The sequence below is a fragment of the Urocampus carinirostris genome, chromosome 10, assembly GCF_059441175.1.
Source record: "Urocampus carinirostris isolate Australia breed hairy pipefish chromosome 10, RoL_Ucar_1.0, whole genome shotgun sequence".
NCBI classification, from domain to species: domain Eukaryota; kingdom Metazoa; phylum Chordata; class Actinopteri; order Syngnathiformes; family Syngnathidae; genus Urocampus; species Urocampus carinirostris.
Genome location: NC_142358.1, coordinates 28938927 through 29083105, shown reverse-complemented (window position 1 = coordinate 29083105; position 144179 = coordinate 28938927). Strand labels below are relative to the sequence as shown.

The 144179-nt window shown below is 40.7% G+C and overlaps 2 protein-coding genes across 3 annotated transcripts in view; one reads left to right on the top strand and one right to left on the bottom strand.

The window, feature by feature from the left end:
- Window positions 1–11683, bottom strand: part of abhd15a (abhydrolase domain containing 15a) — an 18327-nt gene extending 6644 nt beyond the window's left edge. Inside the window, exon 1 of the mRNA XM_088345511.1 lies at window positions 11022–11683. Within this exon, the coding sequence (XP_088201637.1) occupies window positions 11022–11456 (435 nt within the window). The 5' untranslated portion in view covers window positions 11457–11683. The remainder of the gene's footprint in view (window positions 1–11021) is intronic.
- A 43843-nt stretch (window positions 11684–55526) lies between these two features.
- Window positions 55527–143819, top strand: pde3a (phosphodiesterase 3A, cGMP-inhibited). Of its 2 annotated transcripts, none has more exons than XM_088345962.1 (15): window positions 55527–56158; window positions 101692–101937; window positions 110656–110801; window positions 110867–110982; window positions 115184–115427; window positions 117106–117182; window positions 120537–120733; window positions 124330–124455; window positions 125164–125275; window positions 126892–126999; window positions 127078–127277; window positions 132932–133135; window positions 134588–134749; window positions 139972–140215; window positions 143324–143819. In XM_088345962.1, the coding sequence occupies exons 1-15, from the start codon at window positions 56087–56089 to the stop codon at window positions 143620–143622; spliced, it is 2553 nt and encodes an 850-aa protein (XP_088202088.1). In that variant the 5' UTR covers window positions 55527–56086; the 3' UTR covers window positions 143623–143819. The 2 variants fall into 2 exon arrangements, with proteins under 2 accessions (XP_088202088.1, XP_088202089.1); XM_088345963.1 differs by lacking the exon at window positions 55527–56158 and adding an exon at window positions 92580–92785.
- The last annotated feature ends 360 nt before the right edge of the window (window positions 143820–144179 follow it).

The following is a 144179-nucleotide window of genomic DNA, read 5'->3' as shown; positions in this document are numbered from 1 at the left end:
GTGAACTCCCTCCAAAAATGTGCAAAATGAAAGAATTACCTTAAAGGCCAATGTATTTTTCTGCTGAATTGGCAAAGAAATAAAAAACGTACGCTCCGAAGCTTCCCTGAATCCCCCCAAAATACTGTATGTTCTCTGTTAAATTCTAAACTGAAAGGAAAAGAGAAATCTGGTTCCAATAAGGTTTTACGATGATGAAGTGTGGCTGCTTGAAAACATTTGAATTTCTCAGCGGGGGTTCACGTTCGTTAACCTTTAATTGGCTATATCGGCCAAGAATTTAAAGGTCATCTGGAGCTTATCAAGAGCCGGTACGTCGCCATTTGACAGTTGGTTTGAAACTGCACAATGAACAGACGTGAAGGCGGACCCCCGTGTTGTTATCGCGCAACACGGAGCTCATTGTTATCATGGAAAGCATATGCTTGAAGTAAACCAACTACGCTGTACAATAGTGCAGACATGGAATAGCTGTGCACAAGGCTATGCACCGTACATATAGGGCACGGTTTCCATGCCAGACATTTTCAGACCCTCCTTTGAAATTAAAAATAAAATAAACACATTTTTAAAATACAATACATGCAACTGATTAATCAGTTTCCTTAAAAATGTCATATGACCGATTCTTATGCGCTTGAATTCAATGTATTATACTAGAATTAGTATTGATAAAACACTGTTTACCATAAGCCGAAATTGTGAGAGACAGAACTGGAGTAGTAGTGGACCTGAGCAAGTGTGTGGATAAGAGAGTAGTTAGTTGGATTGGATACATGGGGAGGATGGATGAGGAGGGAATGTTGAAGAGGATCTAAAGAGCAGAAGTAAATGGAAGAAGACCAAGAGTAAGGGCGCGATTGACGTGGATGGATGGTGTTATGCAGGAAAAGAGGTCTAAATATAGTGGAAGCTAGAGCTCTTGTTGGTGATAGGAATGAGTGGAGAGGTCTTGTAAAAGGATAGTGGGATGTTTGGACGTGTTCTAAGGGATGGACAGGGCACCCGTATGATGCGGCAGGGGTAAACCAGTGAAAGCTGTCGGGCCCTGCTGTTGAACAAAAGAGTGTGTTGTATCACCCTGACCCGAGTGACATGGCCGCTTTCTTGTGTCCTGTTTCATCTGGAGGGACGAACACTTAGGTGCCTAACTTGTTTGGGTGTTTGGGCATTTGGGTTGGCCATGTTCCAAAAATGTTTCTGTGTGTATTTTTGCTATTTTTTTCCCCTTTTTATTTTCTTTGTTATTGTATGTGTTTGTCTTGCTGTCGGCCACCCCTCTTGAGGGATATGACCAAGGTAGATAGACCATGAGCTGAGACATGGAACTCCATGATAACCTGTCAAAGGAAAACAAAAAAATACTATTTGCGTGGGAATTTTTTAAATTTTGTAGACTGGTCTAAGTTAAAAGTGCATCTGAAAATAGTGCATTGATCAAGTTCAATACAATAGTGCAGGCATAATTTAAATCATTAATGTTATAGTTATAATTGAGAATGTAGTAGAATCAAAGTAACCAAGGTGAGCTCACCATGAAATATCATTGCTTCATTTCTGAGGTAAAATTACTGAACACTGAGGACAGTATGTATATAATGTACTGTAAATTCAGGACTACATGTCGCTACATTTTAAACACTGTGTCTTTAAATACGGTGCAGCCTGTCGGGGGCACCATTTCCTGTGGTGTGTCTTGGGCAAGTACAGCCTAGTGGCACCCATCCCTCTCCAGGCCAACGAGACAAAATTGAGTTTCTTAATGAAATGTGCACATGCTGCTTTTAATCAGGTGCGCTCTGTAGTCCGGAATTGACTGTAATTTAAAAATATAAATAGAATAGGATATAATCACAAGGTAGTTCTTGTAAACTGGCTTCAGTAGAGTATTTCCGTTAAGGTATTTTAAAACAAAGTACAAGAAAAATAGTTCCAACAAAACAGGCGAAGAAGAGCATGTCTACCACATAAGGCATTAGGAAACTCGCGGGCTGGTATTTTACAAGACATGGACATAGTTTGAAAGATGAGTCTCTGTGCATAGTGGAAGTTTACCAAAATGGCCTTTTCCATTGTAGGCAGATAAGATGACTCATTGGAATTTGAGAGTCATCTTGCAAAGGTTCAAACACAAACCAAATCACTTCAAAAGTGTAAGAAATAAACAACCAAAACAACACATCAAAGAAACACAGAAAATATACATATATAATAATATGGTGTATTATCAACAACCAAATGAATAAAGTGATGATTTAAATAGTCAAACAGATATACAGTAAAGAAAATAAGTATTTGAACACCCTACTATTTTGTTATTTTTTTTCCCATTCAGATATCATGGAGGGGCCTGAAATTTTCATGCTAGGCGCATGTCCACTGTGAGAAAGATAAACTAAAAAGAAAAATCCAGAAATCACAATGCACCAAAAAAAAAATGATTCACTCATACATAAGGCGCACCAAGATAAAATTAGAAAAAAGTGAGGTTCTTATTGAAAAAAATATTTCATAAAACAAATATTGGAAAATCTTGTTTCTCAATTCAAATAAATTGATTCATTCATAAACGGTTAATGTACCAAGTATACACTTCAGATTTTATTCACAGTGTTTCTGGTTTAAAGGGCGCGCCATATTAGAAAGTACAGTTACGAATTTTGGTCAATTTTTTGGGGGGGGGGAGTACGCCTAATGGAGTATAAGGCGTACCCCAAAAAACTAAATACAGTAACTTAAATGTATGAAGAATACATAGTGTTTTTATTTTCTGGGATTTGCAATTACTAGGCTGTTTTAATCGTCAATAATCTTTGAGAAGATAGATTTAGCTGGCTCTACTTCAGTGCTCCGATTTTTTCAAGTCTTAGCTTGTGTTGAGAGATTCAAAATAACGACGGGCGGCTTTCCCAAAAGTTGTGAGGCACAACTGCTTGTCAGCTAAGTGATAAATTCCTAGAGTGGCGACTCAGAGACTACTTCAGAAGCTCACCCACAAGATACCATTAAGCAGATTAACATACTCCATTTTAAACTGAGTTTTTTTTTTTATTCTGGTGTATAAGCAAAACATGATTAACCCTTTTAGGGCCATAACACATGAATACATTTTTAGAAGCATTGTCCGTGAGAGCCAAAACTTAAAAATGTTTTATAAATTGTTTGGGGCATCTTATCGTAAGTATCAAGCCTGCAGGAATGGTTTCAGTATGAAAAATCACCATGAGATGGCAGGAGTGGCTTTAATCTTTGTCCACACATCAAGGGAGCCCCCACCTCCTTGTGTTGCTTCCTGTATCAAGCGAATGAGAGTGTGTAGGTGTCCCATATGGCGATAGGCCCAGTGAGGCAGCGTTGTGAGTAAAGTGAAGCTGTAAGTACCAACAGATAACGCATAAAAGCTTTTTTTCTTTCTAAAAAAAGACGAAGTTCCTTCCGTCATAGCTAAGTCAGAGAGGGATGACGTTTCGTGAAAGTCCACAGGACCGTGATAGCCATGGTGACCAAAATCATTTGATCACATCACCGAACGTAAACATGACATAACTGGAAAATAATTGCAAAGTTCATGTATCGTTCATGCATCAGTTCTGTGTTCTTGCAATAAAATGTTAATTTGCAAGCAAAGTGCCCTTGTGTTTATGAGAAGCTTTCTTGAGATAAAGTAGGTTTCACAAATGCAAAGAAAAAAATGAAATGAAAGTTCTGCTTGAAATACAGTGGAACCTCGCTAGTTCGGGGTTCCACTTTTGCGGGTTCAGAGCTTCGCGGGTCTAAAAAAATATACCTTACCTTCTCAATAAAAGCATTTATTGACTTGACGCCATTGAGCGCGAGCTTATGTCAACTGAGGACACGGTGTGGACACTCTTATTGTAAAGGGGAGGGGGAGGCCCTGACACAATGCTTAGTCATGGTGAGTTACAGCTTCGCTCACCCTCCTCCTTTAATTCCTCCCACCTCACCCCATTCTTATGTGGCGCTTAGTTTATCATGGAGGAACTCGGCGACGCGACGTAAGTATATCGTCTTCTGTCACATTTCATCTCAAGTTTGACTTTATTATACCAAAAGCGTGCGGTTGTTTGTACTACCTAAACACGGCTAATTGTGTGTGGTTTCGTGTATTTGTTGTAAAAGCCATTCCATGCCGCTAGCTAAAGTATGTTGTTATTGTCAGAAGGTAGCTCTTTCACTTTCATTAAAACGAACACACACCATTTTTTTAACTGTTGTTTTCCAAAACGCTTCACAAACACTTATCAAATATCACATTTTCACTGTTTTTATTTTCAATATGTAGCCGGTAGTGTTAACAAGCAAAATAAACCGCGATTGCTGCATGTGGTTGAGAGCGGTTAATACAATCATACTGAATGGTTCGTAGTGGTTTCGCCGCAGTCCTATTCCGTGTACATACAACATATTTTACAGGTTTATTTTTTTTTTTGTTATAACATGAATTTCATTCTCTCTACTCATATTCTATATGGTGTACTGTATACAGGGGGGTATACTGTATACCTGTATACGTTTTTTTAAGCATTTTTGAAGGGGCGCCGCTACTTTGCAGATTTTCAGTTTTCGCGGGTGGTCTTGGTCCCCATTAACCGTGATAACCGAGGGATTACTGTACATCCTTTCTCAAAAAGACGTTTTTTCTCAGAAGTTTCCTTGGAAACGAATATCGTAAAAAAACCTAATGTTCAACAGTTGTTTACTAAACAATGGTAAAAGCTAGAAAAATACCTTTTTCTGTAATGATATTTGAGGGCTGAAACTTTCTTTTGATATGATCTAAGCTTACACTATATAACTACAGAACTCAATTATCTGAAAGCCTTCAAAATGGAGTCGAAATGGCAAAAGCTGAGAGAAACGTCTGGCATTGAATGTGTTCAAATAATTATCGTGATTTGCTTCGAGTAGCTGACATTTAATAGAACTGTTTGCACCGATTACAGTCAGTACTATTTTGAGCACCATGTTCTGTACTATCTGGATGATCATGTTCTGTGTTTAAGTGCATTCAGTGGGTTCTTTTCGCTTTGTTGTCTTAAAGGAGTTTCACAGAGATCTTGGATGTACAGTAAATAAGAACACTATCGGTCTGAAAAACTTGGTCTTATTATTGTTTCTCTTTGTACATTTTTCCTGCCAGTCATTATGACTCTCCTGATTATCCCTTTTATCTGGGAAAGTCACCATTTTCGGTTCTCGCTGTCAGGGTAGCGCTGTTATTGTTCCACCAATGTGTGAGGATATCATTTTTTTTCACTTTTTTGTTCAGTTAGAATATGTAGGGAGAGTATTTCTCCATGTTTTAGTTCAGTAAAATGTAGTTATTGTTTTTGCATTGCGTTGATGCCTTGTATTTCTAATAATCCGAGTAACCTTTGTTGTTGTTTCTGTGCTTTATCCGATACAGATTACTCTTGTACAAATTAATAATTGTGTAAAATCTTATGTGAATCTACATTTCGACTGGTTCAGGCAAATATGAGAATTTTAGCTCATTATAATTTTTAAACTCATGCCAAGGGATAAAATACTCTCCTCTGAAAATGTAAATAATAACCAGTACCCTATACCATTTAGATAAAAAAAAATAACCTTTTTTGGATGAAAAAGGACTAATCCACTTTGACACATGACTGTGTTGTTGCGTAAAAAACAAACAGCTCACTTCCAACCCAAAGTTGGGCATTTTGATTAAAATAAAACCCATGGGCTATTTTGTTTTAAATCATAAACATTGGGAAACTGGTTCTTAATCAAACAGAAATAATGTTTTATTTTTTTCTTAAATCCTAAATTAAAAATGTGTGCAAAGATGATTTTGTTTTAAACCCCAAATATAAAGTGGTTTTGTTTAAAACGATCCCAAAAAGTTAATAATTGTGTATTTAACCTAAATATTTTATTGTCTGTTTGAAACGCACTAAAAAAGCTGTCACTTTTTTGCAATGCAAAATGTAATGTTATTTGTTTAAACTACACAAATATTCTGTTTGCATGATTTTAAAGCATGTTGGGTCATTTACATTTGAAATAAAATTCTAATTAAAATGTTAAGCTTTAAAACGGACGAGTTTCTCTTAATATAGGACACCTGCAATATTATACCTCTTATTGTTCATTATTTGGACTATTACGCACCGTTTACATTATTGTCACTATCAGCCAATCATGTTGCTATTCTTTGATGTCCACAGTATTTCGAGCGGATCTGTTTGGAACCTAAGAAAGCGCCCAGGGGAGGACCCCGAGAACAGATTATTATGTTGGCAGTTGATTGTCAATTGTACAGTCCTCTCCTGTTTTCGTTGCAAGTTGAAAATGTATTGATGTATTCTCTCTCTTTACTTTGAGTGTCTGCCATATATAAACTTAAACAGAGTGGGTCAAATTGGTGACTTTTCATTAAATCCTAACTAAAATTTATACCTCAGTGTTGTTTGTTATTGTGTCTATTATGTATTTGTTTACAGACGCTGCCCGACTTACCAACGAGAATTTCCAGACGATCGTAATATAAATTTCTTCGTAAGTTGCTTCAGTGCTATATTTTGTATGTTTAAGGTTTGAACAAGTATGTTTAAGGCTTGTATAAGTAACCTGTTTTGTACGAAGAAACCTTTCATAAAATAATATGCTTTAGAAAGATAAAAAGTTAAGTTTAACTTACTTTTGGAGGATGAGCTTCGACAGTTAGGCGACTTCCTCCTCCGCGGTAAAAAGTGGCCAAAAAAAAAGCGTTCCGACCGTTTTCTCAACCGCATCAAGTTTTCTTATTTCAAAAGAAACGGCTTGCCTTTTCTTTACACTTTACACCAACCATATTGAATAGATGCACGGGATATTAAACAATATAACCGTCAAAATTCTTAGCACGCTGAAGATACAGTACACGTAGTACTGTATGTTTACACACAAACTAGGAAGTAGAAGCCGGGTTATCGCTCACAGCGCCACCACACGCCTGTAGCAGCGGAAAGAAGAACTACAGTAATGTCCTGTACTCGGAAAAAGGTGCACACAATACAAAATCTAACTTACAGCAATGTCTGGATGTTTTTCGACATCCCGAATTTTTTTTCCGAATCTACTGTTTTACGTAAGTCAAATGGTCATAAGTTGGGGAGCGTCTGTCCGTCATTGCCACTATCGGCCAATCATGTTGCTGTTCTTGGATCGCCACACCCATATGGGCGGTTCTGCTTTTATTACCTATGAGTATTAATAAAAAAGGGCTCAGGGGGGATTTTAGAACAGATTTGGAATTTGGCATTATGAAGATTTCTTGCAGTCATTCCCTATTCTCCTTGCAAGTTTAAAATTTTATGTTTTCTCTCCTAATTTTGAGTGTCTCAGCTTTTCAGTATGCTCAATTAGGGTCACTAGATTTTCAAATTTTTCCTCATTGATTTAGTAAAGCTTTAGGCTTTGACTTTGAAAGGTGTTTGTTTAATTTAAGGAGGCAGCAAAAGTTCAACACCATCCATAATCTTATTTCATTCAAATAGGTGGGTGGGTGGATCCCTTAAGCACCAGAGCCATAGGGGCACCATTTTCTGTGTCTTGGGCAAGTACAGCCTGGTGGCGCCCACCTCTCTCAAGGCCAACAAATGTTTCCACCCAGTCTCGAACCGAGGACTGCATTAAACATTGACAGGAATAGTTATAATTGGCCTGTGGTGCTTTGTCTTCAAAAAAGCCAAGAAACTCACTGCAACACTCATACATAGAATGAACAGAAGACAAACCAGTCCCTGTTTTTTCCCACTCCACATCTTATTCAGCGTTTTCACATTAGCATGACATTTGCATTTGGGGTGCACTTTATAAAGGGCTAATAAGCTTGCTTGTTGGAAATAGGCCAAACTGGGTGCTGACGTTCATTTGAAGCAAAGCTTTGCTGCCTCCTCAAGTCAAGTGATGCTTTCTATTGACTGCTTCAATTACCTCAGCCGGTGCATTGGTAGAATACAATACATTGACTGACACTGCCTGTGCATCTGCTCTTTTCAATTTCACAGAGCTTTTATAGGTTTTGATTGAATCACGCTGTATGTCAAACACTAGCCACCGAAAAGTGCAAATCTTTAGGTGACAAAAGTAAATCAAATCTGTCATACAGCTCCAGCTGTACAGTAGTGTTTTTTCTATGACATATTTACTTGCAGATTTATTACTAACACTACATAAAACGATTGGCAATCGGTTACAACCGTGCTTTTGTTTTGATAATCTAATTTTTAGCCACTTCTGTGTGGACACATATATTAGTCGAAGAAGCATTTCCAAGAGATATATGAAGGAATCTTTTGATCTTTCTTGCAATGCGTATTTTGCCGAGAAATGATAAAAATGTTTTCTGTAACACACTGTTCAATTGTTGAAAAGCTACTGCAACACACCCTTTTTACAGTCTTCAGTCACGTTCTTATCAGCTTTATTATGATTGATGGGAACATTAGGAACGACGGTAACTTGGAAGGTTGAAATATATCATTTCGTAATTTGGAGTGACCTTGAATGGGAATGAAGCCATCATAGAAGTATTCATGACAGTTGCTCCCCTTTATATGAACATTCTAGTTATGAAAAACGGTAATAACGAACATTTTTTGTGGGATGTCGAAAAATAACTGGACATTGCTGTAAGTTAGATTTTGTATTGTGTGCACCTTTTTCCCCCATAGTACAGAACATTGCTGTAGTGGTTCTTCCCACCACTACCCACATGTGGCGCTGTGAGAGCTCACCCAGCATCCACCCCGAAGAAGTCTGCTTCTTCTTCCTAGTTCGCTATTAATTCTGACACCTTTATTGTTTATTCTCTTGTCCATCTATTCAATATGGTTGACGTAAAGTGTAAAGAAGAGGTAAGCTGTCTCTTTTGAAATGAAAGTGGAATAAGAAAGCTTGATGCAGTTGAGAAAATGGTTGGATCGCTTTTTTCCGGACATTTTTTATCACGGGGGAAGCACCTATTGAAGCACATCTTCCAAAAGTAAGTTAAACTCAACTTTATTTATCTTTATAAAACTTATTATTTTAAGAAAAGTTTCTTTTTTAGGACCAAATGATACATGTTACTTATATAAACCTTAAACATACAAAATATAGTACTCAAGCAACTTACAAACAAATTCAACTTAATAACGATCGTCCGGAATCTCATTTGTAAGTTGGGCGGCGTCTGTATATTCATTTGAAAAGTTCAAATTGGAAAGGTGACGGAAACACATGTGATGTTTAGATTTTAGCCTTAAGGAAACAATAGGTAATATTTGACCACTAGATGTTGCTAAAGGCGCAGTTTCGGCACAATTATTGTTTTGTTTTCGTAGTGCAGTGGTGAGCACATTAACACGTGAACTGTCCCCAGTTCAAGATCGGGTGGAGACATTGATTGGCCTGGGGAAGGATGGGCGCCACCAGGCTGTACTTGCCCAAGACACACAACAGTAAATGCTGCCCCAATGACCCTAGTGGTTAAGGGATCCAACCAACCCCACCAATCAAATGTGATCGATAGAATAAACACGCTAAGTCCCCACTAATGCAGAGATAAAATCTATACCCTTGGATGTCCCTGTATTGTGTAGTGCAACCAAAAACAAGTGCTACTAACTATGGAGGCTTAGAGTAAACTTCACCATTCTTTTTCTCAAATTTTACTCCGCCTTACACAAGGTCTTTGGTCATTTGGGGTACCCTTAGCAGCAAGATGACAGGTAATCATGTCAGCTCCCTCTAGGTGAGCCTCATGTTAAGCAAAATAAATACAAATGTACTGTATTGACCTATGAGTATTTAAAAAATGCATATGTATTTTTGACTATAATTTGAACCTATATTGATTTCTGGAATAGAGAACGTTTTTTTTTACCACTTTAAAGGTGCTAAATAATACACAATGTCCCTTAAAGTAAGTGACCCAAAATATAAAAAATAGATACATATATGCAGTCAATTCCCAATTTATAATGCAAAAGCATCACAAGTGAGATCTAATATTCAAATAGGAAAAATACAAAATAAAGACGAAAATGAAAAAGAAACATAAGACTTCGTTAGGAGTGCATGTGTTTTTAATGAATTTGAGTATCGAATGAAAAGTCAGAGCTGTGTCATAAAGTAAAAAAAATCGAATGAAAAATGGAATAAAAAATTAAGGCCCAAATAATCAAAATAAATGTGCTGCTTTATTAATTACAGTATATTATTTTTTGTTACTGAAATTGTCACAATGCAATTAATCTAGCATTAGGGCTTACACTTGTGGCTAAATATTATTTATGTTATATAATTAGCAGCACGAAAGGATCATAATATTGAAAAGAAAACATTACTTAACCTAAAATGATGTCAGAGGTCTCCAATGTGTCGCCCGTGGGCATCAGGGTGTCCCTGAGGACAGCTGAGGTTCCAGCGGACCCGTTCCTACAATAGCTCACCAGTGGGTCATTGTGATTTTCAAGTAAATTGATTTATTTTAGTGGTTGACTAAGTCAGGGTGGCACGACGGCTGAGGTCACGGGATTAAATCTAACTCCTGTGCAGAGTTTGCATGTTCTCCCCGTGCTTGCGTAGGTTTCCACATTTCAAAAACATGCATGTCAGGTTAATTTGCCGGTCCAAATTGTCCCTAAGTGTGATTGAGCGAATGAGTTGTCTGTCTCTATGTGCCCTGCGACTGGCTGGCAAGTGGCAACCACTTCCGAGTGTCCCCTGCCCACTGCCCTCAGACAGCTGGGATGGGCTCCAGAACCCTTGCGACCCAACTGACGATAAGATGTGCAGATAATGGATGGGTCGACAAAGTCTATTTTACCTTACTTCCAAAATCAAATTGGTTATAACATAGTAATAACATGATCCGTTTTTAATGCATATAAAACTGGGTGCTCTTTGTGCTGATTGGTAACACAAAGTAGCTCTCAGCTTGAAAAAGGTTGAAGACCCCTACTCTGAATGGCTATGATGATGATGATAATTTTAAGTTCTCTCACCTGCAAAACATTTCTGGTGATCTTGCCAAACGAATTGGGGATAATGAGAAGAACCGGGCTGGTGGAGTGACTGGAAGTCCTTCGCCTCTTCTGATGAGAAGGAAAAACCCAGTCTAAAGACACAAGCCCATCGTCGCTCAGCTGCAGGTTGTCCCTCACAAAGTGGACCGAACTGCCGTAGGAGCAGCAGGTTTCGTGCAGGCTCTGCAGAACCGCATTGGCTCGCCAGGTCCAGCCGACCCACGGCGAGTAGTTAGTGAACGTGCTGCAGTTTTTCAGAAGATAGTTAGCCAGGGCGGAAGGTTTGCAGATGAGCTCCACGCTTCGACTTTGGTCTATCGGATTCGTGTCCGGACGCTTGGAAGAAACTTTGAAGCCGGACCAGATGATTGCAAACAGAACCGCAGCAATCAGAACCACGAGCCACCCCAGCATGGTCTCAGTGACGCGTGTGAATAATTAACACGAATTCGTTTTAAATCCGGGCGTCCGATTACACTTGGCTTCTCCGGTAGTGTGCACAGAAACGAAATCCCTTTGAATTGGCTCATGAAGGAGGTTCATCGTGTCTCAGTAGAGATGCACAGCACGCAATGAAACAAATGCGTGCGTGTTGAAGAAAATGTGTCTGCAAAAGCTGAATGGAAACGCCCCCTTTAAATCCAACCCCTTCCAGCGTGATGGGCAGGTACAAGAAGTAAGCACAGGAGGGGTTTTGAGAACATACAGGACTGCCTCAGAGAATGCATACCTGTCAACCTCCACGGCTCCATGCCCTTACAAAATGTTGTATTTTCCCTTACAAAATACAAAATAATCTTACACCATATTTTTTACCAAACGTGTTTATTTATGTAGTTTAACATGTCATATTGTACATGTGTTTCGTTATATCATCTCATCTCATCTCATTAGCTGCACCGCTTATCCTCAGTAGGGTCGCGGGGGGGCTGGAGCCCATCCCAGCAATCATCGGGCAGTGGGTAGGGGACACAGGGACAGACAACTCGCTCGCCAATCCACCTGAAATGCATGTCTTTGGGATGTGGGAGGAAACCGGAGTGCCCGGAGGAAACCCACGCAAGCACGGGGAGAACATACAAACTCCGCACAGGAAGTCCGGTAGTTGTATTCGTACCCACACAGGAGGTTCCCAAGACCTTAGAACTGTGCCACACACGCGCTAACCACTATGCCGCCGTGCTGCCCTCGTTATATCATATATATTGTTAATTAACATTTTGTGAGATACTAAGTTGCTCGACATGAATGAGGTTTATTATAAAAAAGGTTCAAAAATTAGCAAATAGAATTAAGTAGAATAATACATTTTCTTATTCAAATTATTCATTCATTTTCTGCATTAAATTATTGTTGGCAATATACTGATTAAAAGGATATCACAAACCTGTCATTTTTCATTTTCTCCTTTTATACTTCCTTTTTTTCTCAACTTCTTTATACAACATAATAATTCGTAAGATAATGCATCAAAGCAAGTGAGCCGTTTAAGAGCCAGCTCTCTTTAATGAGTTGAGCCGAAAAAGCCGGTTCTCTAGAAAGAGACGGACTTCCTTTCACTACATCAATCCACTCGCTTAGTTTGCAACGAAAAAAAACAATACCGAGATAGAGGCTTCCACGGCGAACTCGTTTGATTTGATTGATTTGCCGTTTCGTGATAGTCGGTGTAAACCAGATGGTACCCATAATTGACAAATGTGCGTTTTTCCGTACGGATTTTCTTGTACGTCGTACACGTCTTAAAATGCATAATAAACATACTTTGTTCGGCAAAAACGTACAGGTTGATAGGTATGGAAAATGTAAATATTATGCTAAAGCAGGCATGTGCAAAGTCCGGTCCGGGGGCCAGTTCCAGCCCCTTGATCAATTTTTTACTGTGTCATAAAACTAATAATTCAGTGGTACAGTTTAACCAGTCAGAGCGTCTGGGTGCTTAACACCCTTAAATAATACTTACATTTTCTGGATTTATTTAGTTGGTTGCTTAGTACAGAACTGTATTTAATCACACTTTGTCGAGATTGTACTTGGACTTTATATGACCTCCTCTGCGGCTTACCTTAAAAGTCCCTCCATAAACTTAAACTGGTCCATAACTCTGTTGCACGCATCATCACCAAAACCCCCTCTCGCCATCACATCACCCCTGTCCTTCAGCAACTCCCCTGGCTCCCAATCAACCATAAAATCAACTACAAAATCCTGCTCTACACCTACAAAGCCTTTCATTCTTAACCTTGCCACTCCCTACGTCTCCGACCTCCTTCACATTGCCATGCCATCCCGCACCCTCAGATCATCTTCTTCCCTCCATCTCACTATACCCCCTGCTTGCCTCAGCCAAATGGGGAGCAGAGCTTTCAGCCGCTCTACCCCCCAGCTCTGGAACTCATTGCCGCCTGACCTCTGAAATTCTGCAACCCTGTCCATCTTCAAATCCGGACTCAAAACTCACCTCTTCAGACTTACGTATTCTTGACCTTATGCCTCACACACTGCCCCTTCTAACTGTAATGTGTTTTATTGGCTATTCATTGCTTTCTTGTTTTACTCTTCGTTTATTGTTGTGTCCTACTATATGTACAGCGATCTTGGGTATCTTGAAGGGCGCTTCAAAATACAATGTATTATTATTATTATCATCATTATATATTTGCAAATCATTTGAATGTAACACCGAAACGATCAAAGCGACCCCAAAAAACGCCTTTCCTTCTTTTTTTGCGATTGTGTTTTCTTTTTAAATTCAATATGAAATAAGTTTTCAAAAAACGTGAAGAATAAATAGAAATATAAATCAGTCACAAATAAATTCATAATTTGCATGGACTGCACTTATATTAAACTTTCATATTTAAAGTAGGGGCCTAAAACTATCATCTTGGACCCCTGCTATATACAATTTTAAAAATTTAGTCTAAAACGGCAGTAGCTCAGGAGGTAAGCGCTCGTCTTGGGATCAAGAGGTCGCAGGTTTGATTGCCGACTCCTCCGTGTTATATGTCGAAGTGTCCTTGGGCAAGACACTGAATCCCTAATGGTCCTGATAAGCAGGTAGTTGCCTTGCATTGCTGACCCTGCTATCTGTGTGTGAGTGTCATGAACTGGAACAGGATCAGGACCCAAATGCGTTACGTTCCCTCACAAGCTTTTATTTTACAGGAAATGGGGAGCCATACACGTTAGACAGCGCTCTGGCGTGGAAAGACAGGAAGCCAGAGACCGACGAGATTGATACAAATTGCCCGAGCCGATATCGGACAGATGGGGTCAATACCGGACAGAACGGGGCAGACAGGATTGATAATGAAATAAAACCGGAAAAACTGGATGGGAACAAAAACTGGACAGAATAATAAACAGGACAAAAATAGACGCGAACGAAACTGGAACCCGATATTAAGAGGGACAAAAATAAACGGGAACAATACCGGACAGTAAATGCCAACAGGAAACAGGACCGAGTCAAAACCCACGTCTTGCGGGGCAGAGGTTCGTTTACGGACTGACAAAGAAAGAATGAGAGCAATGAGCTTAAGTAGACGGAAAGTGAATCTGTCAATGAGCCGCAGCTGCCGCCACACGGGCGGGGCCAATTGGGCGCCATGGTAACCATGACAGTGAGTGTATGTGAATGGGTATGAGTGAAGCACATTGTAAAAGGCTTTGGGAGGTCTTCAGTGACTTGAAAAGCTCTATATGAATGCAGAACCATTAACATCTTTTCTTTCATTTTTTTCTCTCTTTTTTCCAACCCCTTTTACTTTTTCTCCCCTTTTTTCTACTTTTGCTCTCTAGGTTTCATTTGTATTTCATTTGTTACTTGCCTTTCTCTTAGGTTTTCTAAATAGCTGGATCCTGAAACGCAGAGATGTGAGACTGGAGGGATTTGACAGAGTTTATTGCAAGTAGAATGCATGTGGCGCAAGCAGGGAGCAGGGTGGCTGGAATCAAAACATCAACAGGACTGAAACCTAATCTGTGGGGACGAGAAGCATCGAGTAAGAATGGAATTCAGGGAAAGAAAGTCTTGTTAAGAGCTGTGGTCCAAAGCAGGGATTCAAAACACCCTCAAGACAGAATTTACCAGTAGATGAAGTAACCACTGCAGCAGCCAAGCTTATATAGCCTGTTGATTGGCTTAAAGACAGGTGCTTGTCGTCAGAGCAGCAGCCAGCCACGCCCCCTCCCACACACTACCTGCAGGAAAATCGACAGAAACACAAACAAAACCCAAGAACATAACATTTTCGTAGATTTTTTGACTTTTTTGATTCTTGCTTTTGTCTTTTTCCTCCAGTTTTTTCTCTTTTCCCCTTTTCTTGCTGTACCCTTTCCCCCTTTTTTATTATAATTTTTCTTTTGTTTCCTTTTACATTCTTGTCTATTTTCGTTTTTTTGCTCCATTTTTCCCTTTTTGTGTCATCTTGTGACTTATGCTATATGATGAAATCAACAAAAACAGAAAAGCAACAAAAACAGAAAAGCCCCTTGGGACCCGAAAGACCCAGGTTTTTTAAAGTGAGCCGAGCCGGAAAAGCCGCTTCTCTGTAAAGAGACATAACCTTGCACGGAATCATTGATGAAGGCACATAGGTAGGAAAGGTCCCGTGGCCGCGTAGTTTAACGTGCAGGTGATAATTAATATAAACCGCACTAGTCTCTCAATATTTTAATGTCTTAGTGCAAAAAATGTATATAATGATAATATTTTTTAAACGTAAACTACTCCACCCTTCTTACACCCACCTACCGCCTCTCTTTCGCAATAACTCGAGCTTGTTGCACGCTTACTTTCATTTCCTCAATCTTGTGATGACGTTGACTTAAAAATACCGCGCTTGAACCACCACGTTGTTTTTGCCTGCATCCACTGTATTTCTGGCCAAATTGGCTTGAGAATTACTTTCGCAATGACGAGCCCTAATTTTTCTGTGCAGGATAGATTTTCAGGGTCTGGCCAATGCGCACTTACCCATGCGTGCAGCTTAGTGGGAACATTGGCCGTAGCAGATTTAGCAATTTGAAAGTTATTGTTATAATCTTTGTGCTTTCGTTTCATTAAAGGGTGTCATTTTCCCTTCGGGACCAGGACTACAGTCAGGCAGAAACTTCCAGCGGATTATAATGAAAATAATGCATTGTCGATACTAGGACTAACGTGTCTGCCGTGATTGTTGTTCGAGCTTTCGGAAAGTCACCCTAAAAGAGAACCTTTTAATGGAGTTTTAGCGAAGCTTTTCTGGTCAGAAACAGTTGATGAGGATTTTGACAGAACATGAACGCACAGACTCTGTTTTGCACTAGCTTCTTTTTCATTGAATTTGTTTTATTTGTGTGTTTTACTATTCAATCAATACTTAAATACTTGCTTGTATGCTTGTCTTTATTGTTGTAACATGGCTTAAGCAGAGGGTACCCGTGCCCTATCCTATGGTGCGCCCTGTGTAATGTTAAATACAGAAAAAAGCCACAGAGACTTTTAGCACAGTGAACCCTATTGTCATGAAAATATGGTAATTGTGAATCTCCGAAAATAAATTCCAACCCTCCAGCTAAGGCACACTGTTTATGCCATTGATTGACTAGTCAGGACCCCCTTTTTTCTATTATACTGGTTTTTCTACCATGTGGCCCCCGAACTAAATCAGTTTGACACCCTTGCCTGGATTTATAAATGAAGTCTATATACTGCTTCTTTTGAATAAAAGTGCCGATAGATTGGTAATCTTCCATTGTGGAAAAAAAGTCCACGGAATGAGTAAAAAAATTTAGATGGTTTGACTTGCTATTAGCTTGCCAATACTATGACTAATTATATTGCTTGGGGGTGAGGTGTGCGCCAAATCAAAATATCGGCCTCTGCCATGAGGCAAGACTATTGCGTGCCTCACTCTACATATGCAGATGCTCAACACAGTAATACCCTACATACTAATTGGATTAATATGATTGAGCAATTTTGAAAAAGAAAGTCCCCAAATTGTGAAGATAAAGGAGAAAAACTTTAACACTGAATAAATATAACCATTTATTATGTTTTTTAATGTTATGTTTTCGTCATGACAGGTGAGGCAGAGCCTCCCCTGCCTCCCCTGACTGCACAACAGCATCCTATTTTCTGCATTGCAATAAAAACAAAAAAACTGAAAGTTTACACATTTTCATTAATTTCATATTTGGGTTTGTGGCTCACAGCCTACTAGTAAACTTTTTCATGACTTTCAAAATGTGCCAAGAACTTGGGCAGTTTTTTACTCTGAGCTCAATTTATTCACACAATAAAAAATCTAAGTCAGATTGTTTTATATCATCTGAAGAATATTGACAGAGTCTACCCATTTCTCTCCCAGCCAAACACTAACGTGCTGATGCATGCTTTTATATCCTCTCATTTAGAGTATTGTAATGCCCTGCTCTCCGGCCTTCACAAAAATAATATTGCTAGCCTGCATCTACTGTAAAATTCAGCAAGAGTCTGTGGGGTCAGGGGCAGGTATCACATTACACCAGTTTAAAAATGCTTGCATCAGCCCCCTTTGCATTTCAGTATTGATTTCAAGGTGCTTTACTGGTTTTTAAATGTCTTAACAGTCTTGGGCCATCTTAACTGTCTGATATTCTGTTATATCAGCAATCCCAGTCCGTGAGTTCCTTTGGAAGCGGTTTGTTAGCTGTTGCTTGGACGAGGACCAAAATCTATGGTGAGGTAGCATTTAGCAGCTAAACGGTCTGCCGGACTATTCATATTCTCAAGAGGAGGCTCAAGGCCCACTTTTTAAATATGGCTTTTATTCTATCATCTTTATAACTTAAATTTAGCCTCTGCTCAAGGAAGCTGACATAATTGTCTGCTATCTTGCTGCTACAAGTACCCAATAACCTCACAAACTGGTGCCGTAAGTTCAATTTGAGTCTGAGTAGTTTGTATTCTTCCTTGTGCTTTTCAGCACTCGTTTTTGGTTGCATTACACAATACAAAAACATCAAGCGGTCAAATAATACCCACTATGCCTTTCAAAGAGTAAAAAATAAATACAAAATAATAAATATACCAATAACAATTGTAAAATAAGAGCATTATTAATTAATATGAGTAATATATCAGCAAGACCATAATTTTCCCCAATTTTAAATATTGCATTATTGGCTAATCAAAGACAATAAATGTGCTCCATGTACTGGTAAAATGTATTTGTTGACAGAATCTGTGAGAAGAAACAAATTAAGGACAGTTCCCCATTTTTCAGTGATCTGCAGCATGCTTAAAAATGATATTCACTCCTAAGAATATACACATTTATGAACACTTTAGCCTGTAAGGGTGAGTGGGTGGATCCCTTAACCACTAGGGTGGTGGGGGAACCATTTCCTGTGGTGTGTCTTGGGCAAGTATAGCCTGGTGGTGCCCATCCTTCTCGTGGCCAACAAATGTTTCCACACAGTCTTGAAGTAGCATGTTATACTGAATGCAAAATATACGGAATGTAACAAAGATGCAGAATTAACTATTTACATTTTCATTTTAGCTTATTTGTGTAAAATCCTGAACCAACCTTATTGTCATGGTTGCCATGTCGCCCAACTGGCCGTGCCCGTGTGTGTCACGGTTGCCATGGCACCCAAATGGCCCCGCCTGGGTGGCGCCAGCTGCAGCTTGTTGACAGATTGGCTCCCTGTCAGTATTTAAACACTGTCCTGTCAGTCCCCTTTTGTCGGTCCGTCTGCGAATCTCTGTTTTTACACGGCAAGCCCTTTTTCGCCTATCCCGGGTTTTTGCTCCTGCTTGTCTCCCGCTACGATCTGTTTGATCTCGACCACGTCTGCTCTCTGGTCCTGAATTACGATCTGTTTTGAGCTAGACCATGTCTGCTCTCCCTTCCCGAATTACTGACCACGTCTGTTCACCCGTCCCGAATAATGACCCGTTTTTTATCTTGACCACGTCTACTCTCCTCTCCTGGCTTTCGACTTGTTTCCGATCCCGATCACGTTTTTGCTCTTCTATCCCGGCTACTGACCCGTTTTATCTGTTCCCGACACCGCCATCGCTCGCCACGGAAATACCACTTCCGCGTCTGAGCAACCTGCTCCCCGTGAACAGCGATCCATGGATCGCGTGTGCAATCCTTTCCTTTCTTCCCGATAAAACAGTGAGTAACGCAAGTGGGTTCTGTTTCCGTTCTGGTCCTGACACTTATTAGACGCAAATTGGCAGTTTAAGATAAAAATAAAAATAGTTTGATATGTTTTTTTAAATTACTGCTAAAAAAATTGAAGCGGCTCTTTGACAGCCGTACAACATTGATGCCATCAAAAAGTTCTGTGTATTCGAAACATTTTAGAATACAGATGTCAGTAAATTCACTTCAGTGCTAGATCCACAAGGACATTTGGAAAAAAAGCTTTTTATAATATAATGTAATCTTGCATTTCTCAATTCTGAATCTATGGCAAGTATGCATTTTGTTCAAGTGTTTATTTGACATCCATCTCCATTTGAATTCATGATTTCATTCAGAGTTACACTAAAAAATAAAAACACACATATATTTGGTCTATGTTTGGACAGAAAACATTGGCACATGAACACAATCAGCACATCGTGTATGCACTTCTGTCAATAAAGGAATTGTCAATGATTTATCTGATGCTTGAAAAATGGGAAGTGGTGACTTCACTGTCAGTGACCCCAGATGACAAACAATTCCTGTGTTTTGTGTTCTTTCTGTTATTAAAATAGAAAAATTGGGAAACGTTCCAGAACGAAAACAGAACTCCATGCAGCCATTATAACCGTTAAGTCAAGTCAAGTCACGTTTATTTGTAAACCCCTAATCACAAGGAGTCTTAAAGAGCTGCACAGACTACAGATTATTGCAAACTACAGACTATTATTACACCATCCCCTGATCTAGAACCTATATGAGGGTAAGGGAAAACTCAAAAACCTCAACATGAGAAAAATGAAGAAACCTTGTAAAGGGACCACACAGTTAATCCCCTAGTAGACCAGTATTTTTAAGAGCACAGGGTCCGGACTGGACCTCTAGTGATACAGATGCCATACGGAACATAGGGGGGAATTGAATATGAAATAAGAAAGATGTGAATGTAACGACCCTCAATCATGCGCGACACAAGGTTTCACAGTCACTCTGTTTATTGCCTGCATTCAGTAAACAAAACAATACAAAAGTCAGGGCATCTGTTCACGACTGCAATAATCTTCAGCGCGATGCCAATTAGCTGAAGCTACGGCAAACAGACAACATGCGAGCACATTAATAGTGAAACTTTAATAATAACAATGAACATAACTTTCCCACGTACCTGCATTCAGTACACAAAACAATACAAAAGTCAGGGCATCTGTTCACGACTGCATTAATCTAAAACATTAAAGATACCAAAAAAAAACACTCAACAGGCCGCACCTCGTGGCGTGTTTGCATCAAAACATGTTGCATCATCTTTTCAAGCTGTATTACTTTACTTCTTATTTAATGCTTTTTTAATATACATCTTTTAGCACAACTTATATATCTTTATATACAAAAATAATTTGTGAAAGCAGCTCCTATATCTAGCAAAATATCCATTTTTTTATCCAACTGATATTGGGCACATCTTACCTTCAGCGCGATGCAAATTAGCTGAAGCTACGGCAAGCGCCGAAGCCCATAAAGTGCCAAACGAAAAAGACAGTCACAGACGCCCATGACTTAAGATTCGAATGAGGTACCGGAATATTAACAGTAATACAACAAAAACACAGATTTTGTGAGAATTCAAAAAAACATTCAAAACAATCAAATTTCAACTCTGTTACATGAAGGAGTCCATGCATGATTTTTTTATTGTACCAACAGAACCTTAAAATTACATCTTAAGCTAACAAGAAGCCAATGCTCATTAGCTAAAATCAGGGTAACGTGATCGAACTTACTTGACTTTGATAAAAGCCTCGCTGCAGCATTTTGTACCAGCTGCAGGCTCTTGATGCTGGACTTCGGGAGAGCAGAGAGTAGTACATGACAGTAACCGAGACAGAAGGTAACAAACGCATGAAATCTAATCCCATATGCATGAAATCTAATCCCATAGGGCGAATTTTAGCAATGTTGACAAGATGGAGAAAAGCTGTTCTAGAAATATTCTTAACACGTGTTGAAAGGACAGATTGGAGTCAAATATGACACTTAAATTTTTGACTAAGTCACTCTGGGTGATCACATTTGTCAATATTCAGAGCCATTTTCGAGAACATCTCACAGCATTTAGATGTGAGAAAACAAATACTTGTTTCCCGCTAGCATGACTTATATGAGAGAAGAAACCTTAGAAGTAAATTATACTTGCTCTTAAATCCAACATTAGACTCTCACACATGCACTATCCTCTTATTAAGACACAGTTATACCCATGAACAAACACTACTATACTCTATCATACACAATACTACACTCTCTCACACATAATACTCTCATTCACAAACTTCTATGCTTTCACACCCATACAACTATACTCTATGTATCTATGCTATCACACGCTACTACTATACTCTCACATATACGACTGCACTCTCTCTCACATAGTATTATACCCTCACACTGTGCAAATATAAGTATATACTTACAGTAGGTATATGTATAAATGTTTGAGAGAGTATAGTAGTCTGTGTATGAGAGTGTAGCTGCATGTGTGAGAAAGTATATAAGGAACTGTATGAGAGTATAGTAGTATGCTTGAGAGAGTATAGTAATTTGTGTATGAGAGTATGTTAGTTTGAGTTCTAGAGTCTAGCAGTGTGTATGAGAATGTAGTAGTATGTATGAGAATCAGGGTTGGGTAGGGTTACTTTAACTTGATTACTTTCAATTACTTTTGGATTACTCCAATACCAAATATGCTAATAAAAGACAAAAGAAACTAAATATGAATAAAATTACTCAATTTTGTGCAGGCTTGGGGAGTAACGGAATACATGGAACGGCAAAAATGATGTTGGCAAGCTGTTTGGATTTATTTTCATTTTGTTTCTGTCGCATTTTATGTTATTTTGCCGGAGATCAAAGAGATCAAAGCCAGGAGAGAAAGCTTACCACGTGTTGTGAGTCATAATTGTATTCATATTTAGTTTATTTTGTCTTTAATTAGCATATTTGGTATTGGAGTAATCCAAAAGTAATTGAAAGTAATCAAGTTAAAGTAACCCTACCCAACCCTGATGAGAATATAGTAGTGTTTGTTTAGGGTATAACTGTGTCTGTATGAAAGTATAGTTGTGCATGTGTTAGATAGAGTATGATGTTTTATGTGAGATGAACAGAAATCCAACTAAGTCACTGTATTTACTGGAGATAACAGCCAGACTACATGGAATCCTTATCATGTTGTGACTTCACTGTGCTTGTTCTTGCTCCAATGAACAAGCGGCCAAGAATGACATCAAAACTGGGCCGTAACCAAGGCAACATTTCAACTGAGGTCCAGGGCCATAAATGGAGTTTGAGACTTTAAAACGGGGGTATCAAACCTGTGACTAAAGGAAAGTTTGGGGCCCCAGCTTTAACGCTATCATGTAAAAGCTTATTTTTAGTACAAAGTTGATTCGGTTGATTCATACATGCTAATTAGAAAGAATGGGCTCAAAATTGGGACCGCTTCCCACTCAAATGTTTGAGATCAATGTACTTCTGCCCTGCAATATGATTGGCTAGCTATTTCCTTGTTTAACAATTGCAGTAGCGATACATGACATACTATAAGTTTTCAACAAATAAGTTGAAGGCTTTTAACTAAGTTAAGAAAGTTTGATCTCATTACCCCGATTTTAGCTAAGCTGCATTGGCTCCCTGTTAGCTTAAGATGTGATTTTAAGGTTCTGTTGGTAGTATACAAATTCATGCATGGACTTGTTCCCTCATATTTTTCAGATTTAATGTTCTCCTATATTCCAGTCCAGAGCCCTGAAAATGCTGGTCTACTAGTGATCCCAAGAGCCAAGAAGAAATCCCCATGTTCGAGATACGTTCTCCATTCGGGCCCTGGTGTTGTGGAATGCTCTTCCCCCTGAGATTCAATCTGCAACCTCAGTGTAACTGTTTAAATCTAGGCTTAAAACACACTTATACTCTATAGTTTATGAATGAACTCTATTTTATGTTGACAATATCTGTGTAATTTATGTAACATCTGTTGGAGCCTGGTCATTCTGGAAAGGGGATTACCTCATGTGCGGTCCCTTCTCAAGGGTTCTTCATTTTCCTCATGTTGAGGTTTATTAATTTTTCCTTGCCCTCATGTAGGTTTTAGATCAGGGGATGGTGTCGTAATAGTCTGTGGTTTGCAATAATCTGTGGTCTGTGCAGCCCTTTGAGACTCTTTGTGATTAAGGGCGTCACAAATAAACATGACTTGACTTGACTTGATTCAATTAGCGTTTTTTTTCTCTCAATAAAAGGCGCACTGGTATATAAGGCGCACCCCCCAAAATACTCTCTTGCCATAGATACATTTAGATATATATGCCCTGCTGGACTACAAGGTGCATGGAGTTAAAACTGCAGTAAAAGCTATCATATTTATTTGTTTAGAACTGTTGCACATTTCATACATCTATGATATATATTGGTGCAATGATTAATCAGTTGATAAATGTTGCTAACATTCTATGCAATGGGAATGGAACCTGGGTCCATGGTGAAACCCAACCTTTAAACCTCTAGTTATACAGATTCCATATGAAAAGGTATTACATTTTATCTCACAGTCACACTATTATTACTCACAGTGCCAGAAACAAATGTTAGAGAATGGTGAAAGAAGAATATCATCCTAAAAGATATACATGAATGCAAATAAGTACGACGAGGGAAACAACTCTTTGGTCTTTCTAATGGTAAATCAGATTCTGATCGTTACTGTCATGATTACTGATGTGACTCAGCTGGGCCCGCTCATTTGGCGCCAACCGCCGCGGGTTCTGATTGGCTCCCTGTCACTACTTAAACCCAGTCCTGTCAATCCCCTGTTGTCAGTCCGTCAGTGTATAATAGGCAAGCCTTTTTCGACCCTGGCTCCCACCTGTCCCGTTTTTGCTCCCGTCTGTCCCCGGCTATGACTTGTTATGCTCCTGACCACGTCTGTTGTCCCGTGCCGGCTTTCGACCTCTTTTTCTCCCCGACTATGTCTATTCTCCCGTTCTGGCTTACTACTCGTTTCCGACCCCAACCACGCCTTGCTCTCCCAGTCCCGGCTACCGACCAGTTTTTCCGTCCCTGAGAGCGACTTGCTTCCCGCGTCCAGCGAACACCCGATCGAAGGCGCAGCCCTTCCTCTTTCCTTCAATAAAACTTGTGGTAAGTGCTACGCAATTGGGTCCTGTTTCCGTTGTGGTCCCGACAGTTACATGTTTATATAGTAATGCATGTGTTTTTCCTTTTTTATGTTAAATTAATGTAGTTTTTTTCACCCATAGGAGGCACTAAATAATGCACACTGTCCTTCTAACATAAATTCAACAAACAATATTTTAATCAGACTGTTTAGGCAACAACTGAAATGAAGGGCTAAACATAAAGTGGAAATTTAAGAGGCACAGACCATTATCTTACCTTTATGTGACTTGCCTAGGAATCAGTAATCGTCTGGTCTATCAAGAAGGCAGAACGAAGGACACCTAATAGATGCTGTAACTGTATGTCTGGCTGGATGCTTCATTCTTATTTTTAAGGTCAAAGGCACCAACCATAATATACTTGCACATCTTGTGCATCTCGGTGTAAAACCACTTCCTTAGTAGCACAGTGTTTAAGAGAAACCTGAAATGTCAAATCCGTACGTGAGACTTTGTTCGAGGTTAACAACACAATTTCTTTCATCTTCATTTTCATTTCACTGGTCTGTTTAATCAAATTTTGTCCATGATAAAGTATATAAAAAGAAGATAAAGGTAACAGAGGTAAAACTATATTGAAGAGGCTGACGTAGATGAAATCACACAAATACTTGTCGTAATATGCTACATTTTATATAAAAGTAAAATCAGGCAAGTGAGTGGTGCAACCTCGATTGCTTTTCCTGAAGGCTTCCCAAGCAAACATCCGCTGTCAAGCCTCATGTCATCATCGGTCTTATCAGGCATGATGTGTAAAGGCACAATCACTTTGGATGGAAGGATAACTAACTGCTCCACTGAGAGGAGTACAAAATGGGGTGAAAAACAACTACAGAAAGATCCCCGAGCAGATATGATATTTTTTTTAAATAAAAGGACTGGAGTGGACACAAGCACAGAGTAGACAACTTTATTGGGGGGGTAAAGGGAATTAACAAAAAGCCATTTTTGTCATGAACCGAAAGAGGACGAGAACCCAAATGCGTGACGTTCCACACACACACAAGTCTTTTATATACGGGAAATGGGGAGTCATGCATGTTAGGCAGCAGTCTGGCGTGGAATGACAGGATTTATATTGAAACAGGATATCGCAATCAAACAGGACAAACTATACGGGAACGAAAACTGGAGAGAATAATAAACAGGGCAAAAATAGACGGGAACGATACCGGACAGGAAATGTATGCAGCAAACCGGACAGAGTCAAAACCCACGTCTTGCGGGGAAGTGGTTCATTGACGGACTCTCAAAAGTACAGTGAGAGCACTGAGCTTAAATAGAAGGGAAGCCAATCTGTCAACGTGCCACAGCTGGTGCCACAAGGGCAGTATCAATTGGGCGCTATGGTAACCGTAACAATCCTAATAGGGAGGAAGGACGAAAATGGGTAAAACAAGACAAGAGCTTTACTGCATATCAGGGCTGGGCAAACCATTGGAGTCAAGGGCTAAATTAGGTTGAAAAGATTTGCACAGGATCCAGACCAGAAATAATTGGATGTGGTTTTTTTTGTGTGTATGCCGACAGAGAGTCTTGCAACACCTCCGCAATACAAGAGGAAATACAATAACATAAGCCATTTCATTGTCTTTTTGTTTATAAAGGGACAATTTCATCCAAATGTTGTTGAAACACTGAAAATATACAAATTAATATATTTACAGATATAATCTTTAATTAGAATTAATAGAAAAGCAATATACGTCACGGTTGTCATGGCGCCCAATTGGTCCCCGCCGTGGGCGCTAGCTTCTGTCACAGTTGCCATGGTGCCCAATTGGCCCCGCCCATGAACACCAGCTGAAGCTCGATGAAGGATTGCTCCCTGTCGCTACTTAAACGCTGTCCTTTGATTTGCCTTTTGCCGGAGCATCTGCGAAACTCTGTTTTGGCACATCAAGCCCTAAGAATCTCAGATTTTTTCCTGTGTTTTTGCTCCAGTTTTGCTCTCGCCATGATCTGTTTCATTTTGACCACTTCCGCGTTCCGAGCAATCTACTCCCCACGACCAACGATCTCCGGATCGAGTGTGCGCTCATTTCTCTTCTCCTGAATAAACTGCGAGTAACGTTACGCGAGTGGGTTCTGCTTCCTGTCCTGGTCCTGACAATATATCCCTTTTTAAGCGCTAATTTTGATCATATAAAAACTCAATAGAATAGGGCTACTTCAGAAGTGTTTTATTGCATGAAATTGAATACCTTGATAAATAAAAGTGATTTTTACAAAGCAAGTACAGAAAAACTAGCTATTTGAACACCAGGTAGTTTTTATGACGGTACACAAAATTTAGGTGAGTGCATTCGTATTGCCTTGAACAGCACGTCTGTGACTTCTATTTCAAGTCAAATAACATCAGGATTGTTTGTCGCCTCAAATGTTCTCTGATTGATAAATGGTAGTCAGCAAATGCAGCTAAAGAGGGTGGTTAGGCGCGGAGGCTGGCTTTAGCGACATCCAGCGGACACGTTTAGTAGGTAAGGCCATTGATTGACGTGATGCGACTTGTTTTCTCTTGTGCTCCTCTCAGATTCGTCTCGGGGCCAGATTGAATACGTGAGGGGGCCTGATCCAGTTCACGGGCTGTAGATTGCCCTAACCTGCTGAATATGGTGAAAATAAAACGCAACCATTAAATCCAACAATAAAAGCTTTTTGGACTCAGCCGGACTGCAGGTTGATTCACTCGACTATGACAGTAAAACGACCAAACGCGGGGCGCTAAGTGTCTTTACTGACCCACATAATGTTTACAGATCCTTTTAGTGGATCATTTATTGCATCATCACCCACAAATTGTGCCACATCTCAGTCAAAACATTACAAGCCCATTAAAAAGCCATTTGCTGTTCGGACCGCAGCGTTTTGTTTAATCGCTCTCAAGTTTATTTTAAATAAAGAAGAATCAGTTAACTGTTGGTTTATGCTGGGTGGTGTCCAACTCCAAATGAGTGTTTTGAGGGCAAGTGGCTTTGTTTCTTTTTGTATTCACTTGGAATCAATATTCCCTCTAACTTCAGATTCAGATTCAGATTCAGATCTACTTTATTCTCATTCTAGTACACGTGTATACAGAACGAAATGTCGATACAACTGACCCGCACAGTTTCCTCGAATGTACAGATATAAGTAAAAGTTGTATTGTATTATGGCTACGTATAGTATTTTACCATAATGCCGATAGTGCAAGAGGAGTAGCTAACCAGATGTGCAAAATGGGCAGTCAGGTTAACAAGTCAGGTAAACAGTAACAGTAACACTGTAACAATAACGCTGTAAGTACAATAGTGCAGAGAGCAAATGTGCAAGGAGTGGCAAGCTATAAAGAACTGCCAGTAGTGCAAAAAGTCAGATTAGCAGCCGTTTAGATTTAGGTTAACTATATGTTAGATTGACCATTTAACAGTCTAATGGCCAGGGGGACTAGACTACTGCGGAACCTGGTGGTCCTGCACCGCACACTGCAGTACCTCTTCCCAGAGGCTAGCAGAGTGAACAGTCCATGATGGGGGTGAGAGGGGTCCCCGATAATGTTCTTAGCATGGGATAGACAGCGCTTCTGGCCAATGTCCTGAATGGAGGGAAGTGTAGTCCCGATTATTTTCTCTGCTGTCCTCGTTACCCTCCTCACGCTACCCCAGTCGGTAGCGCTGCAGCCTCCACACCACACAGAGATACAGCTGGTCAGGATACTCTCTATGGTACTCTTGAAATAGAAGTCACAGAACTTTCCACGGGACTGAGCGTTTACACAAAGTCGGTGAGCAACGCTTGAAACAACAGTGAGCAACTAATTCATTATCAAACATGTCCTAAACTTGACATCACGTTACATTTTGCTGAGTTTCCGGCAAGGCAAAATGATTTTTCACTTTTGAATGAATTGAATCATGTACAATTGCAAAGGTTGCAGGGCCTACAAACGTCATTTGTTTTTACAATTCTTTCACAAGATTTCAATTTCTTTTATTCCTTTTGTCGCATAATACTAACATTTTTGGGGGCTTATTTAGTTGGTTGCACGATACAGAACTGTATTTAATTACATCTTTTTAGTGGAAGTACAATGTTGGCAACAAGATTAACTTGATATAATTGGAAATTATTTGAATGCAACATAAACTTTTTCCTCTTTTTCCCTGTTTTTTCTCCTTTTTCTTAAATACCTTTTTAAAAAAATCTCACTGTGTTTATTTTTTCCTAGCTGTTACTTTTTTTCTTGCTCTTTTGTTCTCTATTATTTCCCTTTATTTGCTCCTTTCTTTTTTCCTGGCTTTTTTTCTGAAATTTTCCTGCTCTTTTTTTCAATTTTACATAATATTTGGTCGTGCAGGGATAAAGAAGCAAAAACAACCCGAAGAGCCGTTTGGGCCCCAAAAGAGCCGGTTCTTTTTAGTGAGCCGAGCCGAAGAAGCCGGTTCTTGAAAAACTCTACTGACATTACTCAACTTCGTTCTACTGCGACATTGCCTTAAAAATACGACATTTAGAACACAGTGTCAGGGGAACCTGTGTATTTTTACCTTCATGCACTGTAACTTTGACTTAATTCGCTTTTTAATTAGCAATTTCGAGCCCTCATTTTAGTGAGCTGGCTAGCAATTACGCACACACGCATCTAAGAGGGAACATTGCTTGGGATGAGTTCAAACTGATGAGTTTACATCAGTTATGTGCAGTCGCGGGTGGCAAATGAAGGTGTGCCGCACCTGTCATAACTGAATTGCAAAATTGAAATCATTTCAAATGGATATATATATTCAGTGTTAACGTTCTTTCTCATTTAACTTCACAGTTCTTTGATTTTCTTTTTAAAAACTGAATTTTTACCTTTGATCCATCCATTATCCTCAGTTGGGTCGCGGGGGTGGTGGAGCCCATCCCAGCTATCTTCCGGCAGTGGGCAGAGGACACCCTGACCTGGATTCCAGTCAGTCGCAGGACACACAGATCCAGACATCTCACTCGCTTATTCACACCTAAGGACAATATAATCTTGTACTCATCAAAGAGTCTTACATAGAATCGTAATTTTTGGTGGCCATATTATCGTATGGCTAAATAAAAAATAAAATCACGTTTGCCTTAATTCTGGAAAAAAAAGTTTCTTATCTTTCATATTATACTTCTCAGTTTACTTTATATCTTAACTCCATTTTTCAAGCAAACTTAAAAAAAAATCAAAGGAAAAATTTGCTATACTATTTGATGTAGTAGAAAACATTTTGCTTATTTTAGCCAAAATAAGAGATCACAGATGCTCTAAAACGGTGCACTTTTTGAGAACATTATCAGCTGCTGTCACCAATTAAATGAAATTGGACAATTTCCTGAAATGGTAAAAATGCACTGGTTTATATTATCCATCCATCGATTCATTATCTGCACTGCTTACCCTCAGCTATCTTCGGGCAGTGGGCAGGGGACACCCTGAACTAGGTGCCAGCCAGTCACAGGGCACACAGTGACAGACAACTCACTCGCTTATTCACACCTTAGGACAATTTGGACCAGCCAATTATCCTGACATGCACGTTTTTAGAATGTGGGAGGAAACCGGAGTTCCCGGAGGAAACCCATGCAAGCACGGGGATAACACGCAAACCTTGCACAGGCAAGACGGTAGCTAGATTTGAACCGATGACCTCAGAAAAGTGCCGGTGACGCGCTAACCACTTAACTTCCATGCAAATTTTCACTTTAGATTATTAATATCATTCATACAAGTAGTACTATACAAGTAGTACAATACTAGTTCGTATTGTGTTACTGTGCTGTGCGTCAGCAAATGCAGCGTGAAGCACACAATTCGTTTGCCTCGTGGCAGAGGGCGATAGTGAGACCAAGGGTAACGATCAGGCGCACACCTCAGCCCTAAACTATAAAATCCTTAATCACAAGGGAATTGTTTCCGTTTCAAATTTCAGTATTACATCAAACAACACTTGTGGCTTTCATATTTGTGTTTAAATAAAAACTCTGTGGCTATCACGGTACGTTCTTTGCATTTGTGACATAAAGACTCTTTGTCCAATAAAGGACTTTGTCAAGTCAAGTCATGTTTATTTGTGACGCCCTTAATCACATAGAGTCTCAAAGGGCTGCACAGACCACAGATTACTGCAAACCACAGATTATTATGACACCATCCCCCGATCTAAAACCTTCATGAGGGCAAGGTAAAACTCAACTACCTCAGCATGAAGAATAATGTAGAAACCCTGAGAAAGGACCCCACATGAGGTAATCCCCCTTCCAGGATGACCAGGCTGCAATGGATGTTGCAATTCGAATATTTTTGTATCGATGTAAAAAATCATGTATTTAAATGGATGAATAAAGAAAATGATCCCATCGAAACTAAAGGACACCTAAAATTACTTCGCTTTAATTCCAGTGTTTCCAAACCCATTGGAATATTTTTTTCTCTGTTAAAAAAGGAAAATATTGTCTGAGCTATACTAAAAATTCTCCCAAAAAACAAGAAATAATAAACGGACAGATCTTTTTGAAACGATGTATTGCAGAGGTATTGGATTCGACACTTTCAGTCGATATCAAAAAAACAAATCCATATGATTTAAAATAAAAATGAAAAGGTTCCCTATAAAATGGATGATTTCAATTAAGTTACTCACTGTCACGTCCAGAACAAAGAGTAGACCCAATCGCGTAACGTTTCGCACAAGTTTATTGAGATAAAGAGAGAAAGGGCAGCACCCGCGATCCGGTGCTCGCTAGACGCAGGAAACAAGTTGCTCTCGCAATCGGATCGTGATCTGAACACGAAAGTAGATCTTCCTTAGCGGGAGATGGCGGTGTCAGGGACGGAGAAACAGGTCGAGAGCAAAAACGTGGTCGGAAACGAGTCGTAAGCCAAGACGGTAGAGTAGACATAGTCAGGGACAAAAAGAGGTTGTAAGCCGGGACGGGAGAGCAGACGTGGTCAGGATCAAAACAGGTCGTAGCCGGAGACAGACGGGAGCAAAAACGGTACAAGTGGGAGTCAGGGTCGGAAAAAGCTTGGCGGGTGTACACTGAGGTTCGAAGACGGACTGACAACAGGGGATTGACAAGACTGGGTTCAAATACTGACAGGGAGCCAATCAGAAACCGCGGCGGTTGGCGCCAAATGAGCGGGCACAGGTGATTCACATTGTCACGAAGCGGAGCGGGAAACAGGAAAAAAGGACCCATTCGCGTAGACAAACTCACAATTTATTTGAGAAAGGATGAGGAGGGTGCGCACACTCGATCCGGGGATCGATGGTCGCGGAGTGGATTAGAAATCCAAACAAAAGACAAGTTGTCAAAAACAAACAAATGGATAAGACCATAAACAAAATACGGGCAGATTCACAGAACTAGGCATTTAACATGTTTTAACAGGTTTTAAGAGAAGTCTCTAACCAGGTTTAACAAACGTTCCAGCAACGCACAGTACAAAGGAGCGCGCTTAAGTACCCCAAGAGCGATCAGTCCAATGCGTCTCAGCCGGTGTCAAGGGGCGGGGCCAGCTGGGCGCCATGACAACCGTGCAGGACATGACACACATTGGTAATCATGACACTCACACCTAAATTACTTTCCTTTAATTCGGAGTGTTTCCAAACCAATTGGTATTTTTTTTTTCCATAAAAACGCTGGTGCTATTCTAAAAATGCCCTCCAAAAACAAGAATTAAAAAATGAGAGATCTTTATTTTTGAAATGGCTTTGACGATGAGGTATTGGATTCGAGACTCTTATCACTAGATATAAAAAAATAAAATCCATCTTTGTTTTCTTACCGGCCCTTTGGCAAAATGACTCCGATATTTTTATGTTTCCCTTTCATTCGAATGATGAAAAAGATGTCGTTTCATGTATCTGTGAATCTCACTGCCGCACCAGCCACCAACCCTTTACCGCATGTCACCGGTTTGCTTGTGCGTCATCGGGTTTTCTCAAGCACTGAATGTACAGTAAACAGGGGAGGTTTTCAGGATCCAAAATGTATTTACATATATACAAGGGCTCCTCTGCAAAACAGAAGTTTTTAGTGTGTGTTCTCTCAGGGTCCCTTTAAGACCAAATGGCATCCTATACGTGTGGTGGCTAATGATTTACCCGCATCCCTTCTTAAGGGAAGGTATAAGCAATGCCTCAAGCAACACAGCACTGCTGACCTTTGTTTTAACCTACAAGTGCAAATGTTTGCTGCTTTCCCAAAAATAAACTCACGGTCCATTGCCAGATCCATTTTCTTATCCTAAATGACTATACATTTTGAGTCATTTTCCATGTATTTTTTTTCATTTTTCTTAAATACTATTTACACCTGATTAATAAGAACATTCGATTATATAATAACATAATACTAAACAATTTTATATTTCATGGTCTAGGAATAACGGCAGCACTGCGGCGCAGTGGTTAGCACGTGTGCGGCACAGTTCTGAGGTCATGGTTCAAATCCAGGTACCAAACTTCCTGTGCGGAGTTTGCATGTTCTCCCCGTGTTTGCGTTGATTTGCTCCGGGCACTCCGGTTTTCTCCCACAATCCAAAAACATGCATGTCAGGTTAAATTGGTCGGTACAAATTGTCCCTAGGAGTGAATGAGCGAGCGAATTGTCTGTCCCTGTGTGTCCTGCGACTGGCTGGCAACCAGTTCAGGGTGTCCACTGCCCACTGCCCGAAGATGGCTGGGATGAGCTCCAGCACCCCCGCGACCCTACTGAGGATAAGCGGTGCAGATAATGGGTGGATGGTTGGATGGGTTTAGGAATCCGGTAACATGGGTTGTCAACTCTCTGTCATGATGACTGATTTGGATCACCTGTGCCCGCTCATTTGGTGCCAGCCGCTGCGAGCTACCTGATTGGTTACCTATCCTTTTCAAGCCCAGTCCTTTCACTCACCTGTTGTCAGTCCACTAGCGAACCTCAATTTCTACAAGGAAAGCATTTTGACTCTGACTCCCGTCGGTCCCGCTTTTTGCTCCTGTTTTTCCACCCGTCCGTTCCTGATCCCCCCGTTTGTCTCCGGCTTCGACCTGTTTTTGACCCCGACCATGTTTGCTCTCCCTTCTCGGCTTACGACCCGTTTTTTGATCCCAAACCACGTTTTTGCTCTCCTGTCCCAGCTATCGACCTGTTTTTTCCATCCTTTACACTGCCATCTCCCTCCCCGGAAGTTCCACTTCCGTATTCGGATCACCATCCGATTGTGTAAGCGACTTGCTTCCCTCGTCCAGCGAGCACCGGATCGCGGGCACTGCCCTTTCTCTTTATATCAATAAACTTGTGGTTAACGCTATGCATTTTGGTCCTTATTCTGTTCTGGTCGTGACACTCTCTCCACTGCCAGTTTTAACTAAATTTTTAATATTTTAAGTTTTTTGCTATTTGAAATATGATATAATTGTGTCAATTTATACATTTTTTTACTCAAATATGTTTGAATAAATCCCAGAATAACAAAAATAACATTCTAAAAAGTATTTTTTCCAACCAGACCTTTTGCAGCGTTTGTAAATATTGCACTGCAAATAGTAAACTTGTTTCAGTAGATGATATGGCTTGGCTTAAGTATAATGGTATTGTATGTTTAAATTACTTGTCAAATAAAATAAGAAAATATGAATTTTCCCACAAGAAAAATTCAAAAGAGTCCAAAAATCAGTAATGTAACAAAAATACTAATACTGACTAACAAGACAATTACAATACCTTCTGTTGCATTACATCTAAAAAATGAAATCAGTAGTGCAAATAAAGTATAAACACTATCAAATTTGAAAGTTATATCGTATGTATAACCTAATGACCCACGAACATTATCATAGTGACTGTTGTATTGGCAACACAGTATAGAGCCCAAGACTATAGTACGGATCCAATCCAGTATCGATCATATCGATATTTGGATTGATCCGGCGAAACTTGAAAGAATCAATATCAGCTCTGTTACCTTGTAAACAAACACACAGATCCGATCAGTATTAAGTTGATTATCTAATCTCCGACTGATGTGATAGCTTCACTTCCGCGGCCACTAATCCTCTTTTATCTTTCGCAAATGGGAAGTTACCGCTCACCGTACATCAAAATCCGATAAAGTCACCAAACAAAGAAAACTAAACCAATCGATGCCAAACACAAACAAAGATTACACGTTATAGTATTCTAATCTTTATTAAGGTGGAAAAATCAAAGTAGAATTAGACACTGGAACATATTTTCTTTCTATTCTCGTGATTTCTATTATTATACGTGTAATGTTGTGTGTATCCATTATCCACTAACCGACTTTTACAAAGGCAGATTAAAACTTGGAAGCGGTCAAACCAACAAAATATTCTGCAGAGGAAGACTTGATGCTCCCTCATATTGTCATGATTACTCATAGCACTCACCTGTGCCCGCTAGTTTGGCGCCAGCTGCTGCTAGTTGCCTGATTGATTCCCCTCCTATTTATTCCCAGTACGCCAGTCACTCCTTGTCAGTCTGTCAGCGAACCTCTGCATACGCAAGGCAAGCACTTTGACTCTGACTTCCGTCGGTCCCGTTTTAATCCGTATCTTACTTGTCTGTTCCTGATTTCCCGTTTGTCCTCGACTATTGACCCGTTTTTGACCACCGACCACGTTCTGATCTCCCACTCCTGCTATCGATCCGTTTTGCCCATTTGACTACGCTCTGATCTCAAGCCCCGGCAAATCCACTTCCTCATTCCGATCATGCTCTGATCCCGTGAGCTGCTTGCTCCCCCTGTCCAGCGAGCACCGGATTGCTGGCGTTTGTTTCCACGATATCCCAATAAACTTTATATTCCGGTCCAGAGGCTTCACTCTGAAAATGCTTGTCTACGAGTGATCCCAAGAGCTAAGAAGAGATCTGCAGGTTCAAGAGCGTTCTCCATCCGGGCCCCGGGTTTTGAGGAATGCCCTGCCCACTGAGATTCGATCTGCAACCTCACTGGAACTGTTTAAATCTAGGCTTAAAACACACTCCTATTCTATAGCTTATGAATGATCTATATTTCCTTGTTGACAATATCTGTGTATTATTTGTTATTGCAACATCCAATGCAGCTTGGTCATCCTGGAAAGGGGATTACCTCATGTTCAGTCCCTTCTCAAGGTTTCTTCATTTTCTTCAAGTTGAGGTTTTCGAGTTTTTGAGTCCTTGCCCTCATGTAGGTTTTAGATCAGGGGATGGTGTAATAATAGTCTGTGGTTTGCAAAAATCTGTGGTCTGTGCAGCCCTTTGAGACTCTTTGTGATTAAGGGCGTCACAAATAAACATCACTTGACTTGACTTAATGTGGTTACAGCAAAATACGAAGGCTACTTCCTGGACACTGCCCTGCTGACACATCAATACATCGCAACTCATACCAGTTTCGATGCCATTTAGACTTCTACGTCCTTTACACACAAGCTAAAGTCAGAAAATGTTTTTTAAAAAATGCATCATTTATTGCCATGTTGTTCTTGTGTAGACAAAATGCATTTTCTGTGTTTTTTCTTCACATGATCTAACTTGACTCCTGTATTTGAATTGCTCTTGAACGATACGAACAACATGTGCATCACTTTAGAGAAGATTATATTGTAACAGTTGATAAGATACTTACGCTTGAAAAATTCCAGTCGATCTTGTTTGTTTACTAAAGAAAGCAAGGCAAGGTTATCAATTAGCGCAATGACATTACAACTTGTACCTGAAATAAAACTTTGAAGCTGTTTCGACACTTCATTTAAAGCTTTAAAGGTGTTTGACTCTAGAGTTGAAGTTCTTAAGATGCATTAACTCTTTGTGTTAAATATTAAAAGCAGCTATTAGTCCACTTGAAAGTTAAATTGTTGGGAATTAAATATCAAAATGTACCGTTTACCAAATTGTTCGAATTAGTTATCTGACTCTATTAACCAAACACAACCTACATTCACCCAACAATTTATGCACGCTCGTTTCTTGACAGAAAAGATGAACAGGAAAGCCGACATTTCCACACAGGGGCAGATTTAATTTCATTAATAATTTAACTAAGTGTACTCCCTCAAAAATGGCCGAATTTGTGTCGTTGGAGTCTCTGGGAAGCCTTCTTCTGAAGTCCTCTTGCTTTTTTTCTCCTTGGCCCACGTCTCCCCGCAAGATGGTGTGCCGGCTCCTCCCATGGGCATGCCAAGGAAGACGAACATGGGGCTTCTCAAAACAACGCAGAGCGTTTCTACGTCATCAGGGCCTTGTTCTCAAAACACCGCCTGCCGTCCTCCATTAGAGTCCTGTTATCAAAATTCCCTAGTCCAAATATTCTGCATTTGGAACAGTGTGACCTGTCATTGAACTAAAGCCCAGTCAGTGAATATCTTGCATCAAACTCAATAAATGTAACTTGTATTCAATTGTATAAAATCCTTTAAAGTCGGATGTATAAAATCCATCAAAATCTATCAAGCTACTGAAACTATGAGTTAAAGCTTTGCTTCTTGATTTAAAGGCATGGTGAGATGAGCAGTTTCTTTGAAGTTGTGTTGAATATACCAGAATGGTCATGGCTGACAATTACTTTAATGCTAAGAGGGTGATTGTCCGGCTAAGTAAAATCTATCGTCAAAATAGATTTTACTTAGCCGGACGATAGTAGAATTTAACTGGGAATGCCAATAAAGAGCTTGAAGCGTTTTTAGGGAGGAATATGTCACGACCAGAACGGAAGTAGGACCTAGATTCGTAACGTTAATCTCAAGTTTATTGAGTTATAGAGGAAAGGTAGTGCCTGCGATCCAGTGCCCGCGATCCAGTGCTCGCTGGACGTGGGAAGCAAGCCGCTCACAGAATCGGATCGTGTTCCGAGTGCGGAAGTTGATCTTCCGGAGCGGGAGATCGTAGTGTAGCAGACGGAAAAACAGGTCGTTAGCCGGGACGGGAGATCAAAACGTGGTCGGGGTCAAAAACGGGTCGTAGCCCGAGACAAACGGGGAAATCGGGAATGGACGGGTGGAAAACAGGTGAAAAAACGGGACTGACGGGAGTCAGAGTCAAAGTGCCTGCCTTGTAGAAACAGGTTCGCTGACGGACTGACAACAGGTGAGTGAAAGGACAGAGCTTAAGTTAGACGGGGAACCAATCAGGAAGCCAGCAACGGCTGACACCAAATGAGCGGGCACAGGTGAATGTAATCAGTCATCATGACAGAATAGCTCCCCTCCGAAATTACTGCTTGTTGTGAAATGTAATGATTTTTAGCTAGTACCTTGTAACGTTTGTGTGCATCATTCGTTTTTTCGGGGAAACGCTGATTTAAGGAGGCCAAAAAAGAAAAAATGCAAGACTCAGCAGAAATTCCATAATCAAACTTAATGCTCTGCCTACAGTGAGACCCAATTTAGATCTATTTTTACACTCTTGCATAAGCCAATGTGACCCAATAACACATATTAACAGAATAACATAGTGAATTTGTGCTTGACCCACTAGCTTAGCAGCTAACACAGCCCTGCTCCAAGAGTAGCATTAAATTACAACCTAGTTTAAATTAAATTATAGTAAAAATCTAAATAAGATGTGTTAGGATATTGATATGTGTCACTGGATGTGGTCATAATTGTATGAGATTAACCATTTTATCATTTATTTAAATCATCCAAATTTTATCAGTTTAATCATTCCGTGGTAATTAATACGCCTTATGATTGTCAATATATTTGAATTTACTTATTCACTTCTTTTTTAGGGCAGCACGGCGGCGCAGTGGTTAGCGCATGTGCGGCACAGTTCATGTCTTGGGAACCTCCTGCGTGGGTTCAAATCCAGACTTCTTGTGCGGAGTTTGTATGTTCTCCCCGTGCTTGTGTGGGTTTCCTCCGGGCACTCCGGTTTCCTCCCACATTCCAAAAACATGCATTTCAGGTAAATTGGCCGGTCCAAATTGTCCCTAGGTGCGAATGAGCGAGTGAGTTGTCTGTCCCCGTGTGCCCTGCGATTGGCTGGCAACCAGTTCAGGGTGTCCCCTGCCCACTGCCCGATGATTGCTGGGATGGGCTCCAAACCACCCGCCCCGCCCCGCCCCCCCACCCCGCGACCCTACTGAGGATAAGCGGTGCAGCTAATGAGATGAGATGAGATGAGACTTCTTTTTTATTACCGCCACACCAAAAACAACATGTATCTAGTCGATATCCAGTCCCTACATTCTTTTAAGTGGTGTTCTGATATGCTGTTGGGAGGGGGCCTTGATTTTTATTAAACCACCTGGACAAACGACTAGTGTGAAGCTGGTGCCTTGGAGATGTTCCACTGACCTCTGTATTCTGCCCCTTTAGTATAAATGATTGCCGGCCATTCGGAAAGTGCACTTGTGAAACTATTTTATCCCTGTTCGAAACTGTTGCAGTTTTTTTTACCCATCTTGTCTCGCAACCCGGATGTTGATTTGAATACTTGCAGGAAGAAAATGTCTGTGCTCTTTCAGATGTTTCTTTTCTGTATGTGTGGATGAAATCATGTGATATTTTAATATTTTTGTCATAAATCTTTGCTACCTCTACAAAGGAACTTGCTCATATTTTGTTATTTTTTTTTTACGTTCCACAGGGGATGAATCCCATTGTTTGGTAAAAAATAGATGCAGACTGGCTCCACTAAGAGAATTGGTCTTTCCTGTATAACACAAAAGTCTTTTCACCCGCAAAAAGCAACGTAAGGAAACGTTTTCAGCTGTATCCTGTCAACATGACAAAAGCAAATCAAGCGTACCTTGTTGGCTTGATACAACGCTCACCTCAGGTTAATTAGTAGCATGTAGGTCAAAGTAATGAGGTAGAAATAAGCATCAGGTCACTTAGGTTGCCATCTTCACAGGCAATAACCAAGGCCTCCCCTCTCATGCAGGTCTAAAAACAACATGATAAGGTCTTGTGATTGGTCAAAAACTGCAGATTAGCTCTGTCCGGGGCATTAAAGATAATGGATTAGGTGGAAACTGCCATCATTGGAGTGCTATAGTGGGAACATACTGACCATTTTTCATCAACATTGAGACGTGGTCGGGGTCGTAAGCGAGTCGTAAGCCAGGAAAGGAGAGTAGATGTGGTTGGGGACAAAAGAGGTCGAAAGCCGGGACGGGAGAGCAGACGTGGTCGGGATCAAAAACGGGTCGAGGCCGGGGGACAGACAGGAGTCAGGGTCGAAAAAGGCTTGCCTAGTGTTAACTGAGGTTCGCAGACGGACTGACGAAAGGGGATTGACAGGACTGAGTTCAAATAGTGCCAGGCAGCCAATCAGAATCCGCGGCAGTTGGCGCCAAATGAGCGGGCACAGGTGCTTCGCATCAGTAATCATGACAATCTATCAATCTATCTATCTATCTATCTATCTATCTATCTATCTATCTATCTATCTATCTATCTATCTATCTATCTATCTATCTATCTATCTATCTATCTATCTATCTATCTATCTATCTATCTATCTATCTATCTATCTATCTATCTATCTATCTATCTTTTAGTGGCCTAATATTTTAATTTCCTTTGTAATTGAGTTTTGTAATGTATTCAATTTGATTGACATAGACAAACTGCAAAGCACCGGGTCCCCTGTAAATCACATCAAATAAACTCCATGACTGTTGCAATTGCCTTTTGTATTACCATACCTTTATTTTCCTTCAGATGGCAGCATTACCTTACTCCGTTAGCGAGCACCTACTGTGAGATGAATCCACATGCAGAGTCAGTCACGTCCACTAGAAAATAAGCAGTTGCATTATTGTGCCCCATTTCTTGCGAGGGCATCCATTCACTAAATAATACATGTCTTCTTTTCTTTGGCAAAAGCATACCTGTCAAGCTCCAGGGCTTCATGCCCTTACAAACTGTCGTATTTTCCCTTACAAAATACTTTTTTTTCCAAACGTGTTTATTTATGTAGTTTAAGATGTTATATTGTACATGTGTTTCGTTATATCATATATAATGTTAATTAACATTTTGTTGTGAGATCATGGGGTTGCTCGACATGAATGAGGTTTATTATGAAAAAAAAAAGGTCAAAAATGAAGTAGCTTGGACGTTCACCGTAGAAGGAAAAAATACATGCAAATAGAATTAAGTAGAATAGTACATTTTCTTATTCAAATTATGAATTCATTTTCTGCATTAGATTATTGTTGGTAATATACTGATTGAAGGGATAACCACAAACCTGTCTTTTTTCATTTTCGCCTTTTATACTTCCTTTTTTTCTTAACTTCTTTATACAACATAATAATTCGTAAGATAACGCATCAAAGCAAGTGAGCCGTTTAAGAGCCGGCTCTCTTTAATGAGTTGAGCCGAAAAAGCCGGTTCTCTAAAAAGAGACGGACTTCCTTTCACTACATAACTACCACATGAAATCCGAGGCTGCAGACGTATGCGCACGGTAGCATCAAACCGCCGCTTCGATTGAAACGAAAAAAAACGATACCGAAATAGCGGCGAACTCGTTTGACTTGATTGATTTGCTGTTTCGTGATAGGCGGTGTATACCGGATGGTACCCATCATTGACAAATTTGCGTTTTTCCGTACAGATTTTCTTGTACGTCGTACACGTCTTGAAATGCATAATAAACGCTCTTTGTGTCCAAAGGTGCAAATTAACTTTTTATATTTTTTAAACTAAACTTTTCTTTCTTTCTTTTTTGCGGTAGATTGGTGTTATTTCCCCAGTAAAATTAATAACCATGATTAATTGTTTAATCATAAATAGTACTCTAACCACAACTAAATTTCATTCTAAACCTAAACAATAAAACCAAGTACAGTAATACTTTCTCTCAGAAAGGGACCTGGAAAATTGTCCTTACTTTTGTGAAACGTCTTTCTTCGTTTTTGTTATAAATTGTATTCTGTTTTAAGCAGGGTTGGGTAGGGTTACTTTAACTTGATGACTTTTAATTACTTTTGGATTAGTCCAATACCAAATATGCTAATAAAAGACAAAAAAAAACTAAATATGAATAAAATTACTAAATTTTGTGCAGGCTTGGGGAGTAACGGAATACATGGAACGGCAAAAATGATGTTGGCAAGCTGTCTGGATTTATTTTCAATTTGTTTCTGTCGCATTTTATGTTAGTTTTGCCGGAGATCAATGAGATCAAAGCCAGGAGAGAAAGCTTATCGTGTGTTTTGAGTCATAATTGTATTCATATTTACTTTCTTTTGTCTTTTATTAGCATATTTGGTATTGGAGTAATCCAAAAGTAATTGAAAGTAATCAAGTTAAAGTAACCCTATCCAACCCTGGTTTTAAGTACAAGAACACGTGCAGTCACGCACACACGTCCCTGTGAAGGAGTCCCCATGCTGATGATTGCAATCCCTTAATTTGTCACAGCAAAAGCTAATATTTTTCTCACACAACCCCCTAGCAAAAAGTATGGAATCACCAATCTTCTGTAGAAATCTCAGATTATTAACATGAAAAAAATCGAATAACCACAAAGTGTCACGTCCAGAACACAGGGTTGACCCAATCGCGTAACGTTTCTCACAAGTTTATTGAGATAGAGAGAGGAAGGGCAGCGACTGCGATCCGGTGCTCGCTAGACGCGGGAAGCAAGTTGCTCTCGCACTCGGATTGTGATCCGAATACGGAAGTGGATCTTTTGTAGTGAACGATGGCGGTGTCAGGGATGGAAAAACTGGTTGGTAGGCGGGACTGGGAGAGTAAAGCGTGTTCGGGGTCGGAAATTAGTCGTAAGCCAGGGCGGAAGAGTAGACGTAGTCGAGATCAAAACAGGTAGTAGCTGGAGACAAACGGGAGCAAAAACAGGAAAGGCGGGAGTCAGGGTCAAAGAAGGCTTGTCTGTATAAACAGTGGTTCGCAGATGGACCAACAACAAGGGATTGACAGGCAGGACTGGGTTCAAATAGGGACAGGGAGCACTGCAAGACTGTTTGACCCCATCAGCCAACTTCGCTGTGTCCTATAAACGAGAGATAGGACTTCAAAGAATAAAACAACTCAACCAGGTGAGGGTTTTGGTTTTCAAATTTAATGCTGTTCGGATGTGTGGGCTGAAGAACTTGACCGCGAAAGCCCATACGAATGAATATCCTTAACGAATCCTATAAACATTGAGGTCCAGTTCCTTTAGATATTTTTCGATTCCCTTTCAGACTCTGCATTGAGTTACTTTACTATTATTTAACCCTATTACTGGGGTCAGGAACCTTTTTCATTCAATGAACCATGGGACTAAATATTTAGAATTCATTTTTCAGGAAGATAGTGTCACAATTGCCATAGCGCTCAATTGCTCCCGCTCGTGTGGCGCCAGCTGCGGCTCGTTGACAGATTGGCTTTCCGTCCTTTGTTAGTCCGTCAATGAACTTCTGCCCTGCCGGACATGGGTTTTGACTCAGTCCTGTTTCCAGTTGGTATTACTTGTCTGTTTATTTTGTCCTGTTTAACATCGGTTTCCAGTTTCGTTCCCGTCTAGTTTGTCCTGTTTATTTTCGATATCTTACTTTGAGATCAATCTTGTCTGTCCCGTCCTGTCCGGTATCAACCCTGTCTGTCTGATATCTGCTCGGGCAATTGGTATCGATCTTGTCTGCCTTTGGCTTCCTATTATTCCACGCCAGACTGCTGCCTAACGTGCATGACTCCCCATTTCCTGTAAAATAAAAGGCTAGTGTGAGAAATGTCACGCATTTGGGTCCTGATCTTGTTCCAGTTCATGACAGATACATACCATATGTTTTGGAGACAAAATTCAAGAAAACCTGATCTTCAGAAAAAAGATAATTCTTTAGTGCATTTGAGTTCACTGTGCAACATTTAATGATTCCATAAAATATATGATATGATAATGCCAGAATCCATGTCCGTTTTCAACAAATATCCCACTGAAAAACGCGTCCTCCTCCTTCAGTTACTTACAATTGTTAAGGTTCATTTTTGTTTTTAATAATGGTTTCAAAACATGGCTTGAGAAGAGTTTTTTTGGGGGCCCCCCGCGACCCTAATGAGGATAAGCGGTACGGCTAATGAGATGAGATGAGATAAACCTAAATACTGAAACTGAGAAAGATAATGGAGTATCTACCGTCATGTATGAGACGTTGAAGTTCTAACTCTGGAATCAAGTGGTAATTATTCCTGCTCCATTCTGTTTTATAGATGTGAATATTAGACATCTTTGAAATCTACAAACATTCATTCTAAAAGTTCTCCAGTGCATTATTGTTCATTCATCTTGTGAAAACTAGACGCTTGAAGAAATATCCAAGGAATAATAGAAAGTGGACAACACACTAGCATGGATATTCTGATGCATCTCATTGGCAAGGAAACAGGGGGTCAAAAAACAAAAGGCATTTCTTCATACCAGTCTTTAAGATAAAAAGGCGCTACAGCGCTCTTGACCATAGTGGTCAAAAACAGTAATTGCACTCCCGGCCTAAATGCCTTAAAATAGTGAAATGTATCCCTGAGTCAGATGAAAAGAGCCACACTTGGCTTGCAGCAATACATTCCCAACCCTTGATCTTCAGCATCGATGTGACTTCTCCCACATCGTTTTAACATCATCTTTGGTGCTGTTCAGGCTCTCAGTGAGGTTTGTTTCTGGGGTTCCTCGTGACTAATCTGGTATTAGTCATTCAGTGCTTGAAGCACTGCCTGTGGCGGTTGGGTGGGATGAAATAAAACAAAACTTACTTATGTAACCTCTGTGGTATGAGTCCCAAACAACCACATGGGCATAGTGTCACTCAAAACTTCTATGTTCACACAAGAAGATTCCATGGGAAATGAACCTGTTGTGACACCGGATTTTATGCACCATCTAGGGTCACACTCTGTATGTCTGTCTTGAAGTGCTCATGCACGTAGGAAATATTGAAGCACCGCCTCTGGCAGTGTTCTGGGAAACATAAAACCATAGTTAAGTACGTAACTTTCGATATACAGTGACCCCTCTATAAACTCTGGTGGTGAGCGGTCTCGGGTCTCACCCCTCTAGCTTGTACAATGAAGGGCCACTGAATGATACATTTTTCAAAATATTTGTAAAACCATTTTAATAATACTAAATAATGGCAGGGCAGCACGGTGGAGCAGTAATTAGCGCGTGTGCGACACAGTTCTAAGGTCATGAGATCGAACCTTCCCGTGTGGAGTTTGCATGTACTCCCCGTGCCTGCATAAGTCTCCTCCGGGAACTCCAGTTTCCCACATTCGAAAGACATGCATGTCAGCTTAATTGGCCGGTCGAAATTGTCCCTTGGTGTGAATGAGCGAGGGCAGCACGGCGACGCGGTGGTTGGTGCGTGTGCGGCACAGTTCTGAGGTCATGGGTTCAAATCCAGCTACCAACCTTCCTGTGCGGAGTTTGCAGGTTCTCCCCGTGCTTGCGTGGGTTTCCTCCGGGCACTCCGGTTTCCTCCCACATTCCAAAAACGTGCATGTCAGGTTAATTGACCGGTCCAAATTGCCCCTAGGTATGAATGAGCGAGCAAATTGACTGTCCCTGTGTGCCCTGCGACTGGCTGGCAACCAGTTCAGGGTGTCCCCTACCCACTGCCCGGAGATGGCTGGGATGGGCTCCAGGACCCCCGCGACCCTACTGAGGATAAGCGGTACGGATAATGGATGGATGGATGGGTGAATGAGCGAGCGAATTGTCTGTCCCTGTGTGCCTGGCAACCAGTTCAGGGTGTCTCCTGCCAACTGCCTAAAGATAGCTGGGATTGGCTCCAGCAACCCCGCGACCCTATTGAGGATAAGCGGTGCAGATAATAATGGAAATAATGACAATTATTGACAGTGGGTAACACACTAATATACAATCAAAATTTTGTGGATTTAAACTAATATCATAAAATAAGGACTAGCAGTCATAACAACACCTTTTCACCAGCACATAATATTGACCCTTTGCACAATATGTCACGTTGCATTTCCCAAAGGTTGAATGGCAGTTTAATACTTAGTTGAGATGAAACAAAAATCACTAACCCAGCATTTAAGCTGGCGATTGTGTGGGCTGTGTGAACCGGCAAGGTTCAAAGCCAAATTTGGCATTTTTGCAGAATCCTTTGGATGAAGACAGAAGATGGAACGTTTCATGTATTCCTGAGTAGTTTTATATTAAGTAGTTACGAGTCACATCAAAGACACTTAATATAGCTACCAATAAATTAGCTAGTGCCACTGCTAACTTAAGTTACCCCATTAGTAAAGTCACTTTGGAGAGTGTAGAGTATGTTCATGGTTAACTTATGGCACATGGACTTTCTATTTACAATACTCATTTACTTTATAGAGGTACAGTTTGTGTGGACTTAAGTCAGGGAGACTAGACTATCAGGTTACATCTGTGAATATATCAGGAGTAAGATGGTATGGGTCAATAGCTACTTTGGTGACCTTGATGAAATGACGCCCCGGCCCAGTCATGAGCAAAGGGGTTCAGTTACGGCCCGTGATCAAATTTTTGGTGGTCCTCTGTCATTAAATTAACAATATGTGGCCCGCTGGTAATGTTTACCAAAGTATAAAACACATTTGTTAAAAAATAAAAAATCACCATTTCACCAGCATCATAATTACTGATGCAGGGTACCTAAGTCTGCTTCATTTGCGCCAACAGCCGTGGACGCTGATTGGCTGCTTCCTCTTTTTTAAACCCGCGCCTTCCTGACAACACTCGTCGGATCGTTCTGCGAACCAATGCTCTCAGCTAGGCAAGCTTTTGTACTCTCCGACATTATCCTGCCCTGTTTTCCTGTCTGATACCTGCTGCTGACCTTTTTCTGGACCCGTTTCTGCTTTTGCTCCTCCGTCCCGGCCATTGACCAGTTTTGCCTTGTTTCCTGCCTGATACCTGTTGCCAACATCTTTTGTGGACCTGTTTCTGTTTTGCTCCCCTGTCCCGGCCATCGACCTGTTTTTTCGACTACCCTCGCTCGACACGGAAGTGCCCCTGACGCGTTCCTGCCATCTACTATCCGTGACCGACGATCATCGGATCGTGGATGCAAGCACTGCTCTCTTTCTTATTAAAAAACTGAGTAAAACGAACGCTATTGGGTCCTGTCTCCGTTCTTGCTCTGTGACAACCAGCCCTTTGGCAATCTTGCCTTTGGCCTTCTATGAGAATTTCAGCCCACCCCATTTACGACATGGCAACTGTAAATAAAAAAGGAAAGTTGACTGTGAGGGCTGCCACTTTCAGGACAAGTGGAAATTGAAGTATTTTTTTACCAAAATCCAAAACAACTGCATCTGCCTAATTTGCCAAGACACTGTGGCTGCTTTCAACGAATATAGTATTAAGAGCAGGGTTGGGTAGGGTTACTTTAACTGGATTACTTTCAATTACTTTTGGATTACTCCAATACCAAATATGCTAATAAAAGACAAAAGAAACTAAATATGAATAAAACTACTAAATTTTCTGCAGGCATAGGGAGTAACGGAATTCAAGGAACGGCAAAAATGATGTTAGCAAGCTGTTTGAATTTGTTTCCATATTGTTTCTGTCGCATTTTATGTTAATTTTGCCGGAGATCAAAGAGATCAAAGCCAGGAGAGAAAGCTTACCACGTGTTGTGAGTCATAATTTTATTCATATTTAGTTTCTTTTGTCTTTTATTAGAATATTTGGTATTGGAGTAATCCAAAAGTAATTGAAAGTAATCCAGTTAAAGTAACCCCACCCAACCCTGATTAAGAGGTACAGCCAGACAAAACATACTGACTACAAAACGCTAACATGGAAATGCACGCTGTGAAAAGACGAAGCAACTGGAAGCTGTTTTAACGGCACTGCAGGGTTCTTTCAAAAGACCCTGTGGGTCAAATGAAAACGCTACAAAGGCGAGCTACGAGGCTGTGACGCTGATCGCCAAGCAAACTTCTCACGGATGGTAAATTTATCAAATATAGTTCGAGGAATGCCAGGCTGAGTAGTCGGGAATCACACATTTTCAGCTCACCAAATCTGGCCCGCTTTGTGAAAAGTTTGCACACCCCAGCCTTAGCCTATCTTCTGAAAGTTCTTCTACCGTTTCATCCATTGAGAATTTGGCAGTTGATTTCAGCGCAATAATATTTATGGTAGAGCACATTACGGTTTTCAATACATGTGCTATTCGGAAGATTACTTTTTTGAATCACTGTTATATCGCAATAAAGAAGAGTCCGTGTCATTTCGCCAAAGTGAATATTTTCCACTTGCTCAATAGTGAATTCTACAAAATATACTAAGTGAAAACGCTCCGTGCTTTACTGTTCTATTACATTCCCACGAAATTAGATACAAAGTCGTTTTAGTATGACCCACCTCATCCGACAGCTGCACAATATCCTTTTGACTAGTGTTAGAAATGTAATATATTAAAATGTACCGTTTACCAAATTGTTCGAATTAGTTATCTGACTCCATTAACCAAACACAACCTGCATTCACCTTACAATGCGCGCTCGTTTCTTGATGTGAAAAGATGGACAAAAGACCGACATTTCCACACGGAGGCAGATTTAATTTCTTAGATAATTTAGCTAAGTGAACTCCATCAAATTACCCGAATTAGTGTCACTCGAGTCTCCGTCCAGCTTCCTCTCTCGATCTTCCCGCTTCCTTCTTTCTCCCGGCCCACGTTTTTTTCCGCAAGCTGGTGTGCCGGCTCCTCCCATGGAAAGCCCCCTCGTTCGATGTCTGAAATGGTCAAAACATCGCGAGCGTTTTTACGTCACCAGGGCCATCTGCGTCGAGAAGTGCTGATTATCTTATCAGGCCTTTGTCCCAGTTCCCCTCCGTAAACATCATTCTTCACTAGGTTGTATTGACCTCGCCCCACACCTCAGCCAGTGAATATCTTTTGCATTTAAATGTAATTTGTATTTGATCGTACAAAATCCTTTATAGTCAAATGTATAAAATCCTTCACTAGTCATTGCCAATGATGTTGCATGATATAACTTTTTTGTTTTGTCCTCTGTTTACTGGCCTCACCCGTTGTTTACTATGGTTTACTGCCGTCCGTCATGGTTAGGTCTTGTATGGGCAAAGGGTCAATGACTCCCAATATTAATGGTGGGGTCACTACACACAGCATGCACAGACAAACAGATGCCCGGATCCTCTTGCATTGATGTCTGCTCTCATGTCTGACAGCTGCATGCACCACTGCCTGCTTTGTCCGAGCCAATCAGCTGCCGGCTCACTGGACGTTTCCTTATATTGCAGAAGCGCACCCCCCAAAAATGAAAAAATAAGAGAGACGGGAAAAAAAGAGACCACGGCAAGTGTCTGCCAGACTGAGTAAAAGGAGGGAGAAGGGCCACTTAGCACTGTGACGTGAATTTGTTAACTGTGCAACAAAGGGGAGAGCGGTGTCACGGCGGATCGGCCAATCGGCTGCAGAGAAATTGGGCCACTTATGACATCAATGCTGGCATGGGATGAGAGTTGCCCGCATGAGGGAGTTTTCCAGCCAAAGGACAGAGGAAGAGGATAATGTGATGCTCTTCTCAACGCTAATTCAAATACGCTTTCATCAAATGCAGAATTGTTCCACGCATATTAGTATGCTCGGAAAAATTAAGGGGATAAATGTTATCTTTTTTCTTAATTATCCTTAATTGTAACCTTGTGATGCTTCAAGGACACATACAAAATAAAATCCCGCCTATTCACTGAAAATGATATGTTAAGGTGGGCAGCACGGTGAGGAGTGGTTGGTGCGTACGCGGCACTGTTCTGATTTGATGGGATTAAACTTTCCTGTGTGGAGTTTGCATGTTCTCCCTGTGCTTGCGTGGGTTTCCTCCATGCACTCTGGTTTCTTCCCACATTCCAAACGAGCGAGTTGTCTGTCTCTGTGTGCCCCGTGACTGGCTGGCAACCAGTTAAGGGTGCCCAAAGACATCTGGGATGGGCTCCAGCACCCCCGTGACCCTACTGAGGATAAGTGGTGCAGATAATGGATGGATATGTTAGGGTTGTCAACCACCGGGCTCCGGATTGGTACTGGGCTGTGGGTTGTTTGGAATAGGGGCCGCAATAGAAACAAAAAAAAGATGCCTTATCTTTTGCTCATCCATATTTATTCGTGTATACAGGCTTGTTTTAACCCACATGTGTGCAGGGTTGGGTAGGGTTACTTTAACTTGATTACTTTCAATTACTTTTGGATTACTCCAATACCAAATATGCTAATAAAAGACAAAAGGGACTAAATATGAATACAATTATGAATCACAACACGTGGTAAACATTCTCTCCTGGCTTTGATCTCTTTGATCTCCGGCAAAACTAACATAAAATGCGACAGAAACAAAATGAAAATAAATCCAAACAGCTTGCCAACATCATTTTTGCCGTTCCATGTGTTCCGTTACTCCCCAAGCCTGCACAAAATTGTAGTAATTTTATTCATAGTTTCTTTTGTCTTTTATTAGCATATTTGGTATTGGAGTAATCCAAAAGTAATTGAAAGTAATCAAGTTAAAGTAGCCCTACCCAACCCTGCATGTGCGTCATGCATGTATAACATTGTTTTTGACCATTGACTGATCGCAGTGGTGAAAATACTGAATCCTATCCACTAGTCCATTAGGATTGTAGGTGACATAGGAAAAGGCATCAATTTGACCCCATCAACACACTGTTTTTACTCACAGTGCCACCTTTTACATACATTATAATGGAAAATTATGGGAAAGATACACCACAGGATGTGGTCCCTATGGTTTTAAGGGATTTGTGAATCAGGACCCGTGAAGTCTCTATGCTAACTTTGATCAAACTAAAGATTACCTGAACACAAATTTGACGAATTTCTGAATCATAGATAAATGTGAAAAAGGACTGGGAATTGAGTTCAACAGTTTTCCAATTGGGAACAAAGGCATGCCTCCTTCAATAACACGCTGTTGTAAGTGTATTTTTTCTAAAGCTTAAATACTATATTTGTCATGGTGGCTGATTAGGATTACCTGTGCCCGCTCATCTGGCGCCAGCCGCTGCGGGCTACCTGATTGGTTCCCTGTCCTTTTCAAGTGGTCAGTCCGTCAGCGAACCTTTGTTTCTATAGGGCAAGCACTTTGACTCTGACTCCCGTCGGTCCCACTTTTTGCATCCATTTTCCACCCGTCCGTTCCTGATTTCCCCGTTTGTCTCCGGCTACGACCTGTTTTTTGATACCGACCACGTTTTGCTCTCCCGTCCCGGCTTACGACTCGTTTTGATCCCGACCCCGTCTTGATCTCAAGTCCCGGCTAACGACCTGTTTTTCCGTCTAACTACGCTACGATTTTCTGCTCCGGAAGATCCACTTCCGCATTCAGAAAACAATCTGGTCCCGTGTACAGCTTGCTTCCCGCATCCAACGAGCACCGGATCGCTGGCGCTGCCTTTCCTCTATATATTCCTCTCAAACAAACTTGTGAGAAACGTTAAGCGATTGGGTCTACCCTTTGTTCTGGATGTGACAATTTTGGAACAAGTAAAATGGGTCAGAAGCTCAAGCACCACTAAGTGTCTATCTTTGCATTTACTTTTAACAAAATTAGAATTTGAGCATATTAAAAACTGATGGGGATTTTGCGCGACTCCTTATTTCTAAAATCCCATGTGAGTGTTACCCAACGATTCAACACAAATGAGACCCTTGTGGATTTCCTGCATTCAATCTGCCATTTGGTTTATTTTCTCCCTTCCTTCTCCTCTTCTCAGCGTCTTTCTGCAATTCTCCAATGTCAGGATGTTCAGCTGCAGACAGTCTGGGAGAATCAGGCAGGAAACAAGTCGATGGGAGGCAGTTTTGGGAACGTCATACATGTTTCAATGTATTTATGTTTTTATTTATGATTCCCTGATGATTTTACAGGACTTTGTGGTTAAACTGCATATGGACATCCAAGCGACTCAACATGTTTTTTTTCTTCCGCTTCTTACTTTGCTTGGCTTTACTTACAAGGACAATTGTATTATGATGTTGATGTAGAGGTGGTATTACTCCCTCAGGGAATAAGTAAAGAAAAAGGCATACTATGTTGGCCGCCTATCCATCATATATGTCTCATTTATCCCGTTCAGGGTCACGGGTGAAATAGAATCTATTTCAGTGGCGTGCGTTTTGAGAAACGGGCGTGCACACCGACGTCATTGACTCATTCATTGCCATTGAGGGCCATAAACGTCCGTTTTTGTATTTGGTCAGGAACGGATGAATCTACGATACAAGAAAACATCTAAAAAAACACGATTCTGTACCTTTTATTTAAAAAACAGTAAATTCAATGGCAGCCACGTGATTCCTGGCGTCCTGTAATTGCTGCACGCTGCACGATGAGGTGACGTGATGGCAGCGACGTGAGTCACTCACAATATGTTGAGGAAAACAGGCAGATGAATCATTCATGCGTGTTTGTATACACCACGCTGCACTTTATGTGCCTTTGTAAATATGTATGCATGTGACTGAAATGTGCTTTTGCTGGTATTCTCATGCATGGCCACGCGTACACACAACGTGTCAACCGGATTTCTGACTCTAATGTGAGCTCAAGGTTTCTATATAAAATTTCCTCCCACATGGCAATACATTCATGTTGTTTTTAGTCAATTTTGTTTGTGTGCTAAGTATTTTGCTGGGTACTTTATTTCAAAAGTAACTACATAGCAGTTCTGATTACTTTCACGATTGCCCAGCTGCTGCTCCTTGCCTGATTGGCTCCCCAGCTATTTAAACTCAGTGCTCTCATTCACTCCTGGTCAGTCCGTCAACGAACCTCTGCACTTGCAAGACATGCATTTTGACCCTGTCCGGTATCTTGCTCGTGTATACAGTATCCGGTATCAATCCAGTCTGTCCCGTCCTGTCCGGTATCTTGCTCGTGTATACATTATCCGGTATCAATCCCGTCTGTCCCGTCCTGTCCGTTATCTTGCTCGTGCATCCTGTATCCGGTATCGATCCCGTCAGTCCCGTCCTGTCCGGTATCCTACTCGTGTATCTAGTATCCGATGTCGATCCCATCTGTCCCGTCCTGTCCAGTATCATGCTCGTGCATCCTGTATCCGTTATTGATCCCATCTGTCCGGTATCCTGCTCATGTATTCAGTATCCAGTATGGATCCTGTCTGTCTTCTCCTGTCCGGTATCTGCTCGTGTAGCCTGTATCTGTTATCGATCCTGTCTGGTTTGGATCTCGTCTGCCCCTGGTTCCTGTTTTCCCGCACCTGACTTCTCTGACTCACTTCTTCCGCCAAACGATTGCCGAATCGCTGGTGTTTGTGTTCCCACACATGACTGCCCCGTTTCCGTAAAATAAAGCTTGGTGGGAAAACGTTACGCGTTTGGGTCCACCGTCTATTCGGTTCCTGACAAGTACATTTTACAATTGTTTTTACAAGTGCATTTTTCGTTGACTTTCTGCAGAAGGTAAGGATATCACATAACCTCAACAAATAAAAGGTAAAACGAATGTTATTACAAAAAAGGTGCAATGTTTTGAAATGCTACAGTTTCTTAACTGGTTGACTACCGTGGGGCCATTTAGAAGCACATACAATAACAGCAACAACAAGAATGACCAAACAAGTTTACTCTACTCTAGGTATATATGATTTGCACAGCACAAGTTATCGCTTAACTTTTCAGTATTGAATTTTAATAACACCAAGAGTGGGACTTTTTACCTAATTTTAGCATACTCACCAAGACTACTGCTTTATGCGTGAGACTATAACTTTTCTCTCTATAAAAATGCCGACCAAAATTTTAACGTAATCCACCGCTTTTACAAATTTAAATAAAAAAAATCTTGACCTGAGACAAGTATTTTAGTCTCATGGCTCACAGATCCCTCGACTGCCAGAGTTATTCGGACACTACCGAAGACACGACTCTGGACAACTTTCTCCACTGCTGACGGTTCTTAGCCTGTTTTGGGGGTCTTTTTTTTGCTTTATAGTCTACAGCTGCTTTATTTTGAAAACTTTTGTGCGTGAATGAACCACTTCAACGATCTCATTGGATTTACACATTGATTAAAAAATTGACACTTGTGGTTTTTAACAAGCATATGTTTTTTAAACAAGTGCATGCTGTTGTTATTTAAAATCCTGAAGACGGACTGTGTTTCGTGCATAAAAATTGAGTGCGTGATAACATACCCGTCAACGTATATACATTTCCCCTGTATACGTTTTTTGATCATTTCAAATTGTGTACTTAGTATAACAACTTTTGGATTCCGAAAACATGCTTGTCAGGTTAATTGGCCGGTCCAAATCGTCTTTAGGTGTGAATGAGCGAGTGAGTTGTCTCTCTGTGTGACTGGCGAGCAACCAATTCAGGGTGTCCCCTGCCCACTGCCCGAAGGTAGCTGGGATGGGCTCCAGCACCACCTCGAGCCTGCTGAGGATAAGCGGTGCAGTTAATGGATGGATGAATAGTCATCTCATCTCATTAGCTGCACCGCTTATCCTCAGTAGGGTCGCGGGGGTGCTGGAGCCCATCCCAGCAATCATCGGGCAGTGGGCAGGGGACACCCTGAACTGGTTGCCAGCCAATCGCAGGGCACACAGGGACAGACAACTCGCTCGCTCATTCACACCTAGGGACGATTTGGACCGGCCAATCCACCTGAAACGCATGTCTTTGGAATGTGGGAGGGAACCGGAGTGCCCGGAGGAAACCCACGCAAGCACGGGGAGAACACACAAACTCCGCACAGGAAGTCCCGTAGCTGGATTTGAACCCACACAGGGTTAGAACTGTGCCGCATACGTGCTAACCACCGCGCCGCCGTGCTGCCCTGGATGAATAGTGATTAACTCTAATTTATACCCGTCAACCTGTACGGTTTTATCGTACAAAGTACGTTTATTATGCATTTTAAGACGTGTACGACGTACAAGAAAATCTGTACGTAAAAACGCAAAATTGTCGAAACGGCAAATCAATCAAGTCAAACGAGTTTGCCGCGGAAGCCCTCTATCTCGGTATCGTTGTTTTCATTGCAAACGAAGCGAGCGGTTTGATGTAGTGAAAGAAAGTCCATCCATCAGCTCAGTAGCCTAGATGGTAGGGCGCCCGCTCCGAGACTGGGAGGTCGCTGGTTCAAGCCTTGGCTGAGTCATACCTAATACTTACAACTCATTGCCTCCCTGCTTGGCGCTCGCCATTAAGGGTTGGAATTGGGGGGTTTGGTCACCTAATGACTCCCAAACCAGCAGTTGGGTCTAAAATGGTGGCGCCCTGTTTGGCTGCGGCTGCATCGGCTTGCTACAGTTTAACTGTACGGTTTAGGTGTATCGACATTTTGTTCTGTGTGTATGGTTACAAAGAATGACAATAAAAGTAAATTATATTCTATTCTATCTCTTTTTAGAGAACCGGCTGTTTCGGCTCAACTCATTATAGAGAGCCGGCTCTCAAACGGCTCACTTGCTTTGATGCATTATATTACGAATTATTATGTTGTATAAAGAAGTTAAGAAAAAAAGGAAGTATAAAATGAGAAAATGAAAAAAGACAGGTTTGTGGTTATCCCTTTAATCAGTATATTACCAATAATAATTTCATGCAGAAAATAAATTAATAATTTGAATTAGAAAATGTATTGTTGTACTTAATTATATTTGCACGTATTTTCCCCTTATACAGTGAACGTCCGAGCTACTTAATTTTTGAACTTTTTGTTATAATAAACCTCATTCATGTCGAGCAACTCAGGATCTCACGACAAAATGTTAATTAACAATATATATGATATAAGGAAACACGTGTACAATACAACATGTTAAACTACATAAATAAACACGTTTGAAGGAAAAAAAATGGTGTAAGATTATTTTGTATTTTTAGGGAAAATACAACAGTTTGTAAGGGCATGGAGCCCTGGACGTTGACAGGTATGCAAATTACTTTTTTGAAGTAACGTGCCCAACACTAGTAGGGTCAAACCCATGATTTCTCGATATTGGTGGGGACGCGCGCTGCTCCGCCCACGCCAAAACTACGCCCTTGAAGGGGGGCATCTCTCGTGCCATATGTCAGAGCGCTTGTCGACGTGAGCACGTGTCACGCAGTCGTAGCCGGACACGGGGGAAGTGAAGCCCCCTCGTGGCCGTTTTGATCACGCGAGTGAGGGGCAGAGCAGCGCGGACCGTGGTCGGGATGCAAGCGGCTCAGGGTCTCGTCCCCATACGGTATACTCCGGAGCTGCTATTCAGAAACTGCCTCCCTGTTTCTCGGGACGTTGCACATCTGCACCGCCGCTGTTTTCTCGGCTAACGGTGCGCCACTCTTTTGAGCTCCTGCGCAGTCACTTTCCCCCCTCCCCTCTTCCTCCCCTCCGCCTTCCTCCTCCTGCCCGGACCCCGCTGCACGTCCGACTGGGTCAGGGAGTGTCCACAAAACCGTCTTCCTCGGAACTAGGATCCAGTCCGGCTGGGAAGAACCTCACCTGGCCCGCCCGCTGGGTATTTTCCTCCGCGGTATGCTGACCGGCTCCTGCCGGCCCCAGGGACCAGCGGGACGGGGTGCTGTGGATCTGTGACCGAGGCGAAGGAGGAGGACATCCCTGTCTTCAAGCGGAGACGGAGGTCCAGCTCCATTGCAGCCTCGGAGATGATGGCTCACGGTCCGAACATCAGCAAGTCCCATCGCAGGACTTCGCTGCCGTGCATTCCACGGGACCAGGTAAAACGTGCTCTTCGCGTGGCTCTGCTTGTGACCTTCCGGTGTCTTTATGCGAAGTACCTCCTCAGGACCTATCCAGGAGGGAATAACGATGCCTGTGTTATTATCAATGGCCATCATGAGTCTTGAGCATCCATGTTTGGGGGTGCCAGGGTCTCCTTGATGTCTATTGGACTCTGCCACATAATTTGCCCATAAGCATCCTGCTTGGCTCTCTTTAATGTTCGATGCTGTTTATTGCAACCAAAGAACTAAAATGAAAAGTAAAAACACAGAAGTTACATATTTTATTTATCTCTGTACCAGCGCCCTTGCATGATTCGGCTGAAAACTGAGATAGGTCAGTTTAATTTTTAAATCATCTAAATCAGGGGTCGCCAAGCTTCAGCCCACTGGCCATTTCAGGCCTGCCAACGGATTTAATATGACCCACAAGATAGTGCTTGGAGAAGCATAAGGAAAAAATGAGCCAGTTATCGTCAAAATACATTCACGGGACGTTAAAAAAACCCACTGTTAATGCTGATTACGTTTTTATCAATCACATAAAATTTAGGAAACGCCTATCCCGATGTTATTTCATTTAAAATAGAAGTATTTGCTTAAGGGAATATGATTTCACTCATCTGGATTTCGTAACCTGTACCTTTGTGTGCCCCATGTTTTTAATTGCTCCCATGGCCAACATTCGCTTAACTGGCTAAATATTTAGGTATAGGGTTTTTTTTTAAACCAATTTTATTCTTGAAAGGTTCAATTTCATGCAATGAAATACTTCTGATGTAGGCCTATTTTTTAAAGGAAATGATCAAATGTTGTGCTTAAAAAAGGGATATATTTCATTATTAAATTTTATGTATATTTATATATAAATATTTATATATACTGGGCAGCACGGCGGCGCAGTGGTTAGCGCTTGTGCGGCACAGTTCATGTCATGGGAACCTGTCGTGGGTTGAAATTCAGCTCCAGACATTCTGTGCGGAGTTTGCATGTTCTCCCCGTGCTTGCGTGGGTTTCCTCCGGGCACTCCAGTTTCCTCCCACATTCCAAAGACATGCATTTCAGGTGAATTGGCCGGTCCAAATTGTCCCTAGGTGTGAATGAGTTGTCTGTCCCTGTGTGCCCTGCGATTGGCTGGCAACCAGTTCAGGGTGTCCCCTGCCCACTGCCCGATGATTGCTGGGATGGGCTCCAGCCCCCCGCGACCCTACTGAGGATAAGCGGTACGGCTAATGAGATGAGATGATTTATATATACTGTATTATATTTCATATATATATATATATATATATATATATATATATATATATATATATATATATGCCTTCACAAGGCGGAATAGTAACGCTTGCTTTTTCAGAACTCGACATTAGGAAAGGAGTGTTTTCCATGTTTGATTCATATTAATGAGATAATACAAAGCCAAAGTTTTAGCCTGTCAAACCAAAGCGGATGCTTCTTTTGGATTTTATGCTTTTAACTCATGTGCTACTGCTATCACTTCCATCCCTTCCACAATGTTCTATGGATTTTATTTGGGATTTTGCCATTTTTTCGTGCTCGCTTAGGTCACCTGAGAATCACCATTTTCCTTGTTTTTTTTCATGAAGCTGAATGTGAATAAGCCATCAATATGCACAGTTAACTAGAAACTTTGTTGTCTTAATGTTCTTGTTTTCATCTGTATTTGTCAGAACCAGAATGGAGACAGGACCCACTTGCGTTGCGTTTCTCAAGTTTTATTGGAAGAAAGAGAAAGGGTTGCGCCCACAATCCGGTGATTGCTGGACGCGGGTAGCAGGTCGCTCTGAATGTGTAAGTGGATCTTCCGTGGCGAGCGATGGCGGTGTCAGGAACGGAAAACGGGTCAGTAGCCGGGACAGGAGAGGAAAAACGTGGTCGGGGTCGGAAGCGAGTCGTAAACCAGGAAAGGAGAGTAGAAAAGAGGTCGAACGACGGGAGAGTAGACGTGGTCAGGATCAAAAACGGGTCGATGCTGGGGGACGGACAGGAGCAAAAACGGGACAAGTGGGAGTCAGAGTTGAAAAAGGCTTGCATAGTGTTAACTGAGGTTTCGTAGAATGACTGACAAAAGGGGACAGACAAGAGTGGGTACAAGTACTGATCGGTAGCCAATCAGAGTTTGAGGCAGTTGGCGCCAAAGGAGCGGTGATTCACATCGGTAATCATGACAGTATTCTTCCTTTATTAAACCCTGCTTGTCATTTAAATCCTACTGATCGCATACCAAAACTACAAGTAGATAAATTTCCATGTCCTCTCTTCAAAATGCCGTTTTTAAAGAAAATCTTACATATTATTCTTTATTATTAAAATGAATTCATCGTTGAAATTCCTCCTTTTATTGCAGACACGCTCCTGTAGACGCAACATGCGCGGTTTGAATTTTTTAAGTTTTTGGGCACAGAATATCTGTTGTTTATGTGTATGCAGCCGTTTGAGACTCCTTGTGATAAAGGGCTATACAAATAAACATGACATGACTTGAATGGCTTTTCTTCCTCTGCGTGTTGGTTTCACAACCAGGTTTTCCTTGCCCATGTAGGTTTCAGATCAGGGGTGGTCTGTCCAGATCTTTGAGGGATTTTCAAATAACTGACTTGACTTATGAGACGGTCAAATTGAACAAGCTGAAATGAACAGTTTTTACTACAGAATATTCCGAGCACAAATGAGCTGCGTGTCAATGGCACAGTCAAAATGGCTAACTATTAGTATTATACAAAAAGGGCGGTCCCAAGGTGGAGTAAAAAACAAAACTAAGAGGGTGTAAATCTCCACTTTTCAAACTGGTTCTAACAACTGATATGGCAAGCCCAAGTCTCGTCCATCTACAATATAAAATACAATCAATTATGACTAGAAAAATGAAGTTATAAATGAAACCATACAATCGTTACGCAGTGACACATAACCATATTGCATCTTAGGTAACGATTACCATGATCCCAACAGAATGCAATTCAAACCTAAACTTTAAAACCAAGTCTTAACTCTAAAAAATAAGTATTTGACGGAAAAAAAGGTGTTCACTTTGCAGAAATGTCCTCGTTCCCTTTGTTAAAAAAACAAAACTTATTTCGATCTTTACAATGTCGTATGTTCAAGAACAGCGTGTCAAGTGTTAATGCCAATGTCTTGCCCCTTACCGTGTCCTTATATGTCCTTTCAGGTCCCATACAAACAGTGAGTCATGCTCTAACACCCGAAACAATACAAGTGAATTCAGGTCCGGCACTACATTAGATCATCCTCGGCGTGCTGGATGTTTGTCCTCTAAATCTGTCTTTTAAACGCTAATAGAAACAATTTGGAAAAGGGCAGGCAATCACTACAACAACTTGTAGAGCAATTGCACTGCTGTCATGGTTCAAGGAGAATTTTGTGCAGGATGCCGGACTTCACCTGAGCCAGTATTAGCGGTTTTATCTTATAATGGAGCATTGCCAAGGCTTTGTCATGTTTTCTGAAAAAGCCACAATGTTGAATATAAGACAGCTGATACATGACCCTTTCTATTTAGTTTAAAGCTCCACCATAATGGAGTTAAATACATTATCACCAGTATTTTAGTGAAGACTCTGAATTAGATCACTTGAGGCTTCTGCCAGGTCAATCTAGGTGTTGTAACAGACTTCTGCTTTTTGGCAGATGGTACTTGAGTCATTGGTGAGATTCTTAAGTGGGTGGTGGGCTTTGTTGCGTAGTACAATTACCAATATTTGTGCGTAGTCCCGGCTTTAGGTACAAGCTTGGAGATCAGGGGTCTCAAACTCAATTCAGTTGGGGGCTGTTGAAGCTAGGGTCCGGGATGAGGTAGGGTTTATCACAACTACCAGCGCCGATACAAACGTTCAGCTGTTTTTGTAGGGACAGTGTTTTGTATTTGTCCACAAGATGTTGCTGTAATGTGTACTGCAACTGAAATTGAGTTCAAGGAAGACTACAAACTACGGAGACTGAACGTGATCAAAAAGCACCCTTTTTCTTCCAATTTTTATCTTTTATTTTTGCAAAGAAAAACAAAAAGAAGGGAAAAAGATTTTTTGTAACAGGGAAAAATGCTTTTGAAAAAAAGCAAAAAAGGAAAGTAGAACTAGAAAGAAAATTAGAGGCAAAGAAAGCAGAAAAAGGAATGAAAGAAAAGAAAGAAAATATTGTCAGGACCAGAACGGAGACAGGGCCCACTTGCGCTGCGTTTCTCACAGGTTTTATTGGTAGAAAGAGAAAGGGTTGCGCCCACGATCCAGTGGTTGCTGGACGCGGTAAGCAGGTCCCTCTGAACGCGGAAGTGGATCTTCCGTGACGAGCAATGGCGACGTCGGGAACGGAAAAACGAGTCATCAGCCGGGACAGGAGAGCGGGTCATAAGTCAGGAAAGGAGAGTAGACGTGGTCGGGGACAAAAAAAGGTCGAAAACCGGGACGGGAGAGTAGACGTGGTCAGGATCAAAAACGGGTCCAAGCCGGGGGACAGGCGGGAGCAAAATAACATGTGGGAGTCACCCTCAAAAAAAGGCTTGCCTAGTGTCAACTGAGGTTTGCAGACGGACTGACAAAAGGGGACAAATAGGAGTGGGTTTAAATAGGGACAATCATGAGAAAAAAGACACAAACGAAAAAATGCTATTTTCTCTCTTTTTTCTTTTCATTTTTAAATTTTTCTCTTAAAATGTTTTCATTTTTATTTTCCTTTTTTTCTTGAGTTTGACTTTTTGTCATTTTTTTCATCAGTTTCTTTCCTTTTTTTGGTCCCTTTTTACATTTATTTTTCCTTTTCGTATTTCTCTTCTTTTCAAAAGTAAAAGGTGCGTTTTCATTACTTAGAATCTCCATATTTTGTCTTCTTCTGTTGTGCTTTTCGCACTCGTTGACACAACAGAACACAGCAAAATCTAGTTGGCAAATAATACACCCTGTCCCTTTAACTTTCATATTAAGGCAGGGGCCTCAAACTATTATCTTGGGGGCCGTAATTGGCCCCCGGGCCGCTAAATCGGGACTTCTGCTGTAGATAATGAAGCTCTCCAGAGTGCAGTTGTACCTGAAAGAAGCCGAGTTTTCATCAAGCATTTGGCATGCAGTATTTATGAAGCCGGCTGGTGTGGCATGCCAAGCTAGAGGCAAGACAGGCACTTTACTGGACCGGAATCAGGAACATATTTCCAGTTCTTCTCCGACTTTATATATTCATGTATTTTCGCTCTCTGATTACCACGATTTTTTATATACCTTATCTTGTCAAACAGATCCATAGTTTCACATTTTGAAGAATGAACACGATGAATTCTGCTATTGAGTTGAATTATTTAAATGTTTTGACTCAAAATGCATCAAGTCAAGTCCTGTTTATTTGTATAGTCTTTAATATCAAGGAATCTCAAAGGGCTGCACAGACCACAGACTATTGCAAACTATAGACTGTTATTACACCATCCCCTGATCTAAAACCTACATGAGGGCAAGGAAAAACTCAAGTCAATTCATGTTTATTTGTATTGCCCTTAATCACAAGAAGCCTCAAAGGGCTGCACAGACCACAGATGATTGCAAACTACAGATTACTATAACATCATCCCCTGATCTAAAGCCTACAAGAGGGCAAGGTAAAAACTCAAAAACCTCAACATGAGTAAATTGAAGAAACCTTGATAAGGGGCCGCACACAAGGTAATCCCCCTTCCAGGATGATCAGGCTGCCATTTTTGTGCTGCAAAATTTGAGCATTTAAAAAAACATACCCTTTATGTGATAAGAATTCAGATGTATTTTGTAAGACAGCAACTACAGTAACATCTGTAAACGGTACACTACTCTAATGCATTTACAACACAGGCCCATCCCCAAACCACTACCTTGTAAATAATTTTGCCTATTTATCCTAATTATCCCTTTAACTCTTTATTTCGTGTTTATCCTGGAATTTCATGTGTAATCTTGTTGTAAACAAAGTTCACTAGGTTGGTATCAATGATAACAAAGACAATTCTAATTCTAATAATAATTTCCTCCAGAACTCATGAAATTACATGTGGGGTTCCCCAAGGTTCAATTTAAGGCCCGGTATGTTTTAATCTGTATATGCTTCCCCTTGGAGATGTCATCAGGAGACACGGAGTCAATTTCCATTGTTACGCTGACTACATCCAGCTAGCTGTACATTGGTGTATGCCCCAATGACCTAAAGCCTATGTATACCCTCTTCAAATGCTTTCCAGATATCACGTCATAGATGGCAGAGAACTTCCTACAGCTCAGCTAGGACGAAACAGTCATTGGCCCTGAAAGTCAGAAAGAAACTTTTACCAAAAAGATTTTAGACCTTGAGATTGCATTTAAAATGTGGCCGTTTTTTTTTGCTCTGAGCTCAATTTTATCCCACATATTAAAAATATAACCAAAATTGTTTTTTTATCATCTCATAAATATAGCCAAAGTCCGCCTATTTCTCTCTCAGGCAAATACCGAGGTGCTGATGCATGCTTTTATATCGCCATGCTCTCTGGTCTTTCTAAAAAGAACAATGCCAGCTTGCAACTACTACCAAATTCAGCAGCACATGTGCTTACAGGGGCTGGGGGAGGGAATACATTACACCAATTTTGAAATCGCTGCAATGGCCCCCTCTGTGTTTCAGGATCAATTTTAAGATAGTCTTACTAGCCACCCTATAGTGTGATTTGCTTTTATCATAACAACCCTCTCCGTCTCTGAGGTCCGCTGGAAGGGTCTTGTTGACTGTTCCTACGGTGAGGACCAGAAACTAGGGTGAAGCAGCATACAGCCACTTTGGTCCTCACTTATGGAACGGTCTCCCGGAGGACATCAGGTCTGCAGGGACCCTTAATATTCTTAAGAGGAGGCTTGATACCCACTTTTTTAACATGGCTTTTAACTGATCATTTGTTTTCTTTATCTTTGATTTGTTTAACTTTTAATCTTTTACTGTATAATACTTTTCTTTTACTTCACATTTTTCAGTTTTGTTTTGCAGTTGTTTTTATTTACTTATTTTTATAGTTCGGTGAAAATCTTGAGGCCAGCTACTGCCATCCCTATCAGCGTGGGTAACCCTTTCCCAGGTACCTTTCCTCACATGGTTAGTCTGTGCCTTGTCATAATCACATTTTATTTCTATCACTGTTTATTTTGTGTTTACTGTTTTTTAACCATTGTGTTCGTCTGTATTACGTGTTTCGGGTTGTTGGGCTGGGAAAATTATTGTCTTATTGTACTCTGAAGGTTTTTATACAGAACTCTAAATGCCAATTTATTGTCTGAAAAGTTATTTACATCGAAATTTGATTTGATAATACGAACAATGATTACCCATTTACGGCAAGAAGCAAGTGTTATGTAAGAATACTTGCAAAATTTGAAAAGCAGACCTTGTGATATTTCAGTTTAAAGAGAAAGCACATCAGAAAGTTGTACGAAACGGAGTCTGTCTCGCCTTTGTAAGATTCAAATAACATTCAAGCCATTTTGCCAATATTTTGATGACATGCTTTGTATATGCGTATACTTCGTTTCAAATGACAGCTTGAGGGTTACGCCAGTCTGTGCCTGACAAACATATTTGAAATTAAATGCACACAGTTGAAAGAACAAACATCAGGGGTTAAAATGTTAAAAACACCAAACGCCAGTTGTTAAAACTATCTGATTTCAAACTGTTGCAGATCGTTTAATTGTTTTGATACAGACTTTGCAGTTCACCACTAAATGTACGTCAGAAAATGCACAAAATATTTGTTTTGAATACTGTTCTACCGCTGCTAGTGATTCATTTTTTGGATTACAGGTATCAACTGTTTATTTTAATTTATTAGTTATTTGCCTGTCTTCGAAACAGAAGTCTATTTATGGATTTATGCCTTTACTGACAGAGATCTAGAAAGGGAATTTTTATTTAATTTTTGTACAAACTGCAGTATGGCTAATCAAAAATTTACCTTCATTATATCCATTTTACTAGTGTTTATTATCATTTGCCACAAAAATAAATCAACTTTTGTCACGGTTGCCACGACGTCCAATGGGTCCCAGCCGTGTGGCGCCAGGTTTTGTCACGGTTGCCACGGCGCCCAATTGGCCCCGCCCATGGACATCAGCTGAGACGCGTTTACAGATTGCTCCCCGGGAGTACTTAAACGCTGTCCTTTGAGCCGTTTGTTGTCAGAGCGTCTGCGAAACCCTTGCTAGACTCTGTGTTATATGCCAAGTCCTGTGAATCTCCGTTTTTGCCTGTGTTTTGATCCTGTTTTATTTTTCGCCCGATCTGTTTGATTTTGACCACTCCCTAGTTCTGATTTCGATCTACTTCCGCGACCATCGATCCCCGGATCGAGTGTGCGCTCATTCCCCCTTTCCCCAATAAATTGTGAGTAACGTTACGCGATTGGGTTCCGGTTTCCTGTCCTGGTTCTTGACAACTTTATGCTAAATTCAAGAAAAAAATGATAATTATCAGATTATATAACTAATCAATTCTATAGTCAAAGACTATTAAAATAATCGTTATTTGCATCTCTACCCTGCAGTGTTTTTGTTTTAAGAGCTTGTACACAACATGTTGAGCCTAATCTGAGTTTAGTTTTCCTGCCCAGTTGGAAAACAGATGAGAAGATGACGGCCAATCCATGTGAGTGTTCCTCCTGCCAGTTAATAATAATAACTGCCACTTTAAAGAATGCCTTTAAGGGAGGACTATTTTAGGAGTAGGTGGCGGGTGGTGGTGTTTTAATAATGGAACTTACAAGAATACATTCAAAAAATTCAGGTCAATCAATTCCTTTGCGATCAATTATGAGAAAAAAACAATGCATTTTCTTTTGACATGTTTGACCCTGTACAAGAAGAGGTCAGAACTCAGATAGGGCGATGCTGGGTTGCGTAACACCGTCATCATCACATAATTTGCAGTATCTGTGTCAGAAGGGGGGCTGGGGGCTGCAGGGAGGAAGAGACTTTCTGAAGATTTTAAAGCAAAGGCATGTGCTCAGAAGTCTATTTGAGGGGAGGCCCACATACTGTCTTTGACGCAAATGAATTTCCTGAGAGACACACAACCTGTTCTGGTTTCCAGGGCTCGCCGAGTTCATTAAGGCTTATTAGAGCTTCCTCGGGGAGCGCCGAGAAAATTGCTCTCCATTTCTACAAAATACACAACACTTTGAGAGTTTAACTGCTCGATAGGAAGCCAACAACGTTTTAATGAAAGGATCGAGTGCGCCGTCTGCAACCTTCCCTTCAATAATTTGACACGTTCCTTCGGCTGACCTTGTGAAGAGCAAACAGGCAGAAATTATACAGAACGTTATCACTCATGTATCATCAATCACTTTTCACGTGCTTTTTGAGAGGAACATGCTTCTGAAATATGCATGATGTAATTCTTAAAGACTAAGAACAATCCTGATAATCATCCGTCAGACTTGCGGGCATGGGTCAAAGTAACTTAGGAAAATCTGATTTTTTTTGCACGACCCGTTCTGTTTCCGATCTGTTAAAGTCCGTACGAAGAGTACAAATGTGAGCCAAGCCACAAATATTTGGTCCTAAATCTGATATCTATCTGATATTTCGGAATGTGAATTCTGTGTGAACGGCTGAGGTGCATTCATGCGCGGGAAGAAGAATAGAATTCAACAACCATGGTGGACGACAACATATAGAGCTTTTAATGGAGGGAAAGAGAGATTTTGGATGTAATTAATATTTGGTGTTCAGTTTCCGGTAGCACATTAAATTTACAATCGTTTGATGTGCTACTGCGTTAACATCTATGAGTACTTCCACAAATAATAGAATAGAATAGAATATACCTTTATTGTCATTGTTACAACATGGGATATATTGTGACAACGAAATTGGACGTGGCACTCCAGTTCCACATTTTACAGTGAGGATAAGGAAAACAAAGAGATAAAAGAACAAAGAAGATGTTTTAACTGTCTTTGTTGTATAGGCTTTGGTTCCTCCGGAGGGGGGATGTATGAGGGCGTGAGGGACAGACAGAGATGGGCGGATCCAACTAGATGTTTGATCTTACTGTACACACGGTCCAGTGTTTTTTCCCTAATTGTTCAGTCCACTTGTTGAATGGATTTGGGAAGTACAGTCCTTAAACATGCCCGATTAAAGTCGCAGGCGACAATAAAAGCTCCGTCGGGGTGTGCAAGCTGCTATTTATTGATAGCAGCGGGCAGAAGATTTAGCGCTATGCTAACGTTAGCATCTGGTGGAACGTAAACAGCAAGCACAATGACCACAGTTAGGTCTCTCGGTAGATGAGCGTATTACGTGTGACGTCAAGTGTCCTCTTCTGCGCATGCGGGGCAATTGCGGCCTCCACACAGGAGACGCATAGAAGTCACAGGAGATCGAATGCAAGTTGCATTTAGTTGGAAATGTTGAACAATATCACAAAAACATCGGATTTCAACCCCAAAAATCGGAATTGAGCATTGGGCCCTGCAGTGTGAACCTAGCCTTAGACGTGCCAAATACACTGTCACAAGAAAGACACAAATTCATCTCATCTCATCTCATCAGCTGCACCGCTTATCCTCAGTAGGGTCGCGGGGGTGCTGGAGCCCATCCCAGCAATCATTGGGCAGTCACAGCAAAATATTTTCCTTGATTCTTTTCCTTCCCTTATCATTAACCTTCTTGGGACCCATTATCATTTGCACAAAAAGGCAATAAAACTCGGTAGATGACACAAAATGAGATGTGGTCCCTCTTAAACACAATGAAGACTAAACAGGAAGAAGAGATGGGGGTAGAGGAGCATGAGCATGAGGTGGTTTGGTTTGATCTGCCTGTCCTACACATCCTAGTGTTCAACTTGTACTATGGGCATATTAGCTGACCCCTTGATTTCAATATTGTATTTTATACATCTAAATACGAGTAAATAGGTTTATAAAGAAATCAGGCATGTGCAAATTCTACCACGCCACAAAAATGGTGGAGACTTTTTTCCAGTATGTTAAGCAGACCAAAATACTGTTTTCTTCAAGCACTAAAGGAGAAGTTAAACTGTATTTGTATTTCACTCTCAGTAATATGACATTCATCTTTGAGCTGCAAAGACAAACATCATTCGATACCTGTGTGATAACTCAGCTCCGTTCACAAATTGGTTTCTTCAAGCAAAACCCAAGTAATGGCTTCTGGTCTCAGCAGTTGTCCGATGAGCACAGCCGGCAAGTGTTTACATGTTTTGTGTTTACAAACATACTTCTTATCACGTTAGATAATCTGAGTACACAGTTAAACTTGGATGATATACATAAGTTTCCATAACATATACACTGCCAACAGTGCTTGGTTCCTTATTCTAAAAACATATGGGTAAAAAATTGAATTATCTATTATATGGGGCAATTTAATCCATTTTTTCGGGTTTTGTACTGATCAACCCTAACTTTAGATGTATGGGTTGTTTCGTACAACGAGAGACACTTCTGGAAATTGTTTTACGCAAATTGATCTCTCTGTCTCTGTCACTCTCTCTCTCTCTCTCTCTCTCTCTCTATCTCTCTGCTCTGGCGTTTTCTCTCTGTCTCCCTCGCTCTCTCTCTAGCTCTCTCTCCCCTTCTTTCTTTTTCTATCTCTCTTCTTTCTTTTTCTCTATCTCTCGTTCTTTCATTATTTCTATTTTTCTTTATTTCTTTCTCGCTTTGTGTGTGTGTGTGTCTCTCTCTTTCTCTCTCTCTCTGTCTCTTTCTCTTTCTCCCTCTCTCTCTCTAGCTGGCTCTTTTTCTCTCTCTCTTTGTCTGGCTCTTTCTCTCTAACACTGTTTCTTTTTCTCTATCTCTTGTTCTTTTGTTCTTTTTTTCTTTTGTTCTCTCTTTCTTCCTCTCTCTCTCACTCTCTCTTTTATCTCTCTCTGGCTCTTTCTCTCTGTATCCATCTTTCTCTCTCTTGCTCTCTCCCTCTCTTTCTGCTTTTCTGTCTCTTCCTTCTTCTTCTCTATCTCTGGTTCTTTCTTTCTCTCTTTCTCTCTCTCTCTCTCTTGATCCCTCTTTCTCTCTCTCTTTCGCTCTCTCGCTCTCTCTCTCTCTCTGGCTCTTTCTCTCAATCTCTTTTACTCTCTTTTCCCTCATGTTGTTTGGCTTTTATTCTGTGTCCCAGAGTTATTTCGTTGTTAAAATGCATTGATCGTGTCCAAGAAAATATTATTTAACCTTTAGAAATCTTACGTTGTCTCCCTTTCTCACTCAAGCTATCTCTCCTTCTCTTTTTCTCTCTCTTCTCTCTTTTTCTGTTTCTCATTCTCTCTCTCTCTCTCTCTCTCTCTCTCTCTCTCTCTCTCTCTCTCTCTCTCTTTTACTCTCTTTTCCCTCATGATGTTTGGTTTTTATTCTGTGTCCCAGAGTTATTTCGTTGTTAAAATGCATTTATTGTGTCCAAGAAAATATTATTTAAACCTTTAGAAATCTTACGTTTCCACCCAAAATACATCTGGATGAAGTTATACTAAAAATTGCTAGCCAATACATTTTCTAAGGAAAAGTTGATACATCCTGAGTTCTCACAAATAAAATACGAAATTTTGGGGGGTGTTTCGGGCTGGCCCTGCAAAATTAACTCAATTGGTCCGACGGCCGCCCGACAAAAATATAAAATTTCAGGTTTGCTTCGGGCCTGGCCCTGTCAATCAAGTTGATTAGTTGGGCTTGGATTTGGATTTTTTTAGGCCCGATCTTACCTCTACCACAGGACAACAGACAGATCTTGGAAGGAGGGAGGTTTAGGAAGGTGTTGAAAGACGAGGGGCGGAAACAGGGGGGGGATGTGGTCCGCTGCCAAGCACAACAGGAGTGTTGATGCTAAAAGGACAACGAGTCTGCGATGGCTCTCAAACTAAACACTGTGTTTGTAGTCCTGCAAGCGACCCACCAACACAGACCTTGGCCTCAACGGTGCGTTGCTGCTCGAATCTTGTGTTGTTGTTTTTTTCATTTGTTTATCACCAAGCCATGCACGTTTGGCCCAGCGCCATCACAAGAGAGGAAAGCAAAAAGTGTGAAAGGAAGCTGCCATAGAGGGCTTCTAAAAAACTGCAGCAAATACTTCCAAGCTGGTCTGTATACACACACAGGCTCTCACAAACATCTAGTGGCTTCCCTGCTGGCTGTCCAGACGAGGTTTGGTGGCCCTGGACAAGGAATGCCTTGTGACTGACTCAATGGTGTGTTTTAGCTCCAAAATATGCTCGGTGAGAAGGAGTCGGGCTCGGTCTATGCTTGTAGATCATGTCAAATCGACTGTAAATGCCTACTTCTGCACATTTTGCATTTGATCATTTCACTCCTGTCTGCTCATTTTCATAATTTTTGAATACAGTATTTAAATAAATGAATGAATGAAAACTTTATTTCGAACATTAAAATAAAAAAGGACAAAAACAATGAGTCAACAACAAAATAATGTTACATAACATGTTCGTAAAGGGGTAGTCAGAAGCTGATGCTTATTTTTCCTACCCCTTTATCTTCCCTATTAAATACATTTTACAAATCCTCTTCTCCTCTTGTGTCTAATACAACAAAATCTCATGGATATACCTATTACATAGGTCGGATATCAATAATTATAATAATTACAATAATCACATATTTTATACACTAATCTTCGTTATACCCATCCTTCAGCGCCACTAATCACACCAAACATCACTGCGGCACCAATGATAATAACAACAATAAAAATAAAAATAATATTTATAATAACAGTTATGATATAATAATAGCAACAATAACAACAAAGTTAACCATAGTTTTAAACGCAGTATTTCCAATCTCACTCATATCCCATTTTCTTCATCCCTGTATTTCGCCAGTAATGGTTTTTTGTATTTAAATTTGAACACATGAATAGTTGGACATTGTTTGATCTCATCTTGTAAATTATTCCAAAATTTGACTCCACACACAGACACACACATACTTTTCCTGGTTGTTCTCACCTTTGTTCTTTTGAATTTACTACAGCCCCTCAAGTTATAATTTCCCTCTTTCCGAATGAATAATTTTTGGATGTTTTCTGGCACCATGTTTTTGTTGACCTTCAATAACAGTTAATAAATAGAATTGCAACTTTGATTGATAACTGGCCTTACTCGATATGAGATGTGTAATATGATGGAAAATTATTATTATTGGGATACAGTGGGGTAGTGAGAGCCTTAAACATTTAAAAGTTAGATTTTTTTCAAGTAAGTATGTGTTATCAATGCCTAACTAAGTTCAAAGAGCCCAAATGCTTTATTTTTCAATCCACCTATCTGCTTTTATCGTTCTTTTATAAGAGATGCTCGCGGCGGAACACATTAGGTTCGAGGAAAGGGGGCTAGGAGGAGTGCTGACAGTGATGACATGCTCGTCCCCCGCAGGTTGTTTTTTCCGTGTAGCGTGAAAATGGTGAAAGTTAGAAAAGGCCTGCTTCTAGTGCAGTGAAAACTCCAACCCAAAACCCAAAATGAAAAAGGAAGAGTTATATCACAGGGTGCCTAAGAAATGCAAGTACTTGCACGAGCATCATGAAAGAGCTAGGGTTGCAATCATGACTTTAAGCCAGGAGATGGTGGCAGATACTCACAAAGTTTGTAAAGCCGTACAACTCATTTAAGGGTAAATTTTCCTTTAGTTTAAAGCCCAGTCATTATGAACCTTAGGCATGCATGATTGTATCTTGACCGATGGTGATGCCTTTTTTTTAGGAAATAGCGTACTGTTCCTTCTTCATTGAAACATTTCCGAAGAAAAGGATCCATTAGCATTCAGTGATGTAGTTCCGATACGTTGAAAGAACAGACATGCAGTTGGAACTTTTGCTCATTCAAAGAAAAGGCTACGGTACCCAATTGGTTTATTTTCTCGTTATGTTCCAAATGTTTAACATCGAAAGACTTTTTCAAAATGTGACTTTTTAAATAACCTTCAATTGATAAATGCTAGTTGTAACATCATACTGCAAGCACGGCTTGGGAAACAGACTCACAATACCATGTCCGCAGAGTTGTACGCAGAGGTGGGTAGTAACGGAGTAGATTTACATTTACTTGAGTACGTTTTGGCAAATTTTGTACTTCCAGGAGTATTTTTAAATCCCTATACTTTTATTTGAGTAAATTTGTGAAGAAAAAAACATTACTTTTACTCCGCTACATTATGCGACTTTGAAGTCGTTACTTCGTTACTTAATAAATCCCCCCCACCTAAGTATTCGTCTGTCTGTCTCTGCTAAGGCGCATTTATTATGACGGAGACCTCCGGCAGGCTCTACCATGGTCAACCAATCAAACGTAGCAGTCTCGTCACATGACCATATTCAACTTCAGCGGGGGAAATACGGACTATGAAAACACAGAATAGGAGAAGCACCCCTGGCCTCACATCAAAAGCATGTTCCTCTCAAAAAAGGTGCGAAACACCAGCTACAATATGCAATGTCTCTTTTGTTCGAGTTCATGAGCTAGCTTGTTGTTGTACTTGCAGAGCCTGCTAAGATAAGTATTAGTGTTCTAAGTATGCTACTTGGTGCTTCATGTGCTTAATTTATTTATTTGATTTAAACTATTTTTATTGTAGTGTTTATTAGAGAACTTGAATTTACATTGATTATTTTAGTCTTTTAAGTTAAATTCATTTTTTGTTGATTAGATGGACTTTGATGATTTGACGATCTGATTGGTTGTTTAAAAAATAAATAAATACGATGTTTCTAAAGTTACTCACTACTTGAGTCATTTTTTTCACCAAGTACTTTTTTACGTTTATTTCAACTTGAGTCATTTTATTCTGAAGTAACAGTACTTTTACTTGAGTAAATTTTTTGCCTATTTAACCACTTCTGGTTGTATGTACAAAATGCACGAAAGCCGTTTTCATATGTTTGGAGGGGGCGCTAAAGTGTAGCATATAAATATGCAGGAATTCATACAGACCAGCCATTGGAGCAATACTCTACATTGACTATATGTTTACATTCAGCATTCTAAAACAGTTAAAAGTTATGGTTTAGATCAGGGGTGGCGAACAAGTTTGACACAAAGAGCCAAAGTTTTTAACTGTGAGGGTCAGAGAGCCACACCACGCACTGACCTGCCATGACAGACACACACAATTAAAAACGTTATTTCCCATAACGCACTCCTCTCCTTCCAATACAACAAGTATTGTTCTTGTGTTGATTTCAAGGAAAATGTCCACCCTCAATACACACATAAAAATACTAAACATGAAACAAGGCAAAGAGCCACAGTATATAGAAAATATGATGAGGCAAAGAGCCGCATTCTTATTGGCCTAGAGCCACGTGTTCGCCACCCCTGGTTTAGATGATGTGGTACTCTTGTCTTCCTCAGGCTGTGATCTTTAAGTCTTTCAAGAGCGGTTTGAAGCCAGATATGAAGCGGATGGGATAAAAATAAGCACTTCCAAGTCCAAAACCTTGGCTCTTACATAGAAAAGAGCTGCACTCGTTTTCTGGATCTGGAATGAGATGCTGCCCCAAGTGGAAGAGTTAAGGAATCTCGAGGTCTTGCTTACAAGTGAGGGCAGAATGGAGTTGGAGTCTGACAGGCGTATCGGTCCAGGGTCTGCTGTCATGCTTACCTTCACCAGTAAATTGTGATGAATAAGCAGTTGAGCCAAAAGGCCAATCTCTCAATTTACTAAGTCAAATTTATTTGTATAGCCCTTAATCACAAAGTCTCAAAGGGCTGTACAGGCCACAATTTTAATTAATTGCTATACAAAATAAATAAACATTAATTGGCTTCTAGATTGTGGGCCTGGCAGTATCGGGCACTATGATTTTTAAACAAAACACAAAGAAAATGCAGTATATGGGTTTGCATCCGTTAGGCCACATTACTGCATATGTTATTCTTAGCTTTTTTGTGTACTTTCCGCCACACAAATATTGTAAACCAGGGTTGTGTGTTTCTTCAAAGCCCTTTTACCTTATTCTTTTGAAGCCGTTGTTCTGGCATACATTAAATACATTCTGTTGCTTCCATCTTCTTCTTTATACAAATTTAGACGGGGGTTTTGAAGGGTTATTGTTCTATCTTCGTTATTCATTATCCATTATCCGTTATCGGTCAGTTCATAATACGCTACAAGGCCTAGGAGCCGGGACACTTACTCTCAGCCAAAAGGCCAAGCTAAGGTCCTAGCCCTAAAGCCTTGCTGCGATCATTGCGAATGCACCGTTCCCGGAGGTACTGCAATACCGGGCCGATGCGTGGGGTGGACAGAGCAGTTCAATAACCACAGCCGGTAACTTTATAGATAGTACACAATCCTAGAACCACAGTTTTTGGTTTGAACAAATTTATTGACACTAAAAACAGAAAACAATCATGACAATCTCAACAGCAATTAAGCACATTCACAATATGGCATCACTGCAGCTTTCAGTTTTAATGACGGTGATAGAACTAATGGTAGCCATTACCAACATTGATATAGGGGAGAGTTGGCTATTATAGTGGTGGAATTCATTCAGCTGATAAGCCAAGCTCGTACATTATGTAATCTTCTAGAGGAAATAACAGAACTTATAATGGGCTATTTCTTCATTCATTGTGATTTTCAAAGCAATTACTGTGTCATTAACTGGAAGAATGAGTTCTCATTAGACAAACATACAGTGGTAACCAAGGTTACTGAGAAAGAAAAACAGAGTGAGTAAAATGATTAAATTAATAAGTTGCATTGCTTAAGAATGGTATTTCTAGATCATTAATGCGTTTTTTTTTTTGCCCACATTGTCCCCGCACAGTGGTAGAATGAAAAGCAATAGCAAAAACTTTCAAAGATTGCTTGCATATTAGCGCTGATAGCAGACATATCGGATTAAATTATTTAAATCTGATGCTTTTGACTGATATCGAACCATCCATCCATTTATCCATCTATTATCTGCACCGCTTGTCCTTGGTAGGGTCGCAAGGGGTGCTGGAGCCCATCCCAGCTATCTTCGGGCAGTGGGCAGGGGACACCCTGAACTGGTAGCCAGCTACAGAGACAGACAACTCACTCGCTCATTCCAACCCGGGGACAATTTGAACCAGCCAATTAACCTGACATGCATGTTTTTTGGAATGTGGGAGGAAACACGGGGGAGAACATGCAAACTCCACATGACCAAACACGCGCTAACCACTGTGCTGCCGTGCTGCCCTGATATCGGACCTATATACGAAATTAATGTTGGAACTGTGAGGGTTTAGCACACAAACACCAGCCAGAGGGCGCCATGGAACTGATGGCCTAATTGGACATGTAACATTGAAAGACACTCATTTTCAGATCGTTGAACGTCCAGCCCACCTGCAATCAAGAAACCCTTCAACGCCTAGTTCTGTAATTATTCTAGCCTTGTTTTTGTTACTAGTTTTTCCATTCTCTTCCTCTACGGAGAATTCTTTGTTACTTCCTTGTCCCCAAAAAGACAAAAACTTTACATGTCCTCTCCATGCAACATAAAAGGGACACCCCTAAATAGAATATAAACTGGATTTGAAATTGTTCAATTGTTTTGTCTTTGTTTCAAGAAGAAAATGTAACTTTTTTTTATTTCATAATGCTTTTTTTTTTTCCGAAAATTATTCCAAGTTTGGGGATGTGTTATAAACGAGGTTTTTCAGTAATATATTTTATATTTGTGCAATGATTGACCAGTCTGTCTCCTAACCACTAGACCACCAGTGTTATATCTGACTCGTGAAAATGCAAAGACATTAAATAAATACATTGTACATTTTATGTTGGTATTGTGTTCAGAGTTTTAGTTGTCAATAACTTATTTTAATCTTGGATGCACATATTCAACAACATTTTTCACTCTAACATATTATTTTGGTATAATATTCTTTTCTAATTTTTGCAGAGAAATTCTATATGAGAAATAACTACAATGTAAATCACAATATATGATTTTTTATACCTTCAAATAAGTATTTGAACACTTGAGAAAATGAATGTTAATATTTGGTACGGTAGCCTTCGTTTGCTGTTACAGAGGGCAAATGTTTCCCGTAGTCTTTCACCAGGTTTGCACACACTGCAGGAGGGACCTTGGTCCACTCCTCCACACAGAGCTCCACGGAGCTGTCGTTGAGAAACACGGAGTTTGAGCTCCCTCCAAAGATTTTCGATTGGGTTCAGGTCTGGAGACGGGCTGGGCCATGCTAGAACCTTGATATGCTTCTTACGGAGCAACTTCTTGGTTTTCCTGGCTGTGTGCTTTGGGCCGTTGTCGTGCTAAAAGACCCAGCCATGACCCATCTTCAATGCTCTGACTGAGGGAAGGAGGTTGTCCCCCAAAATCTCACAATACAAGGCCCCTATCGTCCTCTCTTTAATGCAGTGCACTCGTCATGTCCTTTGTACAGAAAAACACCTTCAAAGTATGATGCTACACCCCCATGTTGCTCAGTATGGTGTTCTTAAGAGTGTATTCTTCCTTCTTCTTCCTCCGAACAAGCTTAGTGTAAATATGACCAAAAAGTTCTATTTTTGTCTCATCTGACCACAAAACCTTCTCCCATGACTTGGCATGTGCTGGTTTAAGCAGGGGAACTTTTTGTGCAATGCATAATTTCAAATCATGACGTCTTGGTGTATAACCTAAAGTAACCTTGGAAATGGTGGTCCCAGCTCTTTTCAGGTCATTGAACAACTCATGTGGTGTAGTTACAGGATGATTCCTCACCTTTCTTAGAATCATTGAGACCCCACGAGGTGATATATTGCCTTTGGCTCCGATTGAGATTGACTGTCATGTTTAGCTTCTTCCATTTTCTAATGATTGCTCCAACAGTGAACCTTTTTTCACCAAGCTGCTTGGCAATGGCTCCATAGCCCTTTTCAGCCTTGTGCAGGAGTACAATTTTGTCTCTGGTGTCTTTGGACAGCTCTTTGGTCTTCGCCATGTTACAAGTTCAAGTCTTACTGATTGTATGGGGTGTCTTTATGCGATTAATGACCTCAAACTGTCATGATTGCCGAAGTGAAGACACCTGCGGCAGTCGTGTGGCGCGCTGGAGCTCAGGAGGTAGAGCGATCGTTTTAGGATTAAGGGATCCCAGTTCGAATCCCGGCTTGTCCGTGTTACATGTCGAAGTGTCCTTGGGTAAGACATTGAACCCCCAATTACCCCCAATAAGCAGGTTAGCACCTTACATGGCTGCACACATCACGGCCGCTATTGGGAAATGTGAAGCACAATGTAAAGCGCTTTGGGAAGTCACTGACTTGAAAAGCGCTATATAAATGCAGATCATTTCATTTCATTTCATTTCCCTGATTGGCTGACGTTTTGTTCTTAAGCGGTCAGCGCCCGGACCAGTTTGTCCGAGCGTGCCTCTGTGTTCCTGTGTGTTTATGCCAGATTATCAAGTACTAAAGACTACTTTCTGTTTTGATTCCTGCCTTCGGTTCCGACCTGTTTTCTGCCCCACGTTACGACCTTCTCTCCTGCCCTGGCCATCGACCTGTCCGCTAAGATTGATTCTGCTTACCTGTCACGGAACTGCCGTTCCGCCCAACGCTGCTAGCGACCGACGTCCGCCAGCTTCCTAAGCCAGCTCTGTCAACTAGTCAATAAAGATTCCTTTCAAACGTACGCATTTGAGTCCGAGATTCCATCCTGGGTTCTGACACAAACAGGTACATCTGATTCAGGTTGATGCATGGAGTGTGGGTGGACTTCTACTGGGTGGACTGACCGGTCTTTCAGGGTCAGAATTCTAGATGATACACAGGAGTTCAAATTCTTATTTGCAGCTGTATCACACAAATAAATTGTTAGAAAAACATGGATTGTGATTTCTGGATTTTTCTTTTTAGTTTATCTCTCTCACAGTGGACATGCACGTACAATGGACGTACAATTGGACCCCTCCATAATTTTTAAGTAGAGGAAATAGCAAAATAGCAAGGTGTTCAGATACTTGTTGTCTTTACTGTATACTTCATAAATATGTAGTTGTAATAATAAAATTTGATACGTTTAGGTTCAAATAATTTTCAAATGAGTTGAGCAAACTTTACTGTCAATGGGCCGAGAGTTAACATTATTTTAGTTTCTCTATCTGAGAGTTGCGCTGACTGAAAGCCATTTTTGCCTTCACCTTTTTTCTTTTGGAGTCCTTCCTGTTTCCCCTCACTCTCCTCAATTATTTGCCCATCACGCGGCAAGTCTTTTTGTCTCTCGCTCTCATAGCTTCTTTTTTGCTGGAAGTTGTTTTGGGTTTGAAAAGATTTATGGAACTTTACTGGCATCTGTTCTGTGCTCTGGGGTCTGTCACACAAACTTACAGCAACAATACCAACCACTTTTGAGCCAAGGGCAATTATTTATTGAAGAAAAGCAGTTTTTGTTATGGTTTGGTGCAAAGTGGGTCATTAGTCCTTCGTTTTTGAAGGAACACAGTACTCTCTGTGTAGTATACTCAATCGGGCATTTCCAATTGCTGTATATGCAAAATACAGTCACGAGTGTTTGTCTAGGATCGTCCACTTCTCCTGTTGATTACCCAATCAAATAATCAAGGTTATAATTAAATCCCATGCATCCGTGAATGTTTTATTTTTTTTCCCCTCTTCCATGATTGCTCTGATGTCTGGTGTCTCACTCAAAGACGCTGTAGGCACATGTTGATGACGTACATAGAGCAGCTAATTGCTAGAGGTTATCTTGCTTTTGCAGGAAGACTGCCAGCTGGCTTGTGATGTCATATAGACCATCGTTTTTTTTAGAAGTTTATTTTATCGCAGTGGTTCTTAACTCTGTTGGATCACCAGTTTCATATGCGGATTCAGAAAACCCCTTTTAAAGTGTATATAGTATCTTTATGACCATAGGGCACACAGTGTTATAAAGTGCAGTCTCCGTAGCTGGTTCTATTTCTGTTATCATTACACAAGGCGCATCACACCATAGGGCTCAGGTGACCTCTGCTAACAGCTGCTTTAGAACACAGACAAACATAGAAATGTGCATGTTTAAAAACGCAATAAAAGTAAAACTTGTTTTTCTTTGTGGTTATTACTTTTTTTTTAAGCTGTACAAAACTAAGTTTGATACATTTTTTTACCGGTAATCCATATCAGTCAAACGTCAAAATTATTATCTTCTGTTTATGAACAGAAATCTTTGTTAAATCTCCATTAAAAAGTTTACTTTCTTTACTTTGAGAGTCACTTTCCATGCCGTGCCACTCCTCGAAAATGATCCCGCCCTTTGCAAAAAAGTGTCACGACTGCCATGGCGCCCAATACACCCCGCCCGTGTGGCGCCAGCTGCAGCTTGTTGACAGATTAGCCCCCTGTCAGTATTTAAACTTGGTCCTGTCAGTCGCCTTTTGTCGGTTTGTCTGTGAATCTCTATTTTTACACGGCAAGCCCTTTTTTGCCTGTTTTTGCTCCTGTTTGTCTCCCGCTACGATCTGTTTGATCTCGACAACGTCTGCTCTCCCGTCCCGAATTACGACCTTTTTTGATCTTGACCACGTTTGTTCTCCCGTCCCGAATAAAATTCGTTTTTTTATCTTGACCACATCTCCTGGCTTTTGACTTGTTTCCGATCCCGATCCCGTTTTTGCTCTTCTATCCCGGCTACCGACCCATTTTTTCCATTCCCGACACCGCCATTGCTCGCCACGAAGGTTCCACTTTTGCGTTCAGAGCGACCTGTTCCCCGCAACCAGCGATCACCGGATCGTGTGTGCAATCTTTTCCCTTCTTCCCAATAAAACTGTGAGTAACGTTACGCGAGTGGGTCCTGTTTCCGTTCTGCTCCTGACAAAAAGCTCCGACAACAGCCCTGACACAATCATTTATTTTTCTTATTTTAATCCGCTGGAAGTTCTTGCGCCACTGTACTCCTTGTCGGAATGGAAATATGACACTATTTGATGAAACAAAAGCACCAACACGTAGCAATAACATTCAAATTTCTAGATATGCTACAGTGTAAGCATCCATGAGTACTTATGCAAACAATGCATTGCGTGTGACGTTATAAAAGTTGCATTTAGTTGGAAATCTGAATGATCTCACAAAAACATTGGATTCCACCCAAAAATGTTGTATTGGTCTACGACTCAGCCAAGACCTATACTTGTGACCTTCCAGTCTCTGTGCAGGCGGCCAACTCTAAAGCCACCGAGCTTGTCTACATGCGCTGCTTCACATCACACACAGCCAATAGGACGCAACGCACAATTTGACTATCCATTTCCTCTCTCTATGTGCTTAATAATATATGAAATACATTACCCATGTTGGGAATTAAAATATCAAAATGTATCGTTTACCAAATTGTTCGATTTAGTTATCTGACTCCATTAACCAAACACAACCTACATTCACCCAACAATGCGCGCTCATTTCTTGATGGAAAAGATGAACAAGAATAGCCGACATTTTCACACGGGGGCAGATTTAATTCCTTTAACCATTTAACTAAGTGTACTCCATTGAAAATGGCCGAATTAGTGTTGTCGGAGTCCCTGGCAAGCCTTCTCTGAAGTCCTCTAGCCTCTTTCTCTCGGCCCACGCCTTTCCGCAAGATGGTGTGCCGACTCTCCCATGGGCGTGCCAATGAAGCCCCCCCGGGCTCCACCACCTCGGAGAACAGCGCCGCGATGTCTGGAATGAACCAAAACAACACCGAGCGTTTCTACGTCATCAGGGCCTTGTTCTCAAAACATTGCCTGCCATCCTCCGTCAGAGTCCTGTTATCAACAGAACTAGACAAAATATTCTGAATTTGGAACGGCGCGACCCGTCATTGAACTACTCGGTGAAAATCTTCATTGCACTCAATAAATATAAGTTGTATTCAATCGTATAAAATCCTTTATAGTCAAATGTAGAAAATCCTTCACCCACAATGCTACATTGTTACTGCGTATGCGTGGTGTGTCCCTCAATGTTTACAGTTGTATGCTATGGTTTACTTGCAAGTGACACGAAAAGTAAACCCCCGTCCAACACGCTTTGTCTTCAGTAACAGTAACGACTTCGTAACGCCGGAAAAAATAATTAGTTACATTACCCTGTTACTGGAAAAATTACGCCGTAACGTAACAGCATTATTTATAACGATGTTATTCCCAACACAGAGTGTGAGTTATTATTAGACGACGTATCACTTCTGAGCTTGCTAAATTCCGGCACACTGATTGTCCAAGCTATTTTAAAGCGTAGAAGCTCCACCGAACCCCTGAGACTGTCTCAGCGAACCCCTGGGGTTCGATCTAACCGTGATTAAGAACCCCTGTTCTATTGTATTAACAATCGCACATTATCCATATGGAAGTTCAGAGAAGGTTCATTTTAAAACCCTCTGTAGCTTCATTTTTTTGGGACTGCTTACCCATCTGTTTTTCTCTTATTCATGACATTGACATACTTTGTCCTCTGTTCCCGTCACTCACTACATTATTTAAAACACTGCCTGGAACAGGATGACCATGTCTGCATGTGATATCAAAATGTTCCTTGAAAAAATGAGTCCTTTTAGAATTTTTGTCATGCCTAACAAGTTGTGGCAAGTTTGAGAACATGCAAGTAGGCAAGGAGACAAAGAAAGAGCGCATGACCCTAAAATATACTGTATTTTCCGCACTAAAAGGCGCACCTAAAAGCCTTTATTTTTTTCAAAAGCTGACCATGCGCCTTATAATACAGTGCGGCTTATATATGGATCAATATTAAGTCGCAAAGTCTTGCAACTAAAGCAAGCAGCCGCCGACTAGATTTTCCCTCCAAAGGCGAAGTTGTCCGCGGTTTACGCTGGGATTTATATACTGGCGTTTCATTTCCTAACCAATGTGTCAATCATCATTTGAATCAGTCACTGTTGGCTAAAGTTATTCGGAGGTAAAGGGGGCGGATCCTTTTTATCATTTACAGGCTCACAGAGGCTAAAGGGGCGAAACAAAGCCTGCAATTGGCCGAAAAAGATGAATGTGAATCACAGTTGGGTTGCACTACGGCATAGAGAAACTATATTTACTATTCTGTATTTGTAAATATTTTACTCTCCTGGATTTACTACACTCACGGTTGTAAGAAGACCATGGTTACGTATCATTAATGAACGTGAGTGCTGCAAGAGAACTTGGGTGAGCTATACGGCTTTATATTTTTACGATGTCTTGTTTTAGAACGATCTTGATGTTTCTGTGATGAGTCTATTTTTAAACTAAATTCAATTCAAAGTGTTTATTGTCATATGCACAGTAAATAACCCCGTTTCCCTGCACAACAAAATTCTTACTTTGCTGTCCACACAGTTGCCAGCAAAAAATAAAATGGAAACTAAAAAATGTTTGTTTGGTGACATCGTACAGACACTGTTTCCGTACGTGTCTGAGACATGTATTTGCTTCTTTGCAAGCTTTGGGAATGTTAAGGGGGTAATAAGTTTGACTGAACTATCTGACTGTTTTGTCAACGTTCCTATTGTAACGCCTTAGAATCCGGTGCGCCTTATGTATGGAAAATATAGGACCAAAAACTATTTTTTGGGGGTGCGCCCTATCTATAACCCGGTGCGCCTTATAGTGCGGAAAATACGGTACACTAATGCTGAATTAACACAAATTGTATTAGCCTTGAAAAGCAAATTTCCAAATTTACCCAACAACCACATATTAAAAAATACCTTATTCTTTCAATAATCTATTATCACCTTATTTTCCCTGCAAGTGTTAAAAGTGTAATATGTCACGTTTGTCATTTATACTCAGTTCATGCACTTCATATTGTCCAAAAACTCGAAACCTTACTCCGCTCACCCAATCAAATCATTCTGGATAGTTGGCTGGCAATTTTGGGTGTTTACAGATAGCTCTGTTGGTTTTCATTTTAACGTGTCTCAACAGTGGGCATACATTATTAAATGAGCTTCCATTTTAATGATTCCTTAGAGACATACAGCCAAACAGGGTCTACTGGTGTAACACCATGAGTGTAAACTGTAGTTGAAATTAGTGTTAACCATTGTCTGTCACTCATGACAAAAAGTTACTGGACATCAGGGCAGACAACTCTGAAAAGTTGCCTGCCCAGCCAAAAAGTTGCCTGCCCCATTTTTCACAACTTGAAACACAATAAGACAACTAATCGAAAAAAAAAACATTGTTGCAAAATATTAAGGATTGATAATCAGAATATAAAACAGAACAACACTTTAAAATTAAGTTTATTATAAATCTACTTATAACATTCATTGCATGTATATGACATCGCTGTTTTCCATCCGCCATCACATGTACCTGTATTTTCTCATCTTCATCCATGCAATGTTTGCGTTGCGTCGTCTGCTACAAGCCACGTGAACTCCTCTTTCCACGATGCTTTTAATGTACGTTTACGTTTTGTAGCGTCATCAATTTTGTTAGCTTCTTTTGAATCTTTCTTCTGGGGCTGAGGTTTTGGGTTGATATTCTGGTAAGGGTATGGTAAGAGTGTGCAGTTTCCTCATGCCTGAGAAGATAAGCAGGACATGTGTTTCAGCCTTTAAGCACATTTATTCCTCAACAGGAAGCGAACAACAACATGGTTCCATTCAATACAACATGGCAATCAACAATTAGCAAAACGAAAAATGGTGCGCGCGTAATGACGTCACACAATGGAAAATGTCTTACCGCAATACCACGAGTAAATTGACAAATTTTAACAATTCCTAACCACTTATCAATTTTCTTGTGTTCTCTGTGCGTCTACTTTGGAAAATGATATGCAAATTCACGACCTTATAAGGCTCGGGAAAGTCCGGAAGCACGAAGTTATTCGATGCAGGCTTCTGATAGGCTGCCGAGTATGCAAATTGCCAAATGAACCGAAATTCCGAAATTTCCAAACGAACCGAAATTCCGAAATTTCTAAAACGAACGAAGATGTCGTAATTGGAATAAAACGTTTTATTTGCAAAAAAAAAATTGAAAGATTTTTAGATTTTTTTCTTGAAAAAGTTGTCGGCCACCCGGACAGAGGCGTTTGTAAGTTGTACGCCCGACATAAAAGATGTACGCCCCGGGCGTCTGGGCAGACATTATTTCAGACACTGGTGTTAAGTCATCCAGCAAACTAGGAGTGAGTGGTATTAGAATAGAATAGAATAGAATAGACCTTTATTGTCATTGTTACAAAATGAGTTAAACATATTGTAACAACGAAATTGGACGTGGCACTCCAGTTTCACATTTAACAGTGTGGATAAAAGAAGCAAAGAAACATACAATAAATGACTTACTTAACCCTATATATTTTGAAGTGAACAAACATATTTATGTGTCACCTGGGCTTTGCATACACTAACATTGTAAAATCTCTGAGAATATTACTATAAATGTTCTGCATTTCTATAGCGCTTTTCAAGTCAATGAAGACCTCCCAAAGCTCTTTACAATGGGCTTTACACGTACCCATTCACACACACACTCACACACCGATAGCAGCGTCAGCCATGCAAGCGCCAACCTGCTTATTGGGGGCATTAGGGATTCAGTCTCTTGTTGACGCTAGTTGTATTTTTGTGGTATTTTTAAAGTATTTCTGCAGACATATTTTTGTAGTATTTCTGTAATATTTCTATCAAATTACTGTACTCCTATTTGGTAGTATTTTGAAGTATGCAGAAGTATTTTTTGTGGTATTTCTATTATAAATCGGTGGTATTTTTGTATAATGACTAGTTGTATTTTTGTGGTATTTTTGTAGTATTTATGTAGTATTTTTATAGGATGACTGTGTTTTGAAGTGTACAGTACTATTTTTGTGGTATTTCTGTTATATAGGCTGAATTATTTTTGTAGGATGACTCTAGTTGTATTTTTGTTGTATTTCTGCAGATTTTTGTAGTATTTCTGTAATATTTTAATCTAATTAATGTACTTTTATTTGGTAGTATTTTTAAGTATACAGAAGTATATTTTGTGGTTTTTCTATTATAAATCTGTGTTTTTTTTTGTAGAATGACTAGTTGTATTTTTGTGGTATTTTTGTAGTATTTCTGCAGTCAGATCTTTGTAGTATTTCTGTAGTATTTTTATAGAATTATTGTATTTTGACTCGGTGGCCTTGGGGGTAGGGCGCCCGCCCCGAGACTGGGAGTTTGTGGTTCAAGCCTCGGCCGAGTCATACCTAAGACTTAAACATTGGTACCCGTTGCCTTCCTGATTGGCGTTCACTATTAGGGGTTGGAATTGGGGGGTTTGGTCACCTAATGACTCCCAACACCTCAGTTGGGTTGAGCGAGGTGGCTGGGAATCCCCTCCTCTGAATCAATCTCCCAAAAAGAGTCAGAAATGACTCTAGCCACCTCCCACTAAGGGGATATGGCTGTGGTATATATTAATATTTCTGTTATATATCTGAATTATTTCTATGGCTCATATTGTACTCATGAAATCTCATATCTGGCTCCTGACCCCTGTAGTACAGGAACAACTTGTGAAATTTGCAAACTAACCAGACTATGGCCTGCAATCAAACATACCGTATTTTCCGCACTATAAGGCGCACCGGGGTATAGGGCGCACCCCCAAAAAATAGTTTTTGGTCCTATATCTTCCATAGATAAGGCGCACCGGATTGATTATAAGGCGCCACAATGGGAACGTCGACAAAACAGTCAGATAGTTCAGTCAAACTTATTACCCCCTTAACATTCCCAAAGCTTGCAAAGAAGCAAATACGTGTCGTAGACACGTGCGGATGCGGTGTCCGAAAAATGTCACTCAAATGCATCGTTCCAAATATCATTCGGAAGGTTAAAGTCTTGGGATTTAAGAAATGACAACCATTCCTTAGTTTCTATTTTCTTTTTCGCTCGCAACTTTATTGTGCATATGACAATAAACACTTGGAATTGAGTTTAATTTAAAGAAAAACCCATCACAGAAACATCAAGATCACTCTGAAACAAGATACTGGGAAAATATATAGCCGGAGTAGCTCACCGAAGTCGTTGTATTCAATAATAATGTGCAACCATGGTCCTCTTATATCCGTGAGTGTAGTAAATCCAGGAGAATAAAATATTTACAAATACAGAATAGTAAAACATGCTTTCTCTATGCCGTAGACAACCAACCAAACTTGCTATTTACATTAATCTTTTTCGGCCAATTGCAGGCTTTGTTTTGTTCCTTTAGCCTATGCAAGCCCGTAAATGATAAAAAGGATCCGCCCCCTTTACCTCCGAATAACTTTAGCCAATAGTGATCGATTCAACTGATGATTGACACATCTTTTTCGGCCAATTGCAGAGTTTGTTTTGCCCCTTTAGCCTATCCGAGCCTGTAAATGATAAAAAGGATCCGCCCCCTTTACCTCCGAATAACTTTATCCAATAGTGATCGATTCAAATGATGATTGACACATTGGTTAGCCAATGAAACGCCGGTATATAAATCCCATCATACACCGCGGACTACTTCCACCCAGGGGAAAATATAGTCGGCGGCTGTTGCATTAGTTGCAAGACTTTGCGACACACCATTGAGCCATATATAAGGCGCACTGTATTATAAGGCGCATGGTCAGCTTCTGAAAAAAAATGAAGACTTTTAGGTGCGCCTTATAGTGCGGAAAATACGGTACTGTCTCCTTGTGTTAAATGCTTGCCCGTCTCGTCAACATTTCAAAAGGTGACGTCATCTTAGAAAATAGAAGATTCACATATAGTCGGCGCGGGACTGAGATCGTCTCTGTCAATCAATCAATGCATCCAGCCGACAGAAGGACGCGGGTTATGGGAGTCGTGACGCACTTTGCTCTTGCAGTAATGGGAGGAGGATGACAAGCTGGCGTCAGTCTCCTTACACGGCTACAGCAACGTGCGATAAAAGCACTCCACTTAGCCACGCAGTCGGGAAGGGCGGAGGGAGGATGCTGGATGCACGGAGGAAATGATGTGTGTGAATTTCAAATGAGTTTAGCGCGTGGAGGACTTGTCAGCGTGTGATGCGTTTTAGATAGGGAAGTAAAGATGACACTCCAGACGACACAGGGGGAATAACGTGCACTCTTATTAGCCTAACGGATGATTTAAACAAAAATGAAGACCCTGAGAGGTTTGGCGAAGTAGGTTTTTAGTCTGAAATTCTATTCTATGAGTGGTCCCAATTTTTGAAGTCAAAACTGACTTTGTTGCAAAATACTGATGAAAACGCATTATGCTTTTAAATCGAGAAATAATGAAATATTCAAGTATTATACATTTTTAATGATTGCCGTACTTGTTCGTGTGTAATGCGAACTCGTGTATAACACGCACCCTTAATGTTTTATTAGACTTTGGTACAAAATTTTGTTTCCTGTTTTCTCAGTTCAAACTTTAAAAAGATTGCAATGGGAATTGCCCCGGGTTGCAGTCGTGAGAGCACTGAACTCTACCCACTAGACTGCTAGTGTTCGAGATAACATACAAAAAGGCAGTAGATTTTATCTCATTATCATACTATTTCTATTGGTGGCATGTTCTTTTGTAAGCGACAAATTTGTTGTCATTGTAACATTTGAAATGTTCAACAAAATCAACATTTGTCTCTGCTATGTAGCTTGAAGATCGTGTGATAATGAGATAAAACCTAATGCCTTTTCATTAGTCATCCAAATCACTCTTTGTCGGGTCATTCCTGTTTTGTGTTTTTACCTTAGAGACCCAGGTTAAAATCCATCTATTATCTGCACCGCTTATCCTCAGTAAGGTCGCGGGGGTGCTGGAGCCCATCCCAGCCATCCTCGGGCAGTGGGCAAGGGACACCCTGAACTGGTTACCAGCCAGTCGCAAGGCACATAGGGACAGACAATTCGTTCGCTCATTCACACCTAGGGACAATTTTGACCGGCCAATGACCTTAACATGCATGTTTTTGGGAATTTGGGAGGAAACTGGAGAGCCCGGAGGAAACCCACTCAAGCACAGGGAGAACATGCAAACTCCATACATGAACGTTTGATCTCATGACCTCAGAACTGTGCCCCACATGCCCTAACCACTGCGCCGGCGTGCCTGTTGTTATGTACAATATGAAAAATGTTGTCAGAAACATTGAATAATTTATCCTCTAGAACTGTGATATAAATGTTTTTAGACATCATTGTGGTCTTTTGCATTTAGAGCGAATGCATTGTGAAAAAGGGCTGCTCGTTTTCCTCTTTCGATCGGTCGATATATTGATTATTAAAAAAGGCACGTTTACATAATAGTTCATTTAATTTAGCTTTTTATTCAGATAAATATTGTTTATTTTAATGAATGATTTTTTTTTACCTTTTAAGAAAATTTTATTTTCTTACCCAAAAGGTCTATTTGATTTTGTCACTTTTGGAATAGGACACACAATTTATTAACAGAGAATTAATTACTAATGTGATCCATATCAAACTAGTGCTGATTCCAGTAGTCAAAAAACTATCGGTCAAAAATACATCTGTACACACACCCAAGCTATTAGACTCTCTTGCGTAGTGACAGCCAAGCATGCCATGCATCTCACATAATGTATGATAGGGAGGCTGCAAAAAGGCCCTACTGAAATATGAGTTTGCTGACAGATGCATGCATGCATAGACTGCACTTGACATTACATGCAAAGGCTTTGTCATGCAATGCCTCTGTGAGACACGCACACACACTGAAAGACACACAGAGTTTGCAGAAGCGGTGAACGTGGCGGCCATCAGCACAATCCATTCCCCGGGGACACCATATTACAGTTAGACTATTTTTCGCACTATAGGGTGCACCCCCCAAAAAGTGCAATAGATTTAGCATTGAGTATGTAGAGCAAATAAGCCCAGCGAAAAAATGACTTCCACCTTCTTTGGTTCAAATAACTCACTTTGGAATGGGTGGAACAACAGCGTCCCCCTTTGGACAGTTCCCAGACATACGAATTCACCATGTACCATAATGAAATCTGATAACGTGAAGTTTTGAAAGTGGTTAAAACATCCAAGGCAAAGTATGAATAAAAAATTGTTCTCACCGTACGTAATTACGTCGATTGGAGGGAACTGCTCAAGTAAAAAACTCATTTGGCTTTCTTACAAGTTTTGCAACTTCAAACACCGTCATCTGATGCTGGTGGTCTCTCGTAGCTGAGGCCACGCCCAAAGAGGCATGATCTGGTCAAGCGTCCCTGGTCCATATAAAGAGTAAATGGTCAATAGGTCGCTCTCTATTTCATTACCTTTCATCGCCCCCACTGCGGCCTTGAGTTCAGCACTTGGTCCATACGTTACGACCATCCACAGCACGAGACCAAATCTCTCCACCACGCGAGTAAGGTGACGGCTTCAGATTTAACTCCATGTTTGCTGGTTCTTGGGAATGAGCGTTTTTTTTATGTACAAGGGAATTCCCCCCAAATGGACTGGCATTACAGTGGAAACTTTCTTTTTGTGCTAGTAACCTCCAGACTTTCAGCGGTTGAAAACTCCCATAATCTCTGGCGCGTCCCTCCTTTTTTTTCTATCATTAATTATCTGTTAATAGATTGTGTATTCCATTTCAATCAGCCTGGTTCATTGTGTAAAATAAATACAATATCTTGACCTACAATTATTAAAAAAGGCACCTTTAAATAATAGTTCATTTTACTCTGGCTTTTTATTCGGATAAATATTGTTTAATTTTAATGATTTTTTTTTTACCTTTTAAGAAAATTTTATTTTCAATTCCAAAAGGTCTTTTTGATTTTGTCACTATTGGAATAAGACACACAATTTATTAACAGAGAATGAATTACTAGTGTTATCCATATCACACTAGTGCTGATTCCAGTAGTCAAAAAACTGTATCGTTGAATCCTTTTTCTTGGGATTAGTAATTCATTTGAGAACTCAAAGAACTAGAAGTAATAATGTAATTTAATCGGTTTTATCAGTAGAGAAGCTAGCATTCTTCAGAGAAAAAAGATTTATGGTGAAACACAAGCAACATCTAGTGGCAAATTCATTTACTGATTGCAGTAAAGAATAATTTGTTGTAATTCTTCCGATTTTTCAAAATTAAGGTAGAAAAATTCCCACAGGTAACAGTACACAAAACATAGTAAACATAGTGTCAGAACCCGAACAGACTGTGGACCCAAACGCGTAACGTTTTTACACCAAGCTTTATTTTATGAAAACAGGGCAGTTATGCGCGGGAACATAAACGCCAGTAATCCGCCGATTGCTGGGCAGAAGAAGTGAGACAGAGAAGTCAGGCGCGGGAAAAGAGGAAGCTAGGGGCAGACGAGATCGAAACGGGACAGGACAAACGGAATCGATACCTGATACAGGATGCACGAGCAAGATACCGGACAGGACGGGACAGACTGCTCCGATACCTGATACAGGATGCACTAGCAAGATACCAGACAGGACAGGACAGACGGGATCGATACCGGGTACGGGATGCACGAGCAAGATACTGGACAGAACGGGACAGACGGGATCGATACCGGATACAGGATGCATGAGCAAGATACCAGACAGGACGGGACAGACGGGATCGATACCAGATACTGGATACACGAGCCGGATACCTGACAGAGTGAAAATGCTTGCCTTGCATGTGCAGAGGTTTGTTGACGGACTGACAAGGAGTGAATGAGAGCATTGACTTTAAATAGCAAGGGAGCCAATCAGGCAAAGAGCAACGGCTGGCACCAAAAGAGCGGGCACAGGTGAGGGCAATGGGCAATCGTGACACATAGAGCAATTATCACTTAGGTCAGTCTCCAAGCTCTACCTTATAAATATGTTTGCTTATTTATCCTGACATTCTTTATGTCTTATTTTTTCAAGTCTTGATTATGCGATTATCCTGCTGTGCCATGTTTAATCTCATCTTGAACAACGTGTGCTACATTGTTATCAATTTCAATAAAGACAATTCTAATTCTACAAATTAGCACGATCACCGAAGGTAAAATGTAGTGATTTTAATGCTACAGTGTTGCGTGAAATGACGTAAAACCACACAACTTGGGTCCCCACAAAAAATAGGTTAAAGAAAGGGTAAATCGCCTAAGAGTGTATTAACGTGTTAAATGTTTTGAGTTCGGGTTTTGTCCAAATGTTTAGAAGACACCTGCTTTGACGTCACAGTGTTTTTTCCTACATTACACGTATACGATAAAGATGAGCATGTAATTTGATCAATAAGCACCGGCCAGAGCAGTCTGGCTTCACTGGGATGGCTACTGAGAACAATTAGCATCATTGAGCTACGCTAATGTGGTTTTGTGCCATGATAATGATGCGGGAAGAGGAAAGTTAGAAGGTTAAAGTCGTCATGGTCATGTCCACCTCTGATCACACATGCACACAGGTGATGCAACTTGTTTTTTTTACTGTTAATTCTGAATTAACATTGATTTAATGCAGAATGTAGAACGTTGGTCTGTGTTCAGTTCTAACCTGCAGTGCAGGAAGGGAAGGTCACTAACTTAGTTTTTTTTCTCCGCAGCCACTTTCAATCTCATCATTTGGCTGCTATTGCTAGAAAATTGTGAAATTATGTGAGCCAGGGGATGAGGAAGCTTTGCTGGATGGTGTGTTCTACGGACGTCAACTCTCAGTTGTGACAGAAAGTGATAAGTCCTTTTCTTCGTCAGTAGCTGCTGCTCCTTGCTTATTTTTAGATGAGACGTGAGGCCTAGTATAGAAAAGACAGCAGATGAAGAATACTTTTCTGTTCTTACCTTACAGTTGTATTGGCAGTGGATGCACAATCTCATTTGTCGTTTTCATTGTATTTACTTACTTGTTTTTGCGAACCAGTTCCGGTGGAGAACTCTCAGCTGATCCCAAGTCAGTAACGTTTAAAGGTAACTCAATTGATGGATGTGTTGGAGTTCACTGCGTTGGAGTTCACTGCATCTCTTATTGACTGCAAGCCTAAATGACGTCCTTTTGAGGGCAACTGTGACAACTGACGATTATTGACTGTCTTTGGTTGATGTGAAATGTATTGAATTACCGTGTCTAGCACTGTGGGGTTTTTTTCAGCGTTCGTACGGGTGCTTGAAATCCTTGAAAATGCTTGAACTTTAATGTTGTGTTTTTAAGGATTGAAAAGTGCTTGGATTATGGCTTCAAAATTGTTGCCATGTTTTACAAGTCTACAAGGTATGGGCAGGGCACCTGTGTGATATGGCAGGGGTAAAGCAGTGAAAGCTGTCGGGCCCTGCTGTTGAACAAAAGCGTGTGTTGTGTCACCTGACCCGAGTGACAAGGCCGTTTTTTTGTGTCCCGTTCCATCTGGAGGGATGAAAGCATGACCAACTTGGGTGCCGAGGTGCGTAACTTGTTTGGGAGTTTGGGCATTTGGGTTTGTCATGGTCAAATCTTTTAGTATTTTTTCCTACTTTTTCCTTTTTTTTTTCTTTGTTAATGTGTATGTGTTTGTCTTGCTGTCAATGGATATGACCAAGGTAGGTAGACAAATACATAGATAGATAGATAGATAGATAGATAGATAGATAGATGGATAGATAGATAGATAGATAGATAGATAGATAGATAGATAGATAGATAGATAGATAGATAGATAGATAGATAGATAGATAGATAGATAGATAGATAGATAGATAGATAGATAGATAGATAGATAGATAGATAGATAGATAGATAGATAGATAGATAGATAGATAGATAGATAGATAGATAGATAGATAGATAGATAGATAGATAGATAGATAGATAGATAGATAGATAGATAGATAGATAGATAGATAGATAGATAGATAGATAGATAGATAGATAGATAGATAGATAGATAGATAGATAGATAGATAGATAGATCTTTGGCTTGGGTGCCTTGTTCTCCTTGTATGTTCAAAATCCATTGATGTTTACTTTGCTTTTTTTGAGTGTCGACAAATCGATAAACTTAACAGTATTGACTACATTTAAGCTCCAAAAATGAAATTGAGTTGATGAGATTTTGAAAACCTATCTAACCAAGTCCAGTAAACAACAGTGACTCTATTTGAACAAGGCTTCAGCAATCGATATGCTTCTCTGCTAATATTGTCCACACGACCCGCAGCTTGGTTGTCATGCACTACTTACAATCTCAGGAAACCCTCAACAAGGGCTGCTGGTGTGGGCGAGGTAATATTATGACCAACTGAGCACCGTACAACTATTTTATGGTCTATTGATGTGTCACTTTGGTCTTTGTCCCATTGTATCTTAGCAACCGGGTATTTTCCGATACCTGGGATTTCTACGGGTCATCCCAATGCTGGACCCTCGCAATTGGCAAATGCAAAGTGAGGGGGGTTTGGCAGGGCAGAGGGAGGTTCATGAAGCGGCAGAGAAGCAAATGAGCGCACAGGGCAAGGAGACGTTGGCAAGCTGCACCACTGAAATGTCACTTGCTCCATATTGAAGCAAGCGTGCCATTTGAGCAGGGTTTAAGGACAGAGATCACGGCCAAGGCTGCTTTACCATTTTTGCAAGACTTGAGGTTTTGTTCTCAAAAGATGGAGAGGAGGCACTCGTCTGGTGTCATGGGATGCCACCTGGACAATTCACATCCTGCAAAGCAGGTAGAGTATGTGTTGATTTTTTTTGTGTAGACCTGTGCTCAAAATCAGAACAACTGAAGATGGGACAAGTTTAAGCTAGTGTCTAAATTAAGCGTTGAGGTTTTGGGTCAATTATGAGAGTGTAGCTTTCAGTGTTCGAGAGAGCGAAACGGCTGCTGGCAGATTTAGTGGCACAAATTATTCTTTCATGACTAACTTGTTTCTTTAATAAAATTAGCCGTGTTCATTTTTATCTCATCCAATGGGAAAAAACTTGTCCGGCTTGGTTTTAGTCTCATGATTTCCTACTGACTTGTAGTAGCGATACTGAATCCGACGTTTTTAACTTCCCCTTCGGCTATCAACAAAGGATATTATCTATTTATCATCTATTTAAAGGATAACCCGAGAAAGCTGATTGAAAGCCGAAGCACGTCTTTTGTTGTCATCTACAAATCAATATTTACGCTTGCTTCGACTTAATTGCCCTGCAACTTTGAGCTCTGCAGTCTTGCAATAGTGTGTAACTGTGCAGTCATACTCTTGGATCAGAACATGATCATGGCCTTTGGGGCTTGTAGTTGACTTTCGCTGCTGAAGCTTTTGTTTTTCAAGGAAAATTCATTGAGTATACTTGCATGTTTCTTTTAATAGAAAAGTTGTGTAATCTTACTTATTTTACCTTTATTTAAGGTAGTATTTTTTATATTTATTTTTTTCCGAAGCTCTAATAAAACTGTCATAAAGGATGATATATGTAAGAGGAGCTCAGCTGTCCGGCTCCGATGAGCTGTTCCCGTTTTCACTTGAGTGACCACAGGCTGCCTTTGGACTCGGCTTGTCTCTTTCTCTATCGTTCTCTCTATCCATGCAGCTTTATCTCTCTTCTTTTGCCATCTGTCATTTTGCCTTATATTCCTACATATCTTTATACTGTCTCAGGAGAAGACTGACATTGGAGTGGGGATGACAGTGGGAAAATTGAAATAGTAGATATAAGGAGGAGAAGGATGAGGAGGCATGTTTATAAACCAAGAGCGAATCCCTGTATTCGTGGTTCTCGAAACAGAGTGAGATGGAAACAATGTGTGTTGTGTGATAAAATAAATATATTTAGGGGGATTTACAGACCATCATTTCAGAGACACTAAATGCTAGTTCTGATTATTTAAATTTTAATTGTGGCAGCAGTAGCTCGGGAGGTAGAGCGCTCGTCTTGAAGGGGTCCCAGGGATCAAGGGATCCCAGTTCGAATCCCGGCTTGTCCGTGTTACATGTCAAAGTGTCCTTGGGTAAGACACTGAACCCCTAAAACCCCCAGTAAGCAGGTTAGCGTCTTACATGGCTGCAAAACAAGGCTGCTATTGGGAAATGTGAAGCACACTGTAAAGCGCTTTGGGAAGTCATTGACTTTAATTGTGTGTTTTTCACATATCCTCGCCAGTCACATGCAGTGATGTTTGTGAGGCAGTGGGTTTCCTCCGGACATTCCGGTTTCCTCCCACATTCCCAAAAACATGCATGTCAGGTTAATTGGCCAGTCCAAATTGTCCCCTGGTGTGAATGAGTGAGTGAGTTGTCTATCACTGTGTGCCTGCGACTGCTGGCAACCAGTTCAGGGTGTCCCCAGCCCACTGCCCGAAGATAGCTGGGATGGGCTCAAGCACCCTACTGAGGATAAGCGGTGCAGATAATGGATGGATGGTGCATCATCTGCACACATAGTTACATACATATGCAAGTTCTTGCACACATTTTTAAAAAATGTTACTTATTTGTCTCCGAACGAGTAATCACTCTTGGTCCTTCTTGGCAGTTATTTGTTTGGTCTAGTCAAATTTATATTTCATGCTTGACCTGTCGTGCTTCTGATTTTCAAAGTTTTATTGCTCCAAAAAAGTAAATTTTAGCAGTGCTCTCAAAATAAATTTCTATGAGAGGAAACGGATCCTCACAGTTTATTATTTTAGTCAATATTATTAAAATGAAAGAAAAATTAGCAAACTTGTTTTAAAACTCCTGAGTAATTGGTATCGAAACAACCGTTGGAGGGTCATTTTACGATCTTTTTAAATTGAAGTCGAGAAGCAGAACCATGCCACAAATAGAATCACCAATATTCTTATGGATAAGGGAGCCTACCAAGATGTTTTTTATTTTTATTTCACAGATGATTTAAGATATGGATTGCCTCTGTCCTGTTAACATAGGGCGTGTTACCTGAAAGCTAACACAAGAGGAGGGTTAAAAAAATTAACTTTTGAAACATTTGTATGGGTAAAAATAGCGTCTTCAGATACAAGGTAAAAAAATTGAATTGTCTCCCACAAAAAAACAGACATGCACACTCCCACTCGCACAAAAACATACAGAAAAGCTTCCCTTGTCACCACATAGAGTCCATTACTGGCAGGTAATGGCTAAATGTCACAATAGCAGGATGTCATAAAGCTCTGGAGTGGCCTAATGGGTTTTGTTCTGGTTGAGGTGACACGTGCACGGTCACTCCCACGCGCACTCGTGCTGTCACGCGCTTTTCCAGGAAACAATCTCCCCCCCGTACCTGGCCATGGAGTTTACTCGTCTGCAAACATCTCTGAAGAGTTAAAGCAATTTGTATGAGGAAGCCTATTGCAAGCGTCATCTGTCGTTTTTGTTTAGAATCAGCGGCCATTGTTGCTGCCGTTATCTTACTCTCCCGACCCCACCCCCAGCCGCAACTCAGGCGACTACGTTTGAGTTTGTTTTAAGGTACCGTAAATTCCGGACTATAGAGCGCACCTGATTATAAGCCGCACCCACCACATTTTAAGAGGAAAACCGATTTTGTACTTACACAAGCCGCACCTGTATATAAGCCGCAGCATGCGCCCACATTAAAAAATGTAACACAAACACAAAATTAACCCAAACCCGACTTTAAGTCCCGCGATCGAAACTAAATGTCCTTCATTAAAGTACACAGTCCAAAAAATCACAGCCGGCAAAATGAACAGAAAATGATCAACTTAAGGTTTGATGCAGACCTGCAGAGTCCGGGTCCCGTTGAAAGTAATCCAAGGAAAAAAGTGCATATTTCCAAAGGTAAGGGTGGGAAAAATATATATCCACTATTGTCCGCCGCGTCCACAAACAGGTCTCTCTGTTCCTCACCTTTACCCCACTTCCCGTCACCCCGCGTTTGTTCCGCCCCTTCTTTTTCATTCGCCCGTGCAAAACATATCAGAATAAGTGTTTAAAATAAATACAAATAAATACATTACAAAAATATACAGTTGCAAATACATATTATACATGGTACACATATTTACAAAGAAAGACGGTACACTGAGAGAGTTTTCAAAGCTTTATTAATAATAATATAACTTTCATCCCAAACGGTGCCTGTGACAGGGCAGTTAATGGTAGCAACATGCTAGCAACACGCTCGCAACACAGTAAATGGGTCTGGTAAAAAAACATACCGTACTTGTAAAAATCACGGTAAACCCTCCTCATCTTCCTCCTTAGAACTGAAGCCATCAAAGTCGTCTTCCTCAGTGTCGGAAAGAAACTTTGTCATATAGACGTCGTCCCACGCTCCCTTTGTCCAAAACACGCTAGCAACACACTCGCAACACAGTAAACGGGTCTGTTAAAAAAACATACCGTACTTGTAAAAATCATGGTAAACAGTACTTCATCTTCCTCATGTGCTGCGTTATGTGCCTTTCTTTTTGCATTTTGCATGATGAGGGTATACGCTAATTTAATTCATGCACACACCAAGAAGTTGCAGTCTTCCTCGGCGCATATATTCCACCGGTCTTAATCTTACCTTTTGTACTCAAGCACCGCTGGCGGCCGTTAGAAAAATTACATAAATTGGCCGCATCACTGAATAAGCCGCAGGGATGAAAGTTTGGGGGGGAAAGTGGCGGCTTATAGTCCGGAATTTACGGTACACAACCTTCAAAACTTCAGCGTCACCCAAACAATTTTGCGTTTTCCATGAAAAAGTCTCACTTCGATTTATCAAAAGAGTTGTTCAACGTCTGTTCTTTTGCCCTATTAATCGCTTCCTTTTGTTGGTGTCAAGGCCAGAACGGAGACAGGACCCACTTGCGTGCGTTTCTCTTCGTTTTATTGGGAAGAAGGGAAAGGATTGTACACACGATCCCGAGATCGCTGGTCGCGGGGAGCAGGTTGCTCAAACGCGGAAGTGATATTTCCGTGGCGAGCGATGGCGGTGTAGAGAGCGGGAAAAACAGGTCAGAAGCCAGCACAGTGGAGCAGAATCGTGGTCGAGATCAGAAAATGAGTCAAAGCCGGGAAACAGAACAGGAGTGAGTCAGGGTCGAAAAGCTTGCCTAGCGTGAGCTGAGGTTCGCAGACGGACTGACAACTGATGGCAGAAAGACGGGGGTTTAAAAAGTGACAGGGAGCCAATCAGGGTCCGAGGCAATTTGCGCCAAAGGAGCGGGCACAGGCGCCTCGCATCAGTAATCATGACAGTTGGCTCAACAAAGATATGGCTTTTTCTTCGTCACTCTGCCTTCAAAGCCACCATATCGAAGTTGTCTCTTCACTGTAGATGTTGAGAGTAGTGTTTTGTAGGTGCTATTTATCCAAGCTGCTAGTTGAGGACATTGTATCCCAAACAAGAGACTCTAATGTTTTTGTCTTCTTACCACATTTTTTTCTTCTCGGGTTAGAGCCTTTTTGTGCTGTTCTCTAAAGGGAGTAGTCCACACTGTGGATCTTAACACAATGTCCTATTAGAACACTGGATTGCTGGTTGCTGGAAATGAGCTTCTATACACCCTGGATATCAAAATTAGAGAACAACTTGTAAAAAAATGAATCATTTTGAAATAATACCATCTTTACTGTTCCACAGTTGAATTGCATTTTATTGTATCTTTATCATAGTACTACAGACCCTTTTAGTAACAAAATAACTAAATATTTTTCAGAAAATGCACCGATCAAAATTAGAGAACACAGTGATCAAGACAACTTAAACTTTGGCATGGGAACTTTTTAAAGGTAACAACAGTCAGCAATTGGTAAGAAGTGGAAAGGCCTCATCTGGGAATGACTTCAGCAGATAAACCTGGTCTCTCACACTGCTCTGGTGTGATTTTGATCCATTCTTAATCTAGCCTCTTCCACCACAGTTTGGTGATTGTAGTGGTTTTCTCGACTATAACGTTGTCACCAAGGATTTTCCAGAGGTTCTCTATTCGGTTGAGATCAGGACTCCGGAGAGGCCATGCCATTAATTCAATGTTAAGAGTCCTTAAAATCTTTTTTAACAGACTTTACAGTTGACCACTGGAACTACTTCATAAAAAGCACGTATTTGTTTTATTGGCTTTCGACTGCTGCTAATGAGCCTGTTCTTACTCCTGAGAAAATATTGTTTACTTAATTTGAATGTATTATGAATGGAAAGAGACCAAGAGGAAGGCCACGGTTGACGTGGATGGATGGTGTTATCAGTGGACTGCAGGAACGAGGTCTAAATACATGTATAGTGGAAGCTAGAGCTCTTGTTGGTAATAGGAATGAGGGGAGAGGTGTTGTGAAAAGATAGTGGGATGTTCAGACGTTTTCTAAGGGATGGGCAGGGCACCTGAATGATGTGGCAGGGGTAAACCAGTGAAAGCTTTGGGTAGGTAGGTAGGTAGGTAGGTAGGTAGGTAGGTAGGTAGGTAGGTAGGTAGGTAGGTAGGTAGGTAGGTAGGTAGGTAGGTAGGTAGGTAGGTAGGTAGGTAGGTAGGTAGGTAGATAGATAGATAGATAGATAGATAGATAGATAGATAGATAGATAGATAGATAGATAGATAGATAGATAGATAGATAGATAGATAGATAGATAGATAGATAGATAGATAGATAGATAGATAGATAGATAGATAGATAGATAGATAGATAGATAGATAGATAGATAGATAGATAGATAGATAGATAGATGGATTCAACGGTATGTTCAAAAAAACATGTATTATTCATTATTCCCATTCTCTATGTGTTTCTTATCATTTGCCACATAACGAAACCAATTTTAGGCCAAGTTTAGGAAAAACATAACAATACAACTATTCGAATAATCGTTTCAATAGTCTGTGACTAGTCGACATTGCAACATAAATAAGCCCTCAGACGTAATGTGAACATGAAATGATACTGTTAAGGGTAAACACGATCAAAAAGAACAATACAGATCCCTCATATGTGACGGAATGGGATACAACCAACTCTGTTCTAAGAGTTTAGCCGTTCACCAAATATGCACATGACCAGCAAAGGGACAATACCTCTAAGAGTGTAAAATCAAATCATCAAAATGTCTGATCAACCACATGCCGTTGAATGACTGACTGGTCGGGAGCTTTCAGTGCCAGGCGTTGCTTGTTGCTCCCACACTGCACGGCTGTTAAGTTAACCTCGGTCACAGATACGAGCAGAGTGGCAAAGGAAGAGCTTGCTAGCTGTCGCTGAGCCTTGTTGCCCTGGGGTGAGGCAGATGGGTGAGCCCAAGGTTGGAAAAGTCTTACGTGTGCTCATTCCAGGCGTGTGTTACAACAGTGGTGGAGGCAAAAGAAGGAGAGAGGAGAAAACATCTGGTCGAGTTTGAAAAGATTGCTTTATCTCGCATCCTTTAGTTGCCATTTCATATTAAGACAATGACAGTTTATGGAGGAGCAAAAATTACAGAGAAATACATTATTGAAAAATATAAAATGACAGTGTAATCCAGCCAAAAGTCCAAAGCTAGATACATCCAAATCACCTACCATGTTGACTATGCAACATGAATTAGTTGCGTGATGTTTGACCCTTTCCTGTACCAATTGGCTTCCCCCTCAAGCAAAGCGAAAACAATCTTTTATCATTTCAACGCTTCGCGTAAAACTCATTGACACCAATTAAACATTACACTAAATATTGATGGATTCAACTGTGAAATGTCTGCAATAGGGACAATAATATCATGTGAATGTCCTGGAGAAATCAACCGATACACATGAGGCTTGTTTAGAGAATTAGCTGGAGTTAGCATGTACAGAGTTACAGAGTACAGAGTTATTTGAGGGGAAAAAAATCTAGATAGAGGAACTTTATGCGCGATAATCCGCAGCACAAGTAGTCAATCAGTCAATTGGGCATACAATGATACCTCTGCTGATGAGCTACTTCAGATACGAGAAATTTGAGTTACGAGATGTCTCTCCAACAAAGATCCTGCTCGACATCTGAGAGAAAATCTAGGTTACAATCATTTCCGGATGCTACCAACTGAGACTTCGCAACCCCAGTTAGCATGTGTGTTTCCTGCCATACAGACCTGATCCCACAATCTTGGGTTTTGTTTCTGCCCTCAGAATCTAAACCCAGCTGCTGGGTACAGTACACTTTTGCCGCTCCTTTGGCACAGGAAAGGCTTCAAAGTTATATCATCATCTTATCCATCTTATTATTGTATTTCTATGTCGCTTTTCATGCGCTTTAACTAAACAGGAAGAAGTGTTTTATAGTTATTTAGGGTATTTAGGGTTAATTTGGATGTGTTTGGGAGGCCTGGAACGGATTAATTGGTCTTCAGTTATTTCGTATTGGGTCAAATTTGCTCGAGCTATGAGCAATTTTAGATAAGAGCACGTTCCGGTAACAAATTAATCTAGTATGTTACAGTATCATGGCCCAGATAGTTTAGACCACAGCCACTCTTCCCTCCAGACTTAAACCCATCTGGAGGGACAAGAACATAGAACTGAAATTAAAGATCAGACTCATGCAAGCATTGGTTACTCCCATCTTTTTTTGCGCTTGCAAGACATGGACTCTCATAGCAAAACTGGAAAAGAGAAACCCAGGACATGGAGATGCAATCTTATAGAAAGATTTTAGGCTATTAGCTACTTAGCCCATGTGCAGGGTTGGGTAGGGTTACTCTAACTTAATTACTTTCAATTACTTTTGGATTACTCCAATACCAAATATGCTACAAAAGGCAAAAGAAACTAAATATGAATAAGATTATGACTCACAACACATGGTAAGCTTTCTCTCCTGGCTTTGATCTCTTTGATCTCCAGCAAAACTAATATATAATGCGACAGAAACAAAATGAAATTAAATCCAAACAGCTTGCCAACATCATTTTTGCCGTTCCATGTATTCCGTTACTCCCCAAGCCTGCACAAAATTTAGTCATTTTAATCATATTTAGTTTCTTTTGTCCTTTATTAGCATATTCGGTATTGGAGTAATCCAAAAGTAATTGAAAGTAATCAAGTTAAAGTAACCCCTATCCAACCCTGCCCATGTGATCAACTGTGGTGCAGACAAAACTTCAGTGGTATGGTCACAACACAAGATCATCAGGACTGGCCAAGAAAAAAAGTGGATCGACAACATCAAGGAATGCACTTGTGTCTACTTTGCCATAACCCAAAAACAGGCCAGGTACCGTCAACAGTGGAGAAATCTCTCCAGAGTTGCATCCTCAAAGGTGCTCCAGGCAGTTAAGGGGTCTGTGAATTATGAACCGGAAGAATTATCCAGGAGTAATCGTAAAATGAAAAGACTTGTCAAGCACTTTCAATTGGAATGTTTATAGTAAGACTATGACCGCAATTGGATTTCTGTTTGTATTTACCCTTAACCGATATATTTTCAATACTCTGATCTTAATAGGATTACTCCTTGCGTATAAACATCCACAATGTTGTAGTCTTTTGATATTTATTCATGACTGACAGTGAGTCTGCTTCAGTCTTTACAGTAGTTTCTTGCTCAGAACACAAAATCTTATTCCACAGACATCCTCGTCCTCCCAAAGCTAGCTCGTGCGTCACTGTGGTGTGACATCTTCGAATCGCATGCGAAAATCTCAACACGGCTGACCGACTTCTCTTCCTTTGTCTTCTTTTTTCAAGTCGTCAGGCACGAGCGTGGTGGTGGACATTGCTGTGATGGGCGAGGCCCACGGATTGATATCCGACTTGTTGGCGGACCCCTCTCTGCCCTCTAACACCAGCAGCTCCCTCAAGGCTGTCAGCAGCCTCCTCAGCACCCAGATTATCCTCCAGCCACTCCATCGGCCCCATGTGGGCCCCGTCACACACGCCTGCTCTGACTCGGAGGATGGGCCTGATAAAGTAGAAAGACTGGCCATTCCAAAGGTGAGTGCTTTTTGTTCTCTCCGGGCTTGCGTCCAGATGGATGAAATGTCAAAAGGAGCTAGGGTTGTCACGACACTAGCATTTCAAACTCGATATCAATACTTATTCAAATGCTTGATACTTCCCACAGTATTTAATACCACAGGGACAAGCAAAGAAAGACTAATGATCCCAAAATACATAAACATTTATTGCTGAGAAGAGAAGAAAAGAAAAGAAAAGAGAAGAGAAGAGAAGAGAAGAGAAGAGAAGAGAAGAGAAGAGAAGAGAAGAGAAGAGAAGAGAAGAGAAGAGAACAGAAGAGAACAGAACAGAACAGAACAGAACAGAAGAGAAGGGTCTCTATTGTCAATAATATTAATGTTGTGAAACATTGTATGCAACGAGATTAGCCATTGCACTCCAGGGTAAACCCGTAATAAAGACTTTAAAAAGAAAATAAGATGAAAGACCTTCAGAATAAATAGGTAACAAATATTTACAACATCGTGCTTAGAGACTGGTCGAGTTTATAATTAAAGAATGGTTGGTTGGTTGGATCCCTTAGGTTTTGCTTAACCTCTAGAGTCGTAGTGGCATTATTTCCTTTGGTGTGTCTTGGGCAGGGTTGTCTTGGGTTACTTTAACTTGATTACTTTCAATTGCTTTTGGATTACTCCAACACCAAATATGCAAATAAAAGACAAAAGAAACTAAATATGAATAAAATTATGACTCACAACACGTGGTAAGCTTTCTCTCCTGGCTTTGATCTCTTTGATCTCCGGCAAAACTAACATAAAATGCGACAGAAACAAAATGAAAATAAATCCAAACAGCTTGCCAACATCATTTTTGCCGTTCTATGTATTCCGTTATTCCCCAAACCTGCACAAAATTTAGTAATTTTACCCTACCCAACCCTGGTCTTGGGCAAGTACAACCCGGTGGTGCCCATGCCTCTACAGGCCAAAAAATAATAACCGTGCAATGACATTCCAATATAAGTAGAACGATTTATAATTTCAGAGTTTTACACATACCCACGGATTTGGGATTCCCTAAACTGAAGAACATTAAATTTGTGTTTTCTTGTCTAATTTGATGAACGCTTTTGTCATTAATTCAAATTGTCATTTAGATTTTAGGTGTATTATAGTGTGACTTCAAAATCTGACATGTTGACAAATACTGTCCCTAAATGCATTGCAAGCGTGTAACTGTGCTGGTCCAATACACACTGAAGCACCTCAGGCAACACAAGAATGCTACATTGAAGGAGGAAAATAAAACACAAAAAGGAAATTGCTTTTACCAGTGTGACAAAATCAAAACACTAGAAATACGTTTTAAAAAGAGAAAACTCAATAAATTCTCATATTAAAACTAAGACCTATAATTAAAATGGAAATTTTAAATAGTAAAAAAATAAAATAAGATGACTACTAAACGAGCAAGTCAAAATAGCTACTTACTCTCGTTACAATTTTTTTTAAATGAACAATAATCTGAGACACTACATATCCATTTTGTCTCTGAGTTTCAAACCACTCCTTATCAATTTCATGGTACTGTCCGAGTAAAAATACAAAAACTAAAATTTGACACACTTTTACCCGAAAAATATTGTGCTCATGTCACGTTTGCCTTATTGATTATCCATTGATTCGTTGTTCCAGTATAAACCACGCATCCCTCCCCATTCGCTGGCTACCATCCACTTCTGGTGACAGCCGGCCAAATATGCGCATTCAAGATGACTGCCTTATTTCATTATTTTATTGTGTAGGTGTAAATTTGGCGTGTATGCAAGTCTATATGGTAGAAAGAATATCTCTATACTGAGAAATTCAGAGTTTAAGACAGCCTCACCATAATTTTTTTCAGTTTTGCTTTGGCCTGGAAAGGGATTGGCATCACCATGCTGTACCTGCCCAAGACACACCACAGGAAATGGTGCCCCTATGACCCTAGTGATTAAGGGATACACACACACACACTCACACGCGTACAACTCTGGTCAAAGGCTGTATGTAGTTGTCAGTCTACAGGAGGCAAATTTCTTTGTCTGCTGACTTAAATGTTTATAAACTATTGTTATGTCTGTTACTTACTGTTGTTTGTGTTTGCACATGGACCCTTGATGATAGATGTGTCCTAAGTGAAGGAGAATGCGACAGATTCAGAAGTTTTTTGCTTTGAAGTTGTGGGGTTTGAAGTCAGTGTGTGTATACACATGAATGGTGTGAGTTACGACCAACAGTAGGCCTTTTGTGAATGTTTATCCAGCTTGTTATTTTGTTATTAATTCGGTGACGAGACTTAGTCAGAGACTGAGTGCATCATTGATCACGTCGCCGGGCATTACATTGGTGTCAGAATTGGATTTGTCTTCACTCGTCCGATATGCATGCAGTAACACACGGCTACCTCCTCAACGGCGCACGGCGAATTATGAAGAGAGAACCTGCTTAATGTGTGATTGACTTGCCCGCGTTGAGTTGCACAGAGAGCCATCGCCAGAACACCGTAATTTCAAGATCTCAACCCATATGAGCTGTGGCTGCACGTTCAACTTGCCCACCAGCAGTCCTGGGAGACTACAGCCAACTTGGCGCTACAAACAAACGCTAACCACGTTTCAGTGAATTCAGTGGCGGAGAGGGACGAGCTCATGTGTGAAAACTGTGCAGCACAACAGGAGGAGGGGAAGGACCCTAAAACACTTCCTGCTTTCTGCCTAGGGTGTGGACAGCCAGGACATCTGCTTCGCCGCTGCCCAAAGAGAAAACAGTAGGGAATCAAAAAAGGGTCTGTGTAGACTGGACCACGCGGACCCCTGTAATTTACCGGGAGATGCAACCTGCACGCAGAGAAGCTGTGTGTAGGGACCTTCATGTCCAGAAGGACAACGTTGTGATGGTGGGCAGGACACACATGGGGGACCCCAGCCTTGTTCGCTTGCAGATTTGGGATGCTTCCTGCACAGCCCTGGTGGACACCGGGTCTTCAGCCACAATCGTAAGGCCTGAAATCGTTTTAGTGGGGACCGTCACAGAACCAAGCTCCATAACCGGCAAAACATCTTGAATGAGAGGAAGGGGATCATTTGTGTTTGTCCTGGGAGACCTAACAAACACTCATTCAGCCTGGGTGGTTGATGTGGGTGCCACTTGTATTGTAGATTGAGACTTTTTGAAAGCTGCAAATACTGTGGTGGACTTGGGAGCTGGGGTGCTCACCCTGCAAAGTGGTCAGCATGTGAAGTTGATTTGGGCCTCTCAGCATGGCGCTGATGGTGCAACCGTCAAGACATCGATTTTATAAGTGGCAAGTCCACTGGGGGAAGCGCCAGTTAGGAATTTACAACGATCAACGGAAGGTCCGGAGGAGTTTGCTCACCCAGGATGGACTCACCATCAGCAGGTAGTGCCACACTCCACCTATGCATCGATCGATGATAAATGGCGCAGAGTTCGCCCGCCCAAGATGGACTTAGGCAAGCCCGGGGCTGACCCAAGAGACTAAGGCGAATACAAATGCGGTTGGAAGATTGTTTACCCCCTGGGTCGAGGAGCTTTGTAAAGAGGAATGCAGTGTAATTTCTGTTACTTTTGTTGCAGTTGTTTGTGTTAACGCATGGACCCTTTAAGATAGGGTGTGTCGCAAGGGAAGGGGGAGGTGACAGATTCAACATTAGCTCTTGAGTGAATGTTTATACCGCCTGTTATTTTGTTATTTATTAGCGACGAGACTTAATCAGCGACTTAGTGCATCTGTGATCACTCCAAGAGTCATTGCACTGGACAAAATGTTTTTCCTTCGTATCATTGTTTTTAGGCGAGCATAGTCGCAATATTATGCCATTGTGGGAGTAAACATAGCCCCCTTCTCTTCTAATCTGTAGTATTGTCTCTACTCAATCCTTTAAATTCAGCTCAGGACAGACAATTTCTGTATGTTGCCAGAACTCGCTGGAGCCCTTACAGCAAACTGTACTGTGTTGTACATCGAAAGGAAAAACAAGATCTCCACTTGCACAACATGGCCGCCTTCCAATTGTAAATGCGCGCCGTAAGCACATAAGTAGAGGTAGACAATAGTAAAAGATCACCTATTTAAAGCCTGGATTTACATACATACACAATTCACCGTTCTATAAGGAACCCACACAGGACAAAAACATACTGGGAACATGCTAATCACACACAGATTTTTTTCTCAGATTAAATCAAATGTTTGTTGCTGACTTAGCACTGAGCTGCCTGCCTTGTAACATAACAATGATGCGCATGCCTCTGAAGGGCTTTTTAATGTTTTACAAGGCCAGCGCTTCAAAATGTATGCAGGCACTTTAATCTGCAAGGAAACTAAATAAAGCGTATGATGCGGGGCAAGACTGGCCTAGCAGGAAAAGAACTTTAAGCCTGCATGAGTGCACACCATCACGGAGCTCAATGAAACGTTGCTCGGTGTGGCCTCACCGAGTATATACTGTATGTGGTTCCTCATTTGGCAACGGGTGCATTGATTATTTGGGTCACTATTGCTCTTTCTTTGAATAAAACAATGCTTTGATGAGGGAGCTTTGTTGCTTAATTTACTTCTTTCCATTTCTCAAAAGTAAATGTCTGCCATTTGTGACTGCACTATAATTGGCAACTGCGATGTGGGTTAATGTTCATGTCTTGTGAAGCACAGTCAGATTTACGTATAAATGAATTTCTATCTTATTCATCGTTTGATTGGCAGAGCAAGAAATTAAAATATCAATAGATATTAACCTATAATGAAGTTTCCTTCATTTTGAATGAAAGTATCAATGGATGCTCCAACAATCCTCCATTTGGATGAAAAAAAAGTCCATGCAACGTGAAAAAAATAGTACCGGATGGATTTACTTGCTGTTAGCTTGCCAATACTATCACAAAGTCTAGTGGTTGGGGCTGAGGTTTTTTTCCCCCAAATCAGAATCTCACTATCGCTCTTTTGCTATCGGCAACGTTACTTTGAAAATCCAGAAATTTTGAAATAGGAAATCCAAAAATTGTGCAGTTAATTTAGAAAGAACTTTAACATTGAATAAATGCAACAATTTGAAATATTCCTACTTTTTGGTTTACGTGATGAAAGGTGAGGCCTTGCTTCCCCGACTGCACGTCACTTAATGGCAACTATTGCTTTAAATCAGGGGTCGCCAACCTGGTGCCAGCTGGCACCAGGGTGCCCCCTAAGGACAGTTGGGGTGCCTGCAGACCTTTTCTGAAAATAGCTTAACAGTGCTGGATCATTGTGACTTTTTAGTGAAATTAGTTTTATTTTTTTGTAATTAACCCCTTAACGTTCCGAGGGTACGCCGGACTATGCAGTAAATCCAACCGTGTAAGACCTTCAGTCCAAAACACATGACAATGTTGACAGATAAATAAATCCGCCTAAAAGCATTTCTCCTTTGTTGGACGTTGCTTATCGTAATCCGTTCGTTTCTTTCAAGAACACCCCTTAAAATAAACAGACCTGTAAAATGATTACCAATATTCTTGCTTGTCACGAGGCGCGGTGGAGTGGAGTTGAAGGGGTGACCGGACCAGAACGGAGGCAGGAAGGGAGAACTCAATTGCGTGACGATCCATAAGTTTTATTTAACAAAATAAAAGTTGTCCAAAAGTCAGGGACAAGACAAACAAAAACATTCTTCCAACTCAACTAAACAAGACAAGGCATAACAGAACGGACAATGTTTAAAACTAAAACAGGACAAGGCATAACAGACCGGGGAATATGTAGATATGTATAATGAGCCAGCACCCGCAAAGCCCAGAATCCAGCCTTAAATAGCAGACACAATTAGTTGAACTGCTTCAGCTGTTGCCCAGAGGGCGGGGCAGACTGGTCAGCAAGGCGACCATGACAGAGCCCCCCCTTTAAGGGACAGCTCCCGAGGTCCCAAAAAGAAAGAATTACTACCTCGCGCCCCGGAATGGTTCGACGCTCACGATTGGGGCAACCCCGCTCCCTCCTCCGAACACGCAGGAACGGGGAGAGGCAGGCGCCATCTGCGTCAGGCGGATCGGAATCGGCGCTCGGCAGGGGGGGTGGGTCCGGCGGGCAAACTGGACAGGGGATAACAGACAGGCAGAACCGACGAGGACAGGACAGATAAACAGGACAGGCAAAATCAGAAGAGTCGCACTCAGGACAGGCCGATTCAGAAGAGTCGCAGTCAGGACAGGCCGATTCAGAAGAGTCGCACTCAGGACAGGCCGATTCAGAAGAGTCGCACTCAGGACAGGCCGATTCAGAAGTGGCGATTCAGACAGGACAGGCGGAATCAGAACAGGCAAGGCAGGGCAGGCGGAATCAGAACAGACAAGACATGAGAGAGTCAAAATCAGAACCGGCAAACACAGGAGCAGCGGAGTCGGACTGGCAGGCAGCGGAGTCGGACTGGCAGGCAGCGGAGTCGGACTGGCAGGCAGCGGAGTCGGACTGGCAGGCAGCGGAGTCGGACTGGCAGGCAGCGGAGTCGGACCGGCAAGCAGCGGAGTCGGACCGGCAGGCAGCGGAGTCGGACCGGCAGGCAGCGGAGTCGGACTGGCAGGCAGGGGAGACTGAATAGCAGGCAATCGGCACGGGAGTCGGGCAGGCAGGCATGAGAGTCGAACAGGCAGGCGTCAATTCCTCCCGGGACCCCATTCGAGGCACAGCAATGGCCACGACGGGCGGGGCCGTGGTTCGAACGGGCAGGGAGTCGAAGTCGGACTCAGTGGGCGCTTGCCAAGCTGCGTTCTCCAGGTCTCCCCAAATCGCGCTGGGATCGTTCGCTGAGTTCTTGTCGTGGCTGGCTCATTCTGTCACGAGGCGTGGTGGGGTCGAAGGAGTGATCGGACCAGAACGGGGGCAGGAGGCAGGAAGGGAGAACTCAATTGCGTGACGATCCATAAGTTTTATTTAACAAAATAAAAGTTGTCCAAAAGTCAGGGACAAGACAAACAAAAACATTCTTACAATCAGAACAGAACGGTACAGAGTTCCTCCGGCACGAACTCAATAGGACAAGGCATAACAGACGGAAAATGTTTAAACCTAAAACAGGACAAGGCATAACAGACCTGGGATTGTGTAATGAGCCAGCCCCCGCAAAGCCCAGAATCCAGCCTTAAATAGCAGACACAATCTATCAATCTATCTATCTATCTATCTATCTATCTATCTATCTATCTATCTATCTATCTATCTATCTATCTATCTATCTATCTATCTATCTATCTATCTATCTATCTATCAATTAGTTGAACTGCTTCAGCTGTTGCCCAGAGGGCGGGGCAGACTGGTCACCAAGGCGACCATGACATTGCTGGCACGCTTCTCGGCCAGTAGCAAGCTTTTTTTTTCATGGTTCACAGCCCGCGTTAGTAGTACAGGCCTGTTTGATTAAATAGATTAAATTACACTTTATGGTCTTCATGGACAAAAAAAAAACTATTCAGGAATTGACAATTAATTTTAGGAAATTAATTAAGAGAGTAGAATGAGAATCTATGAATAACCTATATTTTATGTTGATAATATGTATATTATTTGCCCTCATGTAGGTTTTAGATGAGGGGATGTGTCATAATAGTCTGTAGTTTGCAATAGTCTTTGATCTGTGCAGCCCTTTGAGACTCTTTGTGGTTGAGGGCTATACAACAATAAACATGACATGTACTAAACCAATGCATTGATTCATAATTTTATTGATTTATTTTACAACAGTGGTTAGCGCTTGTGCGGCACAGTTCATGTCATGGGAACCTGTCGTGGGTTCAAATCCAGCTCCAGACTTCCTGTGCGGAGTTTGTATGTTCTCCCCGTGCCTGCGTGGGTTTCCTCCGGGCACTCCGGTTTCCTCCCACGTTCCAAAAACATGCATTTCAGGTGAATTGGCCGGTCCAAATTGTCCCTAGGTGTGAATGAGCGAATGAGTTGTCTGTCCCTGTGTGCCCTGCGATTGGCTGGCAACCAGTTCAGGGTGTCCCCTGCCCACTGCCCGGAGATGGCTGGGATGGGCTCCAGCCCCCCCGCGACCCTAATGAGGATAAGCGGTACGGCTAATGAGATGAGAGATGAGATGAGATTTTACAAACTAAATACCAATTTATGGGTTTTACAAAGCAGTTGGCCAAAGAATGTGCCGGTTTTTTAGCTAGCTATCTGGATAACTTTTGAGCTTATTAGTAACTATTTTCCTACTTTTTCAGTTTTTTAGCAAACTATCTAGCTATCTTTTTACATTGTATGGATGCTATCTAGCTAACATTTTACCATTTTTGCTAGTTATTAAGCTAAATGTTGACCTCCTTTCTTGCTAGTTTTCTAGCTTTTTTTAACAAAAGAGTGGCAAAGGTGGCTTGGTTTAGTTTTGTAGGGTGAGGTGGACACAGACCTGGGCCGGGATGTTGCTGTCAGTTGCTTGTTGTGTGCCTCTCCGCAACCCTGGACAGTTTCTTCCCGGACTGTAAAGGGAAAAGCTGTGGTTGCGGATGAACGATCGCCCGGCAGGGGTTTGGCGTCCAGGGGTGGGCTACGGGTGCTTGGAGTATCACGCTCTGTTTGTTTGAAAAATACCCCGTATATTGAATTTCTTCTATCCCGAGTAGCTCATATTTGGGGATATCACTGTATTCCATTATTGTAGCTGAAATCCGGGATCTAGCAGGAAGTGCCGAACTGTATTTGCGCTTTATGCTTTGGCAGCGTCTGAGACGGAGTCTCCCGCCGGGCTTGTTGCGGAGGATCTCGTCCACGTGGACCACGACCACGTCAGCCACAGGGCTACCTGCCATAGAGCCTGGACCGGTACGAAAAGACCGCTCAGCTAGCATCAAGTACACCACAGAAAGGTAATGGCAATATACAATAAATGTTAACTTGCAATGTCTGATGTATTTTATATTTCCTTACCCAGTGAATCATGGAGAAACTCGGTTATGACGACCATCTCCAAAAGCCGCTCCATGTCCGCCTCATGTGCTGCATCCGTCACGTTGAACCACTTCTGCAGCAAACCGCTTGGAAGAACAGGTAGATGAAAGCATTGATGGCATTTTACTAACTTTAACGCATAAATCACTCTGCAAGGTAATGATTCCGATCCGCTGCGGAAGTCTGCAAGTTTTCTATTTCGTTGCCGCTTGTGGACTTTTAAAAAGCTAAGATGATCACATTGGGCAGGAAGTTGTCAAATGTACAGTTATATCTGTTATATACAGTGTAACCTCGGTTTTCAAACGCCTCTCAGTTCGAACAAATCGGTGTCCGACCCAAAATTTCGAGAAATTCTTGCTTCGCTGTTCGGTCAAAAAATCGGAGTTCGAACGCAGGCAATGCGTGAGTGCGTACGCTAGGGTGCGATGCTGAGCGGCGTATGGGTGTTTTAGCCCCTTATTATGCCTCCGAAGAAAGTCAGTGCAAGCAGCAAAGTTGCTACAGGTGAAAAAAGAAAAGTAGTGCCTACAACTATTACATTTAAGAAAGAAATAATAGCCAAATATGAAGGAGGTGTGAGAGCGCCTTCTGCTGACCACCACAAAGGTAAGAAATCCTATTCATAAGATTACGATAACGCGAACGTACGATTAGCCTGGGTTAGCTTTAAGTTTACGTTAAACATTCAGGGTGTTGGAACGGAGCCCAACATTGAGGGTGTTGGAAAGGAGCCCCCTTTCCAATGAACGGCTCACCACTTGTGGAGACCCAGGTGCTAAATGACTTGTAAACGACCTGATTTTTTTATTTTTACACGTTCATGTTAGGGGAATCTTTCGTACAGAAGATTACGATAACGCGAACGTACGATTGGCCTGGGTTAGCTTTATGTTTACGTTAAACATTCAAGGTAAACATTCAGGGTGTTGGAACGGATTAAAACGATTTACATTATTTTTAATGGGAAAAATGATTTCGGTGATCGAACAAATCGGTTTTTGAACAGGGTTCTGGAACGGATTATGGTCGAGAACCGAGGTTCCACTGTATAACAGTTATATGCCACAAAATGAAACCTTTTGCAAAACAAGCTGAGTGCATTGCTCGACATTAGTGGACATTTAAAAGACAAACAGCTTTAATAAATCAAATAGAAAATTACACTATTTCAAACCCAAATTATACTTACCGACAGAGTTGGGCACAATACTTTAAAAAAGTAATGAGTTATAGTCTCACTACTTCTTCCAAAGAGTAACTGAGTTAGTTACTGAATTACTCCATAGTAAAGGTAACTAGTTACCAGGGTAACTAACTGTTTCCATTACATTAAATAGAAGTTGTATGTCAAATAATTTGAAATTTTCTGAGCAGCATTCGAGTCAGTTGAATAGAGAAGAACAGACTGGTAGTTGTGTTATAGAATCTTGTAATATTTATTGCACCTCACCAGCAACAGATTTATGAAGTGCAACAAAAAGAAACAATAAACAATATATTTGAATAACGATCAGCAGTAAACATTATAAAGTGAGTTTAATAAATTATATCTAATTCCGACTCTTTTTAGAGAACTGGATTTTTTCGGCTTGCCTCACTAAAAAGAGCCTGCTTTTTCACCTCCCAAATGGCTCTTCTGATTGCTTTTTGTTGTTTAATCCATATCTCATCTCATCTCATTAGCCGTACCGCTTATCCTCATTAGGGTCGCGGGGGGGCTGGAGCCCATCCCAGCCATCTTCGGGCAGTGGGCAGGGGACACCCTGAACTGGTTGCCAGCCAATCGCAGGGCACACGGGGACAGACGACTCATTCGCTCATTCACACCTAGGGACAATTTGGACCGGCCAATTCACCTGAAATGCATGTTTTTGGAATGTGGGAGGAAACCGGAGTGCCCGGAGGAAACCCACGCAAGCACGGGGAGAACATACAAACTCCGCACAGAAAGTCTGGAGCTGGATTTGAACCCACGACAGGTTCCCATGACATGAACTGTGCCGCACAAGCGCTAACCACTGCGCCGCCGTGCTGCCCGTTTAATCCATATATTACCATTTATTATGTATTATTATGTATTGTTATAAATCACTTAAAAAAGGGGAAAAACAAGTCAAGTCACGTCACGTCATGTTTTTTCAGCCACTAATCACAAGGAGTCTAAAAGGGCTGCACAGACCACAGATTATTGCAAACTACCGACTATTATTACACCATCCCCTGATCTAAAACCTACATGAGGGCAAAGAAAAACTCAAAAACCTCAGCATGAGCAAAAATGAAGAAACCTTGAGAAGGGACCACACATGAGGACAACCAGGCTGCAACATGTTGCAATAAAAAATAATACACAGATATTGTCAACATGAAATATAGGTCATTCATAAGCTATAGAATATAATTGTGTTTTAAGCCTAGATTTAAACCGTTCCACTGAGCTTGCAGATCATATCTCAGAGGGCAAAGCATTCCACAACACCGGGGCCCGATTGGAGAACGCTCTCGAACCTGCGAATCTCCTCTTGGCTCTTCGTATCACTAGTAAACCAGCATTTTCAGAGCGAAGGCCCCAGACTGGAACATAAGGTGAAATTTAACGTTTAAAATGAAAAACACAGGAAACACCATACAATATTTATAAATCTACACGCACAAAAAAATACAAAACACTTTTTTATACTCAACAAATTCATTGTACATAATACCTGAAAAGAATGCATTTTGACCAATCACAGGAAAAAATAGCGTCTCGAAGGAAACCAGCTCTCGATTGGTGTTTAGCCGGCTCCCACTTCCAAGAGAAGGTTTATAGAGCCATTTCCTCCGTGAATGACATGAGTCGGTTGCAGTATTCACCAAATCCCCTTTTCTTTCGGTGCATTAGTAAATACTGTATTCATAATCGGTGTCTAACTATATGATATTCGCTATTTTTGATGGTGACATGATCCCAGAACTCAGGGGGAATTGAAAAACGGGCAGAGAAAAATAGCCTCAGGTGTGCAGGGACACTCCGTTGTTGGCGTTCTGCAGCCAAAGTACCGCACTGCTATTGACCGTCAGTAACAATAACGGCGTTTTAACGGCAGAAAAAGTAATGAGTTAGATTATCCCTTTACTGAAAAAATAACTTACCAATTGTAGATGAGCCAAAGTCACTGAAAAGATATAAACAAAGGGGGGTCAGAAACGGCATGAGGTTCTTAAGCGCTGCCGAGATGCTCCCTGGCACTTTTCCCCAAATTTTTACAAATAGAAAAGATAGGCGGAGAGAAATCCAAAGACTTGTTGCTACTTCGTGCTTCAGTTATTGCTGGCTCACTCCTTTGTGAATTTTAAAATGAATTGATTTTGTCTTGATTGTCATTGATATCATTGTATCATGCATTGTGTTCTGATAGACAGCAGACACCGGGGACATATTAGGGAATGTATTGGGTGGGCGTGGCCGTCTGTGTGCGCGACTGTGATAGGCTGGTGAATGCTGTCAATCAAACAGTAGGTGGGTGCAAGAGTGGCTGCCTCCCAAAACAGACTACAGCATAGCGCTAAATAGTTTTAGCAGCCCGTTACATTGAAAAGAAATCCATCAATAAATCGGACATTGAGGAAAGTCACAACAGCGCAGCGAAATGGTAATAAGCAGGGGGTGCTCCGTGGGTTATTAACAGGTTTCAGAACTGGGGTGGCGTAGAAGAGAAGGCAAGAACTGTGCTGATGATCCAGCTGAATGCAACGGCTAGGCTAACAACTCTCCTAAGTTACCGCTGAAAGCACGAATAACAGAAGCTGTTGCAACAAATGACAATACAATGCTGTGACATGTTTGGCAAGAATTTGACTATCGACTTGATGTGTGTGACCAATGGTGCTTACATTGAACCTCTTCGAACATTCTGTAAAAAAAACAGCTTTCTGAATTTACCGGAGGTGGTTTTTTTATATCCTTAATAGTTTCTCGGATAGTCAATGTCAAAATGAGCCCAAGGCCTTTGGAACACCCTCTATATTAAATTTGAAACCTCTCAAATTATCCATCAACACATTTTTTGTCTATTTATTTCTTTATTTATGTTTGCTAAATTATTTCAAATCCTTTGGGATTCACCTCTACCTTACTCATTCCTATTTATTTTTTATTTAGCTAAATTTGATCATTTTTGGACGGACAAATATCCCCAAAGACACTCCCACCTTGTAGTAGAAAGGCTTGTGTTACTGTGTCACTATCAAGTCTTGACCTACTTATCAGTGCAGTGTCATCCTGATGTCCTAAGCGCGTCAATCTCCCCTTCAGGTTTCAGCCACTCCAACATATCACCTCTGGGCTCTCCGTGTCCGTCACCCCCAGTTCAGGGTACTCCCGTCTCCAGCCCAACTATCAAGACATGTTTAGTTCAGCTTCCAGAGATAGCCGGGCCCTTGACAGAGCAGACCCCCGGCTATGCGGTCTCCAAGAAACACCACCGAGCCTTAACGCACAGCCAGAGCGCACCCAGCTCTACCACCCCTCACTGGCGACCGCCATCACTCTGTAGCAGGTAATTGCAGCATCACACAACAATAGAAACTTGTTATATTAATAAAATATATGCTTTCATTTTTATTGTATTGATTTTGTGAAATGCTGTCTTTCGAAATTAGTGGAGCAGGAAGAACTTTCTTTTGCACCCATTCATTTTCGTGTGAGCAGAAAATCGGGTGAACGTATGACTGAGTGGCTTGCGACTGGCTGGAAACCAGTTCAGGGTGTCCCCTGCCCACTGCCTGAAAATAGCTGGGATGGGCTCCAGCACCCTTGTAACCCTATTCAAGTGGAGATAATGGATGGATAGATGGATGACTGACTGGTGGTGGTTTTCCAAATCTAATTCTATATACCGTACAAATATTATTCCAGTGTTTCTCAACATTCTTTGAGCCGAAGCACACTTCTTTTTACAAAAATTCTAGAAGCACACCTCCCGTTGAGAATGTTTGAATAATCTATTTTTTTTTCCGCTGTCAAAGTGTTTATTATCATGGTAATATGGTATCGTTAAAAAAACGAAATTTATAAAAAAAAGAGAACACTGATTTGAATAATGAACAAAAATTCATTAATTATGATATGAATCTGCATTTTTTTAGGATCCGCGTGGGTCCAGAAATTTGCTTTTATCTTACATACGGGAGCTGACATCATTGTCGGAAATCTTGTTTCTTCAGAAACAAAAAAAAACTAGTGAAAGGCTGGGCAAAAAAATGAGAAGAAAAATTTGGTCACTTTGAGTCTCCATAGTTCATGTTCTTCCTTGTAGTTTTTAGCGCTCATTTTCTGTTGCACTGCACAATACAGCACCGTCTAGTGGTCAAGTATTACACAGTGTCCCTTTAAATGGTCATGTTTCCTAAATTGACAGTATAAAGTTTATTTTCTTATCATCTGTGGTCAGTGTTGATCAGGAAGTAAAATAGCTTATACACGTTTTATAATTTTTTGATTTTACTATATTTTAACCTGTTTTTCAAATTTTACGACCTTTCCATCGTGTTTTTCTAGATAGCTAAAATTATATCCAAGGTGATCAAAAAATATGATCAAAAAATGTTTTACTCCAGTTTTACTTTTTCTTTGTAAAATAAAATAGTAATAATTAAAAATGGCAAATTAAATGTCAGATTTACTTAGTTTTATTTACTCATTTTTACAGTTTCATTCTAAACAACTTCATCAAACAAAATGAGGTATTTATTATATTTCCCTGTACTATCTCATGAGTTAATGTTTAAAAAAAATCATAATCTACTGCCACCTACTGATATGGATGCATGTTAAACAACTTCGGCTGATTGCTGGTAGAAATGAAATGTACTGAACAATGGAATGCCAGCTAAGTAAATAGTGTATCCGCGGTACAGTTCTCAGGTCATGGATCAAATCCAGCTACCAGCCTTCCTGTTTGGAGTTTGCATGTTCTTCCCGTACTTGCGTTGGTTTCATCCATGTAGAAACTATTCAATTATTTTCAATATATTGTTGCACTGTGATATTGACATTAATCCTGCAAATGCTACACGAAAAGACCAGCTAGAGTATATCTAAATGCAAGTTCTATAAGAGTCTGTGAGGAAATAAGTCACTTGATTTATCAGCATGAAGAGGACAGGAAATGAGTCAGTAATCAGAGAAAGATCACAATGAAATAATGTGCATCCTCTGCTCTCTTCTTCTATCAGCTGCGGCAGGCCATTCAACAATCGTCTGAACCACGGGGTAGAATCCATCGTCAAGGTGGACAGAATACCCCGTCCAGGTAAATGGCAGTATTGCGTTTGCATACATTTTTGGTTACTCTGCACAAGTCTTACACAAACAATGAAAATGCTGCGCTAAATTCTGGCTACAACTGGAAAAAACACTGTGTTATGTATGTATTACAATGTAGAAGTTGGATCAGTTCGCACTGTCATGGATGCAATCTTTTTCACCAATTATTCATGTGACAAAATATGTCTTCATGTTTACCTGTAAAAATCACAATTTGTTGCAAAGTACTGTGAACTGGGCTTTCATCTTTGAGAGTATGAGAGGAGCAGCTTCCAATATCTGGAACTGGTTCTATCCCAAAATACTGCACGGCGATACAAAACTCCCTACTCCAAACAGCCACAACTGAACATGTTTTGTCTGGGCTTGGATCTCAGCTTTAACTGGGAATCAGATTAAGGAACCCTGAGGTGGGGAAGGTAACCTACACAATTATTTGCCTCTTAAGTATTGAAACTCCAAGTCCGAACTGTCACGAACTCACTCAGAAATGGTGTGGAAGCACAATGCAGCAGCATTGATTGGTATAATGAAACAATAGTCCTTTATTAGAGCAGGTGTTGGTCTCGGAAGTTGAAACCAGAATCAGACACATGATCAGTGTTGACACCTTTGTTTGGGGAAAAGGGGCAGAAGGTAAAAAATGATCAATAATCAAAGCAGTCCAGACAACTCACGGCTGGAGGAATAATGGCAGTCAAAGAGTTGAGAACTTTTGCAATCCGGAACAGCTTGAAGTACAATGAACTGACAAAAAAGAACAGTCCATTCATACAAAGCTCCAGATGATCAGCAGTTGTGGATGATGGGCTGCAGATGTGATGATTCTCCAGCGCCACCTGATGAACGATGGCACACTGGATAATTACAGCAAGGTTTGGTACACAGAAAGGCAGGAAGCGAGGAAGCACTATCCAGAACACCAGGGGTAAACAAACATAATCCAATAGACAGGCGAAAGGATTGTGAATCCAGAAAGCACAAGCAGCAAAGTAAACAGTCCTATAAAGGTACTCATAATCTGGGACAGACAGGTGTTCCGTACACTGCACAAACAACACACTGTGACATGGGAGTCTGGAACGTGACAAGAAAGACAACAAACTAGCAAGGATCCAAGAGGGCAGAGTACTTAAAAAAGTAGGAGGGGGAGTTGTGATAGGAGGAAAAAACATGGAAATAGAGACAACTGACAACAGCGGAGGAGAATAGAACCCGGAAGTGAGTGACCAAATAAGGTAAGGGCTGGGGAATTTACAGGATAGAACTTAACAGGAAGAGTCTGAGCAATGCGGTTTTGCTCTCTAAAAAGAGCTCTTCAATGATAGTGCTCCTGTCATCTGGGCAGTAGTGATGTAATTACGTCATCTCTTGAAGGAACATTATGTAAGAACAGGAACATTTGTACAGTAAAGGCTTTTGATATTTGTGAGTATCAATTTTTTTGTCTTCAATTAGATTAAAACTGGACAATTACCTACAACACAGCACACTAGTGAGACATCCTGTTATACTGTGTTTTTGGTGCATAAACACAATTCTCAAACCTTATTTGAAGTGTATAAACCCCAAGACACATTTAGGATTATTGAGAAACACTCATAGTTTCATTGTCTTCAGGAGACAGCTTAGAGAGAAACCTCAACAGTATTTTGCTAATGACATTTAATTTCACTTCTTGGATTTGTTTGTGTAACCCACTTCAGGGTATGTACACCTTTGCTCTAAGCTCGCAGGAGCTGTGAGTGACCAATAACCGAATGGCACCGGTGAAATCTTGTAAAATAGAACCTTAGTGAATTTTGAGAACTTCACAACAACGCACAATATTTGCACAATACTTGGGCCTAAAATGAAATGAATGGTTAATTTGTTTAAGTTGTTCCAAGAAAATTCTTGTTGGGGTTCAGGCAAAGTCAGTCAAAAGTCAAGTCAGGAGATCTTTTTCAGAAGTTTTCATTGCCTAGCAAAAAGGTTTGTTACTTCTACCATAAGAACGCAGGTTGCAAAGGGTGGCTTGAAGTCCTGAGATCAATGGATAGAAGACTGGAGTTCCCCTAGTCCACCTTAAAAGCAACTGGACTTGCACTTTTTTTCAGGTTTCCAAAAACCTGACCAAATTAAGGGTTCTTTTCCACTTGGTAAGTGCAGCAACATGGTTTCCACGTGGTTTGCTAGACTTTACTCTTGTTTTAATCTCGAACGGAGATCTGAAGGCAGCGTTTGACGATCTCTCAAGAAACATTGAAAGTACCCCCAAATTCTTAAACATGCAAATTATGAGGAAATAGTATATGGTGATGGTATATTGTTTTGCATAGTTATTTTCCAATTATTTTCTGAGATAATGCATTTTGAAGACAGCACCCTAGCAGGCCAGTCGCCATATTGTTTTACCCGTTTATGAGTCAAAGGGGTAACGAGTGTTTTAAGCAAAATTTGGGTAGTTTTTGTGGAAAATACCTAGCCATTGTCTCACAGTCGGATACAATATTTGTACAACAAAAGTCGAGCAGCCTCAAACAGGCTGACTGGCAAAAATAGTAGACAGAGCTGCCAACGGGGAGCTAACTTACTGATCAACGCGGAAAACCGTGACGCCGGACGCCCGAAAAACACAGTGAACAGCCAGGCTAACTGGAAAAACGCAACAAAAAGTGGCAACAGCTACGGAGATAAACGCGAAGGACAAGGCAAAACAGGCACTAACACCAGGCTAGCCAGCCTCACAACACATGGTGGGCTGCCAACGAGCACCAACCGGGAGCAGACATACAGGAAAGCCCTCGGCAGCCCTGACGGTAAAGGGGAGCTGACCCAGCAAAATTATACCAAAGGCGAAAAACACAATTGAAAAGCCACAACGGCATACCTCCAAGCAGAAATGAGCTGTATGCAATCCCTCCACGCTGTCTGTTTCAGGGCTGCCTCTTATGTTGCATCATTGGGAATCGCCATTTTGAAAGCATTGTTTCCCCTCAATGACATAACAGCTCTACATCAAACAAACCAGACGGTCTTTTAGACTAAATGTCTTGAGTACTCCAGCACATGAAATATTTTACTACATGATTTGCCACATATTTGCAAAATCGTTAGGAGGAACACTACACGATCTGTGCCTAATAGAACCTATAAGGATGAGTGAGTATCACAAGCACAATTTCCATTTTCCCCTCCAAAATAAACTTCCGGTTCCCAAAATAAAAAACATTTCCCTCAAAAGCAAAACACAAATAGATAGTAATACAAAATGATCAAAACACATTTCCAAACCCCCTTTTTCCAGGCAGGTTACATAGGCAACTCTATTGTTGACATTTTTTTTTTTTTTTTGCAGACGAGCGCAACATCGCCTCCTCCGACTATGACAGCACGTACGACAGCACTTACGAGACCAACCACAGTGACAGCAGCGACTTTGCACAGAACGAAGAAGAAGTTGAAGCGGGCAAGAAGCCGCCCGAGTCCAGGGAAGGCTGTCGGGAGTATTCGGCAGAGAGCATCGTTCTGCACCCTCTCCTACCATCCCCTGAGGTTGGCAAACATGTGTTATGTGGTCGAGGGCCAAAATATGCTTCATTGAAATCGATTGTGAATTGATGTTGACGATAGGATGGCGGTTATCATGGTCTGAAATGTAGTCGTGTGCAGGGCCGGCCCGAGCCTTCATGGGGCCCTTGGCAAAATTAGATTTTGGGCCCCTTTTTATTTGATCATTTGCATACCTACTAGAACTTATTCCATGTTCCTATCCAGGGGGGGAACTATTTGGAGTGAAGGGCCCGATCTTAGAAAAAGATCACATTTTTTTCATCTGGGAATAAATATACATGCAGACATTAACATGGTATAGTTATTTTGAACTAGATTATCCATCCATCCATTTTTCTGTACTCAGTAGGGTCGCGGGGGTGCTGGAGCCCATCCCAGCTATCTTCGGGCAGTGGGCAGGGGACTCCCCGAACTGGCTGCCAGCCAGTCGCATGGGACATAGAGACATTCTCTCGCTCAATCACACCTAGGGACAATTTGGACCTGCCAATTAACCTGACATGCATGTGGGAGGAAACCAGAGTTTCCACGCAGGCACGGGGAGAACATACAATCTCCACACGGGGAGCCTGCGGTAGCTGGACTTGAACCCTGAACCTCCGCACAGTGAGGCTGCATGCTAACCACCCATCCATCGTGCCACCTGAAGTAGATAATACATTTTTTTTTTTAAAGAACTTCATTTGATATCTAGTTTTTGAGGGGTAATAGTACCGTATTTTCCGCACTATAAGGCGCAACGGGTTATAGGGCGCACCCCCAAAAAATAGTTTTTGGTCCTATATTTTCCATACATAAGGCGCACCGGATTATAAGGCGCTACAATGGGAACGTCGACAAAACAGTCAGATAGTTCAGTCAAACTTATTACCCCCTTAACATTCCGAAAGCTTGCAAAGAAGCAAATGTGTGTCTCAGACATGTACGGATACAGTGTCTTTACGATGTCACCAATCACTCAAATGCATCGTTCCAAATATCATTCGGAAGGGTAAAGTCTTGGGATTCAAGAAATGACAAACATTTCTTAGTTTCCATTTTATTTTTTGCTGGCAACTGTGTGGACAGCAAAGTAAGAATTGTATTGTGTAGGGAAACGGGGTTCTTTACTGTGCATATGACAATAAACACTTTGAATTGAATTTAGTTTAAAAATAGACACATCACAGAAACATCAAGATCGTTCTAAAACAAGATACTGGGAAAATATAAAGCCGCGTAGCTCACCTAAGTTCTCTTGCAGCCATCACGTTCAATAATGATTCGCAACCATGGTCTTCTTACAACCCTGAGTGTAGTAAATCCAGGAGAGTAAAATATTTACAAATACAGAATAGTAAAAAATGTTTTCTCTATGCCGTAGTGCAACCCAACGTGTGATTCACATTCATCTTTTTCGGCCAATTGCAGGCTTTGTTTCGCCCCTTTAGCCTATGCGAGCCTGTAAATGATAAAAAGGATCCGCCCCCTTTACCTCCGAATAACTTAAGCCAATAGTGACTGATTCAAATGATGATTGACACATTGGTTAGGAAATGAAACACCAGTATATAAATCCCAGCATACACCGCGGACTACTTCGCCTTCGGGGGAAAATCTAGTCGGCGGCTGCTTGCCTTAGTTGCAAGACTTTGCGACTTAATATTGATCCATATATAAGGCGCACTGTATTATAGGGCGCATATTTAGCTTTTGAAAAAAATTAAGGCTTTTAGGTGCGCCTTATAGTGCGGAAAATACGGTCTTTATTTTGTATTTTGTAGTATTTCAACAGTAGAATTTTTGATGTACATCTGTGGTATTTCTGTTGTAAAGTATGACTGTAGTTTAAATTTGTTAGTATTTTGGTCATATTTCCATCGTAATTTTATGTAATATCGCTCTAGTTGTATTTTTGCAGTATTTCTGTTATACATCTGTAGTGTTTTGTATTATAGTATTAAGAAGTGGTATTTCTGAAGTATTTCTGTTGAAGCATTTTTGATGTATATCCAAAGCAGTATTTTAGTAATATTTTTATAATTGTTTGAAGTATTCACACAGTATTGTCAGTATTTTTGTAGTATTACTGTAGTTGTGTTTTGGGGATTCTGGGGTAAAATTTCTGTAGTATTTTGTATCATAGTATCTTTGTAGTATATCTATACTATTTTTTATTTTCTGAATGAAAGGAAAATAGCGTATAAGGTCTTGTTTTTAAGCACTATATTTGATATTTAGTTCTGTAGTGCTATTGTAGTATTTCTGTAAGCGTTTTTGTTGTAGACACAAGAAGGTGACAAAGTTGGCACAAAAATAGTTAACCGCTCTCTAGGGCCCTCTAGTGGTCGTGGGGCCCTAGGTAGCTGCTTAGTTCGCTGATGCCTCTGGTCGAGTAAAAAGGGGGCGTTATGTCAGGCAGATGATCATGAAAAGGTCTGAAGCAAGCCTCTCTTGCTACTGGTAACCATGGAAATCACTGCTATCTGCTTCATTTGGGGGACCATCTTGTACTTGCCCAAGACACACCACAGGAAGTGGTGCCCCGCACCAAGATCATCTTGGGGCAGCAGTAGCTCAGGAGGTAGAGCGCTTGTCTTGGGATCAAGGGATCCCAGTTCGAATCCCGGCTTGTCTGTCTTACATGTCGAAGTGTCCTTGGGTAAGACACTGAACCCCTAATACCCCCAATAAGCAGGTTAGCGTCTTACATGGCTGCAATACAAGGCCGCTATCAGGAAATGTGGAGCACATTGTAAAGCGCTTTGGGAAGTCATTGACTTGATACGCGCTAAATAAATGCATTTCATTTCATCTCGGGGGCCGTAGAAAACCTTCTCTCGGGTCTTTACTTTCACGTATGCGAATCAAATTTTTAAAAGGAAGAACAGCAGCAATCCATACATTTTTTTTTGTGTACTGAGTCACATCCCCAAGATTTTTTTGCCATGGGATACATATGACTATTTCCTGGCTTTTCGGCATCAGCAACAAACACTGGGCATCTGTTTGCTGGAACGGCGACAAGGCTCATTGATTTAGGACAGGCGGAAGTGTCAGCTAAGGCAAATATTTATCCCAAAATCCTGTCTGGAGGATTCAAGTGCTTCACTCCCACTGCGCTGCTGTTGAGAGTTTACACTCCGGGACGGTGAATTTACTTTGCAACCTATCGGTTTAGATTTTCGCCTGTGAATGAAAACACATACTGGCAGGTTGTGGATTATCGCATTTTGTACTGTTGTTAATCTTCTTGGCAAGGTGGAATGGTTTTCATTGTCGGTCGATTCTATAGTACTTTAGGGGGATGTTTTGTTTGGAAAAATATTCTCTACTTCAGTTTCATTGATTTATGTTTTCAGTTATTATCATGTTTATATCATTTGTGTTCGCTTTGGCTCAGTTGGTAATACAAGCTAATCATTTTGGTTACAAATTTTGCTGAAATTTAGGATTTTCTGATACTTCTAACCTGTTTTTCAAGGTTTTAAGGTTGAAAAACATTGCTTTAGCGGACTACATGAATTGCAAATAAAATTGTTAGCTTTTTGACAAATATACTCACTGTAATTGGGCCTCAACTGTCCCTCAACTCACAGAACAAGCGGATCTTGGCCCCAGAGCCTGGATTGGAACCTCTCATGAGTCAACTCAACAAATGGAATTTTCCCATCTTCAGCCTTGTGGAGCGGACTCACGGAAAAACGGGTTGCATTCTCAGCCAGGTATGGATCGATTAGCTTGACACTTTTTGGTACATTTCGAGTAAATGGGTACCAGATCCGACAAATCTGTCGTTTATTAGGCCAGTGTACAGCAAATTACGAAACATGCATTTTTGATGAAATCTCAGTAAATCCCTCCCAAAATTCAAGCAATATTCATTTTATTTGACAATTTTGATTGCGTCCTGGTTATCCATGGTGAATAAGCTCCATCTGCTGGACACTTGCAGTAACAACAGGTTAGCTGTGTGTTTCAGTTTGTGTTTTATGTGAATATTGTCTAAGAAGCATTTTTGAAATTAAGAATAGCGTTCTATTGAATGATGTTTAATATCTGAAAATTCTCTTCATCTATTCTAGAATTTGATTAATAATGTTTGGCAGCACAAGATTATGAAGGGAAAATGTATGTGAGACACCCACAAAATTCAGAATAGTGGGCATTAGAGGTAAGACTGGGATTAAAAAAATCCAGTCCAACCCAGGCCGATGTGTGTTAAAACCCAATCCTGCCAGAGCTCGACCAATTAACTTAATTTGAAGGACCAAGCCCGAAGCAAACACAAAATGTCATATACTATTTGTGAGGACACGGGAGGAGGTAGGAGGATTTTGGGGATGAATGTATATCTGCCCATTGCCATCCTCTAAAAGAGGGCGGTGTGCTGGATCCTGACACTATTAAGCTAATTCCTTGCAACATCCCAGGTGTCTTACAGGCTCTTCGAAGACACAGGCCTCTTTGACACCTTCAAGATTCCTGTTGCAGAGTTCATGAACTACTTTCATGCTTTGGAGAACGGCTACAGGGACATCCCTTGTGAGTGTAGATTCCTATAGTATTGTTTCCAAGGTCGTTTCATTTTTTTTTTTTAACTTAGACCAATTTTAGAGCAGAACTGACTAGGGCTGTGTATTGACAAGGTTTTAGCGATTCTGAATCCTTATCGATACCTGTTTATCGATCCAATTCCTTATCGATTATCTTATCGATTCTCACTGCGGAAAAATAAGTACCACGTGTCTACAGATAGATACAAAAGGTTTTATTATTATAGAAATAATTTAAAGATGGTCTGGACTGCTGTACCTGCAGCCTGATTCTGACAGCCAATCGGGTCATCTAAATTACATGGATAAAAAAATGTATTCAGAAGTGAGCGTTGGATACACACAGAGGCGTTAAAATTAACCTCATCTGACGACTAAAAACTTAGCTAACGTAGCTAGCTAACCGTTAGCAGGCTAGCTAGGTTGTTTACCTGCTGTGGCTACACTGTCGTCCTGTCTTCAAAACACCTCAAACACGGTGCATTTTTTGAGTTTAATGCCAAAAAACAACTCTATTCATTTAAAACACCTATATTGTTTTGGATAACAAGCTAAAGTAGATGAACTATCATTAAACGTTCATTTATTTAAATACTCATTGGTCAAGAAATATGTAGTTATTTTACATGAAAGAGCGCACATGTTCCTCCTCTTGCTGCTAAGGGTACCCCAAAAAACAAAAACCTTTAAAGACTCGGGCCAAAAAATGAGCAGCCGATTAGTGGTTTGGTCACTTTAAATCTCAGTAGATTGTAATCTTCCTTGTGCTTTGTAGCACTCGGTATTGGTTGCAATACACAATACAGCGACTGGCCAAATATTACACAGTGTCCCTTCAAATATAAATGTAAACATCCCCAAACTAAAATATAATGGTTGTATATAATGACTATTGAATCAGACTACAGTATGAGTCCCCCAGAAATAAGCTCTTCAAACTGTTTAAAAAAAAAATAACACACATTTTGTTCAGGAAATATGTTCAGAAATTCAAAGTATCAGAAAAGTAAAAACCGGCCTGTAACATCAGTAGCCTAGATGGTAAGGCGCCCGCTTTGAGACTGGGAGGTCGGTGGTTCGCGCCCCGGCCGAGTCATTCCTAAGACTTAAAAAGTGGTCGGCGGCGCCCTCTGTTGGCTGCGGCTGCATCGGCTTGCTACAACGGGTCAGGTGCAATCGACATTTCGTTCTGTGTACATTGTTACACAGAATGACAAAACAAGGAAATTATTATTATTATATTATTATTATTAATAAAAACATAAAAGCACATGAAAATTTACCTTTGAAGGATAATTTTGCTAATTTAAATTATTTTTCCTATAAAATGAGCTCTGGTTTCGTGACAGTTTAAAAACAAAATAAGTAAAAATAAATAGTAAGTAAACTGGAATACAAAACGGGCTAAATAAAACACATTTTTTTTCAATTATGAAATCTTTTATTATGTAATATTTGATAGATTACCTCTACAAATACATTTTGATTGGATTTAATTCCGACTGATTCATTCTACTGTTCTCTCTTAATTCCAACTTGAGTTTCTACAGCATGTGAGTTGCTGCATGGTTCTTTGCATTGAGCGCCCTCTGCTGTTTGTAACAGATCACAACAGGATCCATGCCACTGACGTGCTGCATGCAGTTTGGTATCTCACCACCCAGCCTGTTCCCAGTTTGCCCACGCTTCGGACAGTAAACGGAATACACACCGGTAAGAAGCATTTTCTGTAAGCACTCGCTATTCCCTGCGCCACTGCCATTATTTTCTTTCCTTTTTTGGGTTCTGCAGATCCAGCAAATGGCATAACCCCCGGTGCAATGGCCTTTCTGTCATCCAAGATGCGCCCTTTGCTGGAGGAAGGGTCTGGCTCCTTGTCGGGCCTGATTCCGGCGTTGGAGCTGATGGCCTTGTACGTGGCTGCTGCCATGCATGATTACGACCATCCCGGGAGAACAAATGCCTTTTTAGTAGCAACCAGTGCCCCACAGGTAAATGATTCCATGACTTGCAAATACTGTGACCACTCGCTATTTCCCAGCCTCATCGCATCATGGGTCAAAAAATATTCCGCGATCCATTATCCTGGATCGCAGGTTGATGTGAGCAAAGGTCTTGTACTAACAAGCCGTACTGTACAGACGCTGCCCTACTTACGAACAAGTTCCGGATGATCGTTCGTGGGTTGCATTTGTTCGTAAGTTGCTTCAGTATATTTTGTGTGTTTAAGGTTTGTATAAATATGTCTACAGCTTGTATGAATAACCTGTATTGTTTTGTACTTAAAAAATAAACGTTTCATAAAATAATATGCTCTATGAAGATAAATTAAGTGAAGTTTAACTTACTTTTGGAAGATGAGCTTCAAGAGTTAGGTGTCTTCCTTTTACGTAGTAGAAAGTGGGGGAAAAAAAGTGATCCAACCATTTTTTTCAACCGCATCAATCTTTCTTATTCCACTTTCATTTCAAAAGAAACGGCTCGCCTCTTCTTCACACTTTACACCAACCATATTGAATGGATGCACGAGATATTAAACAATACAAATGTCAGAGTTTTTAGTGCACTGAACATACAGTATAGAATGTTTACACACAGACTAGGAAGAGGAAGTGGATTTTTTTTCCTTCCGGTGAATGTTGGGTGACCTCTCATAGCGCCACGCGCCGGTAGCAGCAGGAAGAAGCACTACAGTAATGTCCTGTACTTGTAAAAAGATGCACACAATACAAAATCTAACTTACAGCAATGTAACAAATTCTTGGACATCCCGAAAATAAATCTTCATATCAACCGATTCTCGTAAGTTGATAGGTCTTGAGCAGGGGAGCGTCTGTACATTGGCTCTTTTTTTGCCGTTTTGTCCGCTTAAAAGTGAACTGCACACAGTAAAATAGCCAGAGTTAATTTAACACGCTGTACTTAATGACCATATGTTCACTGGGGTAGTGTTTACTTTCAAGTTCTTCTCAATTGCTTCAATAAGTTTCTCAAATGAGACTTGAAATTCTCAAAAGAGTTTGTCATTTATCCAAAGACATCGAACAAGCAGCAAAACACCATGGATTTCACGCAAAAGCTAGTGTTTTTGTGCAAAATCCTCAGTCTATCGCTCAGAATTAAATTTCTGTGTTAATAAACATGCCAGTGCTGTCAGAATGACAAGTCCTTCTTTCATAGTGTACATATATAACAGTTAAATTCATTATTCATGTTCTCAATGTAACTGTTACAGTGCTGGAAGTCTTTAATGCTGAAGACGATTTGGTTGACACTTTTGCGTGACTGCAAGAGACTAAACGAGACTCCGTTTAAACTTACAGTTTTTACATTTAATTGACAGACCATGTCATTGCAATACGGAAACTAAAAGACAGCAAAGAATAACAAAAAGAAAAAACGGAAAAAATAGAAGCAAAATTATGAATGGTAACATAAGACAATTAGGACAACCAAAAAGTGTTGTTAGAATTCCTCCTGTTCTCGGGAGAAAATGGGCCCTCTGCCACCCATGTGACGTTGTCTTTCAGTCCTCTGTAGAAAAGGAAATACAAAACACAAAATATATAGTGTCATTGTATACAGTATATTGTACCGAGGCTTGATTCCAGGTTGAAAGCTTTACTGAAATTGTCTGGTCTTAATAAGTTGTAAAAAGTTGGTTTCACTACAAGATTAATATAACTGAAATTCAGACGGAAAACAGACTGCTTCCAACATGGCTGGTTACAACAGGAAGTGGTTCATGCGGACTACAGAAAGTGATGAACTGTAGCTGCAATACCTTAAACTACTACTGGGGGGAATATATTAATTTGTACATTTTGTGTGTTTCAAAACATATACAAAAAAAATACATCAATCCCCGGTCAAGTCATGCTGCGAGTGGGGGCCTTTTTAAAATGGGGAGGGGTAATTTGTGCATATATCAGGGGGTTATGATCTGCATTAACCACGATTAACGAGGTATTATAGTATAACCATAAAAAAGGACTCTGGATTGCTACTTTATTCCTGGATTTTGAACCATGAGGCTTGTACAAATTTATGGATCAAGTATGGTGTTGGCCCTAATTTGTATGATATCTAGATCAAGCAATATGAATTAAACAGAATATCTATCGTTTAAAATGACTAATACTTATTACCGTATTTTCCGCACTATAAGGCGCACCTAAAAGCCTTTATTTTTTTCAAAAGCTGACCATGCGCCTTATAATACAGTGCGCCTTATTTATGGATCAATTTTAAAGTTGCAAAGTTTTCCAACTAACTTGCAGCCGCCGACTAGATTTTCCCCCGAACGCGGTGGATGCTGGGATTTATTTACCGGCGTTTCATTGGCTAACCAATGTGTCAATCATCATTTGAATCGATCACTATTGGCTAAAGTTATTCGGAGGTCAAGAGGCAGATTCTTTTTATCATTTACAGGCTGCCATTGGCTTAAACGGCAAACAAAGCCTGCAATTGGCCGAAAAAGATGTGTCAATCATCAGTTGAATCGATCACTATTGGCTAAAGTTATTCGGAGGTGAAGGGGCGAATCCTTTTTATCATTTACAGGCTGCCATTGGCTTAAACGGCGAAACAAAGCCTGCAATTGGCCGAAAAAGATGAATGCGTATAGCATGTGCCTGACGGCATAGAGAAAGCATTTTTTCTATTCTGTATTTGTAAATATTGTATTCTCCTGGATTTACTACCCTCACGGATATAAGAGGACATTGCCTGCACATTATTATGAACACAACGACTTCGGTGAGCTATTCCGGGTTTTATATTGTCCCTGTATCTTGTTTCAGACTGAACTCGATGTTTCTGTGATAAGCGGTGCAGATAATGGATGGAATGGAGTGTCTATTTTTAAATTAAACTCAATTCCAAGTGTTTATTGTCATATGCACAGTAAAGTTGCGAGCGAAAAAGAAAATAGATACTAAGGAATGGTTATCATTTCTTGAATCCCAAGACTTTAACCTTCCGAATGATGGAACGATGCATTTGAGTGACATCTTACGGACACCGCATCCCCACGTGTTCTCGACACGTATTTGCGTCTTTGCAAGCTTTCGGAATGTTAAGGGGGTAATAAGTTGGACTGAACTATCTGACTGTTTTGTCCACGTTCCCATTGTAGCGCCTTATAATCCGGTGCGTCTTATGTATGTCAAAAATAGGACCAAAAACTCTTTTTTCGGGGTGCGCCCTATAACCCGGTGCGCCTTATAGTGCGGAAAATACGGCAGTCACGTACCTCAGAAGCTCTCAGAAACAAAACAAATAATTTGACAGGGAAGATGGAACAATCACCCACTAGGGGGTGCTCTAATTTTACAACTAAATTTCAACCTGGCCTTTTTAACAACGCAGCCTTTAGTGGTGTGTTTGTGTTGAGTTACCTCCGTAATATTGCGGATGTATTGATGCCCCTTTTTCAGCCTGGGAGTTTTATACCCAAAGCCATCCCAATTAGCTATGGAGGAAGAATTTGAATGAATGGAACTGCAGCGAGCTCTTATGATACTTTTTTTATCGGGAAGAAATTTAGGTAAAATTTGACAAGTCAACAGAAAACACTTTACCATTTTAATTTAAAGGAAAACTATATAAAGATTCTTATATAGGTTAAAATATATTTACCTATGTAAGGTATCGGTAATTTGAAATCGAAATTGCATTTGCCTTCCCAACAGACTCTTAGGATTAACATTGAACTCTTACGATCACTACACATATTTTAAGTAGTCTATTTAAAACATCAAAATCCTTCTAAGCAAAGGTCCGGTCTCTGCAGTGTTGTTGATGATAATGTCATTGTCTATAGACATGAGAAATTATCATGTTACAGTGTACATCAGCCTTAAGGCCTCCAAAGGTTCCTGAGACAGTGAGCTTCTTAGCCTAGTTTTCACACATTTCAAAGAAGATAAGCTCTGCTCACACGCAACCTGAGTACAGGAAAGGGTCAACAGGAATTTATGTGCCAGCCCAATGACATGGTAGGCATCTGTGAGGAGGTTATAGTCTGAGATGACCTGTTTTTTCGATGTTTTCATTTCATTTTCCTTTTTCTTCTTCTGTTTCTTTTTGCCCAAGCTTTTTTCTTCCTTTTCTCTTCGCAAATTTCCTGTTTTTATTATTGTTTTCAGCTTTTTACTTCATTTTGCTCGTTTTCCTTGTATTTTTTTGATTCTCCAAGCATTTTACTTCTTTTTTTCCTTTATTATTGTTTTTCTGTATTCTCTTTTAATTGTTTTATTTGTATTTTTATTTGTCCCCCAGAAGTATTTTTGTGGATAATACAACATCATATTTTTAAGTAATGGATAAAAGCAAGAAAAACAATCCGAAGAAGCTTCTGAGAACCGAAAAAGCCGACCTCTTTTGGTAAGCTGAGCCAAAAAAGGTGGATTCTCAAAAACAAGACGGAATTCCCATCACTACGATCTTATTTGAGTTCGAGGAGCTACCCGGTAAAGTCAGTGAACTGCTAAATTCAGCATACACGTATAGTAGCCCAGCACTAAGATGACAGGCAAAATATGCAATATGAATGAAATGAATGATAACAGTCCTTCTTTTAACGTTTCTTTTTCTTTTCCTGGCTTTTCGGCTTAAACTAGCACCTTTCTGCCCTGACCTGACTCATATTATTCTGTGTTAATTTTACCGCTACAGAAAAGAATGATGTTGTTGGGCAAAACCAATCAAAAATTTGGAAGGGACAAATTTCCCCAGATGGTATCTGCTACGATGTTGGGGCTGCGCTGAATGTGGCCAAATAGCTGACTACAGAATGAATGTACGAGTAAGGTTAGATAGTGCAAGTGACAGATATATGTTAAAATTATTATTCTCATCCAGCCAGCCCAAACTCCACCTAGAAATGAGCAGGCATCTGGAAATTTCCGGTTCTTCCTGATTAGTCACTCTGGCATTGGCCACAATCATCTAATTTCATTAGTTTCAAGATATTACCGAATCTTACTGCAATATGTATTCTGTGTAGCACTATTTAGTTACTCTATATAACACGCTACAGTGGGCATTTGCACGTCACACTGGGTATTTGTATATTGTATTCTTTTGGCTTTATTATTGTACTGTTCTCAGCTCAGGGATGCTGCTGGAAATATGAATTTCCCTTAGGGGATGAATAAAGTATCTATCTATCTATCTATCTGTCTATCTATCTAAATACAAATCAAAGGAGGACAGAAAGAACACAAACTTGTCATGTTTTCCCATAATGAATGAATAAATGTCAACTGTTAAGATATGTAAATGTGGATATAGGATGGAAGCATGTTTTTTTTTGCAACACAACAACATCATGGATATATTTTAAATAGATTGTATCGTTTTCATTTTGTCTTTAAAGTCATTAGACGCACTGCTTCAAAATAAACGTTAAGGTATGTTATTAATTCCTTGAAAACTGTTTGTGTGTTCAGTCTTCTCATGTTACAATGGCGAGCCCTGTGGCTTATGGTAGGGTTATGTATGTACAGAATGTTTTTCTTTAAGAAGTCAATCGGTGCGGCTTATAATCAGGTGCGCCTTATAGTCCAGGTATTTCAAATGACTTCCTTTGAATAAAAGTCTTGTAAAAAGCATGATGCTTATTTTGTTTTCACTTTAGGCCCTTCTTTACAACGATCGCTCTGTCTTGGAAAACCACCATGCGGCTGCAGCGTGGAACCTCTTCATGTCCCGTCCGGAGTACAACTTCCTGGTTAACCTTGAACATGTTGAGTTCAAACGCTTTCGCTTCCTCGTCATTGAAGCCATCTTAGCAACCGACCTAAAAAAGCATTTTGACTTCCTGGCAGAATTTAATGCTAAGGTAATACAAACATTTTATACAATTTTATAACTTTGTGTTCAGGTAGAGTACAAGGTGAATCGGACTTCAACAGCGTATTTCTTTCTTTTTAACCCTTTGCACTATGCGAAACGTAGAAAGGAAATAGTACTGTGGATATGCAGAAAATCAATTACAACGTCAGGGAGGATGGTGTTCCACAGGGTTCAATTATGGGGCCTTTGCTATTGCATTGTAAAAAAACATTTTTAATCCTTTAGCAGAAAAAAATGCCACACGAAACAAGTTTTACTAATTTCAAGTATGTTTTTTCTTGTTTTAGTACAAATCCAAGTTAAATATATTAAAATAAGAAAAATACACTCATATTAAGCAAAGTTTGCTACTTTCTTTTTCTAACTCTAAGTTCTCTAATAAAAATGTTATTTTTTTTCTTGAATTAATACTGTTAGAGTGGTAATGTGACTGATTTGTCACCACATCTTCCTCGCAGTTTAAAGGTCTTTGGTTCAATTCCAGCGACCACCCTCTCTGTGCGGAATTTTTATGTTCACCCCGTGCCTCTGAGTGATTTTTTTCCTAGATTTTTTTTTTTCCGGATTTCTTTCTATGTATCTAAAAACATGCATAGGCAGTTGGTCGAACAGGTTAAAAATATAATAAAATCCCAAATTAAAGCCAAATTATTAACCAACATGGATAACTTTCATTACCTCCGAACTTCAAACAAGAAAAAAATGTCAATTATGGCGACATGATAGTTTTAGCTTAAAAAAATAAATAAATGATAGAATAAAAGGACTGCCTCAAGTCAGCAGAGATGGGCCTCAGAACCCCTGGTTACCCTCATGGCGATAAGCAGCTGGAAAAATGAATGAGTTATCCTATTATTGTGTCATAAATTTGATGGAAAAAAAAACATTTATTCGCCTGCATCTGGTACAAAATGCTGCAGCGAGGCTTTTAACTAAGACAAGCTAACCTGCATTGGCTCCCTGTCAGCTTGAGAGCGTTCTCTATTCGGGCCCCGGTGCTGTGGAATGCTCTTCCCTCTGAGATTGGATGTGCAACCTCAGTGGAACTGTTTAAATCTAAACGTAAAGAACACTTCTATTTTATAGCTTATGAATGACCTGTATTTAATGTAGACATTATTTGTGTATTGTTTGTTATGTTTTTGAGTTTTTCCTTGCCCTCATGTCGGTTTTAGATCAGGGGATGTTGTAATAATAGTCTGTAGTTTGCAGTAGTCTTTGATCTGTGCAGCCCTTTGAGACTACTTGTGATTAAGGGATATACAAATAATCAGACGACCTGAATTGACTTGCAAAAACTATTGAATCTGCATAACTAATTGGTTTAAGGATCTCCAACAAGGTCATAAACCACTAGCCTTGGGCATACCTAATAAATTGAGCAATCAGGGATACACTCTCCGCATTCCATACCATACTTCCATGCACATGTACCCAGGTCTGTGACGACGGAATGTCTGGCATTGACTGGACAAACGAAAATGACCGATTGCTGGTTTGCCAAATGTGCATCAAGCTGGCTGATGTCAATGGACCCTTGAAGTGCAAGGAGCTGCACTTGCAATGGACTGAGGGGATCGTCAATGAGTTCTACGAACAAGTAGGGCTATAAACCTCTGCAATGTTTTGTTATTTTTGCGTTATGAAGCTTAAGCTCACATTCTAAAACTCTTCGGAAACAAATGAACAATTCTATGTTGTACGTGTATCACTAAATATTGTAGTGAACTGAGTGTACAGACGCTCCCCTACTTAAAACTATTCGACTTATGAAAAACGGTAGATACGAACATTCTTTGGGGGATGTCAAAAAATATTACATTGCTGTAGATTCGATTTTGTATTGTGTGCACCTTTTTACGAGCATAGGAAATTACTGTAGTGCTTCTTTCCGCTGCTACTGGCGTTTGGCACTGTGAGAAGTCACCCAGCATCCACCCCAAAGAAGAGATCCGGCTTCCTCTTCCTAGTTCGTGTGTAAACATTCTATACTTTGACATTTTTATTGTTTAATATCTTGCGCATCCATTCAATATGGTTGGTGTAAAGTGTAAAGAAGAGGCGAGCCTATTCTTTTGAAATGAAAGTGGAATAAGAAAGCTTGATGCGTTTGAGAAAATGGTTGGAATGCTTTTTTTCTGCCATTTTCTACCACGGAGGAGGAAGTTGCCTAACTCTTGAAGCTAAAAGTAAGTTAAACTCATCATTCTCCATAGGATGCGCCACATTAAACTTGGTCATTTTGATAGTAGGTTATTATAGCTAATGTAGTAGTACTCTTAATATACACGCACATATTTATATATATATATATATATATATATATATATATATATATATATATATATATATATATATATATATATATATATATATATATATATATATATATATATATATATATATACAAAACTCAATTCCAATGAAGTTGGGAAAGTGTGTTAATTGCAAATAAAAATTGATCCAAGTAAATTGCAAATTCTTTTCAACCCATATTTAAATGAATGCACAGCAAAGACAACATATTTATTGTCTTCACTCATAAACTTTATTGTTTTGGGAGAAAATCATCAACTCTGTAATTTGATGACAGCAACACGTGCCAAAATAGTTGGGACAGGTGTCAATAACTACTCAGAAAGTGGATGAATGGAAATCAACCAACTATTTGCAGGTGAACAGATGAATTAGCAACAGGTGAGAGTTGTTACTGGGTATAAAAAAGGGAGACCCGAACAAGCTAAGTCATTCACATGCAAGGATGGGGCGAGGTTCACCTCTTTGTGAACAACTGCGTGAGCAAATTGTTGAACAGTTTAAAAACAACATTCCTCAAAGTACAATTGCAAGGAATTTAGGGATATCATCATCTACAGTCCATAATATTGTGAAAAGGTTCAGGGAATCTGGAGAAATCACTGTGCGTAAACGGCATGGCCGTAAACCATTATTGAATGCCCGTGACCTCCGAGCCCTCAAGCGGTACTGCATTAAGAACCGACATCAATGTGTAAAGGACATCACCACATGGGCTCAGGAACACTTTGGAAAACCACTGTCAGTCAATACAGTTCGACGCTATATCCGTAAGTGTGGGTTAAAACTTTATGTTGCAAAGCGTAAGCCATTCATCAACAACATCCAGAAACGCCGCAGGGTTCTCTGGGCCCGAGCCCATCTAAAATGGACTGATACAAAGTGGAAAAGTGTTCTGTGGTCTGATGAGTCAGTTTTCCAAATTGTGTTTGGAAATTGTGGACGTCGTGTCCTCCGGTCCAAAGAAGAACAGAACCACCCAGACTGTTATGCACGCAAAGTGCAAAAGCCAGCATCTGTGATGGTATGGGGGTGCATGAGTGGCCAAGGAATGGGTAACCTGCACATCTGTGAAGGCACCATTAATGCAGAAAAGTACATTCAGGTTTTGGAACAAAGTATGTTGCCATCCAAACAGAATCTTTACCATGGGCGCCCTTGCTTCTTCCAGCAGGATAATGCCAAGCCACACACTGCACGTCTCACGACAGCGTGGCTTCGTAGTAAGAGGGTGCGGGTGCTTGACTGGCCTGCCTGCAGTCCTGACCTGTCTCCCATTGAAAATGTGTGGCGCATTATAAAGCGCAGAATAAGACAAAGGAGACCCCGGACTGTTGAACAGCTGAAGCTGTACATAAAGCAAGAATGGGAAAGGATTCCACTATCAACGATTCAACAACTAGTCTCCTCACTTCCTAAACGTTTATTGAGTGTTATTAAAAGGAAAGGTGATGTAACACAATGGTGAAGAAGCCCCTTTCCCAACTACTTTGGCACTTGTTGCAATTATAAAATTCTAAGTTTATCATTATTTGCTTATGGAAATAAAGTTTATGAGTTTGAACATGGATAATCTTGTCTTTGTGGTGTATTCATTTAAATATGGGTTAGAAAAGGTTTGCAAGTCATTCTATTCTAATTTTACTGACATTTTAAACTTTTTCCCAACTTCAATGGAATTGACTTTTGTATATATATATATATATATATAGGGCAGCACGGCGGCACAGTGGTTAGCGCTTGTGCGGCACAGTTCATGTCTCGGGAACCTGTCGTGGGTTCAAATCCAGCTCCAGACTTCCTGTTCGGAGTTTGTATGTTCTCCCCGTGCTTGCGTGGGTTTCCTCCGGGCACTCCGGTTTCCTCCCACATTCCAAAAACATGCATTTCAGGTGAATTGGCCGGTCCAAATTGTCCCTAGGTGTGAATGAGCGAATGAGCCGTCTGTCCCCGTGTGCCCTGCGACTGGCTGGCAACCAGTTCAGGGTGTCCCCTGCCCACTGCCCGGAGATGGCTGGGATGGGCTCCAGCCCCCCGCGACCCTAATGAGGATAAGCGGTACGGCTAATGAGATGAGATGAGATGAGATATATATATATACTTACATTTGGAAGAGTTAGGCGACTACCAGTGGACGAAAATAAAGCATTCCAACCTATTTCTCAACCTTCTTTTTTCACTTTCATTCAAAAAGAAACAGCTCGCCTCTTCTTTCAGCTTTATACCAACCATATCGAATGGATGCACAATATATTAAACAATGAAAATGTCAAAGTACTTAGCGTGCTAGAGATACAGTGCAGTGTGTTTACACACAAACCAGGCAGAGGAAGCTGGATTTCTTCTTCAGGGTGGATGCAGGGTGACCTCTCAGAGGGCCACATGCCGGTAGCGGCGAAAAGAAGCACTACAATAATGTCCTGTACTCGGAAAAAGGTGCACAATATAAAATCTAACTTACAGCAATGTCCAGATATTTTTCGACATCCCGAAGAAAATGTTCATATGTACCGTTGTTCATAACTCGAATGTTCATCAGTAGGGGGATTGGCTGTACACTAAGATACACATGTAGACAGTGTGAAAGATAGGTGGACAGTGCACACATAGTCATAAAGTGCATAGTTGTACCTTGTAAAAAAAAAGTTCTGAGTTGTGCAAAAAGTTCTGAGTTGTAACAATACAACACCAAATAACTATCATAATTATATCATAATAATACCTATAAAATAATTAGGGTTAAGGTTGAATATGATCCAATGTAGGATGTTGCTTTTCACGGCTATTACGATGCTTGCATCTGTTAATGCTATCCATAAATGTGGAGTACATGTCGATAAAAACCCTTTCCACATTAATTGCTTTGGAATTTCTTTAACGTGCTCTCATCAGGGCTGTGTACATCCATTGTACAAGAATGTCTTTGTTGACGTGTACAAAAACAGGAAGCGCATGAAAGACCAACGTCTCTAGGACGAAGAAGGAACAGAACGTTTCAGAAAGCAGGAATCCTTTCAAAAAATATTCATTGTTATTTCACGGAACAAAAAAAAAGTGTGCTTCTTGGTATTTAATGACGTAGAATAAAAATGTTCTCTCGCTGATTAGCAAGCTCTCTCATATAGGTTGAACACATGTATGTCAAGATTTGACCTACTTTCACATGGTCGGCCCTGCTGTGCAAATGACACACAACACCACGTTCTCTAATTCTACATATCTGCTCAGCAGGAGAAATCCAAATAGGTTCAATTATTAATATTGATTTCTTCTGTGAGGAGAAGCGCTTTGAGTGCTGGATTATAAGGCACACCCTCCCAAGAAATTCTTTAGTCATATATTTTTCATACACAAGGCTAGAAAGCGTATGAAAATGAAACTACAGTAAAAGCTACCGTGTTTATTCATGGCAAACTGATTGGGTTCTTTATACAATTTTGGTGTGAGTTAGTGCAATGATTCATCAATCTATGTGTTGCTGATTAAAATTGTTAAACATTGCTTGCAATCGGAATTTTGACCTGGATTGAGGCGGTAGACAATGACACTTTACCTCTAGAACACCAGTCTTACATATGACATTTGTCAAGGCATTAGAAGTTATCTCATCGTTACACTATTTTTACCGATTTGCATAGTGCATTTTGTTCTCCAATCACATAGGTTAAACAGTCTCTCCACCTCTTCGCCTGTGCGTCAATAAGTTCTCGGTTTAATATGAATATGTCCGTGAAAAAGCCTTTATAGTATTTTGTTGAAAGATTTTGTCTTCTGTTTCTGTCTTTTGCAACACACAAGGGAAGAAATGGAGTTTAACCTATTGGCATAAAATACAAAAAAGCACTGTGCAAATCATTGTTTCTGGTACTTGGGGTGAAAACAGTGCCTTTTCATCTGTCATCTGTACCACTGGTGCTCTAGTGCAGTGTTTTTCTACTTTTTTTGAGCCAGGGCACGCTTTTTACATTGGAAAAAGTTTGCGGCATACCACTAACCAAAAATGCTATAAAATGACACTGAACAGTATGTTTAATTACCATATAATTTATAACACCCCCAGTTTTCACAGCACAGACACTTGACAATGACATATTTGCAGAAAATGATTCATAAATGTTTTATAAAATTTTAAATTTTAAAAAGTGACATTGGATAATACCTCACGGCACACTAGTGTGTCGCGGCACAGTGGTTGAAAATCACTGCTCTAGGGGTTGGGTTACAGCGCTCTCGATGCCATAAACCGTTGTATGCAATGTAATGCAATTCAGCAATGCGGCAGTATACTCAAAAATCTTGTGTAGTAACGAATATCTACAAATGCTATATGCATTTCCTATCTTATCCACCGTACTCTGTGGTATATAAGGTGCACCAGTTTCTAAGGTACCCTTTCAATTTTCATGCTAATGTGGGGGTTTTAGGTGTGCCTTATAGTTTGGAAAATACTGTACTTTTCCCCCACATTAGAATAAACTCAATTAATCTTGGATTCCACCCATTTAGGGGGATGAAGAAGCCAGCCTGGGCCTCCCCATCAGCCCATTTATGGACCGCTCGGCCCCGCAGCTAGCAAAACTCCAAGAATCGTTTATCACTCACATTGTGGGCCCTCTTTGCTCCTCATACGATTCAGCTGCTCTCATGCCAGGGGACTGGGTCAATATTCCTGAGGAGGATGCAGAAACAGAAGAGGGAAAGGATGCTAGAGACATGGAGGAGGAGCTGGAGGATCAACAGCAACATTTGGGTGAGGAACATACTGTAAATGTAAGAATTGTTTTCCACAAAAAAATAATTCTTATTTTATTTTTTTAAATCATGTTTTACTAAAACCGGAAAAGGAAGTATAAAATGTCAAACCGTTTATGTCTTGTTCTTTTGCTCAGTAAGTTATATTTCTCAATTTTGAGAACAAAATAGTAAAATTATAAAAATAATACCTAAGGTGGGCATAAAAATAACACATGAAGGAAAAACAGCAGTCCCTTGCTGTATCGCAGTTTACTCCACTTAGTGGGTTTTCATTGTGCATTGTGCTCTGCATTTTGATTGGCTAAACGTCTTTTTGCCTGTGACTGCCTGTGCGTCAAGAACGTTGCGGTCTGAGCTGTACACATACGTAAAGCAGCATGACAAACCACCTACATTATGTATGCGGAAATCTCTTTCATTTTTGAAGTTTCTCGAAAAGCCATCATGTCAATAAAACGCTCTGAACCGACAAAAGCCCCGACCTCAAGGCCCAAAAGATGGTTTCTATCGCCAACAAACTTGGACTTCTCGACCCGCTAATGGAGGATAAAGGCAGTTTTCCATAACGTCCACATGATGGCGACAAAGTATCACGCGAAGTAAAAACTTTTTTGCTTCCCTTAGTGCAATACTAGAATATTTTTTAAATGTAATTAGACAGTACAAAAACATAAAAAATTGTATACTTCCTTTATTTGCTTTATTTGCTAAACAAATAGTTGAGCCTGTAAATTTTGGTTTCTATGTAGAATAGAGTATGTCATGACCGAAAGAACACGATGCCGGATACAAGTGGCCGAAATAAGTTTCCTCCGCAAGGTGGCTGGGTTCTCCCTTAGAGATAAGGTGAGAAGCTCAGTCATCCGGGAGTGACTCGGTGTAGAGCCACTGCTTCTCCGCGTTGAGAGGAGCCAGTTGAGGTGGCTCGGGCATCTAATAAGGATGCCTCCTGGACACCTCCTTCGGGAGGTGTTCCGGGCATGTCCCACCGGCAGGAGGCCCCGGGGGCGGCCCAGGACACGTTGGAGAGACTATGTCTCTCGGCTGGCTTGGGAACGGGGTCCCGTTGGATGAGCTGGAGGAGGTGGCTGGGGATAGTGACGTCTGGGTTTCCCTTTTAACGCTGCTGCCCCCGCGACCCGACCTCGGATAAGCGGAAGACAATGGATGTATGGATGGATGGGTTTCTCCTTCGATGTTTTGACTATCGCGGGACCTTTCAGGAACGCCACCCCTGCTAAAAGATGAGCGATTACTTTATTTATTTTATTCATACTTCTACACTTTAACACATACTTTCTTATTTCAATCATTCTTCTTATAGTATCAGGGTTGGACTTCTACATGAAAACCTATAAAGTAAGGGTTTCAAACTCAATTTACTTTAGGTTCGCTGAGTTTTGGATGCACACATAAAAAAAAATATATAGAAGAGACCAAGAATTGTTACTATTACATAAAAAAATCATTAGACATAATATGTACTGACAAGAAGGGTCGGATGATTGAATATTTTAGTGTGGCAGCAGGTAACTAAACATTTGAACACCCTGCTTTTTTGCTATTTCTACCACTGAGAAATCGTGGAGGAAATCATTGAACAACTCCTGTCGTGTAGTTCCGGGTTGATTCCTCACCTTTCTTAGAATTATTAAGACCCCACGAGGTGATTCCATTATCTGATGATTGCGCCAACAGTAAACCTTTTTTCACAAAGCTGTTTTGAAATTGGTCTGTAGCCCTTTCCAGCCTTGTGGAGGTGTACAATTTTGTTTCTGGTGTCTTTGGACAGCTCTTTGATCCTCGCCATGTTACAAGTTAAAGTCTTACTTATTGTATGGGATGGACGGGTGTCTTTATACATGTCATGAACCAGGACGGAATCTCGGACCCAATTGCGTTTGTTTCAAAGGAATCTTAGACAGAGTTGTCGGAGCTGGCTTTGGACGCCGGCGTTTGTCCGTCATCCGCCGCTTCGGACGGAATGGCAGTTCCGTGACAGGTAGGTGGAATCGGTACAGCTTAGCAGGCAGGTCGATGGCCAGGGCGGGAGAGCAGGTCGAAAACGTAAAAAGGAAACAGGTCAAAAACAGAAGGCAGGCAGGAATCAAGCGAGAGTAGACTTAGGTACTTGGTAATCTGGCGAAACACACAGGGTTACAGAAGTACGGTCTGACATCCTCCTCTGGACGCTGACCGCTTAAGAAGAGAACGTCAGCCAATCAGAGAGCACGCTCCTGCGCGCCAAACGGTTGCCCCAGGTGACTTCACTTAGGCAATCATGACAATAAAGCTAATGACCTCAAACAGGTGCATCTTATTCAGGATGATACATGGAGTGCAGGTGGACTTCTAATGGGCGGACTAACAGGTCTTTCAGGGTCAGAATTCTAAATGATACACATATGTTCAAATACCTATTTGCAGCTATATAACTAAAAACAATTGTTAAAAAAACATGCATTGTGATTTCTGGATTTTTCTTTTTAGTTTATCTCGCTCACAGTGGACATGCCATGAAAATTTCAGACCCCTCCATGATTTTTAAGTGGGAGAAATAGCAAAATAGCAACGTGTTCAAATACTTATTTTTTTCATTGTATTTTGATATGGGACACACAGGCTTATTATTATGGTACGTACAGTAGGAACTACTGTGTCTAAACGCGTATAACCCTTGGGCTATTCATTTATGGCATATATTAGTGCAAGGTCGGGAACATATGGCTCCTGAGCCAGATATGGCTGTTTTCATTAGTATATCTCAGAAATAAAATATATTGCTTGCAATTTCTCTTTGTATTTTCCCAATTTTAACATCTGCAAAGCCGATTGTAGTGCTTGCAAAACTAGACTGACTTTCAGTATAGGTTCGGTCCGCGACCCACTGAGAACGCGTCCGCGATACACTTTTAGGTCCGAACCCACCAGTTAAGAAACACTGTTCTACAGTATGTGTTTCATCATTCATTAGATTAGTTTTGAAGTGGAAGAGCTTGCTGGTACCCATGCAAAAGAATTAACTGTAAAAATCCAGATAATCAAAAGGTCATTGGAACTGCAGTATTTGAACTTTGGGTCACAATTGTTGCTCTTTTTCCAGAACGGCAAAAAAAGGAAAGCAGGGGGAAAGTCTTCTGTCAGATCACACAGCACCTTCTAGAGAACCATGAAATGTGGAAAAGAGTCATTGCTGCCGAAGTCCAGGAGGACACCTTGAAAGAGGACCAAAAATGTGACCTTATCACAGCCATTCACGAGGAAGAGGAGGAGCAAGCATGCAAAGAGGAGGAGGATTTGACTGAAAGCTTCAATAAAAGCAACGAGGTGCCAGCTTTAGAAGACCAAAACGGCGTCTCGCACTCAGAGACGTCTGGCGGCAACGAGGAGGAATCCGAGTGATCGGGTCACCCGGGAACTCTTTAGTTTTGCTAACTTCTAATACGGTAGCCAGCACATCACTTTGACACAACACTGTAGACAATGTTTTGGGTCATTTGTGCCTAAATAAAACAGGGTTCAAGACCGAAGCAAAATAAGCAACCTCACTGGTGCAAAACCAAGGGGGAAATAGCTTCATTTATTTATAGATCCTTATCTAGCCTGACTTTTCTTTACACACACACACACACACACACACACACACACATATATATATATATATATATATATATATATATATATATATATATATATATATATATATATATATATATATATATATATATATATATATATATATATTTATTCTATATTTTCTGCACTATAAGGCACACCAGATTATAAGGCGCACCCCCCAAAAATTGTCTTCTGAAACATACTTTTAAACACAAGGCACACCAGACTACAAGGTGTGCATAGAATGAGCTTCCGTGTCTATTCGTGTATAACCGTCGGGCTCTTCATTTATGGCATATATTAGTGCAGGGGTCGGTGACCTATGGCTCCCGAGCCAGATA

Bases quoted from the DNA above. Each gene is read 5' to 3' on its own strand.
- pde3a (XM_088345962.1), top strand. From the start codon at position 56,087: ATGATGGCTCACGGTCCGAACATCAGCAAGTCCCATCGCAGGACTTCG. The intron at 110,983-115,183 runs GTAGATGAAAGC...TCTCCCCTTCAG, and splicing joins CAAACCGCTTGGAAGAACAG to GTTTCAGCCACTCCAACATA. The intron at 127,278-132,931 runs GTAAATGATTCC...TTTTCACTTTAG, and splicing joins TAGCAACCAGTGCCCCACAG to GCCCTTCTTTACAACGATCG.